At 45.7% G+C, this 117961-nt stretch overlaps 4 protein-coding genes, 1 non-coding gene and 1 pseudogene across 16 annotated transcripts; 2 read left to right on the top strand and 4 right to left on the bottom strand.

Moving 5' to 3' along the window:
• Nucleotides 1-32267: 32267 nt before the first annotated feature.
• LOC101038047 (coiled-coil-helix-coiled-coil-helix domain-containing protein 2 pseudogene) lies at nt 32268-32767 on the bottom strand (annotated as a pseudogene).
• Nucleotides 32768-34545: 1778 nt separating this feature from the next.
• Nucleotides 34546-49171, top strand: SRSF10 (serine and arginine rich splicing factor 10). 10 transcript variants are annotated; one of them, XM_074380283.1, is made up of 7 exons: nt 34549-34741; nt 36032-36138; nt 39744-39845; nt 44023-44185; nt 45025-45078; nt 45210-45311; nt 48911-49171. In XM_074380283.1, exons 1-7 carry the CDS (start codon nt 34677-34679, stop codon nt 48969-48971), a joined length of 654 nt encoding a protein of 217 aa, XP_074236384.1. In that variant the 5' UTR covers nt 34549-34676; the 3' UTR covers nt 48972-49171. The 10 variants fall into 10 exon arrangements, with proteins under 10 accessions (XP_074236376.1, XP_074236381.1, XP_074236379.1 ...); XM_074380275.1 differs by lacking the exon at nt 48911-49171 and having other exon boundaries at nt 34546-34741; nt 45028-45078; nt 45210-45668; XM_074380280.1 differs by lacking the exon at nt 45210-45311 and having other exon boundaries at nt 34547-34741; nt 45028-45078; nt 48678-48947.
• On the bottom strand, nt 40194-40432 carry LOC101038778 (small EDRK-rich factor 2-like). Its single transcript, XM_074380285.1, has one exon. The coding sequence runs from the start codon at nt 40326-40328 to the stop codon at nt 40194-40196; it is 135 nt and encodes a 44-aa protein (XP_074236386.1). The 5' UTR covers nt 40329-40432.
• Nucleotides 49172-53784: 4613 nt separating the features above from the next.
• On the bottom strand, nt 53785-56512 carry PNRC2 (proline rich nuclear receptor coactivator 2). Its single transcript, XM_010345451.3, has 2 exons — nt 56425-56512; nt 53785-55804 (listed from the first exon to the last, which is right to left on the bottom strand). The coding sequence occupies exon 2, from the start codon at nt 55784-55786 to the stop codon at nt 55367-55369; it is 420 nt and encodes a 139-aa protein (XP_010343753.1). The 5' UTR covers nt 55787-55804; nt 56425-56512; the 3' UTR covers nt 53785-55366.
• An 8024-nt stretch (nt 56513-64536) lies between these two features.
• Nucleotides 64537-64642, bottom strand: LOC120366139 (U6 spliceosomal RNA). Its single transcript, XR_005580888.1, has one exon. It is a non-coding gene; the product is annotated as a U6 spliceosomal RNA (small nuclear RNA).
• Nucleotides 64643-74015: 9373 nt separating this feature from the next.
• On the top strand, nt 74016-114093 carry CNR2 (cannabinoid receptor 2). 3 transcript variants are annotated; one of them, XM_074380273.1, is made up of 3 exons: nt 74016-74151; nt 75234-75400; nt 111180-114093. In XM_074380273.1, exon 3 carries the CDS (start codon nt 111225-111227, stop codon nt 112305-112307), a length of 1083 nt encoding a protein of 360 aa, XP_074236374.1. In that variant the 5' UTR covers nt 74016-74151; nt 75234-75400; nt 111180-111224; the 3' UTR covers nt 112308-114093. The 3 variants fall into 3 exon arrangements, 2 of the variants coding, with proteins under 2 accessions (XP_074236374.1, XP_003934917.1); XR_012512343.1 differs by lacking the exon at nt 111180-114093 and adding an exon at nt 76971-81627 and having other exon boundaries at nt 74016-75400; XM_003934868.3 differs by lacking the exon at nt 75234-75400.
• Nucleotides 114094-117961: the final 3868 nt, after the last annotated feature.

Here is a 117961-nt window from a genome sequence, read left to right as displayed (position 1 = left end):
AATGGAAAAAATTTCAGTTCGTGACTAAATGATCAGAATCAAATGAGATAGCTATCAGCTAATTTGTCTGGAAGTAAGTAGTGAGGAAGAGTTCATGTTTAGGCCTGAATTTAGATCAACCCTCATGAATTCAAGGAGACAGAGGGAGATGAACCCCAGGACCAAAAGCCCCCTTCACCCCAGATCACCACAGGAACTGTGGCTGGTTCCCTTTGGCTGCTACCCCTCCGAGCCCCTCCACTGCCTGAGGTTCCACCTCAACCCCTTAGAAAGAAGAGACCCTGAGATCAGGTAGTCCCGCTACACTGATTCCACAGCCTGGGGGTTGGAGAAGAAGGAAGAGTGACCAATGTTCCTGCTTGCTTCACCCTTGCAGGACTTTTGTATCGCCAATGTCACCGCACAGATACCTGCCTCTGAAGAAAGTGAAGGTTTGGGGCCGGGCGCGGTGGCTCAAGACTGTAATCCCAGCACTTTGGGAGGCCGAGGCGGGTGGATCACGAGGTCAAGAGATCGAGACCATCCTGGTCAACATGGTGAAACCCCGTCTCTACTAAAAATACAAAAAATTAGCTGGACATGGTGGCGCGTGCCTGTAATCCCAGCTACTCAGGAGGCTGAGGCAGGAGAATTGCCTGAACCCAGGAGGCGGAGGATGCGGTGAGCCAAGATCGCGCCATTGCACTCCAGCCTGGGTAACAAGAGCGAAACTCCGTCTCAAAAAAAAAAAGAAAAAAAGAAAGTGAAGGTTTGTCCTAAAAGGACTCCAGCAAAAGGCAAGGCAGAACCAAACCAAACCAAACAGGTCCTAGTCAAACAGGCAGTTATCCAAATATATCCAGAAAATTTTAATACATCAATACATTTTAAAAAAGGAAAACCACTTTCTTCCAGACTGTCCACCATCCCCACCACAGCCCTCTACCCCAGGCCACAACTACCTACCTCCCGGACACAGGTTTAAGACAACCTCGGCCAGGCACAGTGGCTCACGCCTGTAATCCCAGCACTTTGGGAGGCTGAGGCAGGTGGATCACCTGAGGTCGGGAGTTTAAGACCAGCCTGACCAACATGGAGAAACCCTGTCTCTACTGAAAATACAAAATTAGCCGAGCATGGTGGCACATGCCTGTAATCCCAGCTACTCAGGAGGCTGAGGCAGGAGAATCACTTGAACCTGGGAGGCAGAGGTTGCAGTGAGCCAAGATCGAGCCATTCCACTCCAGCCCGGGTAACAAGAGCAAAACTCTGTCTCAAAAAAAAAAAAAAAAAGTCTCAATATGGCTGAGTGCATTGACTCACATCTATAATCCCAGCATTTTGGGAAGCCATGGCAGGAGGATCACTTCAGCCCAGGAGTTCAAGACTAGCCTGGGCAAACATAAGGAGACCCTGTCTCTTCAAATAAAAATAAAAAAAAAAAATGTAATAGCCAGGTGGCTGGGCGCAGTGGCTCACACCTGTAATCCTAGCACTTTGGGATGCCAAGGTGGGCGGATTGCCAGAGCTCAGGAGTTCAAAACCTACCTGGGCAACGTGGTGAAATCCCCTGTCTATTAAAAATATACAAAATTCGCCAGGCATGGTAGCGTGAGCCTGTAGTCCCAGCTACTCGGGAGGCTGAGGCATGATAATCACTTGAACTCGGGAGATGGAGGTTGAAGTGAGCCAAGATCACGCCACTTCTCTCCAGCCTGGGCGACAGAGTGAGATTCTGTCTCCCCACCCACCCCCCACCAAAAAAATAGCCAGGCATGGTTGTGCACACCTGTAATCCCTGCCACTCAGGAGATTGAGGGAAGAAGGATTGCTTAAGCCAGGAGGTCAAGGCTACAGTAAGCCGTGACTGTGCCACTGCCCTCTAGCCTGGGCAACAGTGTGAGACGCAGTCTCTAAAAAGAAAAAGATCCACACAGATGCACTCTGCATGGCTGCCAAAAAAAAAAAGAAAAAAAAAAGAAAAGAAAAGAAAAAGAAAGAAAAAGAAAAAAGAAAGAAAGAAAGAAAGAAAGAAAGAAAAGTAAAGGCAAAGAGGAGAAGAATGTCCTCATTTTTATTTTCTGTTGGTTCTGGAATCTATGTTTGCCTCTGGCTTCCACAATATCTCCAGGGTTGACTTTAAGGAACGGAGGTAGCAATCCAAGCCAGTTCATCATCTAAAATTCAGGGCTCACTCCTTCTTTTAAAATTATGATTGAAGTATAATTTACATGCAGAAAAATGCACAGGTCTTGAGTGTACGGTTTGATTAATTTTGACAAACATATTCCACAGTAAAACCAGTATCCCCAAAAAGATTTAGGGCATTCTAATCAACCCAGACGTTTCCACCACGCCACACACCAGTCAATCCCCTTCAGAGGCAACCATTGTCCTAATTTTCACAACCACAAATTAGTTTCTACCTGTCCTCCTGCTCCATATGAAGAGAATCAGTCAGTATTGCTCTCTTGTATCTTGCTTCGTTCACTCAATCTGTTTGTTTGTTTGTTTGTTTTTACACAGGGTCTCACTCCAATGCCCAGGCTGCAGTGCAGGGGTGCGATCTCGGCTCACTGCAACCTTCGCCTCCCAGGTTCAAGCAATTCCCCTGCCTCAGCCTCCCAAGCAGCTTTGACTACAGGCACGCGCCACCATGCCCGGCTAGATGTTTGTATTTTAGTAGAGACGCAGTTTCACCATGTTGGCTAAGATGGTCTCCATCTCCTGACATTGTGATTCACCCACCTCAGCCTCCCAGAGTGCTGGGATTACAGGCGTGAGCCACCTCACCCAGCCTAGGTGACAGCATTTTAAAGGGAGAATGGGGGTGAGAGTGGGTGGAGGCGAACAGGGACTAAAGGGAAAAATTATCTAGTATTAATGCAGTCAGCCAGCTGTGTCTGCTAGCTGGCGATCAGCAAGGTTGGGATTCTGTCTTCGCACAGAGACTCGGAGACAGAGGCCTTCCTGATAATCACATTTCAAAGGAATTGCTTTCAGGTCTTTGAGAAAGGAAAGTTGTAGGAGGTACACACACATCTCAAAGGGGCATAGGATGAAGTCTCAATAGGAAGCCCTTCTCATGAATGCTTTGTGAAAGGGAGGTCAGGGGTCTATGTTAGGTGCTGGCTGCAACGAACAGTGAAGACTTTTGATAGTCCGGAGATTTTATAGACAGGAACTTAAAAAGGGGCTGGATGGTCCCAGAGATGCCACCATAGGCTGCAAGAAGCCATGATAGGACTGGTCAAATCTCTTAGCACAGGGGTTTGGACAGAGTCATTAGATGACAGGAGTTCCTGGCAGTTCTAACTACCATCACCCCAGACCCCAGTCAGGGGCACTGACCTTGCCCTTGCTACTTGCCTGCCTGCCAGCAACCTCTATTCTTGCCCATGAGCTGCCAACAGCCTCACCAATAATGGCTACTTACATCCTATTTGACTTGGAGGCTCACAGTCTGCTGCTGGCAGAGGAGGGACTCAACTTTCTTTGCAGCTTGGGCTCCTGGTGCTACAGTTCCATTAGCTTTTGTTGTTGTTGTTGTCGTTGTTGCCCAGGTTGGAGTGCAATGGCATGATCTTGGCTCACCACAGCCTTCACCTCGAGGGTTCAATCCATTCTCCTGCCTCAGCCTCCCAAGTAGCTGAGATTACAGGCATACACCACCACGCCCAGCTAATTTTGTATTTTTAGTAGAGACGGGGTTTCTCCATGTTTGCCAGGCTGGTCTCGAACTCCCGACCTCAGGTAATCCACCTGCCTCAGCCTCCCAAAGTGCTGGGATTACAGGCATGAGCCACTGCGCCTGGCTCTATTAGCTTTTATACCCAAATTAGTTTTCTTCCCCATTGCAACCATGAGCCACCCCCTATAAATCCCAGCTACAGCCACACCCTGTGCAAAGAGCAACTGCCTACATCCCATCCAAGGCTCCATGTCTGAGCCTAGCATGGCATGTTCCTTCTTCTCCACTGTGGCTTCTCTCTCTGGAACACAATTCCACCTATGTTGTGGCTCCATCCCCCACCAAACATGCCCAGGTAAATCTGACCCCCAAGTGAGGGCAAAGGCTCACATTTTTTACCCGATGCTCCTAGACCTGTGTAAATAAACAGTTGTAACCATGCAGCCAGGTGCTATTTTATACTGTTATCTAACATGGGTTTTATTTCTGAATCTTTCCACCCATTTCAGAAGCAGGTAGGACATTTGAAGCTCATTCTTTCAGGAAGTGATGGGGGATACGGCAGAACGAAGAGTCCATTCTTAGCTTTGGAGTTACTTTTTTTTTTTTTTTTGAGACGGAGTTTCGCTGTTGTTACCCAGGCTGGAGTGCAATGGCGCGATCTCGGCTCACCGCAACCTCCGCCTCCTGGGCTCAGGCAATTCTCCTGTCTCGGCCTCCTGAGTAGCTGGGATTACAGGCACGCGCCACCATGCCCAGCTAATTTTTTGTATTTTTAGTAGAGACGGGGTTTCACCATGTTGACCAGGATGGTCTCGATCTCTTGACCTCGTGATCCACCCACCTCGGCCTCCCAAAGTGCTGGGATTACAGGCTTGAGCCACCGCGCCCGGCCAGCTTTGGAGTTTCAAATAGACCTTTGAAATTTATACCAGAGAGCAAATTTGTGGGGGGAAACAGGGGCAGGAGTTGAATTTTTAAATCTAAAGCCTGGGCCAGGTGCAGTGGCTCACACCTGTAATCCCAGAGCTTTGGGAAGCCAAGGAGAGGATTGCTTAAATCCAGGAGTTTGAGACCCGCCTGGACAATATAGTGAGACTCAGCTTCCACAAAAAAATAAACAAAAATTCACCAGGCATTGTGGAGCACCTGAAGTCCTAGCTATTCGGGAGGCTAAAGTGTGAGGATCACTTAAACTGGGAAGTTTGAAGCTGCATGAGCCATGATCGCACCACTGCACTCCAGCCTGGGCAGCAGAGTAAGACCCTGACTCACAAAATAAAATAAAATCTGGCAGGGTGCAGTTGCTTATGCCTGTATCCTAGCACTTTGGGTGGCCAAGGCAGGAGGATCACCTGAGGTCAGGAGTTCGAGACCAGCCTGGCCAACATGGTGAAACCCTGTCTCTACCAAAAATACAAAAATTAGCCAGGCATAGTGGCGCACACCTGAAATTCCAGCTACTCGGGAGGCTGAGGTGGGAGAATCATTTGAACCCGGGAGGTGGAGGTTGAAATTCCAGCTACTCGGGAGGCTGAGGTGGGAGAATCATTTGAACCCGGGAGGTGGAGGTTGCAGTGGGCCGAGAAGACACCACTGTACTCCAGCCTGGGTGACAGATTGAGGATCCGTCTCAACAAAAAATAAAATAAAATAAAAGCTAAAGCCTGAAAAAAGTTTATGTCTCAATAAATTAAGTGTGATGAATTAAGTACAGCAATTGCAGCTTCAAGACTGAGAGGACAGAGGCAAGTTGGGGGGGCACTCAGGTGTCGTGTCACTGAGGAGGGGCCCTGTTCCATGTCGTGCTGGTTCCCTGGCCCATTCACAAGGGTAAGAATGACGTCAGACCCCATCAAGACTCGTTGAGGATCCAAGAGCAGAGAAGACCGAAGGCAGATGTTCTGGGAGGCCCCCACAGCCCAGACTTTGGCCCCTTTACTTGCCCTGGCCTCTCCCAAGGCCCTGGACCTAATTTCATATTAATGGTTTCATTGTCTTTTTTTTTTTTTTTTTTTTTTTTTCTGAAACAGTCTTGCTCTGACGCCCAGGCTGGAGTGCATTGGCACGATCTCAGCCCACTGCACCCTCTGCCTCACGGTTTCAAGTTATTCTCCTACCTCAGCCTCCCGAGTAGCTGGGATTACAGGTGCACACCATCACACCCAGCTAATTTTTGTAGTTTTAGTAGAGCCAGGATTTCACCATGTTGGTCAGGCTGGTCTTAAACTCCTGACCTCATGATGCACCCGCCTCAGCCACTCAAACTGCTAGGATTATGGGTGTGAGCCACCGCACCTGGCTAATGGTTTCCATTTTCTTTAAAGAAGACCCCTAGAACTGCATAAGCTTCAGGATCTGCCCCTGAAGAGGCCCCCAGCCTCACTTCCTCAGAAAGCAGCCCAGGACACTGGCCTGTTGGACGTAAGACCACAAAGAGCAAAAACACCCTGGCTGAAACCCCAAATCAAACAGCTCCCAGCCAAAGCCCCAGATGACTGCAGTTACAAGTGATCACGGACAAGACCAGAGGAAGAACCACCCATTAAATAGCTGACCCACACAGTCCTAAGCAAATAAGAATGTTGTTGTCATAAGCAACTAAATCCAAGAGTGTTTTGTTATACAGAAATAGATAACTGATGCAGTGAGTTTGGACAAGTCATCAAAAAAAAATTTTTTTGGACGAGTCACTTTATTCACTCAAAATAATATTTACTGGGAAAAAGAAGTGAAGGGCGACAGAATACGCCACCACAAAATATGCCATTTTGGCTTAAGAATTATTTTGAGTTAAAGGCGTGAACACTGATGCTTTTTCTTTCTGAAAGCAAATCCCCAGTGAAAGTTGTTCTTTCAGAGTAGTTAAGTGGCTCATATCTATAGTCCCAACACTTTGGGAGGCCAAGGCAGGAGGATTATTTGAGTCCAGGAGTTCAAGACCAGCCTTGGCAACATGGTGAAACTCTGTCTCTATTAAAAATACAGAACTTAGCTGGGCATGGTGGCACATGCCTATCATCCCAGCCACAGGGGAGGCTGAGGCACAAGAACTGCTTGAACCCAGGAGGCAGAGCTTGCAGTGAGCCAAGATCACACCACTGCACTCCAGCCTGGGACGCACAGCAAGACTTCATCTCAAAAAAAAAAAGATGGGCTGGATACAGTGGCTCACGCGTATAATTCCAGCACTTTGGGAGGCTGAGGCTGGTGGATCACTTGAGGTCAGGAGTTTGAGACCAACCTGGCCAACATAATGAAACCCCCCTCCTACTAAAAAAAAATACAAAAATTAGCCAGGCATGGTGGCAGGCACCTGTAATCCCAGCTACTCAGGAGGCTGAGGCAGGAGCATTGCTTGAACTCCAGAGGCAGAGGTTGTGGTGAGCCGAGATCATGCCACTGCATTCCAGTCTGGGCGACAAGAGTGAGACTCCATTCCCCCACACCCCAGCCACAAAAAAGAAAAATATCCTGTGTTAGCAGGACTTTCAAAGGCAAGCTCTGAATATATCAACCGGAATGGCAAAACTGACAGATGCTCTCCCAGTACCTAAGCAAAGCTATCCTCAATCCTAAAGCTGGGGAGCCCTGGAGTACCCTCCCCAGAAGTCTTTCTTTTTTTTTTTTTTTGAGACGGAGTTTCGCTCTTGTTACCCAGGCTGGAGTGCAATGGTGCGATCTCAGCTCACTGCAACCTCCTCTTCCTGGGTTCAGGCAATTCTCCTGCCTCAGCCCCCTGAGTAGCTGGGATTACAGACACGTGCCACCATGCCCAGCTAATTTTTAGTATTTTTAGTAGAGACGGGGTTTCACCATGTGGACCAGGATGGTCTCGATCTCCCGCCTCGGCCTCCCAAAGTGCTGGGATTACAGGCTTGAGCCACCGCTCCCAGCCCCAGAAGTCTTTCTTACCCAGGATTCAGTGTGCACAAATTCAAAGGCTGAGGGAATGAGTAGGTTTCCTAACTCAGTTCTCCATGCCAAAGTTCATCCTCCTACGGGCTGAGAGCGGGCTAGAACTATTTCAGGCCCAACGTCAACATCCTTGAGACGTTCTTATCTGGAAAGAGTGGGGAGGTTGCCATGACAATCTTTCCCAGGCCCAGCCCTGGCAGCACTCCAAGGCACACAAATAAAGCCATTAGAATGTGGTGCAGGGCTCAGGGCGGGATAACTAGAAAGTTGCCAAGTTTCCATGAAAACCATCAACATGAGGCCTCAGCTCCTGGAAGATGTCAGTACGGAAGCTTGGGTCCTCACAGTGTCTACCCATGAAAATATAACACATTCCTCAATAGCACATGTGCGTGCACACAGGATCACGTGCACACAGCCTGCTTGGAAGACAGCGACACTGCTTCTTGAAAAAGAGGCTTGTTGAAAGCAGAACACTGACCTTAGAGGCAGACAGAGATTCCAGTGCCCACCCTGACAATTCCTGGGAACCCCAAACCAGTTTCTGAACAAATCCTCATGGCCACCTCCCTTGCCTTCTCCATGTGTTTGCTCCAGGGTCATCTTTACAAGACTTTCCCGGGCCTCTCTCTCTCTCTCTCTTTCTTTCTTTCTTTTTTTTTTTTTTTTTTTTTTTGAGACAGAGTTTCACTCTTGTTACCCAGGCTGGAGTGCAATGGCGCGAACTCGGCTCACCGCAACCTCCGCCTCCTGGGTTCAGGCAATTCTCCTGCCTCAGCCTCCTGAGTAGCTGGGATTACAGGCACGCGCCGCCATGCCCAGCTAATTTTTTGTATTTTTAGTAGAGACGGGGTTTCACCATGTTGACCAGGATGGTCTCGATCTCTTGACCTTGTGATCCACCCGCCTCGGCCTCCCAAAGTGCTGGGATTACAGGCATGAGCCACCGCGCCCGGCCTCTTTTTCTTTTTCTTTCCTTCTTCCTCTTCCTTCCCTTTCCTTTCCATCTTTCCTCCCTCCCTCCCTCCCTTTCCTTTCCTCCCTACCTTCCTTCTTTCTTTCTTTTCTTCCTTCCTTCCTTTCTTTCCTGGACAAAGAGTCTTGCTGTTGCCCAGGCTGGAGTATAGTGGTGCGATCCCAGCTCACTGTGACCCACACATCCCAGGTTCAAGTGATTCTCCTGCCTCAGCCTCCCAAGTAGCTGGCATTATGGGCATGTGCTAATTTTGTATTTTTAGTAGAGACAGGGTTTCACCACGTTGGTCAGGCTGGTTGTGAACTCCTGACCTCAGGTGATCCACCCTCCTCAACCTCCCAAAGTGCAGGGATTACAGGCGTGAGCCACCTAGCCCAGCCACCCTGGTCACTTTAAATAAAATTTCAGGCTGGGCACAGTGGCTCATGCTTGTAATCCCAGCACTATGGGAGGCCAAGGCGGGTAGATAGCTTGAGGACAGGAGTTCAAGACCAATCTGACCAACAAAATGAAACCTCATCTCTACTAAAAATACAAAAGTTAGCCAAGTGTGGTGATGCATGCCTATAATTCCAGCTACTTGGGAGACTGAGGCAGGAGAATTGCTTGAACTCATGAGGCCGTGGTAGCAGTGAGCTGAGATCGTGCCACTGCCCTCCAGCAAGACTTTGTCTCAAAAAAAAAAAAAAAAAAAAAAATCAGGCCGGGCACAGTGGCTCACACCTGTAATCCCAGACCAGCACTTTGGGAGACCAAGACAGGCGGATCACAAGGTCAGGAGTTCAAGATCAGCCTGACCAGCATGGTGAAACTCCATCTCTACTAAAAATACAAAAATTAGCCAAGCATGGTGGCATGTATCTATAGTCCCAGCTACTCAGGAGACTGAGGCAGGAGAATTGCTTGAACCCAGAAGGCAGAAGTTGCAGTGAGCTGAGATCGCACCATTGCACTCCAGCCTGGGCAACAGAGCGAGACTCCTTCTCAAAAAAAAAACACAAAAATCAAGTTGCAGCCTCCCCCTGCATCCCCCACGCTCCCACTCTTCTTTATTTTTCTCCATGCTCTTAGCACCATCTCACATACTCTGTATTTTACTTCCTTATCTTATTTATTGCCTTGTTAATGTCAGTTCCACAAGGACAGGGATTTTTGTCCATTTTGCCCATGCTCTATCTCCGGCACCTAGAACAGTGCCTGGCAGGTAATAGATGCATAAGGAACACTGTCAAGTAAATGCATGGACTTCTGTGAACATTAGTTTTGTCATTAACCAAATGGGAATCATTTTACCACCAAAGGATTAATGTGAGGGTTGAAGGAGACACTATGTCGTAAGTGCCCAGTCCTTAGGAGGGGTACTAGCGTCACTTCTGGTTACATCCTCCATGTGGTCAGGCCTCCTCATCACCTTCCTTTAGTACATAGATCGCATTTAAGAACAATTTTCATGGAATCTTACTTTCTTCCTGGGTAGGGGTATACCTGACCCCTGAGCCCAAGAACTTTTCCATGTCCTAGTCTTGCAAAACTACTAGCCATTAAGCCAAGTGTGGTGGCTCATGCCTGTAATCCCAGCACTTTGGGAGGCCAAGGCAGGTGAATCACAAGGTCAGGAGTTCAACACCAGCCTGGCCAACATGGGGAAACCCCTTTACTAAAAATACAAAAATTAGCCGGGCATGGTGGTGGACACCTGTAATCCCAGCTGCTCAAGAGGCTGAGGCAGGAGGATTGCTTGAACTTGGGAGGCAGAGGTTGCAGTAAGCCAAGATCGCATCATTGCAATCCAGTCTGGGTGACAGAGTGAGACCTTGCCTTAAACAAACAAACAAACAAAAACCACTAAAGACAGTGGAATCAGAGATTCAGTCCACAGAGAATTTTGCCCTAAATGTTTGTTAGGAGACTGTGTAAACGAACTAATTCATTAATAGGAAAGCACATCTCCAAAAATATAAAGAAGACTTCAACAAACAGGAAATGTTTCACCTGTAAAAGGAGATAACAGGTTATTTTTTTTTTTTTGAGACGGAGTTTCGCTCTTGTTAACCCAGGCTGGAGTGCAATGGCACGATCTCGGCTCACCGCAACCTCCGCCTCCTGGGTTCAGGCAATTCTCCTGCCTCAGCCTCTTGAGTAGCTGGGATTACAGGCACGCGCCACCATGCCCAGCTAATTTTTTGTATTTTTAGTAGAGACGGGGTTTCACCATGTTGACCAGGTTGGTCTCGATCTCTTGACCTCGTGATCCACCCGCCTCGGCCTCCCAAAGTGCTGGGATTACAGGCTTGAGCCACCGTGCCCAGCCGAGAACAGGTTATTTCTTGCATCCTTAACACATAACAAGTGGTATGTTAGGCACCTGACATGTCTTTTGTCATTTTCTTCTGTGTCAACCTTATAAGATATTTAAAAATGAAGAAACTGGCCAGGTGCGGTGGCTCACACCTGTAACCCTAGCACTTTGGGAGGCCAAGGCAGGCAGATCACTTGAGGTCAGGAGTTCAAAACCAGCCTGGCCAACATGATGAAACTCCATCTCTACTAACAATACAAAAAAAAATAGCCAAGCGTGGTGGCAGGCGCCTGTAGTCCCAGCTACTTGGGAGGCTGAGGCTGTGGAATTGCTTTAACCTGGGAGACAGAGGTTGCAGTAAGCCAAGATTGTGCCACTGCGCTCCAGCTTGGGTGACAGAGCAAGACTCTGTCTCAAAAACAAAAAAAGAATGAAGAAACCGAGGCGTAGAGGTTACGAAAGTGGCCTGAAGTTTCACAGTGGTAGGCGGTGCAGCAGGAGTTGAACCCAGAATCAATCAAGCCCTGAAGCCTGTGTTCTTCCTATTGTCCCACCCACCTTCTTTGAAAACTCATTTAATAAGAGGCCTCTCGGGCCGGGCGCGGTGGCTCAAGCCTGTAATCCCAGCACTTTGGGAGGCCGAGGCGGGTGGATCACGAGGTCGAGAGATCGAGACCATCCTGGTCAACGTGGTGAAACCCCATCTCTACTAAAAATACAAAAAAAAATTAGCTGGGCATGGTGGCGCGTGCCTGTAGTCCCAGCTACTCAGGAGGCTGAGGCAGGAGAATTGCCTGAACCCAGGAGGCGGAGGTTGCGGTGAGCCGAGATCGTGCCATTGCACTCCAGCCTGGGTAGCAAGAGCGAAACTCCGTCTCAAAAAAAAAAAAAAAAGAGGCCTCTCATCGCTTCTCGGCCTTTTGGCTAAGATCAAGTGTAATAAGAGGCCTCTGCCAAACTAGGGAGTTTGCATGTATTCTGTAAAATACATGCTAAATGCAATGCAATTCTAAAAATAAAAAAGCAACTGAGTATAAGTATTTGGGATCTACTAAGGAAGCAGAAATTATTCCTGCCAGAGATAAATCAGAAAAGCTACAGAGAGGAGATGGCACTTCCTCTGGGCCTAAATGCTTTAGAGACTTGTATTCCATTAACTGATCTTCACAGAGTTTATCGCTGGCTTTTGGTTCCGACACATGACTGTGAACAACAGTCTCTACTCATATGAGTTTTCCATCTTGTCATATTTTCAGCAGGTCATTCCTTTGGGATCTTTTATTTTTATTTATAGCCTTTTGCATCATGTGATTGCAAGACTTTCCCATGTTCTGGCAACAGGCAGTGTCTGGGGGATGGGAGTCTCTAAGCACTACAAATCTTTTTTTTTTTTTGAGACGGAGTTTCGCTCTTGTTACCCAGGCTGGAGTGCAATGGCACGATCTCGGCTCACCGCAACCTCCGCCTCCTGGGTTCAGGCAATTCTCCTGCCTCAGCCTCCTGAGTAGCTGGGATTACAGGCACGTGCCACCATGCCCAGCTAATGTTTTGTATTTTTAGTAGAGATGGGGTTTCACCATGTTCACCACGATGGTCTCGATCTCTTGACCTCGTGATCCACCCGCCTCGGCCTCCCAAAGTGCTGGGATTACAGGCTTGAGCCACTGCGCCCGGCAGCACTACAAATCTTTAAGAAAGAGGATCTGGGGCCAGGCAAGGTGGCTCATGACTGTAATCCCGGCACTTTGGGAGGCCAAGGCAGGTGGATCACGAGTTTCAGAGTTCAAGACCAGCCTGATCAACATGATGAAACCCTGTCTCTACTAAAACACAAAAAAATTAGCCAGGTGTGGTGGCAGGCAACTGTAGTCCCAGCTACTCAGGAGGCAGGAGAATCGCTTAACCTGGCAAGTGTAGGTCACAGTGAGCCGAGATCACACCACTGCATTCCAGCCTGGGCAACAGAGAGAGACTCTGTCTAAAAAAAGGGAAAAAGAAAGAGGGTATGGAATTTTCTCCAGCACAGAAATCTGCAAAGTCTAACAAAGTCTAAAATCAGGGGCTGTATCTAGTAGTGTGCCGGAGTTAGCTTGAACCAACTCTTATGTTCAATTACTTCAGGTAGCTTGAAATTAGGTAAGGTAGAATTATTTATACCACAGAAATTGACAAATGTTATACATCAAGAACTGTTTTTGTTTTCCTCCTAAGGAGCCAGTTGTTAAACATTTACTAGCGCATAACTGGCTTTACCAGGTCTCCTGAAGCCCTGTCTATTACAAAAGAGCAGAAAGAATCCTAGATTCAAATGAGAAAACTTGAGTTTTAGCCTGGCACCATTATTAACTCACTGTAAACCTTAGACAAGTCATTTCATCTCTCTTGGCCTCAGTTTCTTTACCCAGGAGAATTGGGTGAATTCAAAACCCAGGATCACCAGGTCATAAGTGATTCCCCCTCTCAAAAAAAAAAAAAAAAAAAAAAAAAAAAAAAAAAAAAAAAAAAAAAACAGCTTAGAGATTCTTCAAGCTGTTTTCAGTATTTTAAAAAGAAAAAAAAGTAAACTATGCATTAATCCTCTGGTAAGTCCACATAGGTTAACTTAATAAATAAATTGTGTTTGATGCTTAAAATCTTTCAAAATGAAACTCATGGAGAAAAAGATAGGAGGAGTCAGCCCTCTGCTCCCCTAAATCTAATGAATTGACCACCTGAAATGAGATAGTCATTGCTTGTTACTGATGTTTCAGTGCTGAAGAAAACACTGCCCTGCCCCTGGGAAATTTACAGATCAGGGAGGCAGATAGACAGGCAAGTGTGCATCATAATAAAGAGAATCCATGCTCTACTGGTGTAGGAACTGGGCTTGAAGAGAGCATATAGCAGGGGCACTAACTGTTCGGAGGAGGCTTCTTGGCAGAAGGGACATCAAATGGGAATTAAAGCCCAGAGTTCAGACTGGGTGTGGTGGCTCATGCCTGCAATCCCAGCACTTTGGGAGGCTGAGGTGGGCGGATCACTTGAGCTCAGGATTTTAAGACCTGCCTGGCCAACATGGTGAAACCCGTCTCTATTAAAAATACAAAAATTGGGCACTTTGGGAGGCCGAGGCGGGCGGATCACGAGGTCGAGAGATCGAGACCATCCTGGTCAACATGGTGAAACCCCGTCTCTACTAAAAATACAAAAAATTAGCTGGGCATGGTGGCGCGTGCCTGTAATCCCAGCTACTCAGGAGGCTGAGGCAGGAGAATTGCCTGAACCCAGGAGGCGGAGGTTGCGGTGAGCCGAGATCGTGCCATTGCACTCTAGCCTGGGTAACAAGAGTGAAACTCCGTCTCAAAAAAAAAAAAAAAAAAAAAAAAATACAAAAATTAGCCAGCTGTAGTGGCAGGCACCTGTGGTCTCAGCTACTATGGAGGCCGAGTCAGGAGAATCTCTTGAACCCAGGAGGCAGAGGTTGCAGTGAGCTGAGATTGCACTACTACACTCCAGCCTCGGCAACAGAGCCAGGCTCCGTCTCAAAAAATAAAAATAAAAAAGCCCAGTGGTCAGAGAGTAGGAACACTGGGGGAGTTGCAGTCTTTGAGAGCAACAAAAAAAGTCTGGTACAAGTTGATGCTGGGATGGCACATAGGGCCTTGTATATCACGTAAGGGAATTCAAAATTTATCCTTAGCGTCCTGGGAAGCCACTGAAAGGTGTGTGAACAGGTGAGTAATTTGAGCTTTAGAAAACTCATTCAGGCTGTTGTGTGGAGCATGAATGGAAAGGAAGCTTCCACTGGAAGCTCAGAGACCAGTTTTAGAGGCTCTTGCAGCAAAATGAGAGCATGGTGACCTGGAGAGTGGATGGATGAGAGGGTACACTAGGGCTGCAGGAACAAAATGCCACACACTGGGTGGCTGAAAACAACAGAAATGCATTGTCTCCCAGTTCTAAAGGCTGGACAGTCAAAGGTGTCAGCAGGGCCTCCGCCCTCGAGACTCCAGGTGGAATCCTTCCTCCCCTCTTTTTAGCCATCTCATGCCACTTTCTACCTGGGCCATCACATAGGACATTCTCCACCTGTGCCTTCATGTCGTCTTTTGATAAGGACATGAGATTATATCGGATTAAATTGAGAGGGCAGACCCCCTCGCCTCCTTCAATTTCACCTCCTCCTTCCCCCTCTTCCAGATGGGAAGGAGGGTGAAGAAGGGAAAAAAAATAAAATACCAAAGAGCTGGGAAAATGACTCCCTTTTTAGTTCCCAGCATCTCTGCTATCTGTTAACCTTGAAAGAGCTGCAAATGAATGTATTCCTGCCAGCTGAAGCCCGGCACTGGGTCACGCCCCCACGTCTCCACGGACCATGCTCCCTCCTGGAAACCCCTCTGCCAACAAACAACTTGTTACTTTTGTCTTGTCTCTGTAAGCCCCCTCCCCTGCTCATGCTGCATACAAATTAGCAAATCAATAAAGCCAAAAGATTATAAGGTCGGACGTCCAGCAATTGGACAATGACGTAGTTCTGCCTCAGTTTCCCCTTTAGCATTGTAAGCCTATAAAACAGGAGAGAAGCTGCAGCTTGGGGAGCTCGGTGGATGAGGTCATAGCCCCCCACAGCTCCCAGCCAAATAAAACGCCACTTCCTTCCTAGTTCGTTGTTCAAGAGGTTGGCTCCCTGCCACTCCTGCTACACAATGACCCACTCTACTCCATTATTACTGTCTTAGATTATTAGTGCTTCCGTAACAAAATGTCATAGGCTGGGTGGCTTATAAACAACAGAAATTTTCTTCTACAGTTCTGAAGTCTGAGAAGTTCAAGATCACGGTGTCAGGGCTGGGCATGGTGGCTCACAACTGTAGTTCCAGTACTTTGGGAGGCCAAGGTAGGCGGATCACTTGAGGTCAGGAGTTCAAGACCAGCCTGGCCAACATGGTGAAACTGTCTCTACTAAAAATACAAAAATTAGCAGTGTGTGGTGGTGCACACTTGTAGTACCAGCTGCTCAGGAGGCTGAGGCAGGAGAGCTTGGGTTCAAGGCTCACTTGAACCCAGGAGGTGGAGGTTGCAGTGAGCCAAGATCACACCATGGCACTCCAGCCTGGGCAACACAGCAAGACTCAGTCTAAAAAGAAAAATAATTTTAAAAAAAAATCAAGGTGCCAGCAGACATAGTGTCTGGTAAAAGTCTAATTTCTCATAGTGCCTTCTCACTGTGTCCTCACAAGTAGTATAAACAGTATATATAATTTGTTCATTTATTTATTCAACAAGCATTTAGTGAGCCACTTTCTAGTATATGCAGTGGGAATCTGTTATATTCTGGAGTTTCAGAGCTGAATAAGCATAGTATTTCTTGTCCAGGAACTTTCAGGCTTATCTCTGCGGTGAGCCGAGATCGTGCCATTGCACTCCAGCCTGGGTAACAAGAGCGAAACTCCGTCTCAAAAAAAAAAAAAAATATATATATATATATTTTGATCCTCAAGGCAAAGACCTAAGCTGATACGCCCATTTGAAGTGAGAATAATACAGAAGCCATTTCTTCCCAACAGTTACACTGAGCAAAGAGGAAGAGTCAGACTTAAATAAAGAAAAAACACATCAGCCAGGCGCAGTGGCTCACGCTTGTGATCCCAGCACTTTGAGAGGCCGAGATTAGTGGATCACGAAGTCAAGAGTTCAAGACCAGCCTGGCCAACATCACCATTGCCTGAACCCAGGAGGCAGAGGTTGCGGTGAGCCGAGATCGAGCCATTGCACTCCAGCCTGGGTAACAGGAGCAAAACTCCGTCTCAAAAAAAAAAAGAAGTAAATCGAGTCCTTTTCCTTTGGGTTTCCACTGTCACCTTAAATTTACATATATTGTACCTTATTGTTGCTGGCTATTTACATGCCTATATCACCCAGTTAAATTTCAAACCTCTGAGAACTGTGGCTTATTCTTCCATATATACCTGGCACAGAGTATAAACTCTACACATGTTCACTGTGTGTTTATTGAATGAGTAATGAGAGTGAAACCAATGCAATCTTCCCAAAGGGTATTTTGATCTTGTTTATCAAGTTCTTAAAATTGTTCATGTTCTTTAACTCAGTCACTCAACACTTCAGAATTTGTCCTTAAAATTCTGTACTTCTGAGACAACAATGATGGTTATCTCAAGGTTAATGTATTAGTCCATTTTCGTATTGCTATAAAGAACTGCCCAAGACTGGGTAATTTATAAAGGACAGACGTTTAATTGACTCACAGTTCAGCATGGCTGGGAAGGCTTCGGGAAACTTACAACCATGGTGGAAGGTGAAGGGGAAGCAAGGTACCTTATTCACAAGGCATCAGGAAGGAAAGGTGCTGAGGAAAGGGGAAAGAGCCCCTTTTAAAACCAGCAGATCTCAAGAACTCACTCAGTATCATGAGAACAACATAAGTGAAACCACCGCCTTCCCCCTCCACCCCACCATGATTTAATTACCTCCACCTGGTCTCTCTTGACACGTGGAGATTATGGGGATTACAATTCAAAATGAGATTTTGGGTGGGGCACAGCCAAACCATATCAGTTAGTTTTAATAATAAAAAATGGGGCCAGGCCAGGCACAGTGGCTCACGCCTGTAATCCTAGCACCTTGGGAGGCCGAGGCGGGTGGATCACCTAAGGTAAGGAGTTCAAGACCAGCCTGGCCATCATGGTGAAACCCCATCTTTAGAAATAAATAAATAGGCCGGGCGCGGTGGCTCAAGCCTGTAATCCCGGCACTTTGGGAGGCCGAGGCAGGTGGATCACAAGGTCGAGAGATCGAGACCATCCTGGTCAACATGGTGAAACCCCGTCTCTACTAAAAATACAAAAAATTAGCTGGGCATGGTGGCACGTGCCTGTAATCCCAGCTACTCAGGAGGCTGAGGCAGGAGAATTGCCTGAAGCCAGGAGGCGGAGGTTGCGGTGAGCCGAGATCGCGCCATTGCACTCCAGCCTGGGTAACAAGAGCGAAACTCCGTCTCAAAAAAAAAAAAAAAAAAAAAAAAGAAAGAAATAAATAAAATAAAATAAAATATATTTAAAAAAGAAAACTAGGGGCCGGGCGCGGTGGCTCAAGCCTGTAATCCCAGCACTTTGGGAGGCCGAGGCGGGTGGATCACGAGGTCGAGAGATCGAGACCATCCTGGTCAACATGGTGAAACCCCGTCTCTACTAAAAATACAAAAAATTAGCTGGGCATGGTGGCACATGCCTGTAATCCCAGCTACTCAGGAGGCTGAGGCAGGAGAATTGCTTGAACCCAGGAGGCGGAGGTTGTGGTGAGCCGAGATCGCGCCATTGCACTCCAGCCTGGGTAACAAGAGCGAAACTCCGTCTCAAAAAAAAAAAAAAAAAAGAAAACTAGGAAATAATGCAAATGTCTGACATTCAGTAACAGATCAATTTTTTTCTATTTTTATAGCCTATATTTTAAAACGTGGTAAAAGGCCGGGCGCGGTGGCTCAAGCCTGTAATCCCAGCACTTTGGGAGGCCGAGGCGGGTGGATCACGAGGTCAAAAGATGGAGACCATCCTGGTCAACATGGTGAAACCCCGTCTCTACTAAAAATACAAAAAAACTAGCTGGGCGTGGTGGCACATGCCTGTAATCCCAGCTACTCAGGAGGCTGAGGCAGAAGAATTGCCTGAGCCCAGGAGGCGGAGGTTGCGGTGAGCCGAGATCGCGCCATTGCACTCCAGCCTGGGTAACGAGAGCGAAACTCCATCTCAAAAAAAAAAAAAATACAAAAATTTGCCAGACATGGTGCTGTGTGCCAGTAATCCCAGCTACTGGGGAGTTAGAGGCAGGAGAATTACTTGAACCCAAGAAGCGGAGGTTGCAGTGAGCTGAGATGGCACCATTGCACTCCAGTCTGGGCAAAACAAAAACAAGCCAGACACAATGGCATGTGCCTGTAGTACTAGCTACTCAGGCGGCTGAGGTGGGAGGATCACTTGAGCCTAGGAGTTCTTGGCTATAGTGCACTATGCCAGTCAGGTGTCCACACTAAGTTCGGCATCAATATGGTGACCTCCTGGGAGCCACCAGGTTGCCTAAGGAGGGGTAAACCGGCCCAGGTCGGAAACGGAGCAGGACAAAACTTCCATGCTGATCAGTACTGGGATCACATCTGTGAATAGCCACTACACTTCAGCCTGGACAACATAGCTAGACCCTTTCTCTAAAAAATAAAATAAAATAAAACAAAACAAGATAAAAGAAAAGAAAGAACAAAACCCCACAATCAGACAATCAGAAAGGGCCAGGGTTCATTCTTCACAGAATTAGAAAAAACAATTCTAAAATTCATATGGAACCAAAAAGAGCCCGCATAGCCAAAGTAAGACTAAGTAAAAAGAACAAATCTAGAGGCATCACACTACCTGATTTCAAACTACACTACAAGGCCATAGTCACCAAAACAGCATGGTACCAATATAAAAACAGGCACATAGGCCCAGGTGAAGTGGCTCACACCTGTAATCCCAGCACTTTAGGAGGCTGAGGTGGATGGATCACCTGAGGTCAGGAGTTTGAGACCAGCTTGGCCAAGCTGGTGAAACCCCGTCTCTACTAAAAATACAAAAATTAGCTGGAAGTGGACCTCATCTCAAAAAAGAAAAAAAAAAAAGAAAGATAAATAGCTGGGACTTAATTAAACTAAAGAACTTTTGTAGAGCAAAAGGAACAGGCAGCAGAGTAAATAGACAAGCCATGAAGTGTAAGAAAATCTTCATAATCTATACCTCTGACAAAGGACTAATATCCAGAATCTACAATGAACTCAAATAAATCAACAAGATAAAAAAAATGCCATCAAAAAGTGGGCTAAGGGCCAGGCACGGTTGCTCATGCCTCTAATCCCACCACTTTGGAAGGTGGAGTTCGAGATCAGCCTGGCCAACATGGCAAAAACCCATCTCTACTAAAAATACAAAAATTAACTGGGCATGGCGGCACGCACCTCTAATCCCAGCTACTTGGGAGGCTGAGGCAGGAGAATCTCTTGAGCCTGGGAGATGGAGATTGCAGTGAGCCGAGACTGTGCCATTATACTCCAGCCTGGGCAACAGAGCAAGACTCCAGATCAAAAAAAAATTTTTTTAAAGGGCTGGGGACCGGGCATGGTGGCTCAAGCCTGTAATCCCAGCACTTTGGGAGGCTGAGGCGGGTGGATCACGAGGTCAAGAGATCGAGACCATCCTGGTCAACATGGTGAAACCCCGCCTCTACTAAAAATACAAAAAAAATTAGCTGGGCATGGTGGCATGTGCCTGTAATCCCAGCTACTCAGGAGGCTGAGGCAGGAGAATTGCCTGAACCCAGGAGGTGGAGGTTGCAGTGAGCTGAGATCGCGCCATTGCACTCCAGCCTGGGTAACAAGAGTGAAACTCCGTCTCAAAAAATAAAAAAATAAAGGGCTGGGGAACATGAGAGTCTTGGCATTGTGCAGGTGAAAGGAGGGCAGGAGGTCAGAGGGGCTGCTCCTGTGGCCTAACACACCCAACATTAGAACAAAAGACTGTATAAGGGTGATGGGAGTTATGAGCCAGGAACCATGGTTGAAAACCAATAAATAGGACAGGCATGTCAGCTCATGTCTATAATCCCAGTTCTTTGGGAGGCCAAGGCAGGAGGATCACATGAGCCCAGGAGTTCAGCACCAGCCTTGGCAACATAGTGAGACCTTGTCTCTACTAAAAACAAATAAATTGGCCTGGTGTGGTGGCACATACCCGGCTACTTGGGAGGCGGAGGTGGGAGGATCACCGGAGACTGCGGAGTTCAAGCCTGCAGTGAGCCATGTTCGTGCCAGTGCACTCCAGCCTGGGCAACAGAGCAAGACGCTATCTCAAAATAAAACAAAATAAAATATGCCGGGCACAGTGGCTCAAGCCTGTAATCTCAGCACTTTGGGAGGCCGAGGCGGGTGGATCACAAGGTCAAGAGATCGAGACCATCCTGGTCAACATGGTGAAACCCCGTCTCTACTAAAAATACAAAATTAGCTGGGCATGGTGGTGCACGCCTGTAGTCCCAGCTACTCGGGAGGCTGAGGGAGGAGAATTGCTTGAACCCAGGAGACGGAGGTTGTGGTGAGCCGAGATCGCGCCATTGCACTCCAGCCTGGGTAACAAGAGCGAAACTCCATCTCAAAACAAACAAAACAGAACAAAACAAAACAAAAAAAAACAAAGACAGGGTTTCACCATGTTGGCCAGGCTGGTCTTGAACTCCTGACCTCAGGTGATCTGCCCACCTCAGCCTCTCAAAGTGCTGAGATTACAGGCGTGAGCCACCATGCCTGGCCAGAAGCTTCATTCTTAATGACCCCAAATTGGAAACAACCCAAATGTCCAGCAACAGGTGAGTAGATAGACAAATTATAAAATAGCCATAGGCATTTATCAAGGTTCCCCAGGGAAACAGGACTAATAGTATGTGTATATCTATCTAGAGACCAGAAATAGTGACAGAGGTAAAAAGATTTATGATGAGAAATTGGTTCATGTGATTATGGAGGCAAGAAAGCCCAAGATCTAACAGTCAGCAAGCTGGAGACCCAGGAGAGCTGATGGTGTCATTTGAATCTGAGGGCAATGTCCCAGCTCAAGAAGTCAGGCAGGTGAAGTTCCCTCTTACCCAGCATTTTTGTTCTATTCAGGCCTTCAATGGATTGGATGAGGTCTACTCCCATTGGGGTGAACAATCTGCTTTACTAGGTCTACTAATTCAAATGTTACTGTCATCCAAAAATATCCCCACAGACACACCCAGAATAATGTTTAACCAAATGTCTGGGCACCTCATAGCCCAGTCAAGCTGACACACACAATTAACCATCACACTGTACAACAAGATACTACTTGGTCACAAAAAGGAATGAATTATAGGATTGCTCAAGCAATCCTCCTGCCTCGGCCTCCAAAATACTGGGATTACAGGGGTGAGTCACTGCACCTTAACTTGTTTTTTGTGTGTTTTTTTTTCCTCTCCCCAACAGATACAATTCTATATATTGGATTTCTGATAATAATTTGTTTGAAAAAGAAGCTCTGTGGCCTTTTAAAGATGACTGAAATCCACTGACAGGATGACCTCTATTTATTTATTTATTTTTTTGAAACAGGGTCTCCCTCTGTCACCCAGACTGGAGTGTAGTGGTGCAATCATGGCTTACTGCAGCTTCAACCTCCTGGGTTCAAGTGATCCTCCCATCTCAGCCTCCCAAGTAGGTGGAATACAGGAGCTTGATTTTTTTTTTTTTTTTAGAGGTAGGGTTTCACTATGTTGCCCAGACTGGTTTTGAACTCCTGGCCTTATGCAATCCTCCCACCTCAACATTCTTACACACTCATGCATGGCTTAATGATGGGGATTTTTTTTTTCTGAAAAATGCATCGTTAGGCAATTTCATCAATGTCCAAACTTGAAAGTATACTTACACAAACGCGGATGATATAGGATATGCTCCTAGGCCACAAACTTGTACAGCATGTTACTGTTCTGAATACTACAGGCAACTGTCACACACTGATACTGTACTAAATAATATAGGCAACTATCACACAGTGACCATGTTAGCCAGACTCGTCTCAAACTCCTGACCTCAAATGATCTGCCTCCCTCGGCCTCCCAAAGTGCTGGGATTATAGGCGTGAGCCACTGCGCCCAGCCCGGAGGCTGCTTCTCAGTTACCTTTCTAATATATAAATAGAAGACGTACACTCTAAACTATACTTTTTAGTGGTTATTAAAAACTATTGGAAAGAGATCCAAGATGGCTGATCACTAGCAGCTCGGGATTGTAGCTCCCACTGAAAGCGCAAAGAATGAGAGGACACCACACCTTCACATGAATTCTTGTTGCTCACGCACCAGGAGATTCCCAGCGGAGGAGCCCCACGGGTCGCCAGCGCGACTCTTGTGACCGGCGAGGCGGTTTTGCCGGCGCCTTGGAGCGACGGTTCTTGGTGCAGAGTCAGAAAAGCACCATCAATCTTAACGCCGCTGATTTGGTCGGTGCAGTGGGTTGCTCAGATTTCGGCGCTGAGAATCAGTAAGTTGGACGTCCACTCAGAAACCTAATTACAAAGACGGTGAATACAAAGACCACAGATGGATAAATTTATAACGAAGGGAGGAAAACGGCCAAAAAAGGCTGAGAATGCCCAAGATCAGAACGCCTTTCGCTCAGCGGGGGATCACAGTTCCTCATCAGCAACGGAACAAGGCTTGATGGAGAACGAGTGTGTTCCAATTACAGAAGCAGGCTTCAAAATGTGGATAATGAGAAACTTCTGTGAATTAAAAGAACTTGTTTTAACCCAATCTAAAGCAACTAAGAACTTTGAAAAAAGATTTGACGAAATGTTAACAAGAATACACAATTTAGAGAGGAATATAAGTGAATTGATGGAGCTGAAAAACACAATAGGAGAACTTCGTGAAGTATGCACAAGTTTTAACAGCCGAATTGATCAAGCAGAAGAAAGGATATCAGAGGTCCAAGACCAACTCAATGAAATAAAACAAGAAGACAAGATTAGAGAAAAAAGGATACAAAGGAACGAGCAAAGTCTCCAAGAAATATGGGACTATGTGAAAAGACCTAATCTACGCTTGATAGGTGTACCTGAATGTGACGCAGAGAATGAATCCAAGCTGGAAAATACGCTTCAGGACATTATTCAGGAAAATTTTCCCAGCCTAGTAAGGCAGGATAATATTCAACTCCAGGTAATACAGAGAACACCACAGAGATATTCCTCAAGAAGAGCAACTCCAAGGCACATAATCGTCAGATTCACCAGGGTTGAAATGAAGGAGAAAATACTAAGGGCAGCCAGAGAGAAAGGTCAGGTTACCCACAAAGGGAAGCCTATCAGACTTACAGCAGATCTCTCAGCAGAAACCCTACAAGCCAGAAGAGAGTGGGGGCCAATATTCAACATCCTTAAAGAAAAGAACTTTCAACCCAGAATTTCACATCCAGCCAAACTAAGCTTCACAAGTGAAGGAAAAATAAAGTTTTTTGTGAATAAGCAAGCACTCAGAGATTTCATTACCACCAGACCTGCTTTACAAGAGCTTCTGAAAGAACCACTACACATATGAAAGGAACAAACAGTATCAGCCTTTCTAAAAAAATTATCAAAAAGAGCATCAATATAATGAAGAATTTACATCAACTAATGGACAAAATAGCCAGCTAATGGCAGTATTAAACTCACATATATTATTATTCTAAATTTAAATTGACTAAATCCCCCAATCCAAAGACAGGCAATTTGAATAAAAAACTAAAACCCATCAGTATGCTGCATCCAGATCCATCTCACATTCAAGGATACACAAAGACTCCAAACAAGGGATGGAGAAAGATTTACCAACCAAACAGAGAGCTAAAATAAATAAATAAAAAGCAGAAGTTACAATTAAGCAACAAAGATCAAAAGAAGCAAAGAAGGACATTATATAATGATAAAAGGATCAATGCAACAATAAGAAGAGCTAAAGATCCTAAATATATACGCACCCAATACAGGAATACGCAGACATACAAGACTTATAAAGAGACTTAGACTCCCACATAATAATAGTGGGAGACTTCAACATTAATATTAGACAGATCAATGAGACAGAAAATTAACAACGATATTCAGGACTTGAACTCAGATCTGGAACAAGTAAACGTAATTAACATTTATAGAACTCTCCACTTTAAATATACAAAATATACACTCTTATCAGTACCACATCATATCAACTTAGAAGTTTAAAAGAAATCTTGGTTGGCTCCTTGTTTGCTATTCTCTTCCCTCATTTTCTTTCATGTCTCTATTATTAAGGACAATTATAGGCATACCCATATTTAGACTGCATTCTAGCCCGGGCAATAAAGCAATACCCCCATCCTCTCTCCCTCTTCCTCTTTCTCTTTCTTCCTCTTCTTTATTCTAAAATAAATAAATAAATAAATAAATAAATAAAATAAAAACTATTAATAATTAATATTATCTGTGTACATATTGTAATCCATGAATATATACATATCCTATGTATCCCCAAATATTAAAAATAAAAAATTACTCAACATAAAATACATGATACATAAAATAAAAGCAAAATACATAAAAAGTAAATATATAAACCAGTAACATAATCATTTATTATCATTGTCAAGTATTATGTACTGTATATAATTGTATATGTTATAGTTTTTGTGTTTTTTTTTTGAGACAGGATCTCACTTCCACCTTGGCCTCCCGAGGTGCTGGGATTACAGGTGTGAACCACCACACCCGACCTATGCTATACTTTTATACAACTGACAGCCCAGTAGGTTTACTTACACCAGCAACACCACGTAACAATAATGACATTAACCTATCACATTAGGACAGCTATGACATCACTATAATGCCATAATCTTTATAATCAGCTCATTATCATCCCATGGGAGCACCATTGTATATAGCTGGGGTCCCCAAACCCCAGGCCACAGAATGGTATAGTCTGTGGCCTGTTAGGAACTGAGTCACATCGCAAGAGGTGATCAGTAAAGCTTCATCTGTATTTACAGCCACTCCCGTTGCTGGCATTCCCACCTGAGCTCTATCTCCTTTCAGATCAGTGATGGCATTAGATTCTCATAGGAGTGTGAACCTTATTTCGAACGTTGAATGCAAGGGATCTAGGCTGCAGGCTCCTTACGAGAATCTAATGCCTGATGATCTGTTATTGTCTCCCATCACCCCCAGATGGGACTGTTAGTTGCAAGAAAACAAGCTCAGAACTCCAACTGATTCTACATTATGGTAAGTTATATAATTATTTCATTATATGTTATAATGTGATAATAATGTAAAGTACACAAGAAATGTAATGTACTTAACTCATCTTGAAACCATCTCCCATCCTTGATCCATGGAAACATTGTCTTTCATTAAACCAGTCCATGGTGCCAAAAAGGTTGGGTGAGACATCGGTCACCACCTTCGGAAGTCTGACCTGCAGACCTTGACTCAACGACAGATGAGTGAATGCGCTCTCACACCATTACAGTGATTCAAGTGGGCTAGGGATAGCCATTGGCTGCTTTCTGAGGGTGAAATGCAACCAATGCCCCAGACTCCCCGTTTATCCACACATTTATTCCCCCAAGATTTTACAACAGAGGTTCTAAGTTAACATACTTATAGATAATTAACATAGTTAAAAGAGTGGTTTTACAAATGTTAAAAGCTTTAGGTTCCAGGCCCAAAGTAAACACTATTAACAGATAATTCCCCTTTGATCTCCACGTGAGAGGCACAAAGTTTACCTGAGTAAGCAGAGTAGAGACAAAGGGATGTGGGATACACAGAAGATGGGAAAAGCCTCTTCCCTATCTTCTCCCTAACTTAATGGACCGGCCAGCTGCCTTTGGCCTGCCCCAATAAAATCTTTTGCCCTTCCAAAAGGTTTGAGAAAGGTTTTCTGTAATATTTTGCCAATCACCCCAAATGAATTACAACAGTTGGGGACTGCTGGTGTATAGGGTCGGTTGTTGAGCAAAACCTCATTAAGAAGTCCATGATTCTCTTCTTCAGTTCTTTCCCATGCCCTTTTTTACATGATACCAATTGTTACATGTTAGACTAGATAACCAGGCTACAAAGAACAGTAAGCCTTGGCAATTCTGCAAAGTTTTAAGGCAAAGGTTCTCAGCCCCTTCATGCACTCCTTGGTAAATCAGAGCTCCCTGATCTACTTTTCTAGGGAGATGTCATGTGACAATTAAGAGTCAGGCTCCAGGCTGGGCACGGTGGCTCATACCTGTAATACCAGCACTTTGGGAGGCAGAGGTGGGTGAATCACTTGAGGTCAAGAGTTCGAGACCAGCCTGACTGACATGGTGAAACCCCATCTCTACTTAAAATACAAAAATTAGCTGGGCGTGATGGCGGGCGCCTGTAATCCCAGCTCCTCAGGAATCTGAGGTAGGAGAATCTGGGAGGCAGAGTTTGCAGGGAGCTGAGTTCGTGCCACTGCACTCCAGTCTGGGTGACAAAAGCAAAACTCCTTCTCAAAATAATAATAATAATCAAAGTTTTATTAGTAATTAGTTCTGAGTGGTAGGGTAACAGGTGATTTTTGCTTTCTTTAAATTTTTCATTTCCAAAGTTTTAACATGTTATTTGAAGACATTAAGCCAGGAGTAGTGGCTCATGCCTGTAATCCCAACACTTTGGGATGCCCCAGTGGGAGGACCACTTGAGCCCAGTTTATTCATTTTTTATTTTACTTTATTTTATTTATTTATTTATTTATTTATTTTTGAGACGGAGTTTCGCTCTTGTTACCCAGGCTGGAGTGCAATGGCGCGATCTCAGCTCACCGCAACCTCCGCCTCCTGGGTTCAGGCAATTCTCCTGCCTCAGCCTCCTGAGTAGCTGGGATTACAGGCACGTGCCACCATGCCCAGCTAATTTTTTGTATTTTTAGTAGAGATGGGGTTTCACCATGTTGACCAGGATGATCTCGATCTCCTAACCTCATGATCCACCTCCACCCACCTTGGCCTCCCAAAGTGCTGAGATTACAGGTGTGAGCCACCGTGCCCGGCCCTATTTTATTTTTTTTTTAAGACGGAATTTCACCGTGTTGGCCAGGCTGTTCTTGAACTCCTGACCTCAGGTGATCCGCCCACCTTGGCCTCCAGAGTGCTTGGATTACAGGTGTAAGCCACCACGACCAGCCCGAGTCCAATTTAACACAGGCCAGCCTGGGTAACATAGTGAGACTCTACCTCTACAAACTTTTTTTTTTTTTTTTGATACGGAGTTTCGCTCTTGTTGCCCAGGCTGGAGTGCAATGGCGCGATCTCGGCTCACCGCAACCTCCACCTCCTGGGTTCAAGCAATTCTCCTGCCTCAGCCTCCCGAGTAGCTGGGATTACAGGCACATGCCACCATGCCCGGCTAATTTTTTGTATTTTTAGTAGAGACGGGGTTTCACCATGTGGACCAGGAAGGTCTCGATCTCTTGACCTCGTGATCCACCGCCTCGGCCTCCCAAAGTGCTGGGATTACAGGCTTGAGGCACCGCGCCCGGCTTTTTTTTTTTTTTTTTTTTAATTAGCAGAGTGTGGTGGGTTGTGCCTTAGTCTCAGCTATTCAGGAGGCTGAGGAAGGATGATCTCTTGAGACTGGGAGGTCAAAGCTGCAACAAGCCATGATTGTGCCACTGCATTCCAGCCTGGGCAACAGAGTGAGACCCTGTCTCAAAAAAATAAAAATTAAAAACATAGAGAATGTGGTAAACAAATATGTCCATTAGCCATGAATTCTCCCACAGAGCAGAACTAGTCAGAGCAGGGGTTAAAAGGAGAGCCTGCACATAGATATCAATAAATTGATAAATGTGTGCATATGTATGTGCCCAAAAGTTTCCAACTCACAAGTAAGGAATGTTTAAATGAGAACACCGAGTTCTCCGCAGTCTGAGGATCTTGGCTTGCTGCCCACTTACTAGAGTGAGGCGGCTTATAGGAAACACCAGGCATGTCTTTTTAAACAAATTAAATGAACATGCTTCTAATTGATTGCTTGCTCATGTTGACAGAGACACAACACCAAGCACTGTCTGTGGCAGTTGTCTGAATTAAGCAATTATACCAATAAAATAATGTTGTATTGACTCAAGGCTTTCGTTCTGCTTATGGAGTCACACTCATAATTCCACTGACTTATTAATACACAGAATTTGTCCCTGTGAATCTCCCTCCAGCAAGCAGCATGGCTCAATGAGTGTGGTGTCTGTGCCACTGCTCACAAATCAAGGTAGAACTATTTTGGGATCAAGGAAATTCAGTTATATTCTTTACATTTGGGTCTTATTTGTGCAGTTCTGAGAAGAGTACCCAAGGAAAGTGGTTTTCTAACATAAATCCCAATAAAACATAATGTCTTCAAGAAGAAGTGTAGTGCCCAATAGATCATTTTCAGAAATTAACATTTGGAGGCCAAGTGCAGTGGCTCATACCTGTAATTCTAGTACTTTGGGAGGCTGAAGCAGGATGATTGCTTGAGCCCAGGAGTTCGAGACCAGCCTGAGCAATACAGTAAAATCTCATTTCTACAGAAACCTTAAAGAACCAGCCAAGTGTGGTGGTTTGAACCTATAGTCCCAGCTACTAGGGAGGCTGAGGTAGGAGGATCATTTGAGCCCAGGAGGTAGAGTTTGCAGTGATTGAGCCACTACACTCTGGCCCTGGAGTCTCAAAAAAAAAAAGGAAAGGAAGAAAGAAAATAAAGAAAGGAAGAAAGAGAAAAAGCGAGAGAAATGAACATTTGGATCTTCAAAAAAATTACCAGCCCTGGTATTATACTCATAATTAAATACAGTGCTCTTAGCACATTGGGTAGCACTTCTGGGATGCGACGTTGTACTTCCAAAATTCCTTAATGTATCTTCCCTTGTTCCTCTCCCCCAACCCTAACAGATTTGTAGTTTGGTAAATTACCCAGCTCAAGCCCCATCTCTGTCAGAAAGGAGTTCACTCTTTCTCTACTTTTCTCACCATCATCATTTTCTTGCTTCTGGGATCCTACAGCAGAAAACATCAAAGGGACACTTTGTGAGCCTGGTGCAGTGACTCATGCCTGTAATCCCAACACTTTGGGAGGCCAAGGTGGGTGAATTCTTTGAGGTCAGGAGTTCGAGACCAGCCTAACCAACATGGTGAAACCCTACCTCTACTAAAAATACAAAAATTAGCTGGCCAAGGTGGTGCATGCCTGTAATCCCAGCTATTTGGGAGGCTGAAGCAGAATTACTTGAACCTGGGAGGCAGAGGTTGCAGTGAGCCAAGACTGTGCCACTGCACTCAAGCCTGGGTGACAGAGCTCTCTGTCTTTAAAAAAAAAAAAAAAGGACACTTTGTGTGTGAGGCAGAAGGCAATTCTGGTGTGTAAATATTTGTCCTTCAGTTGCCTGTATTATTTCTCAGGACATTATGAAAAATAATAATTGGAAGCATTCCGGGCGAGCTCCTTGAGTGTGCTGCTTGTACGCTGGAATGGACTCACACTCAGAAGGACCCTGCACTTGGCTTACTACTCTGAGATTGTCATTTTGAATTTCTTAATAAATAGTGAATGAAGGGCCTTGCATTTTCATATTGTACTGGGATCCTGTGATCCTGCTAACATTTTAGGGCACTTTCTATGAATCAGACTCCATTCTAAACCTTCACCCTCTTAAACATGAGTGGCTGGAGTACCACTAGACTATAAATTTCCTCCATTACTTAAGGTAATTTGCGGGAATCTGTTTCCTTGCCACTGAAAAGTGCTTAACTGAGAGGGCAGGGGAGACACTTACTCAGCAAGGCCTTCCTAGGCAACCCTGTTTTAAAAAGTAAAAACAAGGCCCGGGGTGCAATGCCTTACACCTGTAATCTCAGCACTTTGGAAGGCCGAGGCAGGCAGATCATTTGAGGTCAGGAGTTCAAGCCCAGCCTGGCCAACATGGTGAAACCCCCATCTCTATTGAAAATAGAAAAATTAGGCCGAGCGCGGTGGCTCAAGCCTGTAATCCCAGCACTTTGGGAGGCCGAGGCAGGTGGATCACGAGGTCGAGAGATCGAGACCATCCTGGTCAACATGGTGAAACCCCGTCTCTACTAAAAATACAAAAAATTACCTGGGTATGGTGGCGCGTGCCTGTAATCCCAGCTACTCAGGAGACTGACGTAGGAGAATTGCCTGAACCCAGGAGGCGGAGGTTGCGGTGAGCCGAGATCGCGCCATTGCACTCCAGCCTGGGTAACAAGAGTGAAACTCCGCCTCAAAAAAAAAAAAAAGAAAAGAAAATAGAAAAATTAGCCAGGCATGGTGGCGGGTGTCTGTAGTCCCAGCTACTCGGGAGGCTGCCAGAGGTAAATTGCTGGAATCTAGGAGGCGGAGGCTGCAGTAAGTTGAGATCCAGATACTGCATTCCAGCCTAGGCAACAGAGCAAGACTATGTCTCAAAAAATAAAATAAAGGTAAATAAAAATCAAAAACAAGAAAAAACCTATTGCCTTACTGTTTCTTTCATATCACAAATCTGCAGTTACTTTGTTTACTTATTTTCTCATTGTCCCCTCTAGAAATGTAAGCTCTATGTTTTTCATTACTGAATTTCAAGCTTCTAGCACACTGTCTGACACATAACAGGTAATCGAACATTTAGTTTTGTTTTTCACCTCAGCCTCCCGAAGTGCTGGAATCACAGGTGTAAACTGTCAGGTTTCCATATGCAAGCCTGGAGCCTCAAAGTCTGAAGTCCTGCTAGCCTCGGCTGAAGTCTCCCACCCCCTGCCGGCATTTGCCATTGTCCCTGATTGCCCAGCTGAGCTTCCTCGGACAAGCCCCTCACCCAACCCTGCTGTCTTAACTGTTCTCATGATAATGTAAATACCTCTCACTGAACCCCACCACTGTAACTGAACTTACTCTGCAACACCCCCACCCCCCAAAAAACTACCCAAACCTGTAAAGCCAACTCCTTTTCGGCCTTAGCCCACCTACACCCAGCTGAATAAACAGCCATGCTGCTCACACAAAGCCTGTTTGGAAGGTCTCTTCATTCAAAGCGCCTGTTTTTTCAACATAAACCACCTTGCCCGGCCCAACATTTTAATAAATTAAACATGCAAATCTTCCTGGGAAACAAACATTTTAAATAGCTCTGCTACAGATTGCTACAAACTTCCTGCATCAAATCACTTAATTGTCTTAGATACTGGTTGATACAAAACTAATGATTTATCGCTTTTTATGAAATAAAAGCTCATTTAATTAAACAGTTGAATCCCTGCTACTTGCTTGGCACTGTGCCACATGCTGGAGGCATTCTAACTGGAGTTCCCTCTTCTCCAGAAGTTGACTCTAACGGAGGAGGAAATGGCTCTCAATAGGGTCTCCAAAGTCAAAACTATACTAAAGAGTATTTGCTATTTTCTTGCTCATCCACTTACAAACCGTTAAAAATGCATGCTTTGAAAGAGGAGACTCGCCGAACAGGCTTTGTGTGAGCAACATAGCTGCTTATTTACCTGGGCGAATGTGGGCTAAGGCAGAAAAGGGCGTTATCGAAGGGCGGTGGGATAGGAGTTGTTGTTGATGTTGTTGTTTTTGAAGAAAATCACTTTATTCTAATTAACTCACAAAGAATAAAATCATAACAGTTAGTTTAAGGAGACCACACAAACATTTGACCAGCTCCAAATTCTACGGAGTAGGAACATCCCCTTCCATTTCAATTCTGAAGCAAGGAAGCTAGGAATGACAGGAGAGGTTTAACTGACGGCTACACTTTATACCTTCACTATCAATTACATTTTTATATTAAATTAACTTGGTTATGAGAGTTGGTTTTCCATTTCTCCAGGTTGAACTTCTTGATTAGGCCAATCCGTTTGCAAGTCGGCACTGTTTCAGCACCTCACCGAAACCCTCACAGAGCTTGATGTCACCCTGGTTCTGGGCACACTCCAAGACCTGTTTGATATAGAAGCAAGGCTGCTGCTGCTGTGCTGGCTGGCTTCCCTGAGGCTCCTGGTAAGTGATGTCAGGCCTCGGAGGCTCAGGATCACTTCCTCCACTGAAGCCCCCAGTAATGGCGTGGCCCAGTGTGTGCCCCACAGCAGAGCCCACAGCCACGCCAGCTGCAGTGGTTGCCATCTGGGACAGCAGACATGGCTGCCAGGGCGCAGCAGCAGAGCCCCAACTGCAGAGGGGGGTGCCGCTGCTGGTGGCTGAGCGGCTGGTGCTGGCCTGGGCGCAGCTCTCGTCTGATGGGCCTGGCTGGCCGGAGGGGCCATGCGGGAGGTGCCGCTTCGGCTTCCACGCGGCATCCTAACCACGGCGCGGGGGCGGGGGGCTCGGCCTTTAGACGTACAATAACCAGGGAAGAGCTCAGCGGCTTCTCTGGAGTTGGTTTTATAGGTTGGGGCGAATCTTTTGGGGAGGGGGCAAGGGTGTTACGGAGTAAGATCAGTTACAGTGGTGGGGGTAGGGGGCAAGGAGTATACATTACTGTAAGTTCAGTTACAATGGCGGGTGGGGTACGAGTCGTTTAGATGGTAGGGTCTGGTGAGGAGTATTCACATTATCATAAGAACAGTTAAGGTGGCAGGGTAGGGTGAGAAGTATGACACTATCATAATAACAATTAAGATGGCAGGGTGGGGTGAGAACCTTAATGTCCGGGGGAAGCTCCTCTGGGCGATCAGGGATCATGGTGAACGCAGCAGGGTAGTGAGGGGTAATCAGCCGAGGCAGGCAGGACTTTAGACTTTCTGGGGCCAGGCTTGCACGTGGAGGCCTGACACAAATGTGGTGTTTTCCAGAGGGGACATGTTGTGATGTGTGAAAAAGGGTAGTGGAGCGTGTCAAAGTTTTCTCCATTTTAAGTTCTCATTCAGTAACTACTTATTAATAGGTATAACCCATACTTTAAAAAAAAAAAAAAAAAAAGCTATTTGGAATCTTCCATCATCTACAAGAATATAAAGGGGTTCTGAGACAAAGAGTTTTGAGAACGGGGTGGGGGTTGCAAAAAAAAAAAAAAAGTTTTGAGAACCACTGCAATGCAGTTCCGACGCATACTCTGGAAGCCGACAGCAGCAACGAATACACGACAGATGACCACGGATCCTACAGTGCGAGGTCTGGTCCCACCCAGAAGGTTGGGAGCCAAATGCGTGGCTAAGTGGAGATGGCCAGGGTTTGGGTGGGGGGCGAAGGCGGGTTGAAAGCACTGGAAAGACAGGCCCGACTGTGCGCTGGGGAAGACACGTCCTTCCTCTGCACACCTTTTTTTTTTTTTTTTTTTTTGACACGGAGTTTCGCTCTTGTTACCCAGGCTGGAGTGCAATGGCGCGATCTCGGCTCACCGCAACCTCCGCCTCCTGGGTTCAGGCAATTCTCCTGCCTCAGCCTCCTGAGTAGCTGGGATTGCAGGCACGCACCACCATGCCCAGCTAATTTTTTGTATTGTTAGTAGAGACGGGGGTTTCACCATGTTGACCAGGATGGTCTCGATCTCTCGACCTCGTGATCCACCCGCCTCGGCCTCCCAAAGTGCTGGGATTACAGGCTTGAGCCACCGCGCCCGGCTCCTCTGCACACTTAATACAAGAAGCTATAAATCCTTCTCTTGCGGGTCAGGGCATAACCTGGACAAAACGGGAATTTTTTTTTTTTTTTAATAACACCATGCTTCAAAAGTGGAACCAACAAACCGGAAATTTAAGGCAAAATAAAAGCAGAGCATAACTTGGACTAAAGGGGAAATTTAAGGCAGCCTCTCTCAATTACATAGCTTAAAAATCTGTTCATTTAGTAGTAACTGCAAATTTCGGCCTAAAGACTAAAACACCTGCTTCCTGATTTGGGGGTGGGGATGGAGGGGAGTGCAAAGACGAAAAGGGCGGGAAAGTGAAGACCGAAAGAAAGAAAGACAAGGCTAGGGGGAGGGGAAGAGGCACCGCAAGAGGCCAATGAACGAGACAGAGGCTCAGGCGCGTGCGCCAGTTCTCCGCATGCGCAGGCGCACGCCTGGTGATCTCGCGGGAAAGAACCGTTGCGGGCCCAGCTTTGCGCCGAGGTAGGAGGGGGGAGTGGAGGCGGGAGTGAAGTCTCGCGAGAAGAGGCGGTTGCTGTAGCGGAGCTCTCTGGCTGTGTGTGTCTGAGGCTTCGGCGCCGGAGCCGCGGACGGTTTGCTGAACCCGTTAGTGCGCCCGGCCGAGACACGCCGCCGCCATGTCTCGCTACCTGCGTCCCCCAAACACGTCTCTGTTCGTCAGGAACGTGGCCGACGACACCAGGTGGGTACAAGGCAGGTACTCCGGGCCTAGGCGGGGAGGCCGCAGGCTGCCGGAGAGGACCCTGGCGGTGGCGGCACTGGGCCGGGGGAGGGGACACGGTGAAGATGGCGGGTCCCGCTCCAGCTTTGGCGCCGAACTAGGCCGCGTAGCCGGCCTCGGTCGCCGCGTGGGAGCGAGGGCCGCGCCTCTGCCCTCACCCGGCCGCGTGGCGGGGTTTTTCGGTCCCCCTCCTCCTCCGCAGTTCGCAGCCCCTTTCTCCCGGCTTTTTCCCGGCGCGGGCAGCCCCCGCCGCGGCCTTTCCGCCACCCGACGGCCGCTCCCCATTGATTCGAAGTTCACGTTCTTCGGGGTGCACGCCCCCTTGGCCCAGAGATTTTTTTTTTTCCCCCCAGCTAAAAAAAAATGAGGTGAAATAACGGGATCGAGGGAGAGGAATGCTGCTTCTATCCTTTTTGTTGCCGTTGTTAATATTTGGGGTTTTTAATCAGTTGGAGGTGTTTGGAGAAAGGGAACGTTGAGATTTGGGGAGTTAGATTCTTCCAGTTACATGTTGGAGTAGTTTTTATTTCCTGGAAATTCTGGTCACCCTTTGAAAAGGGAGGTTTGGGAAGCCTCAATCATTAGGACGTTGACAGCCAAACTAGATTAATTCAGACCTACCTTAAATAGGCTTTGTTCTCACCATTCCCTTGTTTCGAGTTGCTTTCAGATTATTTTGGAAGAGGTCTTAACTACAAATGAGGCTTCGTATTTCCCAAATAATCTACACACAGAAAATACATGGTTTAGGTTTTTTGGCGTTTTTGTTGGGTTTATCTTTTGCTAGCTTTGTGATTTCTTTTTTTGTCTAAAGTTTAAGCAGGAAAGACATAATAGTAATTATGTTAGCGTCTAGAGAAATTTTCCCTTTACGTCATTTTGACCTTATTTAAGGCATTCGATATTTGTGACTTTTTGAGCCCATATTTGCCTTCTGTTAAGTGTCTAAACCTGTCGCTAAAATTGGGGAGTAAAAATCAGTGCTTGGTGTTTTTCAAAGTAAAACAAAACAAAAAGTAGCAATGCTTATATACGACCTAATGCTGTTGTACCTTTTATGAAAAACTAAGGCTATAGATGAAAACAAAGGTCATTCCCTTGTACCGAATGTCTGCTGTTGTCCTGTTAATGTAAACTGCATTTTTAACCTTCAAATTCTTGAACCTAGCTTTCCTTTATCAAAAAGATATATTGCGTATACATCTTAAGGACTTGAACATAAAAATTTGAGGTCTTTTTATGATGTTTTAGGTCTGAAGATTTACGGCGTGAATTTGGTCGTTATGGTCCTATAGTTGATGTGTATGTTCCACTTGATTTCTACACTCGCCGTCCAAGAGGATTTGCTTATGTTCAATATCCTTTCTTCAGATGGCTGATTAGTGAGGGGTGTTGAAGTTTGAAATTCAAGTTTATGTAAGTGGTAACATCTAAAAAGTAGTTTGTTTTTGTCCTCTAATGTCTGTGTCTTCAAATTTTTGAGAATTAATTCTGACTCACACATTGCTCTTGTTATTTCTTAAAGTTAATCCAAAAATGGTAAAATATTTAAATTCCCATTCATGCGTCTGAAACTCAAATCAATGATTATATGTGTGATTTAAATTTGAATGCACTGTGGTTGCTACTACTTTTAAGTCCATTAAAAGTTAATATGTTCTTGTGCTTAGCAATTAAAATTTGGTATTCTTGTTTGTTAATTTGAATCACTTGATCAAAAACAAATTGTATAACAATGAGGTAAACTTCTTTAATATTGTCCCCTAATTTGCTGTCCTCTGTTGTTACCTCAGAGAATGTAAAGCTGTACAGTTATGGCGACCCCAAAGAGAAAGCATGAAAGAACCTTTAGAGTAGAGTTCAACACTTAAGGCAAGTAGACAAGCCAAAGACCTCTTAAGGATCAGGCTTGAAGAGAAGGGAGAGTTTGGGAAAAGAAAAAATAAAGAAAAGCTGGAAGAAGGACAAGCCTAATGGGAGACAAAGCCTCGCTTTATCTACAAAAGGGGGAAAAGGTTGTTTTTCAAAGTTAAAGATAAAGCCATCTGTCATATTTGGCCAAGCATCTCATGACAAGTCCTTCTGACAAGCACTTAAAGAGTTAAAGGTCAAGATGAAGTTGAATTGAATGATGGCCAAGATTAAAGGAGTCATACCTGATGTATCCTACAGAATAACTATTTTTCTTTTTTTTTCTTTTTTTTTTTAAATGTTTTGTAAGCAGTTAATTTTCAAAATTACTCTGGTTTGGTCTAGTGACAAAACCTATAACTTGATTTGTGTGGGCCTTTGATGTTGTGATTGTGGTCTTGTATAAATGCACTCTCTTAGCTTATCAAGTTAAAGTGTAACAGGATGTATATTGTTAAGATTAAATTCAGCATATTTTGGTCTTGGACCAGGTGGTCAGATGCCACAGAGTAGCAGGCAGTGCTCTTCGGAGTAGCATGGGGTTCTGGGGTTAAGCCACAGAGCTCTGCTTAAAGGAGAGACAAGTGTATGCACTGGGGTCTACTTAGAAAACAGCTTGGGTGGTCTTACAGGGTCAGAGTCACTATAAATTCTGTTTATATATAGATTTTAAAGTGCTTGCTGGGGACACATAAACCCTTAACTTCGGGAATTTAGCTCTGTGAAGACTGCTAGCCTTGTGCCGCTTTAGCGAAAATGATCAGTTGGCCCTGAATGAGTTGCAGAAGGCATTCTCCCTAATGTAGATGCCTAATTGGGACCCATGAGAGGCTGGTCCCTGACCCAGAGTTTCAGGTGATCTTACTTCCTCCTTTCAGTGTGAGATCATCTCCCTGCAACAAGGGTTTGGGTTGTGGACCTCAAAGTAGGAAAAATTCTTCCTGCTTAAATTCAGCGGACCTCCTGAAACTTGTAGTACATTGATGGAGTCCTTGTGAGACAGGGAAAAGCCAAAAGCTACTCCTGCAGGGCCAGCCGTCAAGGACAATTGTGAGAATTGGTTGCAAACCTCCATTACAGAGAAGGTAATAGCTGTATCTGGCTCAGTAAATGACGGTAGCAGTACATTCTGTCTTACAACATAAACCTAATTTTACCTAGTGTTGGGTGGCCCAGGAATCAAGGTCAGTAGTAGTTTGATTCAAGAGTATGTGATACTTGAGGCAGAAAAGGGTAGTAATTCAAATCAATCTAAAGGAGAATGATAATTTTTAATACATATTCATTAAGTCTGTGGTCTTAAAATAGATGAAATAACAGGCTTATCAATTTCATTTTTGAAAAGACCATAAAGTACAAATTTCTCCATGACTGACATCAGAGTGATGCTTAGCTGCCTCTGCTGCTGCTGTCTCTGTCTGACTCAATTCACAGTTAGCCTTTTCTTCCTATCCCTGGCTTACCGAGTAAAGTAGAAACTTGCCGTCAGCCCAAGATTCTGTTTTTGAGGATAGCCCCAGAGAGGATGCTCTGCTCTCATTAATAATTTTTACGGCTCTCCATAGAAATCCTTTTTATACCTATATTCTGTCTCTTGGGGTAACAAAGTAGTATACCCATTAAGTGAACTTACTCCTTCTAATTAGTTTAGAGCCCAGCTGCATTAACCTTGAGGGATGTTCAGTTATAGTTTTCAAGGTTCTAAACTACCCGTCAGCCTTTGCCTTTTCATGTTGAAAGCCCAGTTATTTGAAATTGTCCTTCCATTTAATCTTCATAATGGCCTCAGGAAGAGAGAGCTGGAAACCTGCAGTCCTTAATTCCATTCAGAACAAAAAGTGAATAGTCTACTAAGGCAAACCTTTTAGTCTCTAGAATAAAAGAATACCAGTATCAGTCTCAAAAAAGAAGTGTACAATTTATAAAATTACCAGTCTTGTGTTGTCTCAAATTTAGGAAATACAAATGTGCAAATTAGAATAGTGATTTTTTTTTTTTTTTTTTTTGATAGAATGGAACTCTATACCCGGACCTAACCTAGCTCTCTTTCCAAACCATTGATACCAAACACTGCCTTGAATGTGTACTTCGCCTCTGTCATTATGATGGTTTTAGGAAAGGAGCTAGGTTTGGACAGGATAACTGTGTAAAGCTAGGAATTCTCATAGTATCATTGTTGACATGACCAGGGAGGACAAAGGGCTTAGCTCCTCAGATCAAAAACAAGTACCAGCAGTTCCTGCTTAAAGCTGGTAAATAATACCTTGACATTCTCAAGTTGGAAACCAGTCTCAAACCCATTTCTTTGCAAGAAGTTGTATATTTTGGATCATGGTTAGGGTTTTCCAGTCTAGGAGTCCTTACAGTGGTTTGTTGTTTCTTGATAGCATGCTTTTGCAGTCTGCATGGATGTAATAACGCTTTCGGTATAGTGATTTGTCTTTAGTACTGCTTGACTCTATCTCGATGCCCACAAATGGCTAGCATGCTTGTCTTCCCATGCAGTGCAAGGAAGACAGTTAAATAGTAGTGTTAGATACATATGAAAAAGAAAATAGCAAAATTAATTTGAGGTTAATACTTTCGTCTCTTGTAAGGTAAGGCATATACTGCTTGCTTACACAAGAACTATTGGCATTTTCTTTTTTTCATTTGAAACAAATATGAAAAACAGTATTTTGGTTTTAAGAAACTTTTATTTTAACATACGACATAGAACTGACACTTGTTTTTCTTTTTTGTAAACTTAATTCTTAAAACTTAGGAAAATTATTGGATAGGACAACTTGGTGATTCAGCTGTAACATCTTATTTCCAGAATAACTTCACTGCATTTACTTTTCATACATTTTCAAATGTGTGCCTTAGGAAATCACAAGTGCTTTTATAGTGTGAATTGTGAATCCAACTGAATCACCAACTAGTAAGTGGGGTCTGGTTGATTTTCTGAAATAATATTGGGAGATTGTGAATTGTTCCAGACATACGAACTGAACTTTCATTCATTATCAAAGTTTGCAAAACTTCCCAAGCCCCTTAACATTTAGCACATTTGAGGATGTTCGTGATGCTGAAGATGCTTTACATAATTTGGACAGAAAGTGGATTTGTGGACGGCAGATTGAAATACAGTTTGCCCAGGGGGATCGGAAGAGTAAGTACCCTTATACCCAATGTGTGTGATGCATTATTTTTTAGGTAGTGTTTTGAGATTTTTTTTTTTTTTTTTAAATTATAAAGCTACTTGTAATACTTTGGGGTGAGCCCCACAAGAATAAAAAACACTGGGATGGGGTAACCCCCTCATCCCTAGTAGTGGCCCAGGGGTAGAGAGGCTACCTGAGGGGAAGGAAGCACAAAAGGGACCCGCTGCAGACTCAGGGCAAAGGGAATGCCATCGGTGCTGGGACCTGTGAGCACTACAGAAGGAAACTCGAGCGTGATGGGACTGGCTCCAGGCACACAGGTGAAGGGCAAGAAGGTTGGACATGAAGCCACAAAGCTACTTGGGTTCGTCCTCCTTGTTTGCCTTTTTCTGCTTCTGCTGCATGATCTCCAAGTCCCTCTGCTTGCGGGTGGCAGCGGAAAGCCCGTCATCTCGGCGCTTTCCCTTAACCGAGTCGCTCTGCTTTTTCATATTCTTCTGGCAGACGAGCTCTTGCTAGTTACCACAGGTCATGGCGATGGCAGCGGCTCCAGCCTCCTTCTGTTACATCCCCTCGTTCTGTCTGAGAGTGCAGTGGTTTAATCTCAGCTCACTGCAACCTCCATCTCCTGGGTTCAAACCGTTCTCATGCCTCAGCCTTCCGACTAGCTGAGATTACAGATGCATACCACCACACCTGGCTGATTTTTGTATTTTTAGTAGAGATGGAGTTTCACCATGTTGGCCAGGCTGCTCTCAAACTCCCCACCTCAAGTAATCTGCACGCCTCAGCCTCCCAAGTGCTGGAATTACAGACGTGAGCCACTATACTTGGCCCAAAAGGATCATTTTTAAGAAAATGGGGTGTCTTGAATATTTCATCATATTTTTCAAATGTATTATAAAGTTTTGGCGTAAGTATAGATGGGAAGTGGAGATCGGAATGCCTGAAATATATCTAGACTTTTTTTTTTTTTTTTTTTTGAGATGGGCTTTCATCATGTTGGTCAGACTGGTCTCGAACTCCTGCCCTCAGGTAATCAACCTGCCTTGGTCTCCCAAAGTGCTGGGATTACAGGTGTGAGCCACCACGCCCGGCCTTTATATCTAGATTCTCTGAAAGTTTACCAACTTTATGCAGGCTTACCAGATGTTTGCTGCATACTTACGAGGCAGGAATACAGGTTTTAGAGTCAAATAGACCTGTGTTTGAATTCTGGCTTAGCCATTATGTTGCCTTGGGCAAGATACCAATTAAGAGATTAAAATAGCTGCTGAAGAGAAGGGCAACACTTGAGTAGACACAAACTATTGGTAACTCTGGTTCTTGAGTTGGATAATAGATTCCTGGTTATTCGTTAATGTACTCCAATACGTAAAATATCTGCTTCATTGAATTGAATGAGATAAGAATTGAAGTGTATATAAGGCATTTAGGAATGCCTTATTCTACTTAGGTTCTTAGAACTGTAATTATACATTACTGCATTTTGACACTGCAGATTATTCATAGGCCACCTATAAATATTTTGTTTTGTTCCTAATGAATAGAATCCATGGCGGGATCATTCCAAATCAATATGGTTCGGTGGTCATTTTTTTCAACCATTTAAGAATGGAAAATGGCAGCATGAAAATAAACTAAAACTCTGTGGTTAGAAAAGAAATGTAAAATGGGTGGATGTGGTAGCTCATATCTGTAATCCCACCGTTTTAGGAGGCCCAGGCAGGAGAATTGCCTGAGCCCAGGAGTTTGAGACCAGCCTGGGCAGCAAAGTGAGACCCCTGTCTCTACAAAAAAGAAAATAAAAAAATTAGCCAGGCGTGGTAGTGCACACCTACAGTCCCAGCTAGGCAGGAGAATCAGCTGGGCCCAGGAGGTTGAGGCTGCAGTGAGCCATGTTTCCACAACTGTACTCCAGCCTGAGTGACAGCAAGACCCAATCTCAAAAAGCCACTCACTCCCATTTTGAGTTTTAAAAAATCCTTTTATGGTATAGATTCCCATTGTCGGAATAGTTGGCAGGTCTTCGATAACAAGCTAGGTGGTGAGAAGATTTTGAAAATAGCTGGAGATAGGGCCGGGCACGGTGTCTCACACCTGTAATCCCAGCATTTTGGGAGGCCAAGGTGGGCAATCACAAGGTCAGGAGATTGAGACTGGCCTGGCCAACATGGTGAAACACCGTCTCTACTAAAAATACAAAAAATTAGCTGGGTGTGGTGGCGAGCGCCTGTAATCCCAACTACCTAATAGGCTGAGGCAGGAGAATCACTTGAGCCCCGGAGGCAGAGGTAGCTGTTGAGATTGCGCCACTGCACTCCAGCCCTGGTGACAAAGTGCCTCTTGTCTCAAAAAAAGTTGAGTATAACAGAGTATTATTTTTAACACAAAACTGTCTTCTAGTATATTTTCTTTTTTTTTTTTTTTTTTTTTTTTGAGACGGAGTTTCGCTCTTGTTACCCAGGCTGGAGTGCAATGGCACGATCTCGGCTCACCGCAACCTCCGCCTCCTGGGTTCAGGCAATTCTCCTGCCTCAGCCTCCTGAGTCTGGGATTATAGGCACGAGCCACCATGCCCAGCTAATTTTTTGTATTTTGAGTAGAGACGGGGTTTCACCATGTTGACCAGGATGGTCTCGATCTCTCGACCTCGTGATCCACCCGCCTCGGCCTCCCAAAGTGCTGGGATTACAGGCTTGAGCCACCGCGCCCGGCGGCACTCTTTTTTTTTTTTTTTTTTTTTTTTTTTTTTTTTTGAGACGGAGTTTCGCCCTTGTTACCGAGGCTGGAGTGCAATGGCGCGATCTCGGCTCACCACAACCTCCGCCTCCTGGGCTCAGGCAATTCTCCTGCCTCAGCCTCCTGAGTAGCTGGGATTACAGGCACGTGCCACCATGCCCAGCTAATTTTTTGCACTTTTAGTAGAGACGGGGTTTCACCATGTTGACCAGGGTGGTCTCGATCTCTCGACCTCGTGATCCACCCGCCTCGGCCTCCCAAAGTGCTGGGATTACAGGCTTGAGCCACCGCGTCCGGCTATATTTTCTTAAAAATAAATACATAGGTCCGGCATGCTGACTCAAGCCTGTAATCCCAGCACTTGAAGCTGAGGCGTGCGGATCACCTGAGGTCAGGAGTTTGAGATCTGCCTGACCAACATGAAGAAACCCCATCTCTACTAAAAATAAAAAATCAGCTAGGCATGGTGGCACATGCCCGTAATCCCAGTTACTTTGGAGGCTGAGGCAGGAGAATCGCTTGAACCCGGGAGGCGCAGGTTGCAGTGAGCCAAGATCACACCATCGCACTCCATCTTGGGCAGCAAGAGCGAAACTCCATCTCAAAAAAAAAAAAAAAAAAGAAAAACATGCCTTTTCCAAGGTCAATATTTGCAGTTAACTTCAACCCAGCCTACATTAAATCACTTTCTGCATCTGCATCTCACACCAAAACTACAGACACCTCTAAAACAGACTCCAGGCTGGGTGCAGTGGCTCACACCTGTAATCCCAGCACTTTGGAAGGCTGAGGCGGGCAGATCATTTCAGGTCAGGAATTTGAGACTAGCCTGGCCAATATGGTGAAACTTGTCTCTACTAAAATGCAAAAATTAGCCAGGTGTGGTGGCACGTTTCTATAATCTCAGCTACTCAGGAGGCTGAGGCAGGAGAATGGCTTGAACTGGTGTGGGGTGGAGGTTGCAGTGAGCTGAGATTGCACCACTGCACTCCAACCTGGGTGACAGAGCAAGACTCTGGTCTCAAAAATAAAAATTGTTTTTAAAAAAACACTCCAAAACACATACTTTGTTATTGTTGTTATTTTATTAGAGACAGGGTCTCTGTCCCCCAGGCTGACATGCAGTTGTGTGATCACAATTCACTGCATCCTCAAGCTCATGAGCTCAAGTGATCTTCCCACCTCAGCCTCCCCGGTAGCTAGAATACATATGTGAGCCACCAGGCACAGCTAATTATTTTTTTGTGAAATGGGGTATTGCCATGTTGCCCCGGGCCAGTCTCAAACTCCTGGGCTCAAATGATCCTCCCACTTAAACCTCCCAAAGTACTGGGTTTACAGGTGTGAGCCACACACTCATGCAGAGACTTTTTCCTGTATTTATTGAGGGCTTCAATACTGTTTTTAGTATTTTTAAGTATTTCTTTTACTTGTATTTCCTAGCACCAAATCAGATGAAAGCCAAGGAAGGGAGGAATGTGTACAGTTCTTCACGCTATGATGATTATGACAGATACAGACGTTCAAGAAGCCGAAGTTACGAAAGAAGGAGATCAAGAAGTCGGTCTTTTGATTACAACTATAGAAGATCGTATAGTCCTAGAAAGTAAGTGTGATGCGTAAACACAGTGATCTGTTTAAAAAAGGTGTATTTGAGCCGGGCGCGGTGGCTCGAGCCTGTAATCCCAGCACTTTGGGAGGCTGAGGCGGGTGGATCACGAGGTCGAGAGATCGAGACCATCCTGGTCAACATGGTGAAACCCCGTCTCTACTAAACATACAAAAAATTAGCTGGGCATGGTGGCACGTGCCCGTAATCCCAGCTACTCAGGAGGCTGAGGCAGGAGAATTGCCTGAGCCCAGGAGGCGGAGGTTGCGGTGAGCCGAGATCGTGCCATTGCACTCCAGCCTGGGTAACAAGAGCGAAACTCCATCTCAAAAAAAAAAAAAGGTGTATTTGTTAGCATTTAATTTTTTTTTTAGCCTTTTTGTATGCTTTTAATTAGATAGATTGAATGCTTCGTTGAGACAAAAAAATCTTTTAGCATTTTAAAAGTTTTATGGCCGGGTGCAGTGGCTCACGCCTGTAATCCCTGCACTTTGGGAGGTTGAGGTGGGCAGATCACCTAAAGCTGGGAGTTTGAGACCAGCCAGACCAACATGGTGAAACCTCATCTCTGCAAAAAATACAAAAATTATCAGGGCGTAGTGGTGGGCGCCTGTAATCCAAGTTACTCGGGAGGCTGAGGCAGGAGAATCAGGAGAATCGCCTGAACCCAGGAGGCGGAGCTTGCAATAGCTGATCCTGCAGCATTGCATTCCAGCCTGGGTGACAGAGTGAGACTCCATCTCATAAAAAGAAAAAGTTTTATGGTTTGCTTTTAATTAGAAATTTTACCTCTATGAATAGATATTTGTCACTGCTTTTTCTGATATGCTTTTTAGCAGTAGACCGACTGGAAGACCACGGCGTAGCAGAAGCCATTCCGACAATGATAGGTAAATAACTTTGCTTTGAAAAAGACTCGTGTTTTTTAATTTCAGAGTGAACTTTTGCTCTAAAAGTAACAAATTTGATTAATATAGAATCTAATTTTTACTCTAATTATATCTCTCCTCTGTTTTGAAAGATTCAAACACCGAAATCGATCTTTTTCAAGATCTAAATCCAATTCAAGATCACGGTCCAAGTCCCAGCCCAAGAAAGAAATGAAGGCTAAATCACGTTCTAGGTCTGCATCTCACACCAAAACTAGAGGCACCTCTAAAACAGATTCCAAAACACATTATAAGTCTGGCTCAAGATATGAAAAGGAATCAAGGAAAAAAGAACCACCTAGATCCAAATCTCAGTCAAGATCACAGTCTAGGTCTAGGTCAAAATCTAGATCAAGGTCTTGGACTAGTCCTAAGTCCAGTGGCCACTGATAGTATAAACCATGGTCATTTTTAGGCATGTATCATTTACTCATAGTTTGGTTTACTTAAATTATCAGGAATACAATGTTGCAATGATGCTTAAAAAACACTTGTTAGTTTTCCCTGTACCAGGCAATGGTTATAATTAAAATGATATGCTGTTGAGAAGCCACTCTTAAGAGTCCAGTTTGTTTAATGTTATGGGCAGCTACCAATTTGTGGTGTCTCTGTATATTTTTGTAAAGATTCTCATTTTTTATGCTTGAAGTATTTGGTGAAAAGATGTTGGTTGACCATAATTTGCAACATTGTCTCATTAAAAATAAACTTTCATATTCATATTTGGTAGAACTGTTAACCTAGAAATGTAGCTTGCTAGTAAGATAGAATGATACAAAAGTGAAGTAGTAGCCACAGTACAGCACTGACTGCTCAGACACACTTAGGTTCAGGGTGGGCCTTTATGTCTTGTCAAAATGTCCAGGCCTAGCCGGGCGCGGTGGCTCATGCCTGTAATCCCAGCACTTTGGGAGGTCAAGGCGGGTGGGTCATGAGGTCAGGCATTCGAGACCAGCCTGACCAACAGGATGAAACCCCCTCTACTAAAAATACAGAATTAGCTGGGCCTGGTGGTGCACGCTTGTAATCCCTGCTGTTTGGGAGGCTGAGGCAGGGGAATTACCAGAACCTGGGAGGAGACAGTTGCAGTGAGCCAAGATTACATCACTGCACTCCAGCCTGGGTGACAGAGTGAGACTCTGTCTCAAAAAAAAAAAAAAAAAGTCTAGGCCCATGATAATTACTTATGATGAAGTGTGGATTAGTTCTTTTGTTAACCCCACTATCTTGGGGAATGATGCCAGCGGGGTTAGGTAGTATTTTCAGGAAGATTGAGTTTTTGGCTGAAACATGGAGCCTTCACTGCTTTTTTTCTGGTTCCTGTGAAGATTTGGAACATAGAAAACACAAAAACTTACCTTAAAATTTGAGCAGGTTGATGATGGCAAAAATAATTTTAAGGAGAAAGGAATATTCTTACATAGTTATTCTGAAGTTTAAGGAGAGTTGTTGACCATAATGTTGCTTAGTTTTCTTACTGCTGTTAGAAGGGAGTAAATTGTTTCAAAGTAGGTTTTGTGTGTGTGTGTGTGCATAGTGTAAAAGAACTGAAATTTTTTGATGCTTACAGCACTTAGCCTGTGCATTTGTATCAAAATTTGCCTGCCTCTTTATGAGCGAGGCCTGCTTTTCACACCTCACTTTATTTAATATGAGGCAAGTTGAAAGACAACACTCATTCTAGGCGATTCTGTGGTGCCATGAAATTCAAAATAATTTTGGAAAAAGGATTGGTCAGTTTTAAGCGAGAGTCACATCTTCTGAGTTTTTGATTATCGGTGTAGTACCTGACTAAAAATGAAGTAATACCCTTAACCATTTATAATTTCTAGTATTTTTCTGAAAGATCGTTTTGGGGACAAAAGTGACTTGACATGTCCAATTTCATTTCAGAATAAAAAGCTAGCATCTTTAAAAATCAGATTGCTTGCTTACAGATATAAGTAAGAATTATGGAGAAACAATTCCTATTAGAGGATTGCTTTTTTCAATTTTGGTTTTTGGAATCTAGGCTTTGCCTGTAAAGAATAAAACGATGGATTTAAAATACTGTTTGTGGAATGTGTTTAAAGGATCGATTATTCTAGAACCTTTGTATATTTGATAGTATTTCTAACTTTAATTTCTTTACTGTTTGCAGTTAATGTTCATGTTCTGCTATGCAATCATTTATATGCACGTTTCTTTAATTTTTTTAGATTTTCCTGGATGTATAGTTTAAACAACAAAAAGTCTATTTAAAACTGTAGCAGTAGTTTGCAGTTCTAGAAAAGAGGAAAGTTGTGGGGTTAAACTTTGTATTTTCTTTCTTATAGAGGCTTCTAAAAACGTATTTTTATATGTTCTTTTTAACAAATATTGTGTACAACCTTTAAAACATCAATGTTTGGATCAAAACAAGACCCAGCTTATTTTCTGCTTGCTGTAAATTAAGCAAACATGCTATAATAAAAAGAAAATGAAGGAAATAATGATTAACTGGAATTATTATAGTATTGAATATGATTCTAAAATAACAATGGAAACAATCCTTTATAGATTTAGGAATGTTTTTAATCAGTATTGCACTAGGCACAAATAACTTTTACTTTGGAAATGATAGAACTTGCCAGAAAGGTACATCTTTTACACAGTAATTAAAAATTCATTGTGTAATGTCAGAGTTGTTTAATGATTGCTCATTAAGCCTCTTGGGTTAACTTCAGAGGTTATTTGGTAGTGTTAAGATAAAATTTGGATCAGCTAATTCTAAGTGTATACTTTCATATTGGGTGGATCAGTAATTCCCTCTTCATAAACAAATGCATTGGAACTTAATGTTTATGACATGATTTTAAATCATTTTGAATTGATTGTTGATGAGCAGCTAATATTAAGTGAAAACCTCTTCAGAGAAGTAGGTTGTGGTTTGAATTCCATCTACTTTATGACAATTATAGCTGGTAATTTATTAAGTATTCATGATATGCCGGGCACTTGAAAAGGTTATGCGTTAACTCATTTACTCTTCACAATACCCTATGAGATACTTTTATTTTCCCCATATCACAGATAAGGAAACTGAGACGCAAAAGGCTATAAGGCAGAACCAGGATTTGAGCCCAGGCCTGGTCCTTAGTTTTGGGGGGGTGGTTTGTTTGTTTTACAGACTGTAATTTGAGAGAAGTGGATTGAGGAGATAGCTCATTGAAATTGTTGATTCTCTGGAGCCTGATTTTATTTTTATTTTTTACTTACGTCATCTTGTTTTTAAACTTGGACTATTGAGAATCTTATATGTTGTTTCTAAAGTGACACATCTAACAGCTTCAAAAGGACTGTGTTACAGTTGAACCTGTGGTAGTTTGGATCCTACTGGTACTTGATGAGGATCTTTACGTAGTGTTTTATGTTAGTTTTGGGTGATGTAGTTGAGTCCCCCACTTAATTGAATGTACCTACTATGTTTGTGGTACTGGGCTCAATAATAATAATAGAATGATTAAATCAACACTCAAATGAGGGCTGACATATTTCACCTCTCCTTTTACTTAAGATCTCTCTGCATTTTTTTTTTAAAGCCCAGTAAGCAAGAAGAAAAATGAGAGATAATGCTTCAGTGAGAGAGGAAAGGTGCTACATAGAGTATGGGCTGTTAAGTTACATCCCAGGGGAAAGACCTGGGAACTATTGTATTATTCTCTTGAAAATTTGGCCCAGTAAGCTGCTACATCCAGTTCAACTAACAAAATCCTGTATACCACAGAGAAGAATAAAGAAAACCAAACTGACAAACATCCTTCTTTTATTTAAGACCAAACTGCAGCTGGAATACCCAGTACAGTTCTGCTTACTACACTTCAAGAAAGATCTGAAAGCGGAAAAAGAACCAAAGAAGGGCAGTTCAAGCGACCAAAGGGTGGGTGGAAGGTGCTGCAGTATGAATACTGTACGAATATTTTGACTCTGGTCTGAAAAGATAAAAGAATGTTATCGAAAACTACATGGAATAATTGAAGTCCCTTCAAGTTTGAAAGTAAGCATTTTAGGACAAATAAAAGGAAATTCAACTTTGTACTTGTGGAAACTAATCCCTAAATATGAATAGGTTTATATTGATTCATGGGTACCAGATCCATAACAAATTATTGGAAAATAGTATGTCTGAATATCAAGGAAGACAGCCATAGTCTCTTACGGTGCCTCTGTTGGTCTGTCTCAAACTGAATTGGGTGGGAAAAGGTATGGTCCAATATAAAAGTTCCATTTTCGCCATTATTGGCAAATCTTGCCTTTGTTTATTTTGGTGCCAGTGTTTTCTGCTTAATCATTTGCTTTGTTGGCATCTGCATTTATTTACTTGTACACCACATGCAGTTTACATCTTCCTTAACTACTCTACTTCCCAAGTAAATTCGAATTACATTTGACATCCAGCTAAGAGGGCCCATCTCTTCTCACCTCTTTCCTAGTCAATATGTTCAGCAAATATTTATTGAGCCCTTACTATGGGCAGATCATTGTACTGGATAATTGAGGAGAAAAATAAATAATTCCCTTATTCGGTAAATGTCTACTGAGCACAATCTAGTGAATCATTACAGTATCACCTCATCGTTTTGTTTGAGGTATATTATTCGTAACAATATTTTACACCATTCATATCTTAATGTAATTATAGAACCCAATATACTATCAGGAATAAGTAATTATGTGGTTATTCTGCCATTTAAAAGTATCCAGTATTTGTTTGATCCCAATATTACAAATAATGAAAAAATGATTTGTTTTAATCTGTGATAAACTGGTTTATTGTGCAGTGACTGTAATATACTAGAATTAAAGTGTTCACTCTGCCTCACAAACAACATACTAGGAAATAACCCCCAAAATAAGTATTTAACTTTGCATTAGATATAAAGAATACTGGGTGCTATAATTAGATTATTTTGAGGCAGACAGCTGTTATCCCAACTGATTTAGTATGTTCTGTAATTGAGAAAATGTTCACCAAATTATACTTTTTAGTGATTTACATGTACATTTTATAGGGGACGTGTTCTGTGTATAGTGAATAAATAACTTTTATAGTATCACAAAATGTTTTGGATTCCTTAGTTTCTTACTAGGATGTTTCTTTACGTATACATTGATTCCATCACATTTGATTTTTGTCTTTTTGCCACATATTTAAAACTTTCCATGGAAAATTATTAACTAAAAATCTGGAAGTGGAGTTTAAGCTTTTAATTTATAGCAATTTTGAAAATACAGCAGAGGTATATTTTCAAGGGAGGTATGAAATGGTATTTTTGTCTGTATTTTATTTTATAATTTTTTTTTTGAACTTGCCCAGGATCACACAGCAAGTGTCAGATCTTAGGTTAAAGTCCATAATTTTTCACTTGCTTCATCTTTTATATTTTCGTTGTTTAATCAAACGGGGAAATGTTTTTATAGCTTTATTTTCATGGAGATAGTAAAATTGATATAATGGGAACTAGAATTTACTTAGAGTCAAAATGACTAGATTTAATTACAAAAGGTATTTTATTGTATACAGTTACACACTCATGAACGTAGTGGGTGGTTCTTATGGATAGAGGTTCTCTGTATTTTTAAAAGAATATGTAGAGTTCATAGACCTTTTTTGCCCTCTACCTCCCTTCTTTCTCCATTTCCTTTTGAATTAAGACATTTAAGGGGGAGAATTAAGTTGAATATTGAGTTGGGATTTTGTTTAAAAATAGGTGAATACATATATAAATACAATAACAATAGTTGGTAGTTCTCTAAAATATTTAAGTCAGAAAAGGACCTTTAATTTTTGCATCTGTTGAATGAATTGCTTTCGGATCTCTTCTGTGGTTGTTTCTCTTTATATTGAATGCTGTCAATATTGTTGAGGACTTACTGTGCGAAACCATGTGCTTTTCAAATATTTAATTCTAAAAACACTCCTGGGAAGTGGGTATTGTTCCCATTTTACAGATGAGAAAATTGTCCTTTGTGGAATACCCACCATGTGATAGCATCTTGCATATGTTCATTCCTCACAACTTTACAAGGTAAATGGATAATGTTCCTGGATAAGAGATTAAATATAATCCAAGATCTCAGGGCTGTGTGGCTCAGAGACTCTAAGCATGGCTTTCCAAATCTCATTCTCTTGTAGAGATTTTCCATTGTATTGCATTTTAACCATATTCCTGTTTACAAAACCTAAGAATATATTCTGATGTAGGGAGGCTGTGACTTGAGCAATAGCTTAGGAATAATCTAATGGCATTCTACTAGGAAGGAGGACTAGCAAAACCTGTAGAAGTCCCAGGCATGAACTGTTCTCATTTTAGATAGGATGACTTGATAAATAGGGTGAAGTGAGCAACGTGTTTTGTCTTCAGTTATTGATACCTACAAGACATTCTACTAGTCACTGTGGAAAAGGTTCCTTCTCGGATTTTTTCCTCTGCCCCTTCCTCTAACAGTGTTGGTTATCTTTATTATGTTTCTGTGTATATGTAACAGCTATTGCACCCTTGTAATGCACAATGAGGATTTTTCTTGGAATAAAAAGTGAGGCATGTAAACTCATGGAGAACAGTAGTTTGTAAAGAAGTAAAAGGACTTTGTATCTAGTTTTTTGCAGATCACATTTCTTTGAATGCTGGAAAGTGAAATAAACTGGTCTAGGAGCCAAAAAAAAATGTTGGTTTTTTTAAGATTTTGCTCTACCCTAGATTTGTTACCACCCAGTTACACTTTTTCCTAATTTGTGTAAGAGGTTTTAGAGATGAACTCTGTCCCTCTCGATTTACAAAGTAATTGCCTATGAGAGAATGCAACCAAAAACAGTAGAAACAAACTTACACAAAACCTTTCAGATTTTTTTCCTGTCTTGTTTTAGGGAAGAAGAAAATTGATCAGTGTGTATTTTAAGCTTAAGGTTTTGGACCTGGATTCTATCATAGTTTAAACTGCCATCAAAAAGATAAATTGAAATTAAAAAAAAAAAAAAATCTCATTCTAACTTCACCCAGGCTGGAGTGCAGTGGCAGGATCTCAGTTCACTGCAAGCTCCGCCTCCAGAGAAGCTGGGATTATAGGTGTGTGCCACCACTCCTGGCTAATTTTTCCTGTATTTTTACTAGAGATGGGGGGGTTCACCATCTTGGCCAGGCTAGTCTTCAACTCCTGACCTCGTGATCCACCCACCTCAGCCTCTCAAAGTGCTAGGATTACAGGTATGAGCCACTGTGCCTAGCGAAATTACATTTACTGAAGGTTCACGGTATGGCTGATTTCACAATTGCATTGATTTGGGAAATTCTTACCACCATTCTCTGTGTAGGCTAACCTAAACTCAGTACCTCTCCTAAAGCATGAGGTGTTTGTATGGTTACTTTTATTCAGGTTACCTTTAACCTGCTAAAATTTTTACAGGTAACCTTTTTTCACTCCCACTTGATTTATCCATTTAGCTTGAGTCAAACCAAAAACCTAGTGTATTCAATATATAGCTTAAAAACAAACAGCTAGGCTGAGATGTGTTCAGTACATGAAGTTCAATTTTGCAGTCCCAGGCATTTTTCACAGAAACTACCTACCCTGGAAACAAAAAACGAAGGCTGAAATGTTGGCTCTGCCTTAACTCCAGCTTGCATGAAAGATAGCTTTGCTGTGGGACTAGTTGCAGAATTTTAAGCATTACTCTCAGACTGGTTTTAAGATGCCCTATCATTTGGAACCTGTATTAGAAAGCAGGTGTGGTTGTGATGATTTTCTTCTGAGGGTCCCTTGTGTATACTTTTGTCAGCATATTTAAACACAAGGGTTGTTAACTGGGTAAAATCAACCTAGATCATAGAATTAATGTTCAAAAGCTTTGCAACATTTTCCATGTGTGGCCTTTTTTTTTCTATATCAGCAAACTAGTTGCTCCTTTTCAAGACAAAATTCCTGTCACATTTTAGTTGTAACCAGCCTTTTTTTTTTTCTTGAGACGGAGTTTTTGCTCGTTACCCAGGTTGGAGTGCAATGGCGTGATCTCGGCTCACCGCAACCTCCGCCTCCTGGGTTCAGGCAATTCTCCTGCCTCAGCCTCCTGAGTAGCTGGGATTACAGGCATAAGTCACCATGCCAAGCTAGTTTTTTTGTATTTTTAATAGAGATGGGGTTTCACCATGTTGACCGGGATGGTCTCGATCTCTTTTTTTTTTTTTTTTTTTTTTGAGACGGAGTTTCGCTCTTGTTACCCAGGCTGGAGTGCAATGGCGCGATCTCGGCTCACCGCAACCTCCGCCTCCTGGGTTCAGGCAATTCTCCTGCCTCAGCCTCCTGAGTAGCTGGGATTACAGGCACGCGCCACCATGCCCAGCTAATTTTTTGTATTTTTAGTAGAGACGGGGTTTCACCATGTTGACCAGGTTGGTCTCAATCTCTCGACCTTGTGATCCACCCGCCTCAGCCTCCCAAAGTGCTGGGATTACAGGCTTGAGCCACCACGCCCGGCCACCAGCCTTTTTTTTTTTATAATCAGATATTTAGTGGCTTATAGTTCTAGAGTCTGAGAAGTCCATGAGTTGTGAGCATTCTGAGAATATATAAGCTTCCAGTCAGTGATAAGGAGAACACATTTTTAAAAAATACGAGGTAATCAAAACCATGTTTAAAATAAAACCAAGCCAGTGGGGGAAAATAATTTTATTTAATTTTATGCTTCGAATTCATATATACATAAATTTGTCTTTAGGTTATCAATATTTAACTTGGGCAGTACTTCATCTTGATTTATTTGGAGAAATACACCTTAGCCATCTGCTTACCTGCTTAGGCATCAAAAGAGGTGCCAATTAGAAAATAGGGCATTAACAAAATTTAACTGATCCACAGGCTTTTTAAACTTGCTATTGGTTTCACTTATATTTAAGCATTTACTCTTAAGGTTGGCAAAACATGTTATCAATGTATTATGCAGGAGTTTGTCTTCTGCATAAGTAGTGTGTCGGACTGCCACCCACCCTTGACCAAAGAAAAACCAAACCCCACTGGCACCATACTCTATAAACCACCTGTACCCTAGGTTAGAAGATTGTGAAAGCCAAAAATCTGTAAGGTTGGAGGGACCCTTTAGTTAATCTTTGGGCTTAGAGGAGGAAAAAAAAAATAGTCCCATACTGCATTTCACATCTCTTAAAAATAGTTTTAGCAGCTTAAACCTTTTTAGTTATAAAACTTATCACACTAGGATTTGCTTTGAAATATAGTTTACAACCAAATCAAGTATAATATACATACACTGGCACTTCAGCACAAGGGCACACTTTAAAAAGAAATTATTTTGGACCTTTAAAACTAGGCCATACTATAAAAAACAGTCCACGGTCTTACATTCAGCAAATTCATACTAAAATATCCCATTTTTGTGTAAGATAAAGGCCAAGAAAACTTTACATATGCTACAAGTTCATTACAGGTATTTACATGGCTCTTTCTCCCTTAGGTACTTAAAAATTTTCACATTATACAGCTCCCCAAAGCCAGCTTTGCAGGAATGATGAGGCCAGATCACTATTAGAATAGCTTGTGCAGTGCTGTAATACAAAAATGTATTTTGAAAGCTATTGAGTGACCATTAAATACTGTTAAAAAATGGTTTTGGTGTATTTGTTGGCAGACACTTAATTCACTTAATGAACAGGGCCATTGGGGTGTACTATGTCTCATTCTAATGAGCTCCAAATGCCCTTTCCACCCACTGTATAATTCACTAAAATACAATTAAGAACAATTCACATTTTCTTTCAGCAGTGCATCAGATTGTTAGTGTATTACTGATTTGGGTGTTTTCCAGTATATTAAACTTGCAGATGTTTACCTAATTCTGAATCCTTGCGTTAGACGCTTATAATGTGATTCACCAACAGAACAATCTGGTCCATGAATGATAAACTACTATCTTCCCCTAACAATATAAAAAGCTGATTCCTTTACCACTCCCCAAATCTAAACTTGGCTGGTTTCCCCTTAAAAGTTACTCAGTCGAGAACACTTAATATCAAGTACAATTATTAATTTAGTTTTCAGTTGCACTGATACTACCATTACATCACAGTGCACACAACACATACGTGAGATGCAGTCTATATTTTTTACATTAATTAGCAGTTCTACAAAAATAGATGAACTCCCTGGTGAATTTTTTTCAGACCAGTTGACAACTAACTATCCATAAACATAACTAAATTATGCATAAGTACTTTGTCTTATTTTATACCTGTACTTTAAGTAAGGTTTTAAGTTGAAATGTCATTATTTCCTTGTCTGAAGGATTAAAGGAAACAGGGACCCAGTGGCTTGGTGGTTTGGGAAGAACACTTGGTGATGGCGGCTCACTAAATTTGGCACCAGCATAGTTCTGATTAGCTTGAGATTTAAAAAGTAAGCTGGGACCTGATAAGCCAGAGTTCCAACTTGGATTATTCGGAAAATTTTTGTTCTTTCCCCCGTTTTGCATGGCCTGCCAAGCAGCTGCTGATGAGTTATAACCATGTCCTCTTTCCTTTTTCTTATGAACAATCTTCATCTGGGAATTCTGATCCTTGGTCTTCTGTCTGTTAAGCTGTTGTTGGTTCTTACTAACATTTCTAGATTGAGGCGCTGGAATGTTATACCTCTCTCCACCACCCATCTTCAGCTTCTTTGTCACCTACAAATGGATGGAAACAAATATTGAGTAAAGTTCCATTAAGAAAAGTTCAGAGCCGGGCGCGGTGGCTCAAGCCTGTAATCCCAGCACTTTGGGAGGCCGAGGCGGGTGGATCACGAGGTCAAGAGATCGAGACCATCCTGGTCAACATAGTGAAACCCCGTCTCTACTAAAAATACAAAAAATCAGCGGGGCATGGTGGCGCGTGCCTGTAATCCCAGCTACTCAGGAGACTGAGGCAGGAGAATTGCCTGAACCCAGGAGGCGGAGGCTGCGGTGAGCCGAGATCGCGCCATTGCACTCCAGCCTGGGTAACAAGAGCGAAACTCCGTCTCAAAAAAAAAAAAAAAGAAAAGTTCAGAATCTTTAAAAAGCTTCTATGGCTCCAACTTACAACTCCAGATATTTTGGACAAGACTCAGTAATAAGACTATTCAGCTGCTTTAACTCAAAAATTAAGCTGTTCAGACTCCAATATATGCACAAGCTTTATTATACCTTCCCTAAGAAAACTGAGCTTATCCACAAATCTGCATAATCTTCTATTTTAAAATAAAAACAATTGGTTTAGGGTGGATCCATCATAAAATGTTTGCCCATTGTGATGTTAATCTGCTTACCTTTCGGTCTGCTTTTCAGATTGCAGGATTTCCAATACCTGTCCTCTTCCTTGCTGCCAAGCCCAAGATAACAAGTGTTGCTTTCTGACAGATCCTTTCCTTTGTCTCAATACAGAAGTTTTCATGGGCCGTTCTGCTGAGTTCACCCTAGGAGCTGAGGCCCACATCTGAGTCTCCTCAGCACACAAGTTTCAGAGAAGTCCTAGCTAGAAAAATAAAGATTCCTTATTTCCAAAACACGTTGAGAAAGTTATTTAGATTTACTGTAAAAGTCGTTGACTATAAAAAAGGCTACTTCCAGAACTAAAAGGTAGAAAATGTGTGTTAAGAAGACTTTCTTTGACCTCATAACCACCACCATTTAAAAAACTCTTCACCCTTGAGATCTAGTCACTCCTGGGAAATTTCTTGGAAGTGTCTCCATGTCCCGTAGTAAGTTTGTATCTTTTTCCTGGGAAAGACCTCCAAATTCACTCACGTATAAAATCAAGTAAGGAACTGTTAGCTGTTAAGGGTCATACCAAAAAAAACTGGTTTCTGGCGGATTTTCTAAAGAGACCACGTTTTTAAACTCCCACCAGAATGTTCCAATCTTTCGACACACGCCACATCCATTTTCAGTCTCTCGGAACATGTAGACATCATGCAGTATTTTCTTTGGTTATGAACACCCTCGCCTCCTTCCCGTCTTAAAATAACTTCTCACAAGCCCTAACAGTCTAAGCCTATCGTAAATAAACAAAAATGTCTCCCTAGAGGGAACAGCTCAAGGTTTTGTTTTAATTTGATATTCCAAGAAAATAAGTTACCAAATAGTTAAGCCCCCTTCCTTTCAAAGGGGTAAGATTGCCTTCCAGACAGAATAACCACCCTTAATAAATCACCATTTCCGGACTGTGAGTCATTCACAACTCAAACCCGGAAAACTCGCCTCCTCCGACGCCACACGGGCTTGGCTTCCCAGTGGCCCCATCTCTCCGGATCCGCAGGGGTCGCGGCGCTGTGCCCGCCCGCGCCCGCCCGGGTGCCCGGATCTCGCCTCCGCTTGCCTCCTTCCCCCAACAATGGGGAGCGCGGCCACTAACATGGCCGCGCCCGCGGCGCAGCCGCCACTTACCGACTTCAAGCTCGGAACTACGGCGGCAGCAGCTCCCTCTCGACGTCGAAGCCTCCCTCCCTTTCCAGGGAGAGACGAGGCACGGACCGACAAAGCCCGCGAGCACCGATGAGCGCGCTGCCGGCCACTCCAGCTTCTACAACCCGACCTCCTCCTCCTGCCTCTACCGACAAAATGGAGTCGGCGGCGACCGCAGAAGCAGGGCCGGGAGGCTCCGCGGCCAATCAAAACACGACGGCGAGGATCTGGCCAATGAGAAGCGGACCACCGCCTGTTGCTGGGGCAGGCCGGGGGCGAAGCGGGGGAGGTGGGGCTGCCGAGGGTTTGAAATCCGCCCGGCGAGGAGGAGCATGCCGGGAGTAACTGCTGGGTCCGCCGGTCTCTCCGGCCCCGGCCCGGCTGCCTCCTCGCGCCGCTGCTCTCGGCCGCTGGCTTTTGGCTCTTCCTTCCGCTCGTCTCTCCTGCGCGCAAGCTCGCTGTCCTTGGAACTGCCCCGGGGGAAACGACTGACCGGCGGGAGACGTTCGGTCCCCGGCTTAGGGTCACTGAGTCACGTAGCCTGTATTGATAGATAGACGATACTCCGGAAGGCCGCTTGTCAGGGCCCAGCCCCCGTCCGCCTCGCGCCTCGGCTTCTGGGTCGCCTCTCCCCCACCCACGACCCCGTGTCCGAAGCCTGCGCGTCCCCGCGGTTCCCTCCGGTGCCGCCACCCTCCAGCCCCGCAATTACTCAGAAGTTGCCTCCTCGCGAAGGCGGTTCAGACACCTGGCCAAGTCGGTCGCTTCCTCCTTGGTGGCCCCATTGGTCCTGAAGTTCAATTAGAGCCCTTCACGCGCCTGGTTAGTTTCCGCGGCTGCAGCTCTCTCCACCCACACACCCTCGAGGGCCACGGTCGGTTTTGTTTTTCTGAGCACAGTAAGTTTGCTGAGAGAATGAGGGCTGCTCCCTTCCCCTTTTCTGCCCCGCTTGTTAAATGAAAACAGGGAAGAGTATATTCAGTTGATTATGCCAGCCAGATGCGGTTAAGGTGAAAAGACCAGTTTCTTTGGAGTAAATGTACATGCAACCCAATGTGAATCTTTTCAAAAAGAACACTAGTTTCAATGAGCGTGAATAATTCTGGGATAAACAATACAAAACCAGTCCCGTTACATTCACAGTTCGTTCGTATACGTACATAAGTTTATGTTACAGGATTTGTATTTACCAACTTTTTACAAATCTCACGTAATTCGTTTTTTGTTTATTTTTGAGACGGAGTCTCGCTCTGTCGCCCAGGCTGGGGTGCAGTGGCTCAGTCTCAGCTCACTGCAACCTCTGCCTCCTGGGCTTAAGCGATTCTCCTGCCTCGGCCTCCTGAATAGCTGGAATTACAGGCGCCCACCACCACACCCGGCTAATTTTTGTATTTTTAGTAAAGAGAGGGTTTCACCACGTTGGCCAGGCTGTTCTCGAACTCCTAACCTCAGGTGATCCGCCTGCCTCAGCCACTCAAAAGTGCTGGGATTACAGGCGTGAGCCACCGCGCCCACCCTGTGATTCGTTTTTTAATCTTCTTCTTTTTTTTTTTTTTTTTTTGCCACCGTCATCCCACACATCCCAGTCCCACCCAAATTCCTATATTCTAGCCATTGAATCTTAAGAAAAGTTACTGCATCTTTAAAAATGCAGTTTGTTCATCTAATTTGATAATAGAGGTAGTTTTGATGCTAATTATAGTCAAATAAGAAGTATGTGGCCGGGTGCGGTGGCTCAAGCCTGTAATCCCAGCACTTTGGGAGGCCGAGGCGGGTGGATCACGAGGTCGAGAGATCGAGACCATCCTGGTCAACATGGTGAAACCCCGTCTCTACTAAAAGTGCAAAAAATTAGCTGGGCATGGTGGCACGTGCCTGTAATCCCAGCTACTCAGGAGGCTGAGGCAGGAGAATTGCCTGAACCCGGGAAGCGGAGGTTGCAGTGAGCCGAGATCGCGCCATTGCACTCCAGCCTGGGTAACAAGGGCGAAACACCGTCTCAAAAAAAAAAAAAAAAAGAAGTATGTGGTGGCTCACGCCTGTAATACAAGCGCTTTGGAGGCCAGGCGGGCGGATCACCTGAGGTCGGGAGTTCAAGACCAGCCTGACCAACATGGTGAAACCCCGTCTTAAAAAAAAAAAAAAAAGTATGTGGTAAACCAACTGTCTTAGTGAAAGTGTAATCTGTTTCCAAACACTCAAGAAGTTTGTTTAGATGTCTGGCCAGCTGTGTTTAATGAATTTTTAATGGGGGTGTCACTTCAAAAAAAAACCACTTCCTAGCCAGGCATGGTGGCTCACGCTTGCAATCCCAACACTTTGGGAGGCCAACGCGGGCGGATCACCTGAGGTCGGGAGTTTGAGACCAGCCTGACCAACATGGAGAAACACTGTCTCTACTAAAAATACAAAATTAGCCGGGCATGGTGGCGCATGCCTGTAATCCCAGCTACTCAGGAGCCTGAGGCAGGAGAATCACTTGAACCCGGAAGACAGAGGTTGCAGTGAGCCGAGATTGCACCATTGCACTCCAGCCTGGGCAACAAGAGCAAAACTGTCTCAAAAAACAAACAGGACAGGTGCGGTGGCTCACACATGAAATTCCAGCACTTTGGGAGGCTGAGGTGGGCAGATCACAAGGTCAAGAAATCGAGACCATCCTGGCCACCATGGTGAAACCCTGTCTCTATTAAAAATACAAAAATTGCCGGGCGCGGTGGTTCAAGCCTGTAATCCCAGCACTTTGGGAGGCCGAGGCGGGTGGATCACGAGGTCAAGAGATCGAGACCATCCTGGTCAACATGGTGAAACCCCGTCTCTACTAAAAATACAAAAAATTAGCTGGGCATGGTGGTGCGTGCCTGTAATCCCAGCTAGTCTGGAGGCTGAGGCAGGAGAATTGCCTGAACCCAGGAGGCGGCGGTTGCGGTGAGCCGAGATCGCGCCATTGCACTCCAGCCTGGGTAACAAGAGCGAAACTCCGTCTCAAAAAAAAAAAAAAAAAAAAAAAGCCGGGCGCGGTAGCTCAAGCCTGTAATCCCAGCACTTTGGGAAGCCGAGGCGGGTGGATCACGAGGTCGAGAGATCGAGACCATCCTGGTCAACGTGCTGAAACCCCGTCTCTATTAAAAATACAAAAAATTAGCTGGGCATGGTGGCGCGTGCCTGTAGTCCCAGCTACTCAGGAGGCTGAGGCAGGAGAATTGCCTGAACCCAGGAGGCGGAGGTTGCGGTGAGTCGAGATCGTGCCATTGCACTCCAGCCTGGGTAACAAGAGCAACACTCTGTCTCAAAAAAAAAAAAAAAAAAAAAAATTATGGCCGGGCGCGGTGGCTCAAGCCTGTAATCCCAGCACTTTGGGAGGCCGAGGCGGGTGGATCACGAGGTCGAGAGATCGAGACCATCCCGGTCAACATGGTGAAAACCCGTCTCTACTAAAAATACAAAAAATCAGCTGGGCATGGTGGCGTGTGCCTGTAATCCCAGCTACTCAGGAGGCTGAGACAGGAGAATTGCCTGAGCCCAGGAAGCGGAGGTTGCGGTGAGCGGAGTTCGCGCCATTGCACTCCAGCCTGGGTAACAAGAGCGAAACTCCGTCTCAAAAAAAAAAAAAAAAAAAAAATTAGCCGGGCATGGTGGCATGCTCCTGTAATCCCAGCTACTCGGGAGGCTGAGGCAGGGGGATTGCTTGAACCCGAGAGGCGGAGGTTGCAGTGAGCTGAGATTGAGCTACTGCACTCTAACCTGGGCAACAGAGCGTCTCAAAAACAAAGAAACAAAACAAAACCAGTTCCGTGGCTCCAAATTGTAATACAGAATAAAATCTAAACTTTAAATATTTAGAAAATTATTCAAAGCCGTTGCAATCTAGAATTAGTCTTTTTCTTTTCTTTTCTTTTTTTGAATTAGTCTTTTTCACCTGTAATCTCAGCACTTTGGGAGGCCAAGGCAGGAGGATCATTGAGCTAGGAGTTTGAGAGCAGCCTGGGCAACATGGCAAAACCCCATACAAAAAACTAGCTGGGCGTGGTGGCACACACCTGTAGTCCCAGCTACCTGAGAGACTAAGGTGGGAGAATCACCTGAGCCCAGGAAGTAGAGGCTGCAGTGAGCTGTGATCATGACGCCATTCTTAGGTAAGAGTAAGACACTGTCTCAAAAAAAAAAAAAAAATTCATCTCTTCAGCCACTCTGAATTTTATCTGCATAAACACACACATAACATTGGAAATGTATAAACACATACACATAGTGTATCCTTACTCTGCCCCCTATCCTGTGCTAAATTGTTTTGCTCACATTATTTCATTTAATTCTCACAATAATGTGGGGTAGGAGCTGTTTTGGCCCCCACCATACCAATGAAGAATCTGAGGCTCAGACAGTTGGAAGTTGAAAGCCGGGCACTGGGATTCAAGAGCCCAGGATCCATATTCTCTGCAGCATCCATGCTTCCAGCGCCTAAAAGGTATTTTGCCCAGAGCAGACACGACTGACTGTTGACTGGGCTGGGCTGCCGGGCTATCGGGCAGCAAGAAGCCTCTGTCCTACCATCTGGCAGAACCAGTTTCTTTGCCAGAAGGTCAGAGTGAGGATACCCTAAGAGAAAGCACTGTTACAGCTTTTACGACATCCCAGACTCCCAGCATCCTCTCCAGCCTCATCATTCATTAGTATTTACCAAGTGCCCTCAACAGCTCAGAACTGAAGAGAAGTTAAAATAATCCCCCTTTTTTGGGACATCTGATACAGCCCCTGCCAGTCCCACGTGGTCTTTCAACTCAGATCCACCAGCACAATCCAATTAGTGGTTCTCAATTTAAATAGGAAAAAGTTGATGCCAACAGACAGCTCTCAGGATATAGCTCACCTAGACTGGAAGCCAGACGCAAAATAAATACACGGAGGTTTAATACAAAATATTTAGCAAAGATTTATCTGGTGCCTACTTTGTGCCAGGCACTATGCCATACCCTGGGGATATAACAGTGAAGGAGGCTCCATCCTGGCCCTAAAGGAACCCAAAAGCTGATTCCTTTATTGTTTATCAGAGGGGGAAACTGGTGTCTGGGAAGATTTATTCCCTCCCTTCTTCCCCTGAGAGTCAAAATCAGGCAATGCCAAAATCAACCTGCTAACCCCAGTAAGGAGGTGCAGGTTACAAACATTGCGACTGGACCCTACAAATAAGGTAGAAAAGGAGGGAGACTCACAACTTGCTAAAATTGTTTCCCTGGAGGATCAGTTTTGGGCTATGTATCAGTGGCAACCAATATCAACAAAATCATTAGAAAAGCATTATCTACCTAATCTATAAAGTAGAAGTGGAGCCAAAAAAAAGTGTTTCTGGGCCGGTCGAGGTGGCTCTCACACTTTATCCCAGCACTTTGGGAGGCCGAGGCGGGCAGATCACCTGAGGTCAGTAGTTCGAGACCAGCCTGTCGAACATGGTGGACACCCTGTTTCTACTAAAAATACAAAAAATTAGCTGGCATGGTGGCGTGCATCTATAATCCCAATTACTTGAGAGGCCGAGGCAAGAGAATCACTTGAACCCGGGAGGTGAGATCGCACCATTGCACTCCAGCTTGGGCGACAAGAGCGAAACTCTGTCTCAAAAATAAATAAATAAATAAATAAACTGTTTTTGAAAGCCCAGCTTTCAGGTAGAGACAAGTTGTAGGCTGAGGCATACAACCCCACCTGTGCCAGGGTGGTTGGAGCAATCACTCAGGTTTGCCATGGCTTTAGAATAAGTCTATAGTAGAATCGACTGGTTTTCAAGCTATCTCAGTTTTTTCATCTGCAGAATGGCAATCCTCCCTGTCTTGTATAGCTCATGGTAGGAGCCAATTAAATAATGAATGTAAAGCACTTTTATGATGTAGATTTAGAATATACCTGTAATCCCAGCAGTTTGGGAGGGAAAGGCAAGAGGATCACTTGAACCCAGGAGTTCAGGACCAGCCTGGGCAACATGGTGAAACCCCATCTCTACAAAAAATACAGAAATTAGCTAGGGGTAGGGGATGGTGTGCCCCTGTGATCCCAACTACTTGGAAGGCTGAGGTGGGAGAATTGCTTGAGCCCAGAATGTCAAGACTGCAATGAGCCATGATCACACCATTATTCTCTAGCCTGAGCAACAGAGCAAGACCCTGTCTCAAAAATAAATAAACAGAACATGCTAAAAATGTTAGGTGCTATAATAATATCCCCCAACTCCACCCCTACCCTATCATGTTCTTTTCAAAACAAAAGCTGGTTTGGTTCTTTTTCTCCTTCAAGTTCATATATGAAATCAGATAGTCAACTTTTAATGTTTGCAGGTCTGTCAGCTCAGGGCTTAATTCAGTTTGAAGAAGAAAGCAAATTCTTGGAACCTGCCAGAAGAGTGAAAGGGAACACCTGCCCAATGTTTCAATGTGCCTCAGAGCTCTGATCTTGTTGCCAAACTGATTTCGAAACACACACCCCTCACCATACCATGAATTCATTTCCTGGGGAAGCATCTGCTGCCTCCCTGTTTGCTCAGACGTTCCTGAGAAGGGTCAAATCTGTTCTTAACCATTGCAGCCATTTCGGTCTAATTACTAAATGGGGCATAGGAAGTCAATGCTGAACTCCCATGCATCTTGTTGATGCTGATCCGGGGGTCCTACCTTCAAGACCCTTAAAGGATTCTGATGCCCGGACCCCATCCCAGAATCAGAATCTTTGAGCATAGGGGTGTGGCTATTCCAATCCAGCTGATTCCAGTGTCTCACTCTAGTTGAGAATCACTGCTTTCAGTTTTACTAAGGACAATCCGCAGGTCTGAAGGCATATTTATGAAGGAGACCCCATTTGTCCTAATACCAAGTATTATCACCAACTTTGAGAATTACATAGGACAAAGAAGTCAGAAACTAGCTCTTGAACACCCAGAGTTATTTAGATTAGCTTTTCTTTCTTTTTTAATTTTTTAAATATAAATAAAAAATATGGAATGCTTCAGGACTTTGTATGTCGTCTTGCGCAGGGGCCATGCTAATCTTCTCTGTATCTTTCCAATTTTAATATATATGCTGCCAAAGCAAGCACTTAGATTAGCTTTTAAAGGCATTTTTCATGCAGGTAGACTCCCAAGCTTGGCCGTGGGGTTCCTTGCTAGTTTGTTGACACCACCTGTCTAATTCTTGGCCCACTCCAGAGTCTTGGCCCCAGTCCCCAGGCCAGAAGCTGGCTGAACAGAGAGACAGTCAGCTATCTTGAGAGGAATGGCTGAAACAGATTGAGACTGATACTTACATTGAAGGAAGAGGAAATCTGGAAGACCCACTGCTCATCCCCCCAAAAATAATGGTATATTGGAGCCATCTACTTATATGTAAAACCATAACAATGCCTGTCCCCCAACAATTCACACCCGTGGCATGAGGAAGAGACATGCCATCCCCAGCTCAGAAATAATGGGAGGCTCTAAAGAGAATCAAAGGAGACATGAAACCACTGAAGCTCCCACACAGTGTTTGCTTGACAGCATTCTCCCGATTCCTGCAAAATATGCTTGCTTTATTGCTGACCTTTTTTTCTTTGTGTGTGTGTGTGTGTTTTGAGACGGAGTCTGGCTCTGTCACCCAAGCTGGAGTATAGTGGTGCAATCTCTCCTCATTGCAACCTCTGCCTCCTGGGTTCAAGTGATTCTCCTGCTTCAGCCTCCAGAGCAGCTGGGATTACAAGTGCCCACCATCACACCTAGCTAATTTTTGTATTTTTAATAGAGATGAGTTTTCACTTTGTTGGCCAGACTTCAAGTGATCTGTCTGCCTCGGCCTCCCATAGTGCTGGGATCACAGGCGTGAGCCACCGCACCCAGCCTCTGTTGGCATTTTCACAGGTGAGACCGAGTTTTGCTCTTGCTGCCCACGCTGAAGTGCAACGGCACAATCTCAGCTCACTGCAACCTCTGCCTCCTGGGTTCAACCGATTATCCTGCCTCAGCCTCTGGAGCAGCTGGGATTACAGGAATGTGCCACCATGCCCAGATAATTTTTTTGTATTTAGTAGAAACAGTGTTTCACGATATTGGTCAGCTGGTCTTGAACTGCCGACCTCAGGTGATCCACCCACCTTGGCCTCCCAAAGTGCAGGTGGCATGAGCCACCACGCCCAGCAGGGAATTTCTTTTGAAGGGAAATAGTCACAAGAATTTTAAAAGGTGTTTTAAAGATCATGTGCTATGTATGGCCTTTGTACAAAGTATGCCTGTGGAGCAGCTTTTTCCGGGAAACAAGGAGCTAATAAGGTCCACTTATTAGTCACAGCCTCCATAGCTGTCAATTTAGCAGTTAATGAGCTACAAACATCTGGAATTTTCCACTGACTCAGGCAGGCCAGTGTTTGTTCTCTGGCTGATAGCTTGGGTTTGGAAAGAGACTGTGAGTCAAGCTAACATGGCTCAAGAGCCTGGATTTTGCCACAGCAGAACAACAACAACAACAAAAACTGACACAGTCTTTTATTTTTATTTTTGAGGTGCAGTCTTGCTCTTTTGCCAGGCTGGAGTGCAATGGCACGATCTTGGCTCACTGCAACCCCTGTCTCCCGGACTCAAGCGATTCCCCTGCCTCAGCCTCCTGAGTAGCTGAGACTACAGGGGCGCACCACCACACCTGGCTAATTTTTTTTTTTTTTTAATTTTAGTAGAGACAGGGTTTCACCATGGCCAGAATGGTCTCGATATTCTAACCTCATGATCCGCCCACCTCGGCCTCCCAAAGTACTAGGATTACCGGCGTGAGCCACCACTCCCAACCAATTTTTTAAATTAAAAAAAAAAATTTTTTTTTTTTTTTTTTTTTTTGAGACGGAGTTTCGCTCTTGTTACCCAGGCTGGAGTGCAATGGCGCGATCTCGGCTCACCGCAACCTCCGCCTCCTGGGTTCAGGCAATTCTCCTGTCTCAGCCTCCTGAGTAGCTGGGATTACAGGTGCCCACCACCACATCTGGCTAATTTTTGTATTTTTTAGTAGAGATGGGGTTTCACCATGTTGGCCAGGCCGGTCTCAAATTCCTGACCTCAAGCAATCTGCCTGCCTTAGCCTCCCAAAGTATTGGGATTACAGGCATGAGCCACCCCACCTGTCCCAGTGGATTATATTCTTGAAAATGATGTACAGTAGATTTTAAGTGTTCTCACCACAAAAATAAGTATGTGAGGTAATGCATATGCTAATTGGGTCCATTTAGCCATTCTACAATGTATATGTATATTACAAAACATCACATTGTACATCTTAAATGTATAAAATTTTTGACAATTATAAAAAATTAATTAATTTAAAAAAGAAAACAGTGTAGAAGGGTTTAAAAGGCAAAACTTAACAACAGTTTTGGTGAAACTATGTTATCCCAGCCAGGTGCGGTGGCTCATGCCTGTAATCTCAGCACTTTGGGAGGCCTAGGCAGGTGGATCACAAGGTCAGGAGTTCAAGATTAGCCTAACCCATATGGTGAAACCCCACCTCTACTAAAAATACAAAAATTAACTGCATGTGGCAGCACACATCTGTAGTCCTAGCTACTTGGGAAGCTGAGGCAGAAGAATTGCTTGAACCCAGGAGGCGGAGGTTGCAGTGAGCTGAGATCATACCACTGCACTCTAGCCTAGGTGACAGAACGAGACTTCTTCTCAAAAAAAAAAAAGAAAAAGAAAGAAAATATGTTATTCCATATGCTTGCAGACGCATTTCGTTTCATTTTCCCCAAGTTAATTCAGGCACCAACATTTACATTGAAAGCTGAATCATCTTTTTGTTTGGTTTTGGTTTTTGTTTGTTTGTTTGTTTTTACCCCCACCCTCCCCCTTTTTTTTTCTTTTGCTCCATTGCCCAAGCTGGATGCAGTGGCACGGATCATGGCTCATTGCAGCCAGATCTTCTGGGCTCACCTGATCCTCCTGCCTCAGCCTCCTGAGTAGCTGTGACTACAGGCATATATCACCATGCCCAGCTAATTTTTTATTTTCTGTAGAGAGGCGGTCTCCCCATGTTGCCTGGGCTGGTCTGGAACTCCTGGGCTCAAGTAATCCTTCCGCCTCCATCTCCCAAAGTGCTGGGATTACAGATGTAAGCCACCATGCCTGGCTTTGCATCATCTTAAGGGCCTGGTGGTTCAGACAGTGCAAAGACTGCTTTGCTTCCCTGTGGCCTGATAGGAAAAGAATACCTTTCAAGAATGTTCCTCCTTCAATCAAACCCTCAATATGACAGCACTCGGGCCCAGCATGGGGTAGATGCCTCCTGTAGATGGTGGCATCTCACAGCACAAGGGCTGGTGAGGCCAGCTCTACTCAAGAAGCTGAGAAAACCACCTACTGAACCCTCACCTACAATGCTCCTGGCACTCCCAGGGCAAAAGAGAACGGACTTCCTCTGTGGGCCCCATCAGCCCTGCCCAGGGAACTTAGAGATTGTGGAGCTTTCTTATTGATCCTCTTGTCCAGTGCTGCCCATAGGGAGTCCAAGGACCAACAGCATCAGCCTCCCCTGGGAATTAGTTAGAAATGCAGATTCTTGGGCCCTACCCCAGACTAGTGAACCAGAATCTCTGGGAGTGGGGCCCAGCAATCTGTGTTTTGGGGTTTTGTTTTTTATTTTTGTTTTTGTCTTTTTTTTTTTTTTAAGACAGGGTTTCACCATGTTGGTCAGGCTGGTCTTGAACTCCCGACCTCAGGTGATCCACCCACCTTGGCCTCCAAAGTGCTTGGATTACAGGCGTGAGCCACCGCGCCCGGCCGGGTTTATAAGGACCAAGGTTTTCTCTCTGTCACCCAGCCCAGAGTGCAGTAGCATGAACATAGCTCACTATAACCTCAAACTCCTGAGCTCAAGCAAGACCCCCTCCCGCCTCAGACTCCCAAAATGCTGGGACTACAGGCATGAGCCACCTCACCCGGCCCCAATCTATTTTAACAGGCCCTATGGGTGACTTCGATGCACTCAGGTGTTTCAGGGGCACCTGTTATCTCCAACTTCCTCATTTCAGGAATGGAGAAATTGAGACTAGACCCAGGAAGTAACTTGTCATTCAGCCAGGCAGTGGCAGAGATCACACAGAAACTCAGCTTCCCAGGCCAGCCATGGTGGCTCATGCCTGTAATCCCAGCACTTTGGGAGGCCGAGGTGGGTGGATCACCTGAGGTCGGGAGTTCGAGACCAGCCTGACCAACATGGAGAAACCCTGTCTCTACTAAAAATATAAAATTAGCCAGGCGTGGTGGCACATGCCTGTAATCCCAGCTACTCAGGAGCCTGAGGCAGGAGAATCACTTGAACCCAGGAGGCGGAGGTTTTGGTGAGCCGAGATCATGCCATTGCAACAAAAGCAAAACTCCATCTCAAAAAAAAACAAAAACAAAAACAAAAACAAAACAGCTTCCCAGTGTTCCTTCCACTGTTCCTTCCCAGTGTTCCTTCCCAGCTCCTTTCTGTAGCTTTCTTTCTTTATTCATTCATTCCTTCACTCATTCATGCCTTCAGCCTCCAATTTGGGCTGCAATGGAGAACCAGGCGTTTGGGGACAGCATCACCCTTCTTCCTGATGTGGGGCTTTCTCAAGGCCAGAGGTCTAGGATTTCGGATTGTGGAAGCATCTGCTAGGTCTTTTCCAGCCCACCCCTGGGTCTCCAGTTCCAGCCCTGATAGGAGTCTGATGTGGGCTGCAGGTGGCCCCTACTCCCCAGCTCCTTCCAGTCTTTTCCTGTTTCTTGGCACCTGGGGTTCTCTGTCCCATTCCTCACTGCCCATGTCTTGCTCTTGGGACAGGTGCAAAGGCTGGAGGCTGTCACTGTTCCATTTCCCAAAGGGACTAATGATCAAATTAAAGGCCCTTCCCAGTAATGGTTTTGCACTGAAGGAGCCAGGCAAGGTGCAGACCAGGGTTCGCACGTCAGCACTTTGGGCTGACTCATTCCTTGCTGTAGGGCGGGCTGTCCTGTGCATTGCGGGATGATTAGCAGCAGTCCTGGCCTCTACCCAGCAGATGTCAGTAGAATTCCCCCACCAGGCTGTGACAACTGAAAATGTCTCCAAATATTGCCAAGTGTCCCCACTGGGTGGTGTTGCCAGATAAGACACAGAATGCCTGGTTACATTCCTTTGTTCTGAGACAGAGTCTCACTATGAAGCCCAAGCTGGAATGCAATGAGGCAATCTCAGCTCACTGCAACCTCCGCCTCCAAGGCTCAAGCAATTCTCGTGCCTCAACCTCCTGAGTAGCTGGGACTACAAGTGCGTGGCACCACACCTGGCTAATTTTTCGTATTTTAGTAGAGATGAAGTTTTACCACATTGCCCAGGATGATCTTGAACTCCACCTGCCTTGGCCTCCCAGAGTGCTGGGATCACAGGTGTGAGCCACCACATCTGGCCAAGCAATCTAATCGCAGATAAGCAACAAGTAATTTTTTTTTTGAGACTGTTTTGCTCTATTGCCCAGGCTGAAGTCCAATGGTGCAATCTTGGCTCACTGCAACCTCTGCCTCCCAGGTTCAAGCAATTCTCCTGCCTCAGCCTCCTGAGCAGCAGGGATTACAGGCATGTGCCACCACACCCAGCTGATTTTTGTATTTCTAGTAGAGATGGGGTTTCAACCATGTTGACCAGGATGGTCTCAATCTCCTGACCTAATGATCCGCCCATCTTGGTCTCCCAAAGTACTGGGATTATAGGCATGAGCCACCACGCCCGGCCGCAACAAGTAATTTTTAGTGCCTGAAATGTCTCAACTATTGCTGTGGGTTTTTTTGTTTTTTGTTTTTTTACATATATATATGTAAAAAACATATAAATATATGTAAAAAACATATATATATATATATATATATATATATCTTTCTTTTTTTGAGATGGAGTCTCGCCCTGTCACCAGCCTGGAGTGCAATGGCACAATCTGAGCTCACTACAACCTCTACCTCCCAGGTTCAAGCGATTCTCCTGCCTCAGCCTCCCGAGTAGCTGGGATTACAGGTGCCTGCCACCACGCCCAGCTATTTTTTGTGTCTTTAGTATAGACATCGTTTCACCATGTTGGTCAGGCTGATCTTGAACTACTGACCTCATGATCCACCCGCCTCAGTCTCCCAAAGTTCTGGGATTATAGGCGAGAGCCATGCGCCCAGGCCGTTGTCTTATATTTTCTACTTGAAGAATCTTGCAACTCTACCTTAGGGACAAAATCTTTCTCCACTGGTCCAGATCAGGGTCTGGGGTGTGGGGAGCAGTTAGTGAGAAGATCTGATTAGATAATCATAGGCCATGAGCTTACAAGGGCAAAAACTTTGCCATGATCATCTCTGTATCCCTAGAATATAATGGAGTCTCATTCAATATTTGACCTGATAGTAGGTGTGAGAACACTTGGAACTGTATCAGATACCACAGCTGAGTATTTACGTCCAGCCCAGGACTGGACATTAGAGACACACTCCCTAATAAATGTAAACTGAAAATAATGTTTTGTTTGACTCACATAGCATTTTTTTAAAGATGTGACTTTGGGGCCGGGCATAGTGGCTCACGCCTGTAATCCTGATGCAGGAGCGGCCACGGGAATATTGGAGGAAGGAGTCTATTTGGCCAGGAGCAAGGTGGCATTTTTGCCTAACATCCAAGCTTGCCTAATAAAGGAAGGTTCCTTCTTTATATAGGCTTATACTTTAGATGTTACACATGGAGGAATCTTAGGTTTATAGCAGGCGTCCCCAAACTACGGCCCGGCCCGCGGGCCGCATGCGGCCCCCTGAGGCCATTTATGCGGCCCCCCGCTGAACTTCAGGAAGGGGCACCTCTTTCATTGGTGGTCAGTGAGAGGAGCACAGTATGTGGTGGCCCTCCAATGGTCTGAGGGACAGTGCACTGGCCCCCTGTGTAAAAAGTTTGGGGACGCCTGGTTTATAGCTTAACATATGAAAAGGGTCTTGTTTATAGTCTTAGAAATTATATATGAAAAGGGTTTCGGTTTACAGTCTTAGGAATTACATATGAAAAGGGTTTCAGTTTGCAGTTTTAGAAATGAAAAGGGGAAGTTTATAGTCTTAGGAAAAGGGAAGTTGATCTGAGATGCCTGGGTCTCCCTCTTCAATCCAAGCACTTTGGAGGCCACGGTGGGCGAATCACCTGAGGTCAGGAGTTCAAGACCAGCCTGAACAACATGGTGAAACCCCGTCTTAAAAAAAAAAAAAAAGGGCCGGGCGCGGTGGCTCAAGCCTGTAATCCCAGCACTTTGGGAGGCCGAGGCGGGTGGATCACAAGGTCGAGAGATCGAGACCATCCTGGTCAACATGGTGAAACCCCGTCTCTACTAAAAATACAAAAACTTAGCTGGGCACGGTGGCGCGTGCCTGTAATCCCAGCTACTCAGGAGGCTGAGGCAGGAGAATTGCCTGAACCCAGGAGGCGGAGGTTGCAGTGAGCCGAGATCGCGCCGTTGCACTCCAGCCTGGGTAACAAGAGCAAAACTCCGTCTCAAAAAAAAAAAAAAAAAAAAAAAAAAAAGCCGGGCACAGTGGCTCATGCCTGTAATCCCAGCACTTTGGGAGGCCGAGGGGGGTGGATCACGAGGTCAAGAGATCGAGACCAACCTGGTCAACATAGTGAAACCCGTCTCTACTAAAAATACAAAAAATTAGCTAGGCATAGTGGCGCATGCCTGTAATCCCAGCTACTCAGGAGGCTGAGGCAGGAGAATTGCCTGAACCCAGGAGACAGAGGTTGCGGTGAGCCAAGATCGTGCCATTGCACTCCAGCCTGGGTAACAAGAGCAAAACTCCATCTCAAAAAAAAAAAAAGATGTGACTTTGGGCTTTACATTCTAAAATTGGCAACTGGCTGAGCACAGTGGCTCACGTCTATAATCCCAACAGTTTGGGAGGCTGAGGTGGGAGGATTGCTTGAGCCCAGGGGTTCAAGACCAGCCTAGGCAACATAGTGAGACTCCCCATCTATACAAAAAATTAAAATAAAACAATGAGCCGGGTGTGGTGGCACATGCCTGTACTGCCAGCTACTTGAAAGGCTGAGATGGGAGGATCACTGGAACCCAGGAATCTGAAGCTGCAGTGAACTATGATAGCGCCACTGCACTCCAGCCTGGGAGACAGAGCAAGACCCTCTCTCAAAAAAATATAAAATAAACAGGAAACGGCCGAGCTTGGTGGCTTGCGCCTGTAATCTTAGCACTTTGGGAAGCCAAGGTGGCCTGACCTCACTTGAGGTCAGGGATTCAAGACCAGCCTGGCTAATATGGTGAAACCCTGTCTCTACTAAAACTACAAAACTTAGCTTGGTGTGATTGTGCGCTCCTGTAGTCCCAGCTACTCAGAAGGCTGAGGCAGAATTGCTTGAACCCAGCAGGTGGAGGTTCCAGTGAGCTGAGATCATGCCATTGCACTCCAGCCTGAGCAGTAGAGTGAGACTCCATCTCAAAACAAAAACAAAAACAAAAAAAACACACAGGAAACTATTACCTAAGTCAAGATTTCTAGTATCTCTTGGAAAATACAGCACAACTTCCAAATGCTTGAAACATCTGGCAGTTCGTCTGTACTCCCAATCAGAAAAGTTTGGCTGGAACTAAGAGGTACCTGCCCCTCTCCACTGGCCCAGATCAGGGTCTGGGGTGTGGGGCAGGTACCTCTCAGCTTCAGCCAAGCTTTTCCACTTGAGTCCTGTGTTCCCATTACCCACAGTCCCTGCCACACCCTATTGCCCCACACCAGTACCCATTACCCATTATGTTAATCTGCCTGTAGACATTTGCATTTCAAAGCTCTGGCCTAGTGGTAAAGAGGCATTGGAATGGTATGTCCTTTAGGTGATCTAGTGTAAGGCTGGTGCAATATCCTCATTTTACAGATAAAGAAATTTGCCTTGCCGGGCGCGGTGGCTCAAGCCTGTAATCCCAGCACTTTGGGAGGCCGAGGCAGGTGGATCACGAGGTCAAGAGATCGAGACCATCCTGGCCAACATGGTGAAACCCTGTCTCTACTAAAAATACAAAAAATTAGCTGGGCATGGTGGCGCGTGCCTGTAATCCCAGCTACTCAGGAGGCTGAGGCAGGAGAATTGCCTGAACCCAGGAGGCGGAAGTTGCGGTGAGCCGAGATCGCGCCATTGCACTCCAGCCTGGGTAACAAGAGCAGAACTCCGTCTCAAAAAAAAAAAAAAAGAAATTTGCCTTTAGGGAAGTTAAGTGAATCAACTTCATAACCAGGCAGGATTAGAACCCAGGTCCCTTGACTCCAGGCTCTAGGCCCATACCCCACCCTGGCCGGGGTTCACTGTGAGAAAGAACCCAACCGCAGGGGCAAAAGCATTGTCACACCGGGGACCTGGAGGGGAAGTGGTTATAGGCACGGAAGGCCAGACCTCCTCACACTCAACTCACTCATCTGTGAAAAAGTAGAAAAGCAAGAGAAAGCTGGCTGGGGGGTGGCAGCTCAACAGGTGCTCTGAGTGGCACCCAGGGTCGGGTCCTGGGAGAGGACAGGACAGAAAGCAACTGGGACCCCTCTACCCCCGGCAGCTCCCGGTGCCCAACCACCCACAACCGTAAGTAGCTTTTTATGTTGTTTTAGGCATCTTCCTCATTCCAGAAAACCTGTATTCTTTTTTGTCTGTTTTCGAGATGGACTTTTGCTCTGTTGCCCAGGCTGGAATACAGTGGGGCAATCTCAGCTCAGTGCAACCTCCACCTCACAGGTTCAAGCGATTCTCCTGCCTCAGCCTTCGGTGTAGCTGGGATTACAGGCATGCGCTACCACACTCGGCTAATTTTTGTATTTTTAGTAGAGACGGGTTTCATCATGTTGGCCAGGCTGGTCTCGAACTCCCAACCTCAGGTGATCTGCCCACCTTAGTCTCCCAAAGTGCTGGGATTACAAGAGTGAGCCACCGCGCCCAGCCAAAACTTGTATTCTTACCTTATCCCTTCCCTGCAGGGACACAAGAAGCCAGGTGGGCCTGTCTGGGGCGGGGGATAGATGTCATTTCAGCATACCTGGGGTTTTGGAGGACCAGTCGCAGGAATGCTCAGGGCTGATATCCTCCTCCTAAGACCAGGAATCAGGACTTTGGCTTTCATTTCATTACAGGGACAAGAATCACACACACACCAATGGCCTTGCTGTGTGCCAGGCACTGCCCTAAGAGCCTTTAGTGGTTTGATTTATTTAATCCTCACAGCAGCTGGATGCAGTAGGCCCTATCACTGTTGCTCACCTGATAGATGTGGCTAGGTGACTGACCCGAAGTCACGCAGGCACTGAATGAGAGCACTGGCTTGAGCCTAGGCGCTCTGGCTTCACAGCCCACCCGTCCTCCGCCAGGCTCTCCTGCCTTACTGCGGACTGCAACAGTAGGTGGAGGCCAGGAAAGGGCCGGGCTGACAGAGGCCTCTGAGATGACCAGGCGAGTCCCGTGCTCTCATTTTATAGATGGGAAACCACAAGGTAGTGTTAGGGGCACACTGGACTCAGGAGACCAGGGGTCTGCCTTGGGGTAAGTTCCACTCAGCGGAGGGAAGAGCCGTCTCTTCCAGCGTGCCCTGGGGTCAGCGTCTAGGTCTGAATCCCAGCTCCGCCACTGGTATCTCGATGGCCTCAGGCAATTCACTCCATCTCCTTTCTGCTCAGCTTCCTCTTCTGAAGAAACATGGGCCCCAGAAGGTCGCTCACAGGCTTGTTGCGAGGGTCGACTGTGACGCAGGCACAGAGAGGACATCGGCACAGGGCTTGGGAATGGCCGTGGTGGAGAGTTTGATTTTCACCCCAACTGCCCTTGACGTGGATTTGAGATGCGGGTAAATGCGGCCTGGCTGTTGTTCCCTGGAATGAGTGGCAAACAGACACCTTAGCAGCATGAAAGCCAGGACGGAGGCTGGGGAGCAGTTCAGGGAGACCTCAGGAGGTAGAGTCCCAGCAACCCGGGCCACAGCTCTGTAACCAGCTTGTGGCGCACCACAATGACCCCCTAAACTGCCCTGGGCAGGTGAAATGCATCCTTTACCCTTTGGCCAGCTAAGGCCAGGCTAAGGCAGTGAAGATGGGAAAATGGCAGCCTGGCTTAGTCAAGCAGAGACCTCCAGCGCCAGCCCCTTCTCTTCCCTCCTCATTTTACAGTAACGGTCACTTTTTTTTTTGAGCTAGAGTCTCACACTGTCACCTGGGCTGGAGTGCAATGGAGCGTTCTCTGCTCACCACAACCTCCGCCTCCTGGATTCAATGATTCTCCTGCCTCAGCCTCCCAAGTAGCTGGGATTACAGGCACCCACCACCATGCCCAGCTAATGTTTTTGTATTTTTAGTAGAGACAGGTGTTCACTATATTGGCCAGGCTGGTCTCGAACTCCTGACCTTGTGATCCACCTGCCTCAGCATCCCAAAGTGCTGGGATTACAGGCATGAGCCACCATGTCCAGCCACTGGTCACTCCTACTGCACACATTCAGATGTGCATAAAATGTTCTTTCCCTTATTCAGATTAAATCACATTCAGTAGGACTCTGAGCCTCATCCTATTGGGCTAGGAGAAATGGAGTCTCCAAGTGCGCTGAGCTTCCCTCACTCCCACCCCCACCTCTCTGCATCACACGTTGACCCAGAGGGTCACATACAGAGCATAAGCATGAGGGAGGCTCCTGGGTCCTCCTACGATGGATGCCCATTGCCCAAGCGGGCTTGATCATCTGAAGTCCAGCCTTGCCCACTTCCCCGGCATGCCTGGAGTCCAGATTCTTTGCAAGAACTGAAACCACCTTGTCTTATTTTGACCTCCAGGATGTATCACCCAGTGACTTCCCCCAGAGGTCCCACTATCTCCCCAGAAAGCCAAGCCCACGACCTCTGGTCCCCTCCCAATCAGGGACAATCTCTCCTCTCCCCTTGGCTGTGGATGGCAGATGGATACTCTTCTCTCCCCACCCCCCACCTACGTAGCCTAACCTTCTCACTGCGCTCAGGTTCTCAGTTCTCAGGAAAGTACAGGAAGAAGGGTTGTCTTCGTATAGCTTCTGTCTTCCTACTCTCACCCCTGCAAAAAGTCCCTGAGCCAGGAGACGCAAAGGGCACTCTCTGAAAAGAGACAGGCAGCCCTATCTTGCAGACAGGAAAAACCAAGGCTCAGTAGTGTCACACAGCCGAGGAACAGTGGAGCCCGCGTGAGGGGAGTCCTGTACTGTGGGCTCAGAGCTCCTGCTGTCAGTCATGGAATCATGTGGAATCGCATGGAACCCCCAGTCTCCCTCATCAGTTACTCAGGTGACCTGGGGCAAGTCACATCACCTTTCTGAACCTCAGTTTCTTCAACTCTAAAAATGACACTCTCACAGCATTCCCAACCTGCCTCAAAGGAGCTCTCTTTTGTTTCTTTAGCAAACATTGGTGAAACGTTTGCTATGCATTTGAGCTCTGTGACCTTTCCTCATTCACTCCTCACCGCAACTGAAGAGGGAGCTGCTATGACTAATCATGTTTGCAAGGTGAGAAACTAAGCTCACACAAGCTTAAGACTTGTCCAGGGGGCTGGGCATGGTGGTTCACACCTCTAATCCCAGCACTTTGGGGGGCCCAGGCAGGAGAATAGCTTGGGCTCAGCAGTTCAAGACCAGTCTGGGAAACATAGTGAGACCCTGTCTCTACAAAACAAAAAATTCAAAATTAGCCAGGCCTGGTGGCACATGCCTGTGGTCCCAGCTACTCAGGAGGCTGAGGTGGAAGAATCATTTAAGCCTGGGAGATTGAGGCTGCAGCGAGCTATTATTGCCTGGGCAACTGAGCAAGATCCTGTCTCAAAAAAAAAAAAAAAAAAAAAAAAGACAAAAAAAAAAGAAGCATGTCCACGGTCACACAACTGGTGGTAAAGGCAAAGCTGAGACTCAAGTCCAGGTCAGTCTGGAGCCAGAACCAAGCCATGTCGTGGTGGGAATCAAATCGGAGAACAGGAGAGGAAACGCCTCTGGGTGCGGAGATTCAGTGCAGGCTCGGGAGCCATCACCAGGGCTGTCTTTATTGTGTTGCTTGCAAGGTTGTGGTTCAGATGCCATCACATGGACAACCTGAGAACCTATGCTGGGGAGGATATTGGGGAGATATTATATGAATATGGCTGACTTCTCTCCCCCCACCCCAAACTGAACAGTCCAATCCAGTCCTTCAAGGTGTCCATTCTGTGCCAAAACCCTGAGGCTCTAGCCTTTGCCCAGGTGACTTCCCGTTTTCATGATGATCTCTGACAAACCTTCCCTGCCTGTGTTTAGGGCTGTCACTGGCATTATTTTATGTAATCCTCACCTCGGTCCTGGAAAGGTACTTCTCTTTCTCTCCCCAAGCTATAAACGAGGACACTGAGGTCTCAGGAGAGTGCAGAGTGGGAACCCACGCATAGCCAAGGCTCTCAGCCCCCAGCTATGCCACAGAGACCACCAGAAGAGTAAGATCGGGTCTCAGCCCTCTTCCAGCAGAGCCCAGAACAGTATAAACTGCTCCCTTTTCCCTCCATTTCTTGTGGAGGGAAAGGATGTACTGAGTCTTCACGCCATGCAGCAAAGACCTCAAATGCCAAGGAGAGGAAATGGCAGACAAGGGCAGATTAATGAGGTAGGTCAGCGGGGGAGGAACTGCACAGTGGGGTTAGGGCCAAGCAGGGAGGGAAGGATTCCCCAGCAGGTGAGGGAGTGAAGGCTGCTGGGGCTCCAACCTGTTGGGAAGGATGTGGGTGAGTCCTTGAGCAGAGATGACTTCGTGGTTCAGTGTCCCGTGAGCTTCGTGGCTTCTCCTCCGCTACCCAACCTGCTCCCACTGCCCAGAGAGGAGGTCTTTGATCTGCTTACACAGTGAGTCAGAGGCAGCTTTTCCACTCCCCCACCCCACCGACCCACCCCTCTCTCAGCGGCTCCATTGCCTCCCTAGAGGTTGAGGCCACCCCTAAGTTCCTCTTTGAGAGCCACAGCTGCATTCACATTGTTGCCTCGGCCTAAATTCAATGAGTTTGTCCTGTTTCTCCCCAGGATCTGTTTGGGTTCTGGGAAATCTGACCAAGCTGGAAGCTGGGGAATAGAGCCCACTGAGGACCAGGGAGGAGCCAGAGGGTGCTTCACTGACCCTCTGTACCCCTCCCTCCCTTCCAACAGGCCCATTTGACAGATGAGGTCCCAAGGCTTAGACAGGTGGAGACGGGAGACAAACCCAAGACTGTCTTCCCACTACTTTCTACCATCTTTTCCCACCAGGGAGGGAGATGTTCCAGAAGGTTCACATCATTAGAAGGTCTTGATGCCTGTTTCCATTTTTTAAAAAGTAGTGAATAATTATTGTAATATTTAGAAGATATTTTTCTCAATGTGTGAGATCTTCCTAGGATAAGTGGAAGAATCAAATCCAGCAGTTATACCCTGGCATGGTGGCACACCCCTGCCATGCCAGCAACTCAGGAGGCTGAGGTTGGAGGATTGCTTGAGCCCAGAAATTCAAGGCTACAGTGAGCCGAGATTGTGCCACTGCACACCAGCCTGGGTGACAGAGCAAGATCCCCATCTCAAAAACAAAATAAATTTTTGAAAAGCGATAGTTGGCCAGGCTTGGTAGCTCACACCTGTACTCCCAGCATCTTGGGAGGCCAAGGCGGGTGGATCATGAAGTCAGAATATTGAGACCATCCTCACCAACATGGTGAAACACTATCGCTACCAAAAATACAAAAATTGGCTGAGCATGGTGGCCTGTGCCTATAATCCCAGCTACTTGGGCGGCTGAGGCAGGGAAATCACTTGAACCAGAGAGTTGGAGGTTGCGGTGAGCCAAGATGGTGTCACTGCTCTCCAGCCTGGTGATAGAACAAGACTCCATCTCAAAAAAAAAAAAAAAAAAAAAAAAAAAAAGAAAGAAAGAAAAGAAAGGGGATAGATTGAACAATTATCTCATGACTCACCAACCAGGTCATTAATAATTTATCCATAGCTTTGGCTGATACATGACTTTACATGGTTTTTGCTCTTAATCTGATATCATTTAATTTATACACTTACTGAGCCAATGATTAAAGACAACGTAGAAACTGATGTCAAAAGAAACTGTTGTTGAAAATACAAGGAGGCTGGGTACAGTGGTTTGCACCTGAAATCTCAGCACTTTGGAAGGCTGAGGTGGGTGGATCACTTGAGGCCGGGAGTTCAAGACTAGCCTGGCCAACATGGTGAAACCCCATCTCTACTACTAAAAATAAAAATAAAAATTAGCCAGCTGTGTTGGCACATGCCTGTAATTCCAGCTATTTAGGAGGCTGAGGCTGGAGAATCGCTTGAACCCAAGTGGCAGAATTGAGATGGCATCTTTTTTTTTTTTTTGAGACGGAGTTTTGCTCTTGTTACCCAGGCTGGAGTGCAATGGTGCGATCTCGGCTCACCGCAACCTCTGCCTCCTGGGCTCAGGCAATTCTCCTGCCTCAGCCTCCTGAGTAGCTGGGATTACAGGCACGCGCCACGATGCCCAGCTAATTTTTTGTAATTTTAGTAGAGACGGGGTTTCACCATGTTGACCAGGATGGTCTCGATCTCTTGACCTCGTGATCCGCCCGCCTCAGCCTCCCAAAGTGGTTTTTTTTTTTTTTTTTTTTTTTTTGAGACAGAGTCTCGCTCTTGCTGCCCAAGCTGGAGTGTGGTGCAGTGGCGTGATCTCGGCTTACTCCCTCCACCCCCAGGGTTCAAGCAATTCTCCTACCTCAGCCTCCTGAGTAGCTGGGATTACAGGCACATGGCACCACGCCCAACTAATTTTTTGTACTTTTAGTAGAGATGCAGTTTCACCATATTGGCTAGGCTGGTCCTGAACTCCTGACCTCAAGTAATCTGTCCACCTTGGCTTCCTAAAGTGCTGGGATTACAGGCATGAGCCACCATGCCTGGCCTGCTTCAAGATTCATAAATGACATTTATCTGATCAAATTTCTTTTTTTTTTTTGAGACGGAGTTTCGCTCTTGTTACCCAGGCTGGAGTGCAATGGCGCAATCTCGGCTCACCGCAACCTCCACCTCCTGGGTTCAAGCAATTCTCCTGCCTCAGCCTCCTGAGTAGCTGGGATTACAGGCACGCGCCACCATGCCCAGCTAATTTTTTAGATTTTTAGTAGAGACGGGGTTTCACCATGTTGACCAGGATGGTCTCGATCTCTCTCTCTTTTTTTTTTTTTTTTTTTTTTTTTTTTATGAGAGGGAGTTTCGCTCTTGTTACCCAGGCTGGAGTGCAATGGCGTGATCTCGGCTCACCGCAACCTCTGCCTCCTGGGTTCAGGCAATTCTCCTGCCTCAGCCTCCTGAGTAGCTGGGATTACAGGCACGTGCCACCATGCCCAGCTATTTTTTTGTATTTTTGGTAGAGACGGGGTTTCACCATGTTGACCAGGACGGTCTCGGTCTCTTGACCTCGTGATCCACCCACCTCGGCCACCCAAAGTGCTGGGATTACAGGCTTGAGCCACTGCGCCCGGCTTGATCAAATTTCTTATATGACATATCAGAGAGGTCCTAGTACTTCACAGCATTTCAAAGATTGGTAAGAAGAAAGGCTAATATATATTCTTTCTTTCCCGGTACTGGGCATAAAAGAGATCTAACACCTGTGAGGCATATAGAGAGGCATGCAAATAGGGGCCTGAGACGTATTTTTTTCTTTTTTTTTGACACAGAGTCTCACTTCATCACCCAGGCTGGAGTGCAGTAATTCAGGCATGGCTCACTGCAGCCTTGACCTCCCAGACTCAAGCCATCCTCCCATCTCAGGCTCCCAATTAGCTGGGACTGCAGGCACATGCCACCACTCCCAGCTAAGTGAGACCTATTTTCTCATATATAACATTTTCTCATCATATAACAAACAGAAAATTACTTTTCAAAAGTATAAATTGGCCAGGTGTGGTGGCTCATGCCTGTAATGGCAGCAGCTTGGGAAGCTTAGGTAGACGGATCGTCTGAGCTCAGGAGTTCAAGACCAACCTGGGCAACGTGGCAAAACTCCATCTCAGAGAAGGAAGGAAGGAAGGAAGGAAGAAAGGAAGGGAGGGAGGGAGGGGGCGAGAGAGGGAGGGGAAAGAAAGGGAGAAGGAGAGAGAAAAATTTCAAATGATACGCTTATTGAAAATCATATATTTGATTTAAAATTACTTCCTTTTTCATGGGCCATAGGAAATTCTGAAATGGCTCCAGTAATTCTCACTGGGGTTTGTAAAACTGTTTTCTCTGTCCCACACACCCCATTTAATCCTTACAACAGCCTGAGTGGAGGTGTTTTCATTATTCCCATTTTACAGATGAGGACAGTGAGGCGCCAGGAGGTGATGTAATTTGCCCAAGAGACCACAGCTTTAATAAGGGGCAGGAGGCAGGCACAGTGGTGTTGGCCTGGACTCCCACTACTGGGGAGTCTGAGGGAGGAAGACAACTAAAGCCTAGTTCTCCAAAAGACGTCAGAGTGGGAGCAGAATCAGAACTTACAACTATGATTCGGGCTGCTTCTCTCTACCTATTTCCTCCTTGTTCTCAGTTGGTTCTGAGAATAAGTTCAGGACCCACTGAGAACCTGTGTTCAGAACCAACTGAGAATCTGTTTGTTTTACACAGAACAGGAACGGGAACTAGAAATCCAGGCCACCTTGCAAGTTTGGCTCCCAAGGCCTGAGATGGGCTTAATAGAGTGTCCTGTGATCTCACTCGATCCCGAATACCAGGCCAGAGATTGTAACATGCTTTCTTTGTTATGATCCCAGGGACCAAAAGCCAACAGATACATACATGCACATTAATTTATTCTACTATAGAGAAGTAGAGGGAACTCACAGGAGGGTCAGCTCCCCAGATGTCTGGCCTATCCCTGGCCGTTCCTCATCTCTCCACAGCCTGAGCACCCATGCCAGGTTTAATTCATCCATCAGCCTCTGCCCAGCTGTCCCTTTGTCCCCTCAAGCTCCTTTGCCACCACTCACAGATCTTATCAGCTCCGTGAGTCAAGTCTCTCTGCTGATGCTGGTTTCCTCAACGACAGAACAAGAGTGATACTCATTCCCTTCACGGACTAGTTGTGTAGAATATATAAATTAATATATAAAGTGCAAGGATGGCCAGGCGAGGTGGCTCACGTCTGTAATCCCAGCACTTTGGGAGGCCAAGGCAGGTGGATCACCTAAGGTCAGGAATTTGAGACAAGCCTGGCCAACATGGTGAAACCCCATCTCTACTAAAATTACAAAAACTAGCTGGTGTGGTGGCAAGCACCTGTAATCCCAGCTACTCTGGAGGCTGAGGCAGGAGAATTGCTTGCACCTGGGAGGTGGAGGTTGCAGTGAGCTGAGATTGCACCACTGCACTCCAGCCTGGACGACAAAGCCAGACTCCATCTCAAAAAAAAAAAGTGAAGTGCAGAGAATAGTACCTGACACACTGTATACAGTAGGTCCAATTTCAGTATTAGTTGCTACTGTGTCATAATCACCAGGGTGTTTCAAGAACTGAGCCTCCATGGCTCTCCACATCGCTTCACAAACTCCCCTCTTCTATTCCCCAAACCAGCCTGAATTGCAACCTCAACCGCTGACTGATGCAACCCTGTAAGCAAACCAGAAACATGGCTAGGGCAGGGGCCCTGCCCTTTGCGATCTGGCCAAGCCAGGAAGAGGTGGAGTGGCCTGGAGGCAAACCGCAGGCGATTCAGAATGTTCACCACGTGAACATTCTGTCCTACTGCTTTATAGAGAAGCCACCAGGAAAAGTCCTCATTGGCAAAGCACGGTGGCTCATGCCTGTAATCCCAGCGCTTTGGGAGGCCAAGGCAGGTGGATCACAAGGTCAAGAGATCGAGACTATCCTGGCCAACAAGGTGAAACTCTGACTCTCTTAAAAATACAAAAATTAGCTGGGCATGGTGGTGCATGCCTATAATCCCAGCTTCTCAGGAGACAGAGGCAGGAGAATCACTTGAACCCAGAGATTCAAGGAGGCAGAGGATGTGGTGACCCAAGATCGTGCCTCTGCACTCCAGCTGGTGACAGAGCAAGACTGTGTCTCAAAAAAAAAAAAGAAAGAAAGAAAGAAAAAGAAAGTCCTCATTATTAGGGGACAGGCGTCTCTGTCCCCTGGTTATAATGCCTTACTTTGTATGAAAGTTTCCTTTCCTACAAAGAGAACTTCATGGGTAGAAGGGGTGACTGGCCACTTCCAGGTGTGACTTGAACAATGCTCCTCCCACCCCCATACAAATGCATACTTCCCGATGACTGATTGAGATTTCACCAGTAACAGGCTACCCTCAGGATGAGGGAGATCCACACCTGCTTACCAGTCATTTACTTACACTTTAATATCACAGAGCATCAAATACTTTTCTGTAGTAGGCTTTCTTTGAAAGAGGGAGACAGGCCTTGTAGTTCCTGCTATAAAAAACGAGGATTAGGCCTGGCGTGGTGGCTCACGCCTGTAATTCCAGCACTTTGGGAGGCCGAGGCGGGTGGATCACGAAGTCAAGAGATTGAGACCGTCCTGGTCAACATGGTGAAACCCCATCTCTACTAAAAATACAAAACATTAGCTGGGCATGGTGGTGCATGCTTGTAATCCCAGCTACTCAGGAGGCTGAGACAGGAGAATTGCCTGAACCCAGGAGGCGGAGGTTGCGGTGAACCGAGATGGCGCCATTGCACTCCAGCCTGGGTAACAAGAGCGAAACTCCGTCTCAAAAAAAAAAAAAAAAAAAAAGGAGGATTGGCCAGATGCAGTGGCTCACACGTGTAATCCCAGCATTTAGGAGACAGCATAAGTCAAATTACCTGAGGTCAGGAGTTCGAGACTAGCCTGGCCATCATGGTGGAACCCTGTCTCTAATAAAAACACAAAAAATTAGCCTGGCGTGGTGGTAGGCACTTGTAATCCCAAGCTACTCAGGAGGCTAAGCCAGGAGAATCACTTGAACCGGGGAGGCAGAGGTTGTAGTGAGCTGAGATTGTGCCACTGTACTCCAGTCTGGGTGACAGAACGAGACTCTAAAAAAAAGACAGGATCTGAGTATCTGAGTGACATCCCCTGGATCACAAGGGAGCTCCCTAGTGGGACAAAGCGAAGATGGCTGTCTTCAGGCAGTGTGAACTCTGGAATCTGGTGAAGCAGAAAATGGGGAGCCTGAATGCCATTTTTTAACATTTCAAAGGGCCCTGCAGAATGATTAGAGAGTCCCCAGGAGAAAGCCGAAGGAGCCAGCTAAGCAACTAGGACGCAGGCCCCTGTGACAGATGCAGGCCTGGGCACAGGTTTGGGTTCACATCAGGCTCTGCCCTTTCGTGCAGCCTCAGGCAAATCATTGCATCTTCGATCCTGGGTCTCCTTGTCTGCAAAACAGAGATAATGATAATAGGACCACTCTCCCTGACTGTGAGGATTAATTGCATTTTACACAACCAGCTATTGTTAAAGTGCAGCTCCCCACAATCCCATTTTCACCCTTGCATTTATGGCCTGGCAGCTTAGGTTCTACAAAGCTGATCCATTCATCCTTTGAGGAGCACCTTTGGTGTGTTACAGCAGGCATGCCCTTCTTACCCATGCAAGTTTAAAAAATGCTGGTTGGCCAGGTGCGGTGGCTCCCTGTTGTGATCCCAGCACTTTGGGAGGCCAAGGTAGGTCAAGAGATAGAGACCATCCTGGCCAACATGGCGAAATCCCGTCTCTACTGAAAATACAAAAATTAGCTGGGCGTGGTGGCGCTTGTAGTCCCAGCTACTTGGGAGGCTGAGGCAGGAGAATCGTTTGAACCTGGGAGGCAGATGGCAATGAACCAAGATTGCGCCGCTGCACTGTAGCCTGGCGACAGAGCGAGACTGTCTCAAAAAAAAAAAAAAATGCTTGTTTTCTTTTCTTTTTTTTTTTTTTTTTTTGAGACAAAGCCTGGGGTCGCACTCTGTTGTCCAGGCTGGAATGCAGTGGCACGATCACGGCTACCTGTAGCCTCAACCACCTGGGCTCAGGTGATCCTCCTACCTCGGCTTCCCAAGTGTCTGGGACCACAGGCACGCACCACTACTCCTGGCTAATATTTTTTATTTGTAGAGACAGGGTCTTCCTATATTGCCCAGGCGTGTCTTGAACTCCTGGGCCCAAGGGCTCCTCCCACCTCAGCCTCTCAAATTGCTGGGATTACAGGTGTGAATCACTGCACCTAGCCTCACTTTGGAAATCAGAAAGCAGGTTGCACTCCTTGAGGATGTTCACATGTGTCAGAGAGAATGCCTCCAACCAATCTATTAATAAACAGTTATTGAGCACTGATCACGGGTGACGTAGCTTCACTTAAAATACAGGGGTGTGGCTGGGCACGGTGCAATCCCAGCACTTTGGGAGGCTGAGGTGGGCAGATCACAAGGTCAGGAGTTCAAGACCAGCCTGGCCAACATAGTGAAACGCTGTCTCTACTAAAAATACAAAAAATTAGCTGGTGTAGTGGCAGGTACCTGTAATCTCAGCTACTTGGAAGGCTGAGGCAGGGGAATTGCTTGAACCCAGAGGCAGAGGTTGCAGTGAGCCGAGATTGTGCCACTGCACCCCAGCCTGGGCTGGGTGACAGTGTGAGACTCTGTCTCAAAAAAAAAAAAAAGATACAGGAGGGAACAAAACAATGGGCTCTCACTCCCTTGGAGAAACTAGTCTAGTGTCCTGGTGACTAATGGTGGTTCTGGAAGCATGGTTCAGTAAAATGGTCCAAGCTGGGAAGGATAAAAATGAGATTAGGGAAGAGAGGGTTGCCCACAGGTATAAGAGCGACCCTCTGCTTCTCCATCTGTAAGCCCCAAAGGCATTCACCTTGCCTGCTGCCTAGACAGAGCCTATTCCTTAAGATAGCAGAATTGCAATAAAGAGTAATTTATGCAGAGCCGGCTGTGCAGGAGATGGGAATTTTATTATTAATCAAATCAGTCTCCCCAGCATTTGAGAATCAGGGTTTTTTTTCTTTCCTTCTTTTTTCTTTTTTAATTTTTTTTTTTTTTTTTTTTTTTTTTTTTTTTAAGGAAGGTGTTTCACCATGTTGGTCAGGCTGGTCTTGAACTCCCGACCTCAGGTGATCTGCCCACCTCAGCCTCCAAAGTGCTTAGATTACAGGCATGAGCCACCACGCCCAACCTGAGAATCAGAGTTTTTAAGGACAACTTGGTGGGTTGGCGGGGAGCCAATGAGTCAGGAGTGCTGATTGGCCAGGGATGAAATCACAGGGAGTCAAAGCTGCCTTATTGCATAGGTGAGGGGGCCACAGATCAGATGAGCCAATTTATAGATTTGGGTGGTACCAGCTGATCCATCAAGTGCAGGATCTGCAAAGCAGTTTAGGGAGGGTCAAAATCTTGTGGCTTCCAGCTGCATGACTCTTAAACCTTTATTGATTGATTGATGGATGGATGGATGGAGACTCCTCTGTTGCCCAGGCTGGAGTGCTGTGGCACGATCTCGGCTCACTGCAGCCTCTGCCTCCTGGGTTCAAGCAATTCTCCTGCCTCAGCCTCCTGAGTAGCTGGGATTACAGGTGTGCACCACCACACCTGGCTAATTTTGTATTTTCAGTAGAGACAGGATTTCACCATGTTGGCCAGGCTGGTCTTAATTCCTGACCTTAAGTGATCAGCCTGCCTCAGCCTTCTAAAGTACTGAGATTACAAGCGTGAAGCACCACACCCGGCCCTAAACTATAATTTCTAATCTTGTGGCTAATGTTAGCCCTACAAAGACAATCTAGTCCCCAGGCAAGAAGGAAGTGTATTTTGGGAAAGAGCTGTTACCGTCTCAGTTTTTTTTTTTTTTTTTTTTTTGAGATGGAGTTTCGCTCTTGTTACCCAGGCTGGAGTGCAATGGTGCGATCTCGGCTCACCGCAACCTCCGCCTCCTGGGTTCAGGCAATTCTCCTGCCTCAGCCTCCCGAGTAGCTGGGATTACAGGCACGCGCCACCATGCCCAGCTAATTTTTCGTCTTTTTAGTAGAGACGGGGTTTCACCATGTTGACCGGGATGGTCTCGATCTCTTGACCTCGTGATCCACCCGCCTCGACCTCACAAAGTGCTGGGATTACAGGTGTGAGCCACCACGCCCAGCCTATCGTCTCAGTTTTAAACTACAAACCAAGTTTGTCCCAAAGTTAGTTCAGCCTACGCCTAGGAATGGACAAGCACAGCTTGGACGTTAGAAGCAAGATGGAATTGGTTAATTAGATCTCTTTACTGTTTCAGTCATAACTTTGCAAAGGTGATTTCGCATCTAGGCTGCCCAACTTCTGTGGCCGGGGTCTGGCACCAGGTATATGACAGCAGCCTGTGTTTGAATTCTGACTCTGTCATTTACAAACTTTGTGACCTCAGGCAAATCCATTCTAGCTGAGCCTCTGGTTCTTCACAGATAAGATTGTGAAAATGAGACAATCTACCTCCAAGGGCAGTTTGGAGGATAAAGGAGACAGAGCATTTCTATGTGGTAACAACATTTAAAATCTATTCTTTTAGCAATTTTGATATATGTATCATAACATCACACTGCTATTCCATAAATATATAAAATTATTATTTTTCCATCAAAAATAAAATGAAAACATTTAAAAATAATATATAGTACGGGCCGAGTGTGGTGGCTAACACCTGTAATCCCAGCACTTTGGTAGGCGGAGTCTCAAACTCTTGAGACCAGGAGTTTGAGACCAGCCTGGCCAACATGGCAAAACCCCGTCTCTACTAAAAATACAAACATTAGCCCCGCATGGTGGCACATGCCTGCAATCCCAGCTACTCTGGAGGCTGAGGCAGGAGAATAGCTTTAACCTGGGAAGGCGGAGGTTGCAGTGAGCTAAGATCACACCCCTGCACTCTAGCCTGGGTGACAGAGCAAGACTCTGTCTCAAAAAAATAATAATAACTTAGAAAAATAATATATAGTACGGATTTGAACAACAACAGAAAAGGACACGCTGCTTGTAAAAAGCCTTTCACAGTGCCTGCCACAAAGGAAGCACTCAGGAGAGTGGCAAATTCATTTTCTTCACATAGTTGAACCACAACAACATATTGCAACAGTTTGCATGCAGAAGCAGAGATAAGAATCTAGCTGCCTTCTCGTAAGCCAGACAATTAAAGAGATTTGCCAAAAAAAGTTATTTTCGTTTAAAAATATGTTATTTTAGGCCGGGCGTGGTGGCTCAAGCCTGTAATCCCAGCACTTTGGGAGGCCGAGGCGGGTGGATCACGAGGTCAAGAGATCGAGACCATCCTGGTCAACATGGTGAAACCCCATCTCTACTAAAAATACTAAAAATTAGCTGGGCATGGTGGCGCCTGCCTGTAATTCCAGCTACTCAGGAGGCTGAGGCAAGAGAATTGCCTGAACCCAGGAGGCGGAGGTTGTGGTGAGCCGAGATTGCGTCATTGCACTCCAGCCTGGGTAACAAGAGTGAAACTCCATCTAAAAAAAAAAAAAAAAAAATATATATATATATATATATATATATATGTGTGTGTGTGTGTGTGTGTGTGTGTGTGTGTGTGTGTGTGTGTTATTTTATCATGCCTGTAATCCCAGCAGTTTGGGAGGCTGAGGTGGCCGGATCACAAGGTCAGGAGTTTGAGACTAGCCTGGCCAATGTGGTAAAACTCCATCTCTACTAAAAATACAAAAATTAACCAGATGTGGTGGCAGGTGCCTGTAGTCCTAGCTACTAGGGAGGCTGGGGCAGGAGAATTGCTTAAACCCGGGAGGCAGAGGTTGCAGTGAGCCAAGATTGTGCCACTGCACTCCAGCCTAGGTGACAGAGCAAGACTCCATGTCAAAAAAAAATATGTTATTTCAGGCCGGGTGCAGTGGCTCATGCCTGTAATCCCAGCACTTTGGGAGGCCAGGGTGGGCGGATCACAAGGTCAGAAGTTCGAGACCAGCCTGGCCAACAGGGTGAAACCCTGTCTCTTCTAAAAGTATAAAAATTAGCCAGATGTGGTCCTAGATACTCGGGAGGCTGAGGCGGGAGAATCACTTGAACCTGGGCGGCAGAGGTTGCAGTGAGCCAAGATCTTGCCATTGCACTCCAGCCTGGGTGACAGAGCAAGACTCCTTCTCGAAAAAAAAAAAAAAAAAGTTACTTCTATTAATATGCAATAGGAATATTAATTTTCTTTAAGTTCTCAGTTTTGTTCTCCAGTACAACAAGTACTAATAGATGTAACCTACATCAACGAAAGCTCTTTATTGTCAGGGTGACTTTTAAGACAGTAAAGGGCCACTGAGACCACAAAGTTTGAGAAGTGCTGCTCCAGGCTTTTGTGATCTGCCTTTCTCAAGCCAGCTCTTTTGCAATCCGACAACACCCCCATCTTCTGCCCCGTGTGACTAATTGCATAACTTCCATGTTGGAAGGACCTTTTGAGATCTCATCAAAAAACCACTCCTGGGAGGGTGCAGTGGCTCACGCCTGTAATTCCAGCACTTTGGGAGGCCAAGGTGGGCAGATCACTTGAAGTCCAGAGTTCAAGATCAGCCTGGCCAAAATGGTGAAACACTGTCTTTACTTAAAATACAAAAATTAGCCAGGTGTGGAGGCTGAGGCAGGAAAATTGCTTGAACCTGGGAGGAGGAGACTGCAGTGAGCCAAGATCATGCCACTGCACTCCAGCCTGGGGGACAGACCAAGACTCTGTAAAAAAACAAACAAACAGGCTGGGCGCGGTAGCTCATGCCTATAATCCCAGCACTGGGAGGCCGAGGTGGTTGGATCACAAGATCAAGAACTCGAGACCATCCTGGTGAACATGGTAAACCCGTCTCTACTAAAAATACAAAAATTAGCTGGGCGTGGTGGCGTGTGCCTGTAGTCCCAGCTACTCAGGAGGCTGAGGCAGGAGAATTGCCTGAACCCAGGAGGCAGAGGTCCCAGTGAGCTGAGATCGCTCCATTGCACTCCAACCTGGGTAACAAGAGCGAAATTCCATCTCAAAAAAACAAACAACAACAACAACAAAAAACCACTCCTGGTGCAGATGGACCTACTGAGAAGGGGACTCTTGTGCCTGAGGTTATGCAGCCATCAGTTCCACCTGGGACTAGACCAGCATCCTGCCTGTCTCCTTAATCCAGGGCTCTCCTTATGATGGCAAGCTGGCAGGTGCTCCCTAGCACAATCTCAGCTTCCTGTTATTTCATCCCCAAAAGTTCTGAGTGGAGACAGAGTCTTCCCCCTCTGCTTTCCTGTCCCCACCTTCCCTCCTGCCTCCCCCCTCCCTCTTTGACATTCCCCCTACCAGCCCAAGGGCACAGCAGAGCTGACACTGTCACTCTCATTGGTTACCAACTAGCAAAGAACTTAAGAAAGTGAGGAGAAAGTTCTAGTGGGTACACATATATAGGATATATAAGCTGCCATTCACGGAGGGCTGTGTGGGGCAGGCACTGTATCAGGCTTGAGCTAACTCAGTTAATCTTCATGCCTCACCACCACTGATGGAACAAGCACTACTTGTTATGCCTGTTCTATGGATGAGGAAACTGAATGAAAGAAATGAATGAAGTGAGTGATTTGACTTGAGAGCGCAAAGCTAATAATACCTGGCAGAGCCAAGATCGGAACGCAGTGCTATCTAACTGCAAAGCCCAACAGCCTGATGGGCAAATCCCTGTGGGTGAGAGGGTCAGGACTCTACCAGCAAAGTGGGGAAAGGACTCAAGTCTAGGGCCTGGCCGGGCTCAGTGACTCATGCCCAAAATCTGATCATGAACTTTGGGACACCAAGGTGGGAGGATCACTTAAGGTCAGGAGTTTGAGACAAGCCTGGGCAATATAGTGAGACCCCCATCTCTACAAAAAGTAAATAATAATAACAACAGCTCAGGCCAGCTAATGGTAGCAATGAATGCATTACTGGGAAAAAATGGTCAGAAAAATGCAAAGTCAAAAAGAGAGAGAAAAGAGATAGGATTTGCTTCTGGAAATAAAGACAAAAGATTGTGCGTGGTGTCAGGGCCCCTTGCCCTGTGCAGAGTCACGCATTCGATCCTGCGTCTTTACCAATCTGACCTTGTCGTGACACAGGGACCCCAGTCCTGGCATTGCCTGCCACTTGCTATGGGCTTCCGGGCAAATGACTTGCCCCCTCTGAATCTCTGCTCACGGAATAGTTGAGCAACACCCGCCTCACATAATAGCCGTGAGCCTTCCCAGGCTGTATAAATTGTCGAGTGTGTTATGAATGCGAGCATTATTAGCTCATTCTCTAAAAGAGAAGTTGCTGACGTATAAAATAATTGAAAGAGGAAGAAGATATTCGAAAAGACTCAACAAAACTGTCCTGTTGGCAGATTTCTTTCTTTTTTTTTGAGATGGAGTTTCCCTCTATCACCCAAGCTGGAGTACAGTGGCTCGATCTCAGCTCACTGCAACCTCTGCCTCTCAGGTTCAAGCGATTCTCCTGCCTCAGCCTCCCAAGTAGCTGAGATTACAGGCATGCGCCACCATGCATGGGTAATTTTTTTGTGTTTTTAGTAGAGATTGGGTTTTGCCATGTTGGCCAGTCTGTTCTCAAAATCCTGACCTCAGGTGATGCACCTGCCTCAGCCTCCCAAAGTGCTAGGATTACAGGCGTGAGCCACTGGGCCCTGCCGTGTTGGCAGATTTCTGATAAGTTAATTTACCAAGTATTTGGAGGTGGGAGGGAAGAATGCAAAGCAGTTGGATGGGATCCTATGTTTCCAGAGAAAGGGACAAGAGCATGGACCCCAATGTCCTCAGCAGGTTTCTTTTTCTTTCTTTTTTTTTTTTTTCTTTTAGACAGAGTCTCACTCAGTTGCCCAGGCTGCAGTACAAGTGGCAGGATCTCCACTCCTTGCAGGCTCCGCCTCCCAGGTTCAAGTGATTCTCCTGCCTCAGCCATCAGAGTAGCTGGGACTGCAAGTGCACGCCACCAATGCCCAGCTGATTTTTTTGTATTTATAGTACAGAAGGGGTTTCACCATGTTGGGCAGGCCGTTCTCGAACTCCTGGCCTCCAGTGATCAACCCTCCTCAGCCTCCCAAAATGCTGGGATTATAGGCATGAGCCACCGCGCCTGGCCACATTTCTCTCTCCCTTCCTTCTTTCCTTCCTACTTTCCTTCCTTCCTTTACTTCTTTCTTTCTTTCCAAGAATGAACTTCCTTCCTAACTTCCTTCTTTCTTTCTCTGTCTCTCTCGCTTTCTTTCTTTCTTTCTTTTTTTGACAGAGTTTCGCTCTTGTTGCCCAGGCTGCAGTACAATGGCACTACCTCGGCTCACTGCAACCTCTGCCTCCCGGGTTCAAGTGATTTGCCTGCCTTAGCCTTCGGAGTAGCTGGGATTATAGGCATGCGCCACCACGTCCAGCTACTTTTGTATTTTTAGTAGAAACGGGGTTTCACCATGTTGGTCAGGCTGGTCTCAAACTCCTGACCTCAGGTGATCTGTCCACCTTGGCCTCCTAAAGTGCTGGGATTACAGGTGTGAGCCACCATGAGCAGCCTCTTTCTTCTTCTTCTTTTTTTTTTTTTTTTTTTTTGAGACAGAGTTTCGCTCTTGTTACCCAGGCTGGAGTGCAATGGCACGATCTCGGCTCACCGCAACCTCCGCCTCCTGGGTTCAAGCAATTCTCCTGCCTCAGCCTCCTGAGTACCTGGGACTACAGGCACGCGCCACCATGCCCAGCTAATTTTTTGTATTTTTAGTAGAGACGGGGTTTCACCACATTGACCAGGATGGTCTCGATCTCTCGACCTCGTGATCCACCCGCCTCGGCCTCCCAAAGTGCTGGGATTACAGGCTTGAGCCACCGCGCCCGGCGTCTTCTTCTTTTTTTAATAAAATGCTGCGGAAACATCTTTCTTCTCTTTTTCTTTGAGACAGGGTCTTGCTCTGTTACCCAGGCTGGAGTGTAGTGATGCGATCACAGCTCACTGTTACTTTCATCTCCTGGGCTTCAGTGATTCCCCCACCTCAGCTTCCTGAGTGGCTGGGACTACAGGCACATGCCACCACACCCAGATAATTTTTGTATTTTTTGTAGAGATGGAGTTTCACATTGCCCAGGCTGGTCTCTAAGTCCTGGGCTCAAGTGATCTGCCTGCCTCGGCCTCCCAAAGTGCTCCCATAGGCATGAGCCACAGTATCCAGCTCCCAGAAAGTTTCTTCATCTGTAAAATATGGAAAATAATAATAATTATTAAGATTCTTGCAGGGTTGTTTGAGATTTAAATGAGATAATGTGTAGAAAGTACTAGCACCATGCCAAGCACTCATTAGTATCCCCCCAATCTTCTTTTCAAATGGCAATATTGGGACAAGAGAGAGTAGGTGGCTTCTCAATAGAGCCAGGTGGTGCCAGTGCCAGAGCTCAAACCCTGAGCACCTGATTCCGAACTCGGGACCCTTTTCTTTCCATCACATCCAACATTCTTGATAATTCACTCAGGCAACCAAGCTCCTGATTAATTTTAAATAACTATTTAATCTGCACATACGGAATATAGGGATTAGATTCCCCATTCACAGAGGAAGAAACTGAAGCTCAGAGAGTTTGAGTAACTTTCCCCAAAGTCACACAGCCTATCAGTGGCTGACTTGAGATTTGAACCCAGTGATGTTTCACTCTAAAGCCTTGGTACTTAACCTTGACTAAAGTGGAAGGAGGCCTTAGACATCACTTAGCTCAACTTTGCCCAGGAGGCAGGCTGGAATTGACAATGAAAAAGGAAGGCCCAGGGAAGGTCCAGGGAGAATGAATGAATCGAGACAGCCTGGATGGGGGTGATGAATGCTGAGTGGACAGCAGGCTGGGGATGGAATCCTTCAGCCCCACGGGAAAGACTGAGTTTCTTTGATAACCCATAGACATTTGAGAAGGGAACCATAGAGAAGACCTAAGTAAGAATCCTTTGACCTTAACCTATAAATTAGACATTCTTTCATTTTTTGTTTGTTTGTTTGTTTTTTTGAGACAGAGTCTTACTCTGTCGCCCAAGCTGGAGTGCAATGGCACAATCCCTGCTCACTGCCACCTCCACCTCCCAGGTTTAAGTAATTTTCCTGCCTGCCTCCCAAGAAGCTGGGATTATAGGCACCCACCACCACGCCCAGCTAATTTTTGTATTTTTAGTAATAATGGGGTTTCACCATGTTGGCTAGGCTGGTTTCGAACTCCTGACCTCAAATGATCCGCTCACCTCAGCCTCCCAAAGTGCTGGGATTGCAGGTGTGAGCCACCACACCCAGCCTGACTTGTGTTTTCAGTATAATTCATAGATTCACACACACACACACACACACACACACACACACACACACACACACACAAAGATTGGGACCAAAAAACCCCACGGTTTACAGCCCCAAACTCCAGAAAAACTTTATTGCAACTGCAATCAAGAGTTACAAACAACAGGCTGGGCACGGTGGCTCACACCTGTAACCCAAGCACTCTGGAGGCCAAGGTGGGCTGATCACCTGAGGTCAGGAGTTCAAGACCAGGCTGGCCAACATGGTAAAATCCTGTCTCTACTAAAAATACAAAAAAATTAACTAGGTGTGGTGGCTCACGCCTGTAATCCCAGCTACTTGGGTGGCCAAGGCATAAGACTCACTTGAACCTAGGAAGTTGAGGTTGTAGTGAGCTGAGACCACCCCACTGCACTCCAGCCTGGGCAGCAGAATAAGAATTTGTCTCCAAAAAAAAAAAAAAGAAGAAGAAGAAAAACAGAGGGGGACTAGCAGAAGAAATGTGGCAGGAAAGCCCCATGACACCCTTCCTGTGACTGGACATAGCAGCAGGGGCCCAGCCAGCTGGGGATCAGGTCAAGAGGGTCTCCTTGGTCTATTTCTGATGGGTCATTCTTGCAAGTTGAACAGGTTTTGCAAAATGTGATGATTTTTCCTCAGTGGTGATAAAGTGTCAGCTGAGATTAAGTAGGGATTGTTCTATCTGCCTCAGCTCTCGGGCAAAGGTCAGGCATGACTGGAGCACAGAATTCTTTTTTTTTTCCTCTTCTTTTCTTTTTTAATTTTTTTGAGACAGAGTCTCACTCTGTTGCCCAGGCTGGAGTGCAGTGGCACGATCTCAGCTCACTGCAACCTCTGCCTCCCGGGTTCAAGGGTTTCTCCTGGCTCAGCCTCCCGAGTAGCTGGGACTACAGGCATCTGCCACCATGCCCGGCTAATTTCTGTGTTTTTAGTAAAGATGGGGTTTCACCATATTGGCCAGGCTGGTCTCGAACTCCTGACCTTGTGATCTGCCCACTTCAGCCTCCCAAAGTGCTAGGATTATAGGTGTGAGGCACCATGCCTCATTATTATTATTATTATTATTATTATTATTATTATTATTATTTAGACAGGGTCTCACTCTGTAAGCCAGGCTGGAGCACAGTGGCACAATCACTGCTTACTGAAGCCTTGACTTCCTGGGCTCAAGTGATTGTCCTGCCTCAACCTCCAAAGTAGCTGAGACTGCAGACATGCACCACTGTACCCAACTAAGTTGTGTATTTTTTGTACAGACAGAGTTTTGCCATGTTGGCCAGGCTGGTCTCGAATTCCTGGGCTCAAATGATCCACCTGTCTCCACCTCCCAAAGTGCTGGGATTACAGGCCTGAGCCACCATGCCTGGTACAGAATCCTGTAAGAATCCTATAAACTAACTCTATTAAGTATCTCCTGCCTTTGGTTAGATACTACTGCAAACCAGGCACAGTGCCATGATAATGAACTTCTGTCATTATCTGTATAATGATAATGAACTTCTATCATTGTCTGTATGATTATGTGATATGGACAGTATCTCTCCCAGTTTACAAATGAACGAAACAGAGGCTCAGAGAGGTGCAGTAACTTGCCCAAGGTCACACAGCCTGAAAGTTGCAGAGCTGGATTTGAATCCAGGAAGGTCTGGTACCCAAACCTGTGACATTGTCATCCAACATGCTAAGTTTCCTGGAGGAGACCCTGGGAATCACCCCATCAACCCAGCTGCTTTGAAAATGAGAAAAGAAAGGCCCAGATGTTCAGGCAAGATGGCTTATGTCTATAATCCCAACATTTTGGGAAGCTGAGGGGGAAGGACTGCTTGAGGCCAGGAGTTTGAGACTAGCCTGGGCAACATAGCAAGACCCTATCTGCAATTTTTTAATAAAAATTAAGAAAAGAAAAGAAAGGCCTTAGCTAGGAGAAGCTACCTGCCCAAAGTCACTCGGTAGCAGGACAAGCACTAGAACCTAGAGCTCCCTATTCCCAGCTGGAGATAAAAACAATGAAGCTTAGGCCGGGCGCGGTGGCTCACGCCTGTAATCCCAGCACTTTGGGAGGCCGAGGCGGATGGATCACAAGGTCAAGAGATCGAGACCATCCTGGTCAACATAGTGAAACTCTGTCTCTACTAAAAATACAAAAATTACCTGGGCATGATGGTGCGTGCCTGTAGTCCCAGCTACTCTGGAGGCTGAGGCAGAGAATTGCCTGAACCCAGGAGGCGGAGGTTGCGGTGAGCCGAGATCGCGCTATTGCACTCCTGGGTACCAAGAGCGAAACTCTGTCTCAAAAAAAAACAAAAAAACCCCCAAAAAAAACAATGAAGCTGTGGCATCCAATCTCAGCTTCCCACTGCCGGTGTGGTACCACAGGCAAGGCCTCCTCCTCCTCCTTGCCTCCAGCTCCGAGAGATTTAAACACAGCAGCAACGGGGGGCCAGCTGCTACTGTGGCTTCTTTCACTTCACACTTTCACTTCAGGTCAGAAAAAACCCCAGGCACACCTTCTTCTGAGCAGTTTCTCAGGTCCCAAGGTTCCCTTCTCAGATGCTCAATATGATCCAGGCTCCAGGCTACAGCCCCTAACACCAACCCAACCCCACCTTGGATGCTCCCTGTGGAAAGTGCCAACACGTGGTTTCTGCACAGTGGTATTTTTGTTAGGTGAAGAAAGCACTTGGTTATGGTGGTTCACTTTCTTTTCTTTCTTTCTTTTTTCTTTGAGACTGAGTCTGCTTCTATTGCCCGGGCTGGAGTGCAGTGGTGCAATCTTGGCTCACTGCAACCTCTGCCTCCTGGGTTCAAGTGATTCTCATGCCTCAGCCTCCCAAGTAGCTGGGATTATAGGCACCTGCCACCACTCCCAGCTAACTTTTGTAATTTTAGTACAGACAAGATTTCACCATGTTGGCCAGGCTGGTCTCAAATTTCTGACTTCAAGTGATTCACCTGCCTCAGCCTCCCGGAGTGCTGGGAATACAGGCGTGAGCCACTGCACCTGGTCTTTTTTCTTTTTTAATCAGGCAGCCCAGAGTAGGTTCAGAGAGACTCTCACTTCCCTTTCACTCTTACGTCTATACAAAATGTTTTTGCATGCATCAGTGATTTTTAGTGTTCAGAACTCCGCTGGCACACTGATAAAAAGTGTGAGTCTTGCTCATGCCTGTGATCCAAGCACTTTGGAGGCCAAGGCAGGCGGATCACCTGAGGTCGGGAGTTCAAGACCAGCCTGACCAACATGGTATAACCCCATCTTAAAAAAAAAAAAAAAAAGTGAGAGTCTTTCCCTGCAACCAAAAAATGCGCAGACATAAAGTTTTATATATGCCTTGAAAGGACCAATACTCCCATCAAAGTCCACCCGTGGACCCAGGGTAAGAAACTATGATGGAGGTCATCAGCCGACTTGGCATCTCAAGGAGAATAGAACAGGTATTGTTACTGTCATTTCACAGATGAGAAAAGGGGCTCGGAATGTTGAAGGGACTTGCCCAGAGTCACCTGATGAGCCCCGAGGTAGGTGGAACTAGAACACTGTTCAGTGTGGCAAGCACTAAGTCTGTCTGTGCTGGGTATTCAGACACAGTCTTCGCCCTGGAAGAAGGTCCCATGTAGAAACCAGAGGTTCTGACTCCGAAAGGGATTTCTGTCTGTCCAAAGGGAAGACAGGGAGCTGGGTTTCCTGTTGCTCTGTGTGTCCCATTGCCAGATGTTGGCTTGTTAAGACCTGCATCAAAACACCTGCATTTCCTGCCCTTACCTCGGCCGGGCACAGCGGTTCACGCCTGTAATCCTAGCACTTTGGGAGACTGAGGCAGGTGAATCACCTGAGGTCAGGAGTTTTAGACTAGCTTAACCAACATGGTGAAACCCCGTTTCTACTAAAAAAATACAAAAATTAGCCAGGTGTGGTGGTGTGCTCCTGTAATCCCAGCTACTCAGGAGGCTGCGGCAGGAAAATCCCTTGAACCCAGGAGGCAGAGGTTGCAGAGCTGAGATTGCACCACTACACTCTAGCCTGGGTGACAGAGCGAGACTCTGTCTCAAAATAAGTAAATAAATAAATAAATAAATAAATAAATAAATAAAACCACACATGTTGGTGACCATGCCAGGCCTAGATGAGACCTGAAGCCAGCTGCCATCAGCCCCAGCATCCCTCTTCTAGGCTGGATTCTACGTGAGATAAGCCATTTTCTAACTGGAGAGGAAACAAGGGAAGAGAGCCCTGGGTGGCAGGGGCTGGGGCAGGGGGTTCCTAGCAGGGGTGCAGGGAGCCTCTTAGCCTCCTGAGCTGAAAACATCCAGAAGTAGCTAGGTGGGGATGTGGGAGCTGAGAAAGGCTTGCACTGTCTGTCACTAGTGCCCAAGTTGGAGCAGTGAGCTGGCGCTGTTTTCTGTCTGAGCTCTGGTATGACCTTGACAACACTCAGCAAAGGTTACCAGCCTGGCCAACATGGCAAAACCCTGTCTCAACTAAAAATACAAAAATTAACCAAGCGTGGTGGCACACACCTGTAATTCCAGCTACTTGGGAGGCTGAGGCATGAGAATCACTTTAACCTGGGAAGCGCAATTCGTAGTGAGCCAAGATCTGCCCTGCTGCACTGCAGCCTGGGAAACTCTCTCAAAAAAAAAAAAAAAAGACAAAATCAGGACACACAGAGCTACAGGAAACCGAGCTCCCTGTCTTCCCTTTGGACAGAGAGAAATCCCTTTTGGAGTCAGAACCTCTGGCTTCTAGACAGGGCCATTATCTACCTGTTTTATAAACCACAGTTACGCAGATTGTAAAAAGTGCCTATCCTCTTAAAAATTTTAAAGTCACTGGGTTATAATAAGGACTGACATTTGTTGAGCTCTTACAATGTGCCAGACATATTATCCTTTTAGGGGAGACACATTCTTGCCATATTGCCCAGGCTGGAGCGCAGTGACTCGATCTCATCTCACTGCAACCTCCACCTCCCCGGTTCAAGTGATTCTCCTGCCTCAGCTTTCTGAGTAGCTGGGATTACAGGCACATGCCACCATGCCTGGTCAATTTTTGTATTTTTAGTAGAGATGGGGTTTCACCATGTTGGCCAAGCTGGTCTCAAACTCCTGATCTCGTGATCCACCTGCCTCAGCCTCCTAAAGTGCTGGGATTACAGGTGTGAGCCATCGCACCTGGCCCAGGCATATTATTCTTTTTTTTTTTTTTTTTTTTTTTTTTTAAGACAGAGTCTTGCCGGGCGCGGTGGCTCAAGCCTGTAATCCCAGCACTTTGGGAGGCCGAGGCGGGTGGATCACGAGGTCAAGAGATCGAGACCAACCACGGTCAACATGGTGAAACCCCGTCTCTACTAAAAATACAAAAAAAATTAGCTGGGCATGGTGGTGCGTGCCTGTAATCCCAGCTACTCAGGAGGCTGAGGCAGGAGAATTGCCTGAGCCGAGGAGGCGGAGGTTGCGGTGAGCCGAGATCGCGCCATTGCACTCCAGCCTGGGTAACAAGAGCGAAACTCCATCTCAAAAAAAAAAAAAAAAAAAAAAAAAAAAAGACAGAGTCTTGCTCTGTCACCAGGTGCCAGGCTGGAGTGCAGTGGCTCGACCTCGGCTCGCTGTAACTTCCACCTCCCAGGTTCAAGCAATTCTCCTGCCTCAGCCTCCCGACTAACTGGGACTACAGACGCGTACCACCACGCTCAGCTAATTTTTATATTTAATAGAGACGGGGTTTCACTATGTTGGCCAGGTGGTCTCGATCTCTTGACCTCGTGATCCACCCACCTCGGCCTCCCAAAGTGCTGGGATTACAGGAATGAGCCACTGCGCCTGGAGACATATTATTCTTTTTTTTTTTTTTTTGAGACGGAGTTTCACTCTTGTTACCCAAGCTGGAGTGCAATGGCACGATCTTGGCTCACCGCAACCTCCGCCTCCTGGGTTCAGGCAATTCTCCTGCCTCAGCCTCCTGAGTAGCTGGGATTACAGGCACGTGCCACCATGCCCAGCTAATTTTTTGTATTTTTAGTAGAGACGGGGTTTCACCACGTTGACCAGGATGGTCTCGATCTCTCGACCTTGTGATCCACCCGCCTCGGCCTCCCAAAGTGCCAGGATTACAGGCTTGAGCCACCGCGCCCGGCCCAGCATATTATTCTTAACAAATTCATGGAGTAGGTGAACTAGCCCCATTTGAAGATATGCCTAAGAATAATAATAACAAAATGGCAACAATGAACACTTCCATGTATTATAGTAATTTATCTAAATCCTCAGAAAAACTCATTTTATAGATAAGAAATGGGAAGACAAAGGCATTAGGAATTTTTTATGAGGTCACTAGCTAGGATTTAAACCTACGTGATTTGTTCCCAACTCCCTCACACTCATACTTGGGGTCTACGCTATTCAAGACAGCCCCTTTCCATTCAAGTAGATTTCATTATTTAGTAGTTTTCTTTCTTTCTTTTTTTTTTTTTAAAGATGGGGTCTTTCTCTGTCACCCAGGCAGGAGTGCAGTGGCATGACCATGGCTCACTGCAGCCTTCAATTCCCAGGCTCAAGGGATCCTCCCATCTCAGCCTCCGAAAGTGTGAGATTACAGATGTAAGCCACGGCATCCAGCCTCAATTAATAGTTTTTGAGCACCTACTATACAGCAGGCATTGTGCCGAGCCACTAAAGGTCCAGAAATAATAAAACCTTCGTTCCTGACCTTGACAAGCTGTGTGGCCTCCGCCCAGTGGTTTAACATTGCCAAGCTTTTTATTATTTATGAAATAACAATAACCATAAGTCTAATATCACAGAATTGTGGGGATTAAACTAGCTGGTTGACCAGGCACAGTGGCTCATGCCTATAATCACAGCACTTTGGGAGGCTGAGGTGGGCGGATCATTTGAGGTCAGGAGTTCGAGATCAGCCTAACCAACATGGTGAAACCCCATCTCTACTAAAAATACAAAAATCATTCAGGTGTGGTGGTGTGTGCCTGTAATCCCAGCAACTTGGGAGGCTCAGGCACAATAATCACTTGAACCTGGGAGGCGGAGTTTACAGTGAGCTGAGATCGTGCTTGGGGCTAGCCTGGGTGACAGGGGGAGACCCTGTCTCAAAATAAATAAATAAATAAAACAGAACTAGATGGTGGCTATGAAAAATATTTTGTGGAATTTAAATTGCATTCAAATGTTGGTCAGCATGGTTAGTGTTCTAGTCGAGGGGAAAGACTAGTGCAGCGCCAGGCACTTCCGGTGTGACTGCGGGATCCTCGAAGTCTTCACTGGGCGGGAGATGAGCCCAGAGGGAAGGTCACGAGGGAAGTGGACAAGGGAAAAGACCCCTGGGGCAAAGGTGTGGAGGCAAGAAAGCAGGACTGTTTGGAACTGTGAGGCATCCAGCTGAGCCTGACCGGGGAATGAGTTCTGATCAGACCTTTGGCAGGCAGGGCTCCTGGGGTCTAGCGCTGTCCCACAAAGCTATAACGAGATATATGGGTAATTAAAAATTTTTCCATGGCCACATTATAAAATTTAAAAATAAAAAGAAACTGGTGAAACAAATTTTTGTCTAACCCAATATATTCCAAAATGTTGTCATCTCAACTTGTCATCACTATAAAAAGTTATTGAGATATTTTATATTCTTCTTTATGTAACCTTTGAAATTCAGTTTGTGTTTTCTGACTATAGCCCATTTCAATTCAGACAAGCCATACTTATAGCACAGCCCAGTTCTCATACTTAAAAAACTAGGTCAGACTGGCCGGGCGCGGTGGCTCAAGCCTGTAATCCCAGCACTTTGGGAGGCCAAGGCAGGAGGATCATGAGGTCAAGAGATCAAGACAATCCTGGCCAACATGGTGAAACCCCGTCTCTACTAAAAATACAAAAAAAAATTAGCTGGGCGTGGTGGCATGCGCCTGTAGTCTCAGCTACCAGGGAGGCTGAGGCAGGAGAATTGCTTGAACCTGGGAGGTGGAGGTTGCAGTGAGCCAAGATTGTGCCACTGCACTCCAGCCTGGTGCCTGGCAACAAAGTGAGACTCTGTCTAAAAAAAAAAAAAAAAAAAAAAAAAATTAGGTCAGACCAGGTACAAGTGGGTCATATCTGTAATCTCAGAGCTTTGGGAGGGTGAGGAAGGAGGATCGCTTGGGCCAGGAGTTCAAGGGTGCGGTGGGTTATGATTGCACTACCGCACTCCAGCCTAGGCGACAGCCCCACCCTGTCTCTAAAAGAAAAAATCTATTTGTATATATATATTCTTAATTTTCATTTTTAAAGAAGTTTTAAAAATACATATATCTTTTTTTTTTTTTTTTTTTTTTATTTATTTATTTTTTTTTTTGAGACGGAGTTTTGCTCTTGTTACCCAGGCTGGAGTGCAATGGCGCGATCTCGGCTCACCGCAACCTCCGCCTCCTGGGTTCAGGCAATTCTCCTGCCTCAGCCTCCTGAGTAGCTGGGATTACAGGCACGCACCACCATACCCAGCTATTTTTTTTGTATTTTTAGTAGAGACGGGGTTTCACCATGTTGACCAAGATGGTCTCGATCTCTTGACCTTGTGATCCACCCGCCTCGGCCTCCCAAAGTGCTGGGATTACAGGCTTGAGCCACCGCGCCCGGCCTACATATATCTTTAAACTTTATAAAATAATAGTATGGGCCAGGCATGGTGGCTCATGCCTGTAATACTAGCAGTTTCAGAGACTGAGGCAGGAGGACTGCTTGAGACCAGGAGTTCAAGACCAGCCTGCCTCGTGATCCACCTGCCTCGGCCTCCCAAAGTGCTGGGATTACAGCTGTGAGCCACCGTGCCCGGCCCTCTTTTTTCTTATTTTGAGACAGGGTCTCCCTTTGTCACCTAGGCTGGAGTGCAGTGATGCTCACTGCGGCTTCCACCTCCTAGGTATAAGCTATTCTCCTGCCTCAGCTGCATCAGTAACTGGGATTACAGGTGTGCACCACTAGGCCCGGCTAGTTTTTGTATTTTTGGTAGAGATGGGGTTTACTAGAGACAGGCTGGTCTCAAACTCCTGGCCTCATGTGATCTGCCTGCCTCGGCCTCTCAAAGTGTTGGGATTACAGGCATGAGCCACCATGTCTGGCCAGTAATTTTTTTTTTTTTTTTTTTTTTTGAGACGGAGTTTTGCTCTTGTTACCCAGGCTGGAGTGCAATGGTGCGATCTCAGCTCACCGCAACCTCTGCCTCCTGGGTTCAGGCAATCCTCCTGCCTCAGCCTCCTGAGTAGCTGGGATTACAGGCACGTGCCACCATGCCCAGCTATTTTTTTGTATTTTTAGTAGAGACGGGGTTTCACCATGTTGACCAGGATGGTCTCGATCTCTCGACCTCGTGATCCACCCGCCTCGGCCTCCCAAAGTGCTGGGATTACAGGCTTGAGCCACCGTGCCCGGCCATATTTTTTTAATTCTTAATTTCTAAATACATTTTATGTGGTCAGAATACAATTTTATACTACAAGATCATTTTATGTTTTTTGAAATTTACTTTTCACCTAGGACTTAGGTTTGGTAAGTGTCCACATTTGCTTTAAATCAATGTGTATTCTCAATTATCGAGTGCTAAATTCCATATATGACTAATAGATTAAGTTTGTTGGCCAGGCAGAGGGACTCACTCCTATAATCCCAGCACTTTGGGAGGCTGAGATGGGAAGATCACTTGAGCTCAGGAGTTCAAGACCAGCCTGGGCAACAAAGTGAGACCCTGTCTCTACAACAAATTTTGAAATTAAGCAGGCATAGTTAATGGTGCTTGCCTGTAGTCCCAGCTACTCAGGGGGCTGAGGTGGGAGGATTGCTGGAGCCCAGGAGTTAGAGGCTGCAGTGAGCCATTATTGTGCCACTGTACTGCAGCCTGATCAACAAAGCAAGACCATGTCTCAAAAACAGAAAAGTTTGTTCATTTTAAGTTCAAATATTACACATCTTTATAATATGTTCTCTGCTTACTCCACCAATTTCTGAGAAAGAAATGTTAAAATTGCTTGCTGCTCAATTTGAATTAAATTCAATTCCACAAATATTTATTGAGTGCCTATTACGTAACAAAGACTATTCTAAGCCTTCATGATACTTCAATGAACAAAGCAGTCAAAGGTTCCTGATTCATGGAGCTTATATTCTAGTGGAACAGACAAACAGTAAAACATAGGTAAATTATGTAGGACAAATTATAAATATAATTTAAATTATGTTATATGTTAATTTATATTTAAATATGTTATATGTTAATTTATATTTAAATTATATATATAAATTATAGGCCAGGCACAGTGGCTCACACCGGTGATCCCAGCACTTTGGGAGGCCTAGGCAGGTGGATCACCTGAGGTCAGGAGTTTGAGACCAGAGACCAGCCTGGCCAGCATGGTGAAACCCCATCTCTACTAAAAATACAAAAAAGAAAAAAAAGAAAGGAGCCAGGCATGGAGACAAGCACCTGAATCCCAGCTACACAGGAGGCTGTGGCAGGAGAATTGCTTGAACCTGGGAGGCGGAGGTTGCAGTGAGCTAAGATTGTGCCATTGCACTCCAGTTTGGACAAGACTAAAACTCCATCTCAAAATAAATAAATAAATAAATAAATAAATAAATAAATAAAAATAAGAGATTGGCTGTGGTGGTTCATGCCTGTAATCTCAGTACTTTGGGAGGCCGAGGCAGGCGGATCACGAGGTTTAGTAGACAGGCTGTCCCTACTAAAAATACAAAAATTAGCGGGGCATGGTGGTACATGCCTGTAGTCCCAGCTACTCAGGAGACTGAGGCAGAAAAATTGCTTGAACCCAAAAGGCGGAGGTTGCAGTGAGCCAAGATCGCACCACTGCACTCCAGTCTGGGTGACAGAGTGAGACTCCATCTCAAATAATAATAATAATAATAATAATAATAATAATAAATTATATATGTTAGAAGGTGATAGTGGTATGGAAAAAATGAAGAATAGGTCAGTGTAAAGAGAACCAAAAGAGGTAGAGATTGGGATGAGTTCGTGTTTTACATGGGATAGTCGGGGTAGGTGTTGAAAAAGTAAGATCTGAGCAAAGACTTAAACATGTGAGCAGGCCAAGTAAATGTTGAGGGAAAGGTGATCCAGGAAGAGGGAAGAGCCAGTGCAAAGGTCCTGAGGCTGGAGGGAAGACTGATTAAGAAGCCAATGTGGCTAAAGCTGGGTCACCAAAGGAAGGATCATAGAAGGGACAAGAACACTAAGGACTTTAACTGTTACATACTGGACTAGGGAGCTATGCAGGGTTTGGGACAGAGGAATGACAAGATCCTATTTTTTTGTTGTTGTTTTTTTTGAGATGGAGTTTCACTCTTGTTACCCAGGCTGGAGTGCAATGGTACGAACTCGGCTCACTGCAACCTCTGCCTCCTGGGTTCAGGCAATTCTCCTGCCTCAGCCTCCTGAGTAGCTGGGATTACAGGCACTCGCCACCATGCCCAGCTAATGTTTTGTATTTTTAGTAGAGACAGGGTTTCATCATGTTGACCAGGCTGGTCTCGAACTCCTGACCTCATGATCCACTTGCCTAGGTCTCCCAAAGTGCTGAGGTTACAGGTGTGAGCCAGTGTGCCTGACTCTCCACTTTGTTTGCATACCCTCTAAATTACTCACTATCATCATTGTCGATTTGTGAAAGCATTTGCTTTTCTTTACTCACATACTTGTCAACTTACTTGCTAGCTATTCTTCTTCTCTTCCCTTTGGGTTGAAGTTCCTTCTAAAATGTACATCTTTAGATGATTCTTCAGTGAAGATCTGTTAGCAAATGATTTTCTTTAAAATTTTTTAGACCTCATTCTTGAATGATAGTTTAGCTAGGTATAAAATTCTAGAAAAAACAATAGTTTTTTCTTTATCTTTTGGCTTCTATTGTTGCTACTCAGAAATCTTCTTTTAAAATTAACTATACTTCTTTTACAGGTCATTTGTCTTTTCATCCTTACTGCCTTATATTTTTGTCTTTGGTATTCTGATATGTATGCTATATGATATACATGAATATGGAATATGTTTTTTAAAATGCTGCTTGGTTCTTGGCATGGTGGCTCACACCTATAATCCCAGCACTTCGGGAGGCCAAGGTGGGCATGTCACTTGAGGCCAGGAGTTCAAGCCCAGCCTGGCCAACATGGCAAAACCTCATTTCTACTAAAAATACAAAAGTTAGCTGGGCATGGTGGTGCACACCTGTAGCCCCAGCTATGTCAGGAGGCTGAGGCTGGAGAATCACTTGAACCTGGGAACTCTGTCCCCCGCAAAAAAAAATCTGCTTGGGGTTCTCTGTGATTTTTTTTTTTTTTTTTTTTTTTTTTGAGACGGAGTTTCGCCCTTGTTACCCAGGCTGGAGTGCAATGGCGCGATCTCAGCTCACCACAACCTCCGCCTCCTGGGCTCAGGCAATTCTCTTGCCTCAGCCTCCTGAGTAGCTGGGATTACAGGCACGTGCCACCATGCCCAGCTAATTTTTTGCACTTTTAGTAGAGACGGGGTTTCACCATGTTGACCAGGATGGTCTCGATCTCTCGACCTCGTGATCCACCCGCCTCGGCCTCCCAAAGTGCCGGGATTACAGGCTTGAGCCACCGCGCCTGGCTTTTTTTTTTTTTTTTTTTTGTGATGGAGTTTCGCTCTTGTTACCCAGGCTGGAGTGCAATGGCGCGATCTCGGCTCACCGCAACCTCCGCCTCCTGGGTTCAGGCAATTCTCCTGCCTCAGCCTCCTGAGTAGCTGGGATGACAGGCACACGCCACCATGCCCAGCTAATTTTTTTTGTATTTTTAGTAGAGACGGGGTTTCACCATGTTGACCAGGATGGTCTCGATCTCTTGACCTTGTGATCCAACCACCTCGGCCTCTCAAAGTGCTGGGATTACAGGCTTGAGCCACCGCGCCCGGTGATTTTTTTTTTTTTTTTTAGACAGAGTTTCACTCTTGTTACCCAGGCTGGAGTGCAATGGCGCGATCTCGGCTCACCGCAACCTCTGCCTCCTGGGTTCAGGCAATTCTGCCTCAGCCTCCTGAGTAGCTGGGATTACAGGCACGCACTACCATGCCCAGCTAATTTTTGTATTTTTAGTAGAGACAGAGTTTCACCATGTTGACCAGGATGGTCTCGATCTCTTGACCTTGTGATCCACCCGCCTCGGCCTCCCAAAGTGCTGAGATTACAGGCTTGAGCCACTGCGCCCGGCCGATACAAACCTTTTTATTCAATCCTTTGTTTCTTAACTTCTCTTTCTTCTCTCTCTTTTTTTTTTTTTTTTAGTTCACTACACTAAATCAGCATTCCTGGATCTTAACTTCTCTTTCTTATCTTCCATCTCTTCCTCTCCTTGTTCTGCATTGTGAGAAATTTCCTCCAATCTTCTTTTTTTATTTTGAGACAGAATTTCACTATTATTGCCCAGGCTGGCGTGCAGTGGTGGGATCTCAGATCGCTTCGCCCCCTGGGTTCAAGTGATTCTCCTGCCTCAGCCTCCTGCATAGCTGGGATTACAGGCATCTATCACCATGCCCAGCTAATTTTTTTTTTTTTTTTTTTTTTCCGAGACAGAGTCTCACTCTGTCACCAGGCGCCAGGCTGGAGTGCAGTGGCACAATCTCGACTCACTGCAACCTCTGCCACCTGGGTTCAAGCAATTCTGCATCAGACTCCCGAGTGGCTGGGACTATAGGCACACACCACCACACCTAGCTAATTTTTTTGCATTTTTAGTAGAGATGAGGTTTCACTATGTTGTCCTAGATGATCTCGATCTCTTGACTGAATGATCCTCCCACCCTGGCCTCCCAAAGTGCTGGGATTACAGGCATAAACCACCAAACCCAGCCTAATTTTTGTATTTTTACTGGAGACAGGGTTTTACCATGTTAGCCAGGCCGGTCTCAAACTGCTAACCTCAGGTGATCCACCTGCCTCAGCCTCTGAAAGTGCTGGGATAACAGGCATGAGCCACCACGCCCAGCCACAAATCTGCTTTCTAGATCAATGCTTTTCAGTTGTTCTGTTTTGCTCTTTAACTCATCCCTTAAGGATTTTTTTTCAATGATTTTATTTTTCACTTCCAGAAATTCTACCTGAATCTTTTTCAGATCTACGCAGAAACAATCTGTCATTCTGTACTCATGTTTTTAATTCTTTATTGTTTTCATATCAAACGTATTTTTATAAGGTATACCTAAGAATTATACGAAGTTCTTGAAAGTGTGATTCTACTGTCTGACGTTTCTCCTAACTCTAGCTCATGTTTTCTTTCTTTCTTTTTTTTTTTTTTAAGATGGGGTTTCCTCATGTTGGCCAGGCTGGTTTTGAACTCCTGACCTCAAGTGATCTGCCCACCTCGGCCCCACCAAAGTCCTGGGATTATAGGCGTGAGCCACCACGCCTGGCTTGCTCATGTTTTCTTATGCATTTTGCATTGTGAGCTCAAATTTCACAGGCCTTTATATGTGGTACTCCTATGCAACCTATTCATAAAGTGAATTGCTCTAAATAAATGATTAGTTTGCTTTCTAATAATAAACCATATAATATTTAGGTTCCTGAGGATTTTTTCTTCAATATTTGAGACATATACTAAAAAGTTACTTATTATTGATATTCAAATTTAACTGGGCTTCTATATTTTATCTAGTATAAAATGTTTTGGCCAGGTGCAGTGGCTCAAGCCTGTAATTCCAGTATTTTGGAAGGCTGAGGTGGGTGGATCACCTCAGATCAGGAGTTCGAGACCAGCCTGGCCAACATGGTGAAACCTGGTCTCTTTTTTTTTAAAGATGGGGTTTCACCATGGCCAGTCTGGTCTCGAACTCCTAACCTCAGTTGATCCACCCACCTTGGCCTCCCAAAGTGCTAGGATTAAAGGTGTGAGCCATCGTGCCTGGCTTTTTTTTTTTTTTTTTTCTTGTCTTTTTCTTTTGCCCATCTGCAACTCTCTTGATCGAGTTATAGAAACCTGGCCTCTACTAAAAGTACAAAAATTAGCCAGGTGTGGTGGGCGTCTGTAGTCCCAGACTTGGGAGGCTGAGGCAGGAAAATCATTTGTACCTGGGAGGCGGAGGTTGCAGTGAGCCTAGATCATGCCACTGCACTCCAGCCTAGGCAACAAAGCAAGACTGTGTCTTGAAAATAAGTAAATAGGCCTGGCGCAGTGCTTCACGCCTGTAATCCCAGCACTTTGGGAGGCTGAGGAGGGCAGATCACGAGATCAGGAGTTCCAGACCAGCCTGACTAACATGGTGAAACCGTGTGTCTACTAAAAATAGAAAAATTACCCAGTCATGGTGGTGTGCACCTATAATCCCAGCTACTCAGGAGGCTGAGGCAAGAAAATCACTTGAATCCAGGAGGCGGAAATTGCAGTGAGCCAAGATCGCACCATGCACTCTGGCCTGGGCGACATAGTGAGACTCCGTCTCAAATAAATAAATAAATGGGGCCGGGCGCGGTGGCTCAAGCCTGTAATCCCAGCACTCTGGGAGGCCGAGGCGGGTGGATCACGAGGTCAAGAGATCGAGACCATCCTGGTCAACATGTTGAAACCCCGTCTCTACTAAAAATACAAAAAATTAGCTGGGCATGGTGGCGCGTGCCTGTAATCCCAGCTACTCAGGAGGCTGAGGCAGGAGAATTGCCTGAACCCAGGAGGCGGAGGCTGCAGTGAGCTGAGATCACGCCATTGCACTCCAGCCTGGGTAACAAGAGCGAAACCCCATCTCAAAAAAAATAAATAAAAATAAATAAATAAATAAATAAATAAAATGTTTAATCTTCTGTAGTTTATCTTCCCATCACTTGGTATGAAGCCAAATTAATATCTCCCATCTGCATATAGTACTTCAATACTTTACTTCCCAAAATTGGCAAATAAACAAAACAAAACAAAATGTAAAAAAGAAAAAACCTCAACCTTATCACTCTGATTCTATTTCTTCTTGGTTTTGATTTCCACTTTGTTTTGACCGTTTGGGATTTCCCTCGCTTCAAAAGGAAGTCTTAGAATTAGTCTTTTGGAAAACAAAAGGCCCAAAAATGTACAGGTCACCTCTGCTCGTTGCATTCTTACATACCCTCTCCTGAGGCAGCCAGGACAGATCTGGCTTCCCGCTTGGATGGAGAAAGGGCAAAATACAGGGGAACAAAACAGAAACTGATTTTCAAACGTAGAATCCATCCATCCAGGTAGCAGTCTGGCTACAGTCAGTTATCAGGTGAGATCATTCTTGCGCTTACTGAAAAAGATTATTTTCTTCTCATTGTACTGCAGCAAAGCCTTCTAGACAAGCTCAGTGGAATCTGAAGGGCCCACCCCATGGAGGGATGCCGGGTGACAGAGATAGCCAATGGCTCCATGGATGGCTTGGATTCCAACCCTATGAAGGATTACATGATCCTGAGTGGCCCCCAGAAGATAGCTGTTGCAGTGTTGTGCACTCTTCTGGGCCTGCTAAGCGCCCTGGAGAACGTGGCTGTGCTCTATCTGATCCTGTCCTCCCACCGGCTCCGTCGGAAGCCCTCATACCTGTTCATTGGCAGCTTGGCTGGAGCTGACTTCCTGGCCAGTGTGGTCTTTGTAGGCAGCTTTGTGAATTTCCATGTTTTCCATGGTATGGATTCCAAGACTGTCTTCCTGCTGAAGATTGGCAGCGTGACCATGACCTTCACAGCCTCTGTGGGCAGCCTGCTGCTAACCGCTGTTGACCGCTACCTCTGCCTGTGCTACCCGCCTTCCTACAAAGCTCTACTCACCCGTGGGAGGGCACTGGTGACCCTGGGCATCATGTGGGTCCTCTCAGCTCTAGTCTCCTACCTGCCCCTCATGGGATGGACTTGCTGTCCTAGGCCCTGCTCTGAGCTTTTCCCACTGATCCCCAATGACTACCTGCTGGGCTGGCTCCTCTTCATCGCTTTCCTCTTTTCTGGAATCATCTACACCTACGGACATGTTCTCTGGAAGGCCCATCAGCATGTCGCCAGCTTGGCTGGGCACCAGGACAGGCAGGTGCCAGGAATGGCCCGAATGAGGCTGGACGTGAGATTGGCGAAGACCCTGGGGCTGGTGCTGGCTGTGCTCCTCATCTGTTGGTTCCCAGTGCTGGCCCTCATGGTCCACAGCCTGGCTGCTACACTCAGCGACCAGGTCAGGAAGGCCTTCGCCTTCTGCTCCATGCTGTGCCTCGTCAACTCCATGGTCAACCCTGTAATCTACGCTCTGCGGAGTGGGGAGATCCGCTCCTCTGCCCATCACTGCCTGGCACGCTGGAAGAAGCGCGTGAGGGACCTTGGGTCAGAGACAAAAGGAGAAGCCCCGAGGTCTTCAGTCACAGAGACAGAGGCTGATGGGAAAGTCACTCCGTGGCCAGATTCCAGAGATCTAGACCGCTCCCACTGCTGATGAGGCGACTTCCCAATTTAAACAACTCAAGTCAGAAACCAGTTCACTCCCAGGAGGAGAGAGAGGGGTCTTGGCACTCTCATCCTACTAGACAAGCCTCAGGCACCTAGACACAGACCCCTTTTTGCTGATGAGTGGTAGGACTGACTCCTGGAAGGCAGCCTGGCCGTGCCTACTAGTACACTGTCTGTTGGATGGGTAGGGCCCACGAGGAGTAGCCAAGTGAGCCAGACACAAAGGGCCTAGGACAGGCTCGGTACGAGTCGGTCAGGTCAGGCGTCGCGCCTCCATCCTCCAGAGACCACAGGAGCCAGAGAGAGCCTCCAAGTCCAGCAATGGGCAACTTGGGAGAAATCTGAGAAGAATGGATTGTTCTCTTGGGAAGTCAGGGTATCAGATGGGATGGACAGCCAGGTCTTCTTCCTGACTAATCGTCAAGGCCTCCTTGGTTCTGGAGCTAGGAAAGGCCCCATTTCAGGTCACCCTTGCCACTAAGGACCAAGAATTATGCTGTGATGAGGATCAAGGGTGTTGACTTGCTTCTTTCAGAGATAAATGACAAGCCTTCAGTTCAGGGCATCCTGTTGTTTGGGTGAGGACCGTCTCTGATATCCTAATAATCCCCACCGACAGCCCCTATAACCTCAGGTTCCTGGAAATACAGAGGAGGCTGGGATCGCTTGAGACATAAAAATCTTCAGAAAATTTGAACCTCTGAAGTACTTCCAGCAGCAGTCCTGGGGGTGCTGCTTGAAGCAGGCAATGTCCTAGTCCAACCTAACTCTAAGAAAAAGGGAGATATTCACAAAGATTGTATACCTCCCCAAACCGTTCCCCATCTCCCTTCAATTCAGCTCCCTTACCTCCTCCACACCCCTGTAACATAAAAATGCCCTTCCTGTATGCCAGGTGTGGGGCTGACATTCCAGTCCACTGACCACAGCTAGAATATAACCCCATGCTTTTAAAGATCCAGGGGCTGGGCCCGGTGGCTCACGCCCATAATCCCAGCACTTTGGGAGGCCAAGGCAGGTGAATCGCCTGAGGTCAGGCGTTTGAGACCAGCTTGACCAATATGGTGAAACCCTGTCTCTACTAAAAAGACAAAAATTAGTCAGCCATGGTGGCAGGTGCTTCTAGTCCCAGTTACTTGGGAGGCTGAGATAAGAGAATTGCTTGAACCCGGTAGGTGGAGGTTTCAGTGAGCTGAGATCGCGCCACCGCACTCCAGTCTCGGTGACAGAGTAATACTTTGTCTCAAAAAAATAAAATAGATCTCAGGGTACCCATTTTTCATGTTAGGGAGGCTGGGTTCCTCCCAGAGTAGCCTAAAACAGCTGACAAGAGAAATTGTTGGTGGCAGGAGGATTGTAGAGGAATTCTTTTTTTTTTTCTTTTTTTTTTGAGACGGAGTTTCGCTCTTGTTACCCAGGCTGGAGTGCAATGGCGCGATCTCGGCTCACCGCAACCTCCGCCTCCTGGGTTCAGGCAATTCTCCTGCCTCAGCCTCCCGAGTAGCTGGGACTACAGGCGTGTGCCACCATGCCCAGCTAGTTTTTGTATTTTTAGTAGAGATGGGGTTTCACCATGTTGACCAGGATGGTCTCGATCTCTTGACCTTGTGATCCACCCACCTCGGCCTCCCAAAGTGCTGGAATTACAGGTGTGAGCCACCGCGCCCGGCCTGCAGAGGAATTCTAATGTAGTTATTTGAGACCAAAGATGGAATAAAACGAAAGATATTGGTTAAATATGTCTTCATTTAATACTTTTTTTTTTTTTTTTTTGAGACAAAGTCTCGCTCTGTCACCAGGCGCCAGGCTGGAGTGCAGTGGCACGATATCAGCTCACTGCAACCTCTGCCTCCTGGTTTTAAGCAATTCTCCTGCCTCAGCCTCCTGAGTAGCTGGGACTACAGGCGTGTGCCACCATGCCCAGCTAATTTTTTTGTATTTTAGTAGAGATGGGGTTTTGCCATGTTGGCCAGGATGGTCTTGATCTCTTAACCTCATGATCCGCCCACCTTGACCTCCCAAAGTGCTGGGATTACAGGCGTGAGCCACAGTACCTGGCCTCATTTAATACTTTTAAGACAAAGTATCCACGAGCCATTCACTGACCCATTCATCTCATAAACCTGAGCCAGGCTCTGTGCAGGGTCCTGAGTACCCAGCCATAAATGAGACTGTGCCCCTGTCTCATGGGGCTTACAGTCTCTATCTGCTTGCAGGAGGGCCAATAAGTCAATAAAAAAGATAACTGCAGGTGATACAACAAAGGAAGTCTGCAGGGTCATGTAATAGGGATTAACTGAGTTAACTCAATTAATGGAGCTACCATGTGCTCTGGTCATACAAGCCGGCTCACTTTTACTGAGCCTTTACTATGTGCTAGGCAGCTGGCTAAGTGCTTTTAAATGCCTTATTTTACTTTGTCTTTCCCAATAACCTGATAAGAAGGTCTTCCTTATTTTCATTTTACAGATATGGCAACCTCAAAGATGCAAAGTCACTTGCCTAAGGTCACCCTGCTAAGTACCAGAGCTGGGGTCTCCAATCTAGTTCTACAACTTCAAACAAAGCCTGCCTTTTTTTTTTTTTTTTTTTTTTTTTTGAGACTCACTCCTTTGCTCACTGCAACCTCTGCCTCCCAGGTTCAAGCAATTATTTTCCTGTCTCAGCCTTTGGAGTAGCTGGGATTACGGGTGCTTGAGGCCATCCCTGGCTAATGTTTGCTTTTTTTTTTTTTTTTTTTTTTTTAAAGACGGGGTTTCACCATGTTGGTCAGGCTGGTCTTGAACTCCCGAACTCAGGTGATCCACCCGCCTTGGCCTCCAAAGTGCTTGGATTACAGGCGTGAGCCACTATGCCCGGCCATGTTTGCATTTTTATTAGAGATAGTTTTACCATATTGGTCAAGCTGGTCTCAAACTCCTGACCTCAGGTGATGTGGTCCACCCACGTTGGTTGGCCTCCCAAAGTGCTGGGATTACAGGTGTGAGCCACAGCGCCCGGCCAAAGCCTGCCCTCTTAACCACTAACCTTTTGGCCTAGTTCAGTCAAATTCTGTTTGATTATTGCACATTTGGGATAATATTAACTATCTGTATCATCAGATTGCTGAAAAATTAACTCATCATAGATTTTCAATATACTCCATTTTATTCAATGGCCCTGTATTAATCTTCTGTAATAAATTTCTACAAACCAGGTGGCTTAACACAACAGAAGTTTATTTTCTCATACATCTGGAGGCCAGAAGTCAAAATCAAGGTATGATAGGGCCCTGCTCCCTCCAAAAGTTTAAGGGGAGGATTATTCCTTGACTCGTTCAACTTCTGGTGGTCTCTGTCATTTCTTGGCTTGTGGAAACATCACTCTCACTACCTCTGCCTCTGTCTTCATATGGTATTTCCTCTGTGTCTCTTGGTGTCTTTTTGTTTTTGTTTTTGTTTTTTTTGAGACGGAGTCTCACTCTCTAGCCCAGGCTGGAGTGCAGTGATGTGATCTTGGCTCACTGCAACCTCCGCCTCCCAGATTCAAGTGATTCTCCTGCCTCAGCCTTCCAAGTAGCTGGGACTACAGGTGCCCGCCACCACGCTTAGCTAATTTTTGTATTTTTAGTAGAGACAGGGTTTCACTGTCTTGCCCAGGCTGGTCTCGAACTCCTGACCTCAAGTGATCCGCCCACCTCTCCCTCCCAAAGTTCTGGGATTATGGACGTGAGCCACCACACCTGGCCTTTTTCTAAGGACGCCAATCACTGGATTTGGGCCCACTCTAATCTAGTATGACTTCATCTTAATTTAACTAATTGTATCTACAGAGACCATTTCCAAATAAGGTCACATTCACAGATTCCGGAGGTGGACAAGAAGTTTGGAGGGACACTATTCAACTCAGTATGGACCTAGGAACAAGGTCCACCCTCTGGGCTGTGTTGAGTGGCAGCCACTAGTTTACCGTCCGCCTACGAGATGAGCTCCACGTTTATCCCTGTGCTCAGTCGGGGCCCAGCAAAGAATCGGAAGGGATCTGGCCAATATCTGTGGAACTGAACTGTTTCTGAAAAGCTCTGAAGTATGTTTTGGAAAATCAAATTTCATTTTAACCCAGACATCAATCTTTTTGTAAGGCAAGGAAATGACATGAATATTTAAAGATGAATTTGCATGTTTATATATTGTAATTCCTTAAAGTTGAAGCATGCCTTTATTTTTTCATCTGTGAAGTCTTTTTTAATTTTAGCAAAGAAAATGACCAAGGGTCTGGCACAAATGAACGCTGAGTAAATATTTCTTTTTTTTCTTTTTCTTTTTTTGTTCTCTGAAGTGAATGAATTGAACCAAAGAGTAAATACCTCTTGAATGAATAAAACTGGATTCTAAAAATCATTTAATTAAATGTACCTCCACATTTTCTACTTCTCTCATTTTATAGCCACACTGTATTTCTGTGGCTTTATTTGTTTGTTTGTTTGTTTTGTTTGTTTGGTTTTTTGAGACAGAGTCTCGCTCTGCTGCCCAGGCTGGAGTGCAGTGGTGCAATCTTGGCTCACTGCAACCTCCACTTCCTGAGTTCAAGCAATTCTCCTGCCTCAGCCCCAAGTAGCTGGGATTACAGGCACATGACACCACACCCAGCTAATTTTTGTATTTTTAGTAAAGACAGAGTTTCCACATATTGGCCAGGCTGGTCTTGAACTCCTGACCTCAAGTGATCCACCCACCTCGACCTCCCAAAGTGCTAGGATTACAGGCATGGGCCCATGCCCAGCTTCTATTTCTGCTTTAAGTAGAGAAGCAGAGCTTATGGAGGAGGAGCGCAAGGGTGCAAAAGGGACCTAGATAGCACTGAGAACTGTCATTGTTGTTTGGTTGAGGAAACGAGCCCAGACAGTGGACAGACTTGAGCAAGGAGCTAAATGAGGTGGTGTCCAGTGCCACAAACCTAGGTTTCCTAACTTCCAGTTCTGAGCACTGTACGTCAGTGCCTCTCACCTGTCCCTGCAGGTTCACCTTTTGGTTATGTGGATAAACCAAAATAAATGAAGATCGCAATGTCCCATTTTATCTTCCCCAAGACAAGCTCTGAAACATCAAAGACCACCATGGAAACTGATTACTAGAAAAAGTGTGTGGATGGGTTTGGTTTTAAGGTGACTGTGTTCAGGCTTACTGTTTTGGACAATATTGTGACAAAATCTGGCAGAAGAAGAAACAGAAGATAAAGAAAATAGCTGTGGGCTGGGTGCAGTGGCTCATGCCTATATTCCCAGCACTTTGGGAGGCCAACGCTGGCAGAACACTTGAGGTCAGGAGTTCGAGACCAGCCTGGCCAACATGGTGAAACCCCGTTTCTATTTAAAAAATAAAAATTAGCTGGGCGTGGTGGCATGCGCCTGTAATCCCAGCTACTTGGGAGCCTGAGGAAGGAGAATCGCTTGAACCTGTGAGGTAGAGGTTGCACTGAGTCAAGATCGCATCGCAGCACTCCAGCCTGGGCAACAAAGCAAGACTCCATCTCAAAAAAAAAAAAAAAAAAAGAAAAAGAAAATAGCTGCGATTCAGCAATAGTCATTGTCTCTCCTTATCACTGACAGATGAGGAAGTGCTGGGTTCTGTCAGCATAGGCTCTGACTTCTCATGAGGTGCA

This window comes from Saimiri boliviensis, chromosome 11 (assembly GCF_048565385.1).
Source record: "Saimiri boliviensis isolate mSaiBol1 chromosome 11, mSaiBol1.pri, whole genome shotgun sequence".
Classification (NCBI taxonomy): Eukaryota; Metazoa; Chordata; class Mammalia; order Primates; family Cebidae; genus Saimiri; species Saimiri boliviensis.
Note: the sequence above shows the minus strand (reverse complement) of the source record. Positions and strands in the feature narration are given on the sequence as shown.

Coding starts and splice junctions, on each gene's coding strand:
- PNRC2 (XM_010345451.3), bottom strand. CDS start 55,786: ATGGGTGGTGGAGAGAGGTATAACATTCCAGCGCCTCAATCTAGAAAT.
- SRSF10 (XM_074380274.1), top strand. CDS start 34,677: ATGTCTCGCTACCTGCGTCCCCCAAACACGTCTCTGTTCGTCAGGAAC. Junction 39,846..44,022: donor TGCCCAGGGGGATCGGAAGA/GTAAGTACCCTT, acceptor TGTATTTCCTAG/CACCAAATCAGATGAAAGCC. Junction 45,079..45,209: donor AGCCATTCCGACAATGATAG/GTAAATAACTTT, acceptor CTGTTTTGAAAG/ATTCAAACACCGAAATCGAT.
- CNR2 (XM_003934868.3), top strand. CDS start 111,225: ATGGAGGGATGCCGGGTGACAGAGATAGCCAATGGCTCCATGGATGGC.
- LOC101038778 (XM_074380285.1), bottom strand. CDS start 40,328: ATGAAAAAGCAGAGCGACTCGGTTAAGGGAAAGCGCCGAGATGACGGG.